The 110,985-nt window shown below is 46.5% G+C and overlaps 2 protein-coding genes across 2 annotated transcripts; one reads left to right on the top strand and one right to left on the bottom strand.

Annotated features, from left to right (window-relative positions):
• Window positions 1-237: 237 nt before the first annotated feature.
• On the bottom strand, window positions 238-40,365 carry matn4 (matrilin 4). Its single transcript, XM_055652277.1, has 13 exons — window positions 40,201-40,365; window positions 21,879-22,030; window positions 19,489-20,058; window positions 18,508-18,630; window positions 17,368-17,490; window positions 15,754-15,876; window positions 13,809-13,931; window positions 12,047-12,169; window positions 9,124-9,246; window positions 7,912-8,325; window positions 5,803-5,955; window positions 5,191-5,295; window positions 238-2,682 (listed from the first exon to the last, which is right to left on the bottom strand). Exons 2-13 carry the CDS (start codon window positions 21,988-21,990, stop codon window positions 2,621-2,623), a joined length of 2,154 nt encoding a protein of 717 aa, XP_055508252.1. The 5' UTR covers window positions 21,991-22,030; window positions 40,201-40,365; the 3' UTR covers window positions 238-2,620.
• Window positions 30,623-63,764, top strand: rbpjl (recombination signal binding protein for immunoglobulin kappa J region-like). Its single transcript, XM_055652276.1, has 12 exons — window positions 30,623-30,793; window positions 39,462-39,624; window positions 44,838-44,963; window positions 45,749-45,819; window positions 50,736-50,851; window positions 51,607-51,781; window positions 52,765-52,902; window positions 53,768-53,877; window positions 56,013-56,153; window positions 56,424-56,579; window positions 58,571-58,674; window positions 60,198-63,764. The coding sequence occupies exons 1-12, from the start codon at window positions 30,745-30,747 to the stop codon at window positions 60,460-60,462; spliced, it is 1,614 nt and encodes a 537-aa protein (XP_055508251.1). The 5' UTR covers window positions 30,623-30,744; the 3' UTR covers window positions 60,463-63,764.
• Window positions 63,765-110,985: the final 47,221 nt, after the last annotated feature.

Consider the following 110,985-nt stretch of genomic DNA (forward strand, 5'->3'; position numbering starts at 1 on the left):
CAGCGCCTTCCCCGCTGTTATCAGACCACTGAACAATCCTCCCATAAGTTAGGGTATAATCCCGATCTTTCAACCTACCTCATTATGGACCTTGCACTTTTTCTCTATAACTGTAATGCTTTAATGTTGTCACATTACATTTTGCACTCTGGTATTTCTCTGTTTGCGATACCTGTTGTACGTGTGTGGTTTGATTGTACTCGTGTAGAGTGTGAAGTGATTTAACTGGACAGCACACAAATAAAAGTCTGCTTTATCACTGAATTTTGGTACACGTGACAATAAACACCAGTCTCAATACCAATATACAAGGTGAAACCGCAATGCATAAAGAGGAGGTGTGCTTAGTTACTCCAACACTGGGGAAAATCCTTCTCACTTTCCCACTTAAAGAGGGAAATAAACCTTGTGAAACTTTGGAAACAGAAAGTGCAGATGCTGGAATCTCGATCAAAACACAGAGTGCTGGAGTAACTCAGCAGGTCAGGCAGCCTCTCTGGAGAACAGTAATAGGTGACGTTTCTGGTTGGAATCCTTCTTCAGTCTTTCGGCGTGAGGGGAGGGAGAACACAAATGACTCTGCACCGAGGTCAGGATTGAAGCCTTGTCTTTGGAGCAGTGAGGTGAAAAGCCACAGCAGGAGGGTACAAAAGCCACAGCAGGAGTGCAAATTCTAAGCAGCTCCATGAGTACAAATTCCAAGCAGCAGGGTGATGGGAGGAAACATCTCATTTTGTTTATTGCACATGTTTTTATTGAATGTAATAGGCTGTATTTATTGGAAAAAATGTTTTAGTGAGGTCCATCATAGATTTGTGAACTGTTTATTTATCTTGGGATCCTGACACTCACACTCTCAAGGTGCTATTTACATTGTGACGGTACTACACTAGGGAGATTTAACAGTGGTGACGGCAGGAGTAGATGATACCCAATTGCCAAAGGGAGTATAGTCTGTTCTGTACGGAATGCTAACGGAAGACTCAGTGGGTTGGAATAAGTTGACATTTGCTGCTTCATATTATCTTCTTGCATTAAGATGGACACACCCCACCAAACGCTAGCAACCTCACTCGCGTATCGTACAGTAACCCCAGAAACACTCCCTCTCCCATAGGAGGTACAGAATGAAAATGCACACCTCCAGATTCAGGGACTGTTTCTTCCCAGCTGTTATCAGGCAACTGAAGCATCCTCGAACAGTCCTGACCTCCCATCTACCTCACTGGAGACCCTCAGACTATCATTAATCGGACTTTATCTTGCACCAAATGTTATTCCCTTCATCCCGTATCTGTGCACTGCGGACGGCTCGATTATAATCATGTATAGACTTTACGTTGACTGGATAGCACGCAACAAAAAGCTTTTCATGCACCTCAGTACACGTGACAATAATAAACTAAGCTAAAGTGGGAGATCCTGCATCAGATACAACAATAAAAGCAGAAAATGCACAGCCTACCCAACAGCTAAGCTTAGAATGGCAGGTGATCACCATTTCAGCCATTGTTGGTCATTCATTTAGACATTTTACTACATTAAAGATGCTATATAAATGCTGATAGGTCTTGTTGTTGAACTAACCTTCAACAGGGAGCTAGCTCATTTGTATTGGGGCAGTGATTTCATCATCAACTAGGGAGTCTTCTAGGATAATTGCTATAGAGTGTGACCATCAGCCACTGGTTTAGATCGCATGGATATATTGAGTGAAAGGTACAGCATGGAAACGGGCCCTTCGACCACCGAGTCCACGCCGACCATCGATCATCCCTTCACACTAGTCGTATGTTATTCCACTTTCGCAGCCTCTCCCTACACACTAGGCACAATTTACAGAGGGCCAATTAACCTACGAACCCGCACGTCTTTGGAATGTGGGAGGAAACCGGAGCACCCAGCGAAAACCCACACAGTCACAGGGAGAATGTGCAAACTCCATACAGACAGCACCTGAGGTCATGATTGAACCTGGGTCTCTGGTGCCGTAAGGCAGCAACTCTACTGCTACACGCCACTGTGCCACCCCATTCACCAGTACTTAGTCTAGAGTCACCCATGCCTGGTTGGATCAAGTGATCTTAGAGTAAATGCTCTGAGACTCGCTTTCTCCACCACGAGAAATGGGACAGACTGGATGGGTATTTACCTGCTGTTCACGAACCAAACTATTTCCTTTATCAGTCTGTGCATTTTCAGTTTTTATTTCATATTCTCACCAATTTCTAAACCCCCTTTTGAAGCAAGCCTCAAGTCCGTTGCTCATTAACCCATTGCTACCTTCCCTCTTGTGTCCGGGCAGACGTGTGCTATTCAACCCCTTGTATCCATTGACTAATGTGTCGTTTGACATGTCTACATCTTCAAACAGTTCGTATATCGCATGCACAGGCACAATATGAAAAGAGAACAGATATACATCTTGTAAAATTATCTTGTAAAAACATTCCTTTACTGTTAAATATTTCGAAGCAGTAGAAAAAAGGCATCCTAAATGAATATTTTCTTTGTAAAAAATAACACTCAAAAACTGAAACGACATGTGGAGCTAAATCAATTTTAGCGAGTTAGAAACACCCCTGATGATGTGACGATGGTGGCGATGGACTTTTACATTTCATTTCACTGATCTGATGGTGCGGCTTTCCAAATCTTCCAGCTTGGCAGTCATCTGGGCTAGTGTTTGAAGTCAAGGAACATTAGGAGCTCAGCTCTGGAGAAAGGTGTAGTGATAAACACAAAACACTGATAGCCATTCATTCCTTCCTGCATCTTACCATAGAGTCACAGAGTCATAGGTTTGTAGAGTCATACAGCAGAGAAACAGGCCCATCGGCCCAACCTGCCTATGCTAACCAAGATGCCCCATCTACTCTCTGGAGAAAGGTACAGCAGTAGCTATTGAAAATGTTGGTTAAACACAAAACACAGATAGCCGTTCATTCCTTATGTGTCTTACCATACGGTAGGCGGCGCGACTCTCGTCAGCAGCGGCCTCTGCAGCCCGTCCGCATTTTTATTATTTTTTGTCTATGTTTATATGTAGTTTTTGTTATTTTTTGTTGGGGTGTGTGTGTGGGGGGTGTGGGAGGGAGGGGGCAACTTTTAAATATCTCCCTGCACGGGAGACCCGACCTTTTCTTGTCGGGTCTCCATTGTCGTTGGGGCTGCAATGAGGTGCGGCCTCCAACAGAAGAAGACCGGGGACTCTGGTGCCGACTCACCTCACCGTCGCGGAGCTGGCCGAGTCCAGAGCGGGTGGAGCGGTGATGGAGCGCTGCTGCTGCTGCTGCTGCTGCTGCTGCTGCTGATGCGGAGGCTGCAACTGCGGGTCTGCGGACGGCGGCACCGGGAGCCCGCGGGTCCCTGGAGGGAGACCGCTTTTCAGGGCTCCTGCAACGGCGACTTCTCCCGCCCGAGCTGCGGGGTCGAAGAGCTCCTGGAGCGGGGCCTAACATCACCGCCCCGCGCGGCTTGGAATGGCCGCGGGACTCTGCGAGCGCACGCCGGGGGCTACAACATCAAGACCCGGTGTGCGACCTTGCACCACCCGGCGTGGCTTTAATGGCCGCGGGACAATCGCCATCGCCAGCCGGGGGCTTTGACTTTGACTCTGACATCCAGGGGGAGGGGGGGGGGAGAGTGCAGTGATAAGTTTTTTTTGGCCTTCCATCACAGCAATGTGATGGATGTTTATGTAAAATGTAAATTATGTTGTGTCTGGGGTCTATTTGTTTGTAATGTATGGCTGCAGAAACGGCATTTCGTTTGGACCTCAAGGGGTCCAAATGACAATTAAATTGACTCTTGACTCTCTTGATAGAGCTATATGGTCGTAGAGTCATACATCATGGCAACAGGCCCATTGGCCCAACCTGCCCATACTGACCAAGATGTCCATGTACACTCTCCCACCTGCCCACATTTGGCCCACATCCCTTCAAAGCTTTCCTATCCATTTACCTTTTCAAGTGTCCTTTAAAAGTTGTTACAGTACCCGCCTCAACTACCTCTTCTGCAAGTTCGTTCTATATACCCAACTGTGGAAAAAGTTGGAAAAAGTTGCCCTTCAGGTACATAATAAATCTTTCCCCTCTCACCTTAAAGTTATGGCCTCTAGTTTTTAATATTTCTACACTAAGAAGGTTTTCATTATTTTATTTGTGGGAAGTCCCCAATGTAATTGAATTATTTTGTATGTGTGGCAGTCCCATGTAATGGCACCCATTCCCTCTCCTTTAAATCATCTGCTTTTTGAAACCCATGTATCAAAAACCAATTCGATCTTCTTCTCGATCATGCCTTCTCCGAATGTTTGTCTTACTTGAGACCTGGGACCTCAATAGGACACAAAATGTCCCACAGTCCAATAATGTGGGGGTGGCACAGTGGTGCAGCGGTAGAGCTGCTGCCTTACAGCGCCAGAGTCCTGGGTTCGATCCTGGCCTCGGGTGCTGTCTGTACAGAGTTTGTATGTTCTCCCTGTGACTGCGTGGGTTTTCTCCGGGTGCTCCAATTTTCTCCCAAATTTCAAAGATGTACATATTTGTAGGTTAATTGGCTTCTGTAAATGATCCCTAGTGTGTAGAACTGTGCCACGGGCGATTGCTGGTCAGTGTGGACCCGGTGGGACGAAATGCCTGTTTCCGCGCTGTATCTCTAAACATAGAAACATAGAAAATAGGTGCAGGAGTAGGCCATTTGGCCCTTCGAGCCTGCACCGCCATTCAATATGATCATGGCTGATCCTCCAACTCAGTATCCTGTAACTGCCTTCTCTTCATACCCCCTGATCCCTTTAGCCACAAGGGCCACATCTAACTCCCTCTTAAATCCAGCCAATGAACTGGCCTCAACTACCTTCTGTGGCAGAAAATTCCAGAGATTCACCACTCTCTATGTAAAAAATGATTTTCTCATCTCGGTCCTAAAAGACTTCCCTCTTATCCTTAAACTGTGACCCTTGTTCTGGTCTTCCCCAACATCGGGAATAATCTTCCTGCATCTAGCCTGTCCAACCCCTTAAGAATTTTGTAAGTTTCTATAAGATCCCCCCTCAATCTTCAAAGTCTAAAGTCTAAACTGGTAGCCATGTGTTGCTCAGTTATGTCTTGTCTATATTAACTTTACTGCATGTACCATTTGACCTGATACTCTCATACGCCTGCCTACACCAGTGAAGGATATGTTTTTGAGAGAATCCTTCTAACGCCGAGAGTGTGTCTTGCTGGAATGCTACCAGAGTTTCACATGCACATGGGTTTTTAATTGTTTCCTGTCCAATAACTTCCTCTGAAAGAAATAAAGACATGTATTTATATGGTACTTTAACATTCACACTGCAATTCAATTCCTTTACACTTTTAACATTAGTCACTGTTGGAGTTCGGGAAGGGGTCAGTCAATTAAAAAAAGTCTAGAGACACATGGAACAAGGAGATGCTGGAATCTTGTGTAGAACCCAACTCAACGGATCAGGCAGCATCTCTGAAGGACATGGATAGGCGACGTTTGAGCTAACAAAGGTTAAATCCTAATCTACTTTAGGTTGAATCGTTAGACTATCGACATGCGCCTACACGTATTTAACTCATGCAAGACTTGGAGAGGTCCTGAACTTGGACATATCCTTCAAGAGACCCAGGGATATAGGTACAGAGTTCCCTGGAAGTGGATGCACAGGGAGATGAGGTGGTGAAGAAGCCCAATGCTATGCTTGCACCTACCCCTGGCCCCTCCCACCGTGACCGTGACAAGCGGACTGAAGCCCAGGCTGTTACCGAGACTGGTGACACTTACCCTCACAGATGTTGAGCTTCAGATTCTCAGCGATGTGATCAATGGCGCTGAAGTCCGAAGCGTAGAAGAAGTGTTGGTCCACGGGCTCCGAGGCGATTTCCCGCAGCTCATCCTCCACTGCCTTCCCAATGCCAACTGCATACATGGTGATGCCTGCAACAGTGGAACATACAGGGTCAGCTCAGCGCAGAGGGCAGTCCGATGGCACCTATCCATTGTAGGACCATTTGTGCAAGCTTGTGTTACTCCAGCTTGGTGTGTTTTCTTCAATATTACAATACCTGCAGCCTCTTGTGTTTTGCCCAATGTCACACTGCATCTGAACACAAAGGTAGTGGGGGGGCAGAGAAAGTTTACGCCAATGATTCCAGGAATTATTGGGTTAACATTTGATGAGCGTTTGACGGCCCTGGGTCAGTACTAGCTGGAGTTTAGAAAGATGAGGGGGGGGGGAGTCTCATTGAAATCTACCGAATAGTGAAAGGCCTGAATAGAGTGGATGCGGAGAAGATGTTTCCACTGGTGGGTGAGTCTAAGACCAGAGACCATAGCCTCAGAATAAAAGGATGTACCTTTAGAATGGAGATGAGGAGGAATTTCTTTAGTCAGAGGGTGGCAAATCTGTGGAATTAATTGCCATAGACGGCTGTGAAGGCTGTCAATGGTAAGGTGGAGATAGACAGGTTCTTGATTAGTAAGGAGGGTGTAAGGGTATGGAGAGAAAGGTGAGGGTATGGGGAGAAAGCAGGAAATAGGGCTGTGAGGGAGAGATAGATCAGCCACGATTGATTGGTGGAGTAGGCGATGGGCCGAATGGCATCATTCTGCTCTTACAACTTATGAACTTATGTCACACTGCGTCTGAACACAGATGCTAGACTGACTCAGCGGGTGTGGAGAACATGGATAGGTGACGTTTATGATTGGGACCCTTCTCCAATGTTCTCAGCGTTTATGTAGACGCAATGAACTGCAGATGCCGGTTTACAAAAAAAAAACACAAAGTTCTGGAGTAACTCTGCGTTTCAGGCAACATCTCTGGAGGACATGGATAGGTGACGTTTCAGGCCGGGACCCTTCATCAGACTGATTGCTGTCGGGGAGAGAGAAATTTGGGGAAGGCCATAGCCTGGTAAGTGATAGGTAGATACAGGGTGAGGAGGGCGGTTGGGGCTTGTTTGGCAAATGGGTGCCCAATGGGGTTGTGATGGGTGGCCAGAGGCGACAGAGGAAGAGAAGAAGGAGAAAAGAAGGAAAATGCAGTGGGAGGTTGGGGGGAGGGTGCATAAAATTGTAACATTTAATGTCCACTAGACCAACTGGGAATCATAGTGTCCCTGTCACACGGGAGGCCTGGTCCCCCAACGCACGCCGTTCCCCTTATTCCAGCACTCACCCATAGCCGCCAACTGCGCAGGGGTTTCTCAGCCTCCCCCATTATTAAACTTTTAAAAAATGCATTTGCACTTGCTAGGGCGAGCAGAACTCAGTGTACTTGGATAGCGACAATATTACGAACAAGTCTAAGCACAGGGAAAAAGCAGTAACTTTTTCCAAGTTTCTGCACATTTGTGAACGTTTTCATAAATAACTCGGGAAATAATGCATCAAATTTTCAGTTGAGGCGAGTTTTGACATCATGGTGTAAATCGCTATAGGAATATGTAAAAATGTACTCAGCGGGTCGGGCAGCACCTCTGGAGAACATGGGTAGGTGACGTTTAGGATTGGGAGCCTTCTCCAAAGATCTCAATGTTTGTGTAGCTGTAAGGAACAGCCGATGCTGGTTTTACTTAAAAGAAACATAGTGCTGGAGTAACTTGGCGGGTGAAACAAGATCTGTGGAGAACATGGATAGCTGATGGTTTGGCTCTCCAGAGATGCTGGCTGGCCCAGCTGAGCTGCTCCAGCACTTTTCTCAATGTTCACACCATTGGGTTGGAAGTCACTGAAGCAGAACCGATTCGTATGGGTGTCAGGGGTTCTGAGGAAAAGGCAGGAGAATGGGGTTGAAGGGGAGAGTTAGATCAGCCATGTTTGAATGGCGGAGTAGATTTGATGGGCCGAATGGCCTAATTCTGCTCCTATCCCTTGTGAACTGCATCTTACCTGCATCTTTGGCTTTCTTGGACCACTCTGAGATGCTGTCCTGAGAGCGGCCGTCGGTGAACACCACGCACACACGCGGGTAGTTGTCTGCCTCGGGTCTGGCCCCACCTGCGGTCGTGAAGCTGTTCTGCACCATGTGTTTGAGGGCCAGGCCGGTCATGGTGCCTTTCTCCATGTACTGCACCCCGCTCACCGCCGACTTCAAGGCTGCCGGCGAGCTGTGCTTGCCCAGGGGGAACTCGGTCCGCACACTGCTGGAGTATTGCACCAGGCCCACCCGCGTGCCCTGGCTGGACACGTCCAGCGCGTCCACAATGTTGTTGACAAACTTCTTCACCAGCTCAAAGTTCTCCGGGCGCACGCTCTTGGAGCCGTCAATGACGAAGACCAGGTCAATGTTGGCACGACTGCACTCTGTGTGGATAAACATCGGTGTTAGGTTGCGGCAAAGAGGTTTGGGAAGGATATAGAGAGGGAGGGGGCGAGGGGGATGAACGGGATGAGGATGCAATAAAACCATGGAGACATACAGCACGAAAACAGGCCCTTCAGCCCAACCTGCCCATGCCAAACATCAGCTAGTCCCACATGGCTGCATTTAGCCCAGATCCCTCTAGACTTTTGCCATCCACAGTTGGGGTGGGAAGCCACGGGTGGAAAGATGTAGAGAGGGGTTTTGGTAGAGAAGGGTAAGGGTGGTGGTAGATGGGAAGGCATTGTGGTGAGGATTGGGAAAGGGATTGGGAAGAGGTGGTGGAGGAATGGGAAGAGAGGGGTGTGGGGATTGGGAAAGAGATGGGAAGAGATTTGTGGTGGGATGGAACTGGAATGTGTGTGGGGATTGGAAAAGGGTGATGGAGGAATTGGGAAGGAGTGTGGGGGGGGGGAGGTGCAAAGAGATGGGGGAAGAGTTGTGGTGGAATAGGAAGAGGTGGAGGTGGGCTTGGAAAGAGTCGAGCATCGGGCAATAAGGGATGGAGAGGGACCGTGGAGAGATAGTGTTGGGGAGCAGGAAGGGATGGGGGTGCGGTTTTGGTAAAGTAGTGGGGAGAGGATGTGGTGGTTAAGAGATGGAGAAGATTCATGGAGAGATAGTGTTGAGGAATGTGAAGGTGGGGGGGGGGGGGTTAGAGAAGGGTCGGGGAGGGCAGTAGATGGATGACGCTGTGTAAAAGGGGTGTGAGCAAGAGATGGCGCCGGTGTGATACCCACTGTTGCAGCTCTTGCCGTCCTGGTTGAGTTGCCGCCCTGGTGGACAGATGCAGAAGTACGATCCTGGGGTGCTGACACACTCAAATTCACAGCCATGCTCCATCGTGTTACACAAGTTGACAGCTACACAGGTGGGAATCAAACAATATTATAGAATGGGTCTAAGAAGCTCTACAATCTGATCGGCTAAAAGCCGCTGCTGTACCGTGTCATTATTTTTACCGGATGCACGATCTGGAAAATAGCAGATTTCCTGGTTGACTTGCCCCCCCCCCCCCCGATTCTATAAAACAGATGATGCACAGTCTATTTCGTGCTTCAGTAGGAACTGTGTGCAACGGTAACTTTGGAATGGTCTAAAACACACTCGGCTGCGTTTCGTGGGTTTAAACCATTCCAAAGTTACCGTGTGCACACAATTCCTACCGACGCACTCAGACCTGTGCATCATTTGTATACTGACACACCAACGCTGTCTCTGGACCCGAGGCATCACGTGTCTGAGTACGTTGGATAGACATAGTTTAGTTTAGTTTAGTTTAGTTTAGCTGAGGTACAGTGGGACACTTTTTTGTTGTTTGCTATCCAGTCTGCGGAAAGACAACCCATGATTACAATCAAGTTATCCACAGTGCACAGATGCAGGATATAACGGGAATAGCGTTTAGTGCAGGATAAAGCGCAGTAAAGTCTGATCGATGATAGTCTGAGGGTCTCCAATGAGGTAGATAGTATCAGGGCTGCTCCTATCTAGTTGTTGGTAGGATGCTTAATTTGCATGATAACAGCTGGGAGGAAACTGTCTTCGAATCTGGAGGTGTGTGCTTCACACTTCTATACTTTTTGAAGGCTCCACTACCACCTCTGGCAGTACATTCCAGGTACCCACCACCTGTGTAAAAAACACCCGCACATGGCCTTTAAACTTTGCCCCTCTCATCTTAAAGCCATGCCTTCTAGCCTTTGATATTTCCACCCATTGAGAAAGGTTCTGACTGTCTCTCTTATCTATGCTTCTCATAACTTTATATACTAATGCCAGGTCTCTCCTCAGCCTCTAACCGTCCAGAGAAACAATCCAAGTTTGTCCAACCTCTCCGAGCTAACACCCTCTATTCCAGACAACTTTCAGGTGAACCTCTTCTGCACCCGCTCCATAGCCTCCACATCCTTCCTGTTAGGAGGTGGTCAGAATTGGGCAACAGTGCATTCCCTTCTCCCTCGCAGATTTGTCCAAACCTCTTTTGAAACTCTCTAGGGTGGCAAAGATGGTACAGTTTCTGCCAGAAACCCAGGTTTGATCCTGACCTCGGGTACTGTCTTTGTGTGGAGTTTTCAAGTTCTTACTGTGAACGCATGCGTTTGCCTCCAGGTAATCCGGGTTCCTCCCCCATCCCAAAGACGTGTGGGTTTGTAGATTAATTGGCCCTCTGTAAATTGCCCCTAACGTGTAGGGAGTGGATGAGAAAATGGGATTACATAGAACTTGTGTGAACGGGTGATTGAAGGTAGGCGTGGACTCGGGGGGCCGAAAGACCTGTTTCCTGCAGCATCTCTAAACTAAGGTGGTGCAGCAGTAGAGTTGCTGCCTTACAACGCCAGAGACCCCGGTTCAATCCTGACTATGGGTGCTGTCTATATGGAGTTTGTACGTTCTCCCCGTGACCTGCGTGGGTTTCCTTCAGGTGCTCCGGTTTCCTCCCACAATCCAAAGACGTACAGGTTTGTAAGCTAATTGGCTTGGTAAAATTGTAAATTGTCCCTAGTGTGTAGGATAGTGTTAGTGTACGGGGATCGCTGGTCAACGCAGACTCGGCGGGCCGAAGGGCCTATTTCCGTGCTGGATCTCTAAACTAAACTAAAATGCGGTAAGGTTCAAATTCCTACCACTTTCCAACTAAATAAAAAGAAAAATGACCAGATCAGCACCGTGCTATTTGCTGCCTGGTATTCTATCACCCCACATGCAGCATTTCCACAGTATTTTATTGCTTGCGTCAATAATGGTCGCATTTCCATTTTTGCCAAAGATGAACCAGGATCATATTGTTGCTTTGAAATGGTTCCAGTTCCATTTGACTCAATGGCCAGATGATCGGGACTTAAGCAATTTGGCAGAAGAAGAACCATCATCACAGGCACAATTTTATTTTTACACAGAGTGCTTGCATTATAGAAGGTTCTGCTAGATAGGAAGATTTATTCCAGCTACATCAGGGGATTTGATAAATAATTGATGTGTCAATAACTGCTTCTGCAGCATTGTCTTGCCTGTGAATAACTGCGCATGGAAGAGGGGCAAGATCAGGACATCAGGCCCCCCTGGTGACTGCGGTTACAATCAATAAGAGCTTGGGGTCATACAGTTTGGAATCTGGCCATTTGGCCCACTGATTCCATGCTAACCCATTTGCCCCAGTCTCACACCAACCCCATTTTATTATTCCCCAGGTTCTTCAGATTCTATCACTCGCATACATTATTCTTTTTATCCTGTATCTGAATATTGTGGACGGCTCGATTGTAATGCTGGATGATCTTTTTGCTGACTGGATAGCACTCACCAAAAAAGCTTTTCACTGCACCTTGGTATACTTGACAATAAATGAAACTAAACTAAACTAAACTATTTACAGTGGCCAAGTTTAATTCAAAGATACAGCATGGAAACAGGCCCTATAGCCCACCCAGTCCATGCTGACCATCGATCACCCGCTCACACTAGTTCTGTGTAGGTTAATTGGCTTTGGTAAAATTGTAAGTTGTCCCTGGCGTGTGGGATCATGCTAGTGTTTGGGGATTGCTGGTCGACGTGGACTTGGTGGGGCGAAGGGCCTGTTTCTGCACTATATCTCTAAAGTCTAATAACAAACTTAAAGCTAAACCTGCCGTGGAAATACGGCCCAGTTCACACTTGCTGTACCTTTGCAGGTTTTGCCATCACTCTGTAGTTCAAACCCGTCCTGACATGTGCAGTAGTATCCATTGAGAACGTTGACACACTCGTGCTGGCAACTGTGGTTCCCAAATGAACAGTAATTCACCACTGCAGAGAGGAAACGCAAAGTACAGGAGAGAAGACGTATGGCAGAAAGAATTGAATTGAATTGAATACATTTTATGAGGTAAATATGTATACATACAGGAATTTGCCTTGGTGCTTTGCTCGCAAGTAATAACACCATATACAGTAGACAATTAAAAATACGGAATAGTATGTGGTTATACTGTTTATCAGTCAGGGCATGGAGTAGTGAATCAGGAGGACCTGATACATCTTAGTCTGAAGAAGGGTCTCGACATGAAATGACACCTATTCCTTTTCTCCAGAGAGGCCGCCTAACCTGCTGAGTTACTCCAGCATTTTGTGTCAATCCTCGATGTAAACCAGCATCTGCAATTCCCCTTCCTACACATCTTGATAGGTCTTTGGTTAGGCCGCATTTGGAGAATTACGTGCTGTTTAGTTTAGTTTATAGATACAGCATGGAAACAGGCCACTCGGCCCACCGAGTCTGTGCCAACCAACAATGACCCGTACCCGAGCACCATCCTACACACTAGGGACAATTACAATCTTTACCGAGGCCAATTAACCTACAAACCTGCACGTCTTTGGAACGTAGGAGGAAACTGGAGCACCCAGAGAAAAGCCATGTGTTTACGGGGAGAACGTACAAACTTTGCACAGGATCAAATCTGGGTCTCTGGCGCTGTAAGGTTTCAATTCTACTGCTGTGCCACTGTGCTTCCCAATTACAGGAATTATCCTTCTGGCTGCCCCTTTACGGGAAGGATGTGCAGGATTTGGAGAGGGTGCAGAGGAGGTTTATCAGAATGATATGAAGTTCTGGAGTAACTCAGTGGGTCAGTCAGCATCCCTGGAGAACGACGCGTGTGATGTTTCGGGTCAGAACCCAGAGTGCAGAATATAGTTTGCAGCATTACCACAATGATGCTGGTTTTAGGGGCATTAGCTGTCAGGAAGGGCAGGACAGACTTGGGTTGGTTTCTCTGCAATGTCGGAGGTTGAGAGGTGTCCTAATCGAAGTATATAAAACAATGCGAGGCATAGACTGGGGAGACTGTCGGAACCTTTTTATTAGGATGGAAATTTCACACTCGAGGCATACCGTTAAGATGGGAGAGGCAAAATTGAAAGGGGAGATATGGGGCTAGTTTGTTTACACAGAGGGTGGTGGGTGCCTGAAACACGCTGCCAGGGCTGGTGGTAGCGGTGGAGGGTGGGGGGTGGGGGGGGGGGTATGTGGGGTGTGGGGCCCGATGGTTCGCTATAACTAAGTAAAGAATTATCATTGTATAAGTAGTAGAAACAAACAACTGCAGATGTAGTTAAAACATAAAAGGACACAACGTGATGTTATAGATCAGCGGGTCAGGCAACATCCATAGAGGACATGGATACGTGACGTTTCTGGTCCAGACCCTTCTACAGACAATCAGTCTGGAACTGGGCCTGGATTCCAGGTGAGTTGAGGGCCCCAGGCTGCTGGTTGCCGGGGGAGAGGCGAGGATCGATGGAGGCAATGGTCATTGTCGGAGTACGGGTCGGTGGTGGTGGTGGCGGCAGGCGAGGCCTGGAAGCGGCCGACGAGGCTGTGTGGGCCGGCGGAGGTCTCGGCAGCGAAGGTCGGTACATAGAAGCGAGGGTTTACTGTACTCACTGCTGCAGGACTTCTTGTCCCGGTTGAGGGTGTATCCCGGTCGACAGCGGCACTGGTAGGAACCGGGGGAGCTCACACAGATCTGCTCACAGCCGTGGTTTCCAAGGTCACAGAGGTTGAGGGCTGGAGAGAAAGACCATGACTTCATAAGTTCATAAGTTCTAGGAGCAGAATTGGGCTATTTCACCATTCAATCATGGCTGATCTATCTTTCCCTCTCAACCCCATTCTCCTGCATTCTCCCCATAACCCCCAACACCCTAATGCCCCTGTCCCACTTAGGAAACCTGAACGGACACCTCTGGAGACTTTGCGCCCCACCCAAGGTTTCCATGTGTTTCCCGGAGGTTCTCGGAGGTTCCCGGAGGTTTTTGTCAGTCTCCCTAATGGTCGAAAGTGGTTTCCGCTTCTTCTATGTTCCGGCGATTATTTCAAAAAATTCAAAACCGGCCGCGACAAAAAATGGGTTGCCGTTTTAAAAATCGGTAATTTTTTAGTCGAAGCCGGTTGCAATGCTAGTTGAAGGTGGTTGCTGGAGGTTGCAGTTGGTTGCTGGAGGTTGCAGTTGGTTGCCGGAGGTTGCAGTTGGTTGCCGGAGGTTGCAGGTAGTGGAAGGTAAGAACATCAGAAGTTCGCAGTGCACAAATACAGGGTAAAGGGAATATTGTTTAGTGAGATAAAGCCCAGGAAATTATGTTAAAAGATAGTTCAAAAGGTCTCCAATTATATCAATGGTAGGACAGGACTGTTCTCTAGTTGGTGATAGTATAGTTCGGTTGCCCGATAACAGCTGGGAAGAAATTGCAGTGGCTGCCTCGCCAACAGTCTGTCTGTCCTTTCTTCCTTTTGTTATTTTTAGTATGTGGTAAAAAGTATGTTTTAATGTTCCTTGGTTTGTTTTATGTGGGGGGTGGGGAAGCTTTATTTCAATCTTTTACCTCGACAGAGATGCGATTTTCTTCTGTATCGTATCTCCATCCCCATTGCGGCCTAACATCGTGGAGTTGGCGGCCTTTCCTGGAGAACGACCCAGCGCTCCAAGCCACCAGAGTCTGTGGGACTTAAACACCGCGGAGCTTGCGATCCCTTTGCCGCGGATCAAAGCTCCAGCCTGTGGACTTTAACATCGTGAAGCCCGCGGTCTCTGGTAAGAAGAGGCCGATACGGGAGCTCCATGCCTCGGGAGTTTCAATCACCCCGATGGGGGCTCCGATCATCGGCTGCAGGGGCTTTGATCGCACCAGCTGCGGATGGTTTATCTGCCCCGACCGCGGGAGAACAAATAGGAAGAAGTTTGAACTCTATTGCCTTCCATCACAGTGAGGAATGTGGAATCCACGGTGGTGGATGTTTATGTTAACTTTCATGTGGTTGTGTGTCTTGTTGCTTTTCACTTAGTATGGCCGTATGGTAACTCAAATGTCACTCTACCTTAATTGGCACATGTAACGATAAACTGACCTGGAAACCTTGCAACCTGATAAAATGCTTTCAGCTGCCCTATATGTAGAATTGTTGTTGGTGAGAGTTGTTGGGGACATGCAAAACTTCCCACACCTTCTAAGGAAGTTGAGGCGTTGGTGCATTCTTGCACATTCTCCTTCTCTCACTCCTCTCTCTCTCTCGTACACTCTCCATGGCTCTCACTCCCTCTCTTATTTGTGTTCTCTTTTGACCCTCTGCCTTGTTCTTGCGAAGAAAGAGGTCAGTGGACCAAGAGTGGTTCGCATGGCAAAAGAACGTTGCTCTCGGTCTTATTGGCCTTTTGTCTGTCTATATGCTTTACTCTTTGCCTTGCTCAAAGGTTATGGGGAGAAGGAAGGAGAATGGGGTTGAGAGAGAAAGATAGGCCAGCCATGAATGAATGGCGGAGGAGACATGATGGGCCGAATGATTTAATTCTGGGAATTGTGGCTGGGAACTGAGTGACGGTGGAGGTACTCACGGGAGCAGGTCTTCATGTCACGGTTGAGGGTGTATCCAGATCGACAGCGACAGTGAAAGGAGCCGGTGGTACTGACGCAAATGTGTTCACATCCGTGCTCTCCCAGCTCACAGAGGTTAGTGGCTGCAAGGGGGAAGGTACAGAAGAGTTAACACACGGGTGACAATAACATCTACCCCATGAGCCAAATATTGCTTCAATGTCATAGACTACGTAATATTACTTTTAGTTTCGGACTACCTTTGATCGGACTTTAATGTGTTTCTCTTGCGCTAAACGTTATTCATGCCATTCCCTTTATCATGTAGCTGTACACTGTGGATGGGCACGATTGTAATCATGTATATTCTTTGCGCTGACTGGTTAGTGAGCAACAAAAGCTTTTCACGGTACACATGACAATAAATTAAACTCAAACTCAAACAGGTCCTTTGGTCCGCCAAGTCAGTGCCGACCAGCGATCACCCGTTCACATTAATTCTATGTTATCCCACTCTCGACACACCAGGGGCAATTTACAAAGGGCCAAACAACCTACAGACCTGCGCACCATTGAAATGTGGGAGGAAGCTGGAGCACCTGGAGAAAACCCACGCAGTCACAGGGAGAACCTACAATCTCCACACTGACGGCACCCATAGTCGGGATTGAACCTGGGTCTCTGGCACTGAGAGGCAGCAGTGCTCCCATTATGCAACTGTGCCCACTAGGTATTATTGAACCTTGTGGTCAGGGTTTCAGATTCCACATCAATAGATGATGATGATGATGATGATACTTTATTTCCATGCTTTATTCATTTCCAATATACACCTACGCTTGCCAATATAAACCAACCTATAGGGCCGTGAGGACAGTGGATGGGATCTATGGATAAAGAAGGCAATGTTCAACTCAAGATGACACCATTATAGAATAAGAAGTAGAGGTCGACCATCCTCCACCATTATGATGCTGGTAGACACAAAAAGACACAAAGTGCTGGGGAAGGTCAGGAGGTCAGGCAGCATCTCAGGACACCATGAATAGGTGATGTTTTGGGTCAGGACCCTTCTTCAGACTGTTTGTGGATGGATGGAGAAAGCTGGATGAGAGGAAGTGCAGGACAAAGCCGGGCAAGCGATATGTGGAAACCTATCCATGCTATACAGAAATGATGCCTGACTGGCAAGTATTGCAACAGCATTTGGACAGGTGCATGGATAGGAAAGGTTTAGAGGGACAAAATGCGTAGGAAAGATCTGCAGATGCTGGTTTAAATCAGAGGTAGACACAAAATGCTGGATTAACTCAGTGGGACAGGTGGCATCTTTGGAGAGAAGGAATGGGTGACCCGAAACATCACCCATTCCCTTTCTCCAGAGATGTTGTGTGTTCCACTGAGTTACTCCAGCATTTTGTGTCTGCCTGAGTTTCGAGGGACATGGGCCAAACGCGGACAGGTGGGGCTAGTGTAGATGAGGCATCTTAGTTGATGTGGATAAAGGGCCTGTTTGACCCGGAAGAAACCCACACGGTCACAAGGAGAACGTGCAAACTCCACACACAGACAGCAGCCAAGCTCAGGAACAAATGAGAGAATGTGGCGACCAGATGTAGTGAAGGAGTACGTACGGCTGCAGGTCTTCTTGTCCTGGTTCAGTCTGAAACCAGAGCGGCAGCTGCATCGGTAGGACCCCGGGGAGCTGTTGCAGATCTGTTCACAGTCGTGATCACCATGGGAGCACAGGTCAATGGCTGCAGACACAAACACAAACACGTCAGAACAACACAGACAACTCCCGCGATACAGATTTTCCAGAAATGCACCGTTAAAGAATTTAGGCTTTAGAGATACCACGCAGAAACAGGCCCTTCGGCCCACTTAGTCCACCCTGACCAGCGGCACTCACGCTATCCTACACACCAGGGCCATTTTTTTACAATCTTATCAAAGCCTGCATGTCTACGGAGGTTGGGGAAAGATCTAACGGGGCTATTAGGGGCAATTATTTTCACACAAAGGGCGGTGGGAGTATGAAACAGCTGCTGGTAGAGTATCGGGGTGGATTCTACCAGTCACCTACGTGGGATAATTTACACAGGGCCAATTAACCTACAAACCCTCACGTCTCTGGAGTGTGGGAGGAAACCGGAGCACCCGGAGAAAACCCACGCTCACAGGCAGAATATACAAATTCTGCACAGACAGCATCCTTGGTCAGGATCGAACCCGGGTCTCTGGCACTGTAAGACAGCAACTCTACCCGCTGCGCCACTGTGCCGCTCCCTCTGAAATACATTATAAACCTCTGCCCACAAACGTGAGATATGTAATACTCTACCGGACTGTTTGTAGGAAAATAATTTCACTTCATTAGCACAAGTGACAATAAACTTCCATTGATTTTCAATCCTCTCTCCAGTTTATTTTTCAAATGTCATCACTTGCCCCCTCTAGTGGGGGAATGAGATAAGCATCAAGAGTCAAAAGTGTTTAATTGTCAAGATCAGCTTATATCAGACTGAAGAAGATTCCCGACTGTCCATTCCCTCCAGAGATGGGACACAAAGTTCTGGAGTAACTCAGCAGGTTAGGCTGCATCCCTGGAGAACATGGCTAGGTGACATTTCGGGTTAGGCCCCTCCAGTAATGCTGCCTGAGCCGCTGAGTTAATCCGGCACTTTTGTGTTTTATTTTGTAACGCAGCGCCTGCGGTTCCTTGTGACTAATTTCTAACTAAGGTGTGTATATGAAGCAGCCCCCACACCTACCTGTGCAGGTCTTCTTGTCTTCATTCAGCACATAACCCTCTCGGCAGGCACAGTGGAAGGAGCCTGTGCTGGAGACACAGATCTGCTGGCAACCATGTCTACCGTCAGCACACAGGTCTTGAGCTGGAAAGTTAGACACAAGCATCAATACTGGGTGCTGTTTGGTCCTGGGATTAGATCATGGTAAGCAAACGAGGCATTCACTATAGCCGGGTGTATGATATAGACCATAGACAGTAGACCATAGAACGTAGGGCAGAGGGCAGAGGGCAGAGGGCAGAGGGCAGAGGGCAGAGGGCGCAGGGCACAGGGCAGAGGGCAGAGGGGCAGAGGGCAGAGGGCAGAGGGCAGAGGGCAGAGGGCACAGGGCACAGGGCACAGGGCACAGGGCACAGGGCACAGGGCACAGGGCACAGGACACAGGGCACAGGACACAGGACATATAAACAGAATATTTTACAAGACATTGAACTTTTTGTCATGTTATGATGATCACGTCTAAAGAAATATCTTGACCCCAAACCCGTTGTCGGTTCATTCCCTCCAAGTGTCAAGAGAGAGTTAAGAGTGTTTAAATGTCATATGTGGTGACAATGAAACGACTAACAACTTACAGCATATAACAGCCCAGTAAACACAGTACTCATAGATAACGCATAATAAAAACACAATAAATTAATAACTAATAATTCTACTTCTAGTGCCAAAAAGCTTTGTGTCTAAATGACAGTTAAGACACCAGGCTGATATTAACATTGTAATGCTATTATAATACTAATGTCAGTCAGCCGCCTTATGTCTATCACATAGACACTAGCAGAGTGCCAGTCATGAGTATAATAGATATGTGATTTATCTCTTAAATATATCACATGCTGGTTAATAAATAACTGTTAAAGGCAAAAACAGGTTTATTGGAAGTTATTGCAAGGCAAAACTGAGTGGAATGGAACTAAAGGCAGATAACAGACCAATACCCACCACACAATTTGTCCTGGAACGTTTTGGCAAACTGTTCGATCAGGTCAAAGGTCTCGACCAGGAAGACGTGCTCTTCCAGGGGCAAGGAGGCCATAGCTCTGAGGGAGCTCATCTCTGCCCTCTGCACCCCAACGGCGTAGATCTCGATACCCGCCTCTCGAGCCCGAGCTGCCACCTCAGTGACCCTGTCCTGGGGTCGCCCGTCCGTGACAATGATGGCGACTCTGGGAATCTTCATGGACAGGGGACGGACACCTTCCCGCTCACTGAAGGCCACATTCATGGCGTACTGGATGGCCAGGCCGGTCATCGTCCCTTGGGCTAGAGGGATCACCTCCTTGATGCTCTTGACCATGTCAGCTTTCTTCTGGAACGTCTTGAAGGAGAAGACATTCTGGATTTGGCTGGAGTATTGGACCAAACTCACCCGGCTGGCGTCTGGCCCCACCGTCAAGAAGTTGACCATGTCAATGACAAAATTCCTCATCAACTCAAACTCGAAGGGACGAACACTCCGGGAGCTATCGATGACGAACAGAAGATCAATGGGACCGGTGGTGCACCTTCTGTCTGCAAAGAGAGACGGGACATGTTGCAGTTCAATACCATATTCATCAAATTGGGCAGCTTACAACCCAGGGGTTCACAGAGGGTCTCGACCCGAAAAGTCACCTATGACACTGCCTGACCCTCTGAGTTACTTCAGCTTTTTGTGTCTATCTTCGATATGAATATTGATTTCTCTATCTTGAAGTAACCCTTGCATCTCCTCTCTCTCTGTGTCCCTCCCCCACCCTTGTCGCCATACTAGTTTCACTGTTGTCTTGCCACCGTTTGTATCACTCGTTATTACCTTTCACACAACCAACAATGGACCACCTTTCCTTGATTATCGTTGTTAGTTTTGATCTGTCTTTTTGCATATCGTTCATTCATTTGTTCTATGTACCTTTTCATATCTCTCAGTTCCCTCTCCCCTGACTCAGTCTGAAGGATCTTGAAACATCACCTATTCCTTTTCTCCAGAGATGCTGCCTGATCCGCTGAGTTACTCCAGCATTTCATGTCTGACCACAACATTTTGTGTTGGCCCTACACCTCAAGATTCTTAGGACATCAATGTTCCTCAGAGTCCAGCCATTTCCCTTACACTTTTCACTTGCACCTGACCTCCCAAAAATGCACCAGCGTACACCTTAAACTCCATCTGCCATTCCTCTGCCCAAATTTCCAATGGATTCACGAAAATGTGGGAATTAGGAGCTGGAAAGTGTGTGAATTAGGATCAGCATCTGTAGTTCCTTCCTGTACAAAGTATCTACCAAGTGGGCACCCCCAACAATCATGTAAACATTCACAGCCCAGTGGAGTGCCTCGATGGTGGAGTGGGCCGCTGGAGGCCCTGCTGCAGCCTGGGGCTCGGGTGGACCAGGCGACGCTCCAAGAGGCCGAGCGCATGGACCGGACACGGCCTGCAACAGTGGAGCAACGGCGGAGGATACCAACGGCTATACTTGTCCAGGCCAACACTGGGGACCTCATTGAAATTGACCAAATAGTGAAAGGTCTGGACAGAGTGAATGTGGAGAAGATATTTCCACTTGTGGGAGAGTCTAGGACCAGATGCCAGAGCCTCAGAATAAAAGGACATACCTTTAGAAAGGAGATGAGAAGGAATTTATTTGGCCAGCGTGTGGTGAGTCTGTGGAATTCATTGCCAAAGACGGCAGTGGAGGCCAAATCAATGAATATTTTTAAGGTGAAGATTGACGGATTCTTGATTAGTAAGGGTGATACGGTCAGGTCAAGAACCCTGCACTCACAACAACTGGGACTTGAAAATGGCACCAAATCTAGAGACTTTGTATACTGTCTTAGTGTACTACTGCTATACACTTATACTGTATCTGAGTTGCTTATCTAAATGCTTGTGTGTAGTGATACTTGTACTGAACTGTATACAAAAGTGGATTTCACTGTACATTCGTACACGTGACAAATAAAGTTCCATTGAACCATTTCTATGTGTGTGTGGCAACACCAAAATACAATGCCGTTACTCACCTGGCTACTCTGAAAGCACCTCCCATACCTGTGTCCTCCCAGCAAGAACACAATAGGAGCAGGAGAGACACAAAATGCTGGAGTAACTCAGCGGGTCAGGAAGCATCTCTGGAGAAAAGTGAGGGTGATGTTTCAGGTTGGGGACCCTTCTTCACATTGACCCAAAACATCACCTATCCTTTTTCTCAAGAGATGCTGCCTAATCTGCTGAGTTACTCCAGCACTTTGTGTCTTTTTTTTTTGTAAACCATCATCTGCAGTTACTTGTGTTGACCATAAACCATTGTTCTTCAAGGTTTGTTATCCAACTCCAAGGTCCATCTTACCTGCGAGCATTTTGTCCCTTATCTTCATCTGTTTTATTCTGGCGGACTGAACGCCCTCCATTAGTAGGACTTCTGTTATGAGGAGTAAAGCGGTTGCCAGGGCAAACTTCATGGTTCACGGTGAGGAGTGGGGTTGACTGAGAGATAGAAACCTGGGCAGAGAAGAAGATAAAACATTTATCAACACAAAAGAACAGCATTGAATCCGTCTATTACTGGATGTCCTTGTCTGGAAATACACCACACCCTTGCAAAAAACGGACCTCTGTGTAACGGATTTTGGTTATAGCGGACCGTGGCCTCCGTTGCACTGCCCCCCACCCCCTGCCCACGTCCGCCAGTTACCTGACGAGCTGGCGCCACGTGGTGGGAGCTTAGGGTTACTGGAGCGGAGCAAGCGAGCAGCGTGAGGGTAACTGGGCCCCTCCCTGGCGCACCAGCGTGTGTGTGCCGGGGGCTCTGAGACTCCCCACCTGTAACATCCAAGGCCGCACGAAATTGCAGAGAGATATGGATATAGCCCAGACCATCAGACAAACCAACTTCCTTTCCATTGACTTAATCTACACTTCATGCTGCATCTGCAAGGCCACCAGCATAATCATGGACGAGTCTCACCCCGGACACTCTCCCATCAGGCAGGAGGTTACAGAAATGTGAAGATGCACACCTCCAGATTCAGTTCCAGTTTCTTCCCAGCTGTTATCAGGCAACTGAACCACCCTATCATCAACTAGGCAGTGGTCCCAATCTACCATCATCCTCGTTGGAGGCCTTCGGGCTATCTTTAATCGGACTTTACTGGACTTGTTTTCCTGCACTAAACATTATTCCCTTTATTTGGTATCGGTCTACTGTGGGCGGCTAGATTGTAATCATGTGTAGTCCTGTCACTGGCTGGATAGCACGCAACAAAAAAGCTTTTCACTGTATTTCGGTAGACATGATAATAATAAACTAAACTAAACTAAACTAAAGTGCAGATGGCACACAAAAATGCTGGAGAAACTCAGCGGGTGCAGCAGCATCTATGGAGCGAGGGAAATAGGCAACGTTTCAGGCCGAAACCCTAAGGGTTTCGGCCCGAAACGTTGCCTATTTCCCTCGCTCCATAGATGCTGCTGCACCCGCTGAGTTTCTCCAGCATTTTTGTGTACCTTCGATTTTCCAGCATTTGCAGTTCCTTCTTAAACAATAAAGTGTAGATGGCGTTGAGGGAGGCTAGTTTGTGTGATGGACGGGGCTACATCCACAGCTCTCTGCAATTTCCTGAGGACTGGCTGCTTCTGAACAGTGTTGTCCCGATGTTTTTCAAATGAGTTTGGCAAAAAAAACCCACAGAAAGTGTTGGCGTAACTCAACGGCTCAGGCAGCATCTCGGGAGAACACGAATAGAGAACACAGTGGGTCAGCGGTAGAGTTTGTGCCTTATAGCTCCAATGACCTGTGTTCGATCCTGACTATGGGTGCTGTCTGTACGGAGTTTGCATGCTCTCCCTGTGACCACGTGGGTCTTCTCCACGTTTCCTCCCACACTCCAAAGACATACTGGTTTGCAGTTTGACACAAAATGCTGGAGGAAGTCAGCGGGACAGGCAGCATGCCCGGAGAGAAGGAATAGGTGACCTTTCGGGTCGAGACCCTTCTTCAGACTGATCATGTCTTTTTGCAGGTTAATTGGCTTCGGTAAAATTGTAAATTGTAGCATAGTGTAAGTGCACGGGATGATTGCTGGACGGCACGGACTCGGTGGGCCGAAGGGCTTGTTTCCTGTACGGTTTAAACATGATGTTTTGGGTCAGGACCCTTCTTCAGACTGAAGAATAGTTTGGCATCTGGATATCAGACTGGAAAGAGACATTGTCGGTCTGAATGGGAACTGGAGCAAGAACAAAGCTTTAAGGAAGAAAAGTGGCAAGATTTTGTGCGAGGCAGTGAGTCTCCACAAACATGGCAGCTGTATTTGCTCAAAGACTCCGGTGGAGAGTTTATCTTCCAGTAAAGTTGATTCAGATGAAAGTTACACAAACCAACCAAAACAAGCTGCAGAATCAACCTCAAAGCCAAAGATCTTGTGCGATAATCCCTTTCCCACACTCTTTAGTCTTGCTTTTCCGAAAGAGACTGCCAAATTCAACTATCACTAGGTTTACGAGGGGAATTGCTTCTTGTGGTTTAATCTATATACTTTGAACTGAATTAAATCTGTCCAGAACTTTATTTCCTGTGACTGGATAATGTTACGGTACCAAGATGTGACTCGAAAACACTTTGCTCTATTTTTCAACGTTTTCAAAAGGGGGTCACAGATATAAACGCCTCTATGGCTATGGATTACATCTGGAATTAGGTGCTCCAGAAATTGAAGAGAAACTTCTTTACCCAAACGAGTTGCCTGCTGATTCTAGAGGTTTTCACAGATTGGACAAACTTGGGTTGTTTTCTTTAGAACTTCAGAGTTTGTGGGAAGACCTGAGGGAAGCATCTACAATTATCAGAGGCATAGATAGGGTGGACAGTCAGAACCTTTTCCCCAGGGTGGAAATATCCAAGACTAGACAACATAGCTTTAAGGTGAGAGTGGGGAAGTTTAATGGAGTTGTGCGGGGGAAGTTGATTTTACACAGAGGGTGATGGGTGCCTGGAACACACTGCCAGGGCTGGTGGTGGAGGCAGATACGATAGTGGTGTTTAAGGGGCTTTTAGATAGGCTCATGTCTATGCAAGGAACAGCGGGATATGGATTAAGTGCAGGCAGATGAGATTAGTTTTTGGCATCATGTTCGGCACAGACATTGTGGGCTGAAGGGCTTGTACTCGTGCTGTACTGTCCTATATTCTGGACTTTCTTGGTTCTTGGTTCTCTTTCAGTCTCTCTTCCACGCTTGCAATTGTCTGGAATAAATGATCTGATGTGTGTACCAAGCCTATCATCATTATTACATTATCTGTCCCATTTAATTCTTATTAGAGCAATATTTTAACCATTAATTTATTTAATAGACCTATGATTCAATCATAGGATGAGTAATTTTCATTTAATGTTGCCATCTTCACTCAGCTCATATATAAATAGCTGTTTAATTCTCCCCCTGTCATTTCTACAAACATCCGGCCGTTAATTGAATCAAGAATCTAAACATCGGGTGAGTTTAATTGCCCATTTTTCATACTCGATGGTGTATTTTTTTTTTTCTTATCCGCCTTGTGTCCAATTGTGATCGGATCAAAGCCAAAGTATATGGGAACAAAGAGACACACAAAATGCTGGAGGAACTCAGCAGGTCAGGCAGCATCTGTGGAGAACATGGATAGGTGACATTTCAGATCGGGACTCTTCTTCAGACTGATTGAAGTGGGAGGTGGAGGGAGAATCCTTATATCCGATGCATAAAGGGTTGGATTCATTATGGAAATTTTGTGGCGGGGTGGTTTTGAATAGAGGCAAGCTGGGGCAGAAAGTGTGAATGTTTAGCCTCCTGAGATAGGCACGAAGTGCTGGCGTAACTCAGCAGGTCAGGCAAAAAACTCACGGATGGAAATCTGAAACATAACAGGGGGGGGGGGGGGGGGGGGGGGGGGGGGGGGGACGGTGGCGCAGCAGTAGAGGCTGCATTACCGTGCCAGAGGCCGGGGTTCATCCTGACTACGGGTGCTGTCTGTATGGAGTTTGTATGTTCTCTCTATGACCGTGTGAGTTTTCTCCAGGTTTGCTCCAGTTTCCTCCCACACACACCAAAGGTGCACAGGTTTGTAGGTTCATTGGCTCCGGTGGGGGGGGGGGGGGGGGGGGGGGGATAGTGTGGTGATTGATTTAATAGGAACCCTAGGGGGCAACTTTTCGTTTATTAGACATACTGTGTGGGTTCGTACCTTGCCCACGTGCATGAAATCACTAGCTGCCTGCCTGAGGACGTAATTGAGGCAGGTACTATCGCAACATTTAAAAAACATTTGGACAGGTACATGGATAGGATAGGTTTAGAGGGATTATGGGCCAAATGTAGCCAAATGGGACTAGCTTACATGGGAAAGAGTTGACAAGGAACTGCAGATGCTGGTTTTGCAATGAGTATATGGAACCACCTCCCAGAGTAAGTGGTTGAGGCAGGTACAATGACCGAGGTTTAGAGAGATGTGGGCCAAACGCAGGCAGCTGGGACTTGTGTAGATGGGAAACGTTGGTTATTGTGAGCAAGTTGGGCCGAAGGGCCTGTTTCCACGCTGTATGGCTCTATGACGATGACTCTATGAGCAGATAGCTTGGTTCAACCAGCTAGCTTAGGCAACTGTCAGGATAGCGTATTGGGTGGATGGGTGGGGAGAGGGAGGAGGGGGGGGGGATACTAACAGCTTCAAGTCTGAACTGGGATGATGGAAGGAGGTATCCATATTCCCATATATCAGGAAGCATTATTGTTCTGTTAACTGTCCCTAATTCCTGGCAGCAATCATATTCCATTTGGTTTTGCCTTGCAATAATTTCCAGTAAAACTGTTTGCCTTTTACAGTTATTTATTAACCAGTGTGTGACACATTTAAGCAATAAGTCACGTATATATTATACTCTGGGCTCGTTTTCTGTTTGTGTTGTTGCCTTAACTCTGTCATGTAGACACAAAACTATTTGATTCTAGTATTAAGGTTATTAATTTATTGAGTTGGAGTTTATTAATATACTATCTGTGTGTATTGTGTTTATGGGCCCGTTGTGCTGCTGCAAGTAAGAACTGTGTTGTTTTGATGTTGCTACATATGACAATTACACACTCTTGAATCTCTCTTGACTCTTGGAGGGAACGGACAGATGACACACCTTTAGAATGGAGATGATGAGGGATTTCTTTAGTCAGAGGGCGGTGAATCTGTGGAATCCATTGCCACAGACGGCTGTAGAGGACAGATTTTACTTCGGAGTCACGTGAGTGACTACGTGAAGAACCCGCTTCCAACGCATGCGTGTCATATCGCTACACGGAAACCATTTTACGTTCAACAATATAATTTGCCCGAAAGGTTACAGGGCTATGATTTTCAATTAATTTATTTTTTCGTTATACCACACAACTCTTTGTATAAGTGTGTTTTAAAATTACTAATGATGCTCTCTCCCAATACCCAAGGCAGTTGTGAAGCATGGACTCGTTCCACGGCATGAGGTCACAGAGCTTTGAAATCTTCACGTAGTCACTCACGTGACTCCGAAGTAAAATAGTAAGATTAAACAAGAACTTACCAGTTTGAAGTTTGATCTGTATTTTATGAGGAGGAACGTTGAGGGAATACGTGCCCTCCGCTCCCACCCTCCTATGATCATATCAAAAACTGGTATCTCTTTGATAATCTTACTATGTTAGGTCATTATAGGTTTCTGTGACCTCACACCGCTGCTTTGAAGTATGGCACGCATGCGTTGGAAGCGGGTTCTTCACGTATTCCCTCAACGTTCCTCCTCATAAAATACAGATCAAACTTCAAACTGGTAAGTTCTCTTTTAATCTTACTATTCTTGATAAGTAAGGGCGTCGAAGGTTACGGGGACAAGGCAGCAGAATGAGGTTGAGAGGGAAAGTTAGATCAGCCACGATTAAATGGCGAAGTAGACAAGATGGGCCTAATTCTGCTTCTGAAATTGACGTATGAAATTATGAATTTGCGACATTTTGGATCAAGGCATTATTTCACACCCGATCATCATAACACGGCAACACATGAGGTAAGAAGATCACATCTTCCTAATGATCCTCAAATTGCCTTTCAGCAGAAGGTTTATTTTAACCAGCTAGATTAGGGTGCATCAATGTCTATCCACCACTTAGGAAAAAAATAATATCCAAAATGATAAGGCAAGTGCCTAGCATTAGCAGTGAGAATATTGTGGAAGATACTGCATGGAAATAGGCCCGTCAGTCCATCGAGTCCACACCGACCATCAATCACTCATTCTATATTATCCCACTTTACAGAGAGCCAATTAACCTATAAACCTGGTGGTAGACAAAAGTGCTGGAGAAACTCAGCGGGTGCAGCAGCATCTATGGAGCGAAGGGTTTCGGCCCGAAACGTTGCCTATTTCCTTCGCTCCACAGATGCTGCTGCACCCGCTGAGTTCCTCCAGCACTTTTGTCTACCTTCGATTTTCCAGCATCTGCAGTTCCTTCTTAAACCTATAAACCTGCACCTCGTTGGGATGTGGGGGAAACCCATGTGGTCATGGGGAGGACGGAAAAACTCCACAAGGGCAGCACCTGAGGTTGGGATGAAACCCGGGTCCCTGGCACCATTTAGCAGCAGCTCTATCAGTTACGCCACTGTGCCACCCAGTTGCACAATTTCCTCTGTGTCCTAAATAGTTGTTATTCAACGAACCAGCACATTGAGAGAGCTCACTTATAGAATGGCTGCAGTCGTTCCTACAGTACAGGACATGGAGGGGGTGGTTCCACTAGTCTAGGACCAGAGGGCATGGCCACAGAATAAAAGGGCCTGCCTGCCTGCCTGCCTTTAATAAGGAGGTGCAAGGAATATCTTTAGGGTGGTGAATCTGTGGAATTCAATGTGGTTTTTTTAAAAGCAGAGATTGACAGATTCTCGATTAGTAAGGGTGTCAAAGGTTACGGGGAGAAGGCAGGAGAATGGAGTTGAGGGGTAAAGATGATTGAATGGCAAAGGAGACTTGATGGACCGAATGGCCTAATTCTGCTCCTAGAACTTATGAAGTTAGTACAGGAGTGATAGACACAACGTGCTGGAGTAACTCAGCGGGTCAGGCAGCATCTCTGGAGAAAGGGAATCGGTGATGTTTCCGGTGAGAACCCCAAACATCACCAATCCATTTTCTCCAGAGATGCTGCCTGACCTGGTGATTATCTTCGGTATAAATCAGCACCTGCAGGTCTTACCTACACAACAATAGGCCGTTATGGACTCCACTCTTCCCGTGTTGCCGGCCTTTTCCAACCTCCAGTTCTCCCGCCCACCTCTAACTCAAATTTCACCGTACCTTGAGGAGCTTTCACCGTACCTTAATTGGTACATGTGAAAATAAACTAACGTTGAAACCTTGGAATCTGCAGAAGGGTTCCGACCCGAAACGCCACCTTCTCCTTTTCCCTGGAGATGCTGCCTGACCCACTGAGTTTTACTCCAGCATTTTGTGTCCATCCTCGGTATAAACCAGCATCTGCAGTTCCTTCCTACACGCGAGTGATAGCTTTTGTTGTAAAGTTGTTTGGGGTATTGGAAGAAGTGCTATACAAATGTGGTTTCGGTAAAACAAAATGACTTGCCACAGCAAGAATCGACGGCTTGGTGATGTTCAAATTGGTCCATTCCACCCAATGATTTAGACCTTTGATGCAACTCCTCATACACTTCTGAAATAATCTAACCCTTGTGTTCAGCTTCCTGCATCCGTGTTAAAAACTTGGCGCACAAAGGCAGCTCCTGTTCTCTCTCCTCTGCTCTCAATTTGACCCATTTTCTCCTGCCTCTGTACTAACTTTGACAGATACATTTCAAAAGTCACTTGGGGCAGGTCACACCAGTGTGAGTGGAAGCGAGCATGGAACCAATCTGTTATAATAGAAGGAATACGTCAGCGTTATCCTCAGGGAACAGACCAACTACCAGATATGTTGCGAATGAGTTTGAGAGGGAGTAAAAGAGTGAGTGAGTGTGAGTTTGCGAGAGAGAAAGAAAATACTGGAGTGACTCAGTGGGTCTGTGAAGAGATCGCAAGGTCACAGGGAGAACATACAAACTCCGTACAGACAGCGCCCGCAGTCAGGATCGAACCCGGGTCTCTGGCGCCGTAGGCAGCAACTCTACAGCTGCGTCACTGTGTCTCCTCTTGGTGTCTGTTAGCTCTCCAATTTATCTCTCTTCCTAACTCCACGCAACCCTCCCCCAATTCCCCACCCTCTCTCTGTCTCCCCCTGTCCTTGTCCCCTGCCTCCTACTCCAATTCAGGTAGGTGTGTCTCTCTATCACACGCACACGCATTTGTAACAACATTTAAATGATCTGAATGGTCCGAAGAAGGTTCCCGACCCGAAACGTCACCTGCCTGACCCGCTGAGTTACTCCAGCACTTTTTCCTCTATCTTTGGTATAAATCAGCATCTGCAGTTCTTCGATTCAACGTTTAACAGATACACGGAGAGAAAACGTTAAGGGGAACATGGGCCAAACGTGGGCAGGTGGGACGTGTAGATGGGGCATCTTGGTCACTATGGGCAGGTTGGGTTGAAGAGCCTGTTTTTGTGCTGTATGACTCTATGACTTTCTCTCTCCCCTTCTCATGCATTATTCTCTCTCTTTTCTTGTCTATGTTAAGTTCTCACTCTCCCTCTTAGTTCCATTCTCTTCCCGTATATCTTTCTCCCTGTCTCGGGTAACTTCCCCTCCTGTCTCTCTCACCCTCACTCTCCACCCCCCTCGTCTCTCGTATTATTGTTTTCCCCCTTGTCTCCGTTAAAGCCCCCCCCCCCCCCCCCCTCTCCCCCCTCTCCCTCTCTCCCTACTTGTCTGTTAAGTTATCTTTCTAATTTCCTCTGTTAAGTCACCTCTCTCTCTCCCCCTCCCCCTCTCCTTGACTCTGGTATCCTCCCCTCTACCCCGCATCCTGGATCTGCTCCACCCGCCTGCACCTCCCTCTCTCCCTCGCTGGGAACCTCTGCCACAGTCCCATTGCTAGTTTGCGTGTGCCTGCCCCATGTCCTTGTTGACAGAGCGCGGGAGGGGAGGGGAGGGCGTGAGAAGGAACGCCGGTGAGAGCAGGTGGAAAGAAGGGCAAGACAAACAGAGAGAGAGAGATAGAGGCGCTGGGGAAGGGAGCCAGTGGAGAGGGAGCCGCCGCCGCGCAATGTCCCGGGACCAGCCGCTAGCCGACCCTCACGGCCGGTCACTCGCCGGTAAGTAGACCCGTAACTCGGACTGGAATACCGGCCCCTGGCCCGGGCTGTGGGTACCAGATGGACAAACTTTCAAAAAGAAAGTCCACGTTCTCCAGAGATGATGCCTGATCCGCTGAGTTACTCCAGGACCGTGTGTCTTTTTGTATCTAAACCAGCATTGTACCCCCTATATGCCACATCTCAGCTGGTCCCATTTGCATGTGTTTGGCCCATATCCCGCTAAATCCTTCCTATCCATGTACCTATCTTTTAAACGATTCATAGTCATGCAGCGCAGAAACAGGCCCTTCGGCCCAACTTGCCTAAGTCGACCAACAAGCCCCATCGACACCCGTCCCACCGGCCTCCGCGTGGCCCCTATCCCTCTAAATCCTTTCTAACCGTGTAATAGTATTTTAAATGGTGTTATTGTTCCTGCCTCAACTGCTGTGCCAGGTCTTTCCGTAAACCAATCGCAAACCAGCATCTGTAGTTCCTTGTTACTCCCATATGTCCCATCTAAACTACTCCCATCTGCCTGTGTCTGGCCCATATCCCTCCAAATCCTTCCTATCCATGTATCTGCCGTTTAAATGTGTAGAATCAGAGCCATACAGCCTGGAACAGGTCCTTCAGCCTAACTTGCCAACGCCGACCAAGGTCCCATCTACACGAGTCCCACCTGCCTGCATTTGGCCCATATCCCTCTAAACATTTGTCATTGTACCTGCCTCAACCACTTACTCTGGCAGGTGGTTCCATATACCCATTGTATGAGTCAGGTGGTGTGCACTTTCAAACTTCAGTACCTTCGGCACGGACTCGGTGGGCCGAAGGGCCTGTTTACACATGGTATCTCTAAAGTCTAATGACTGTACCACCCTTCTTTTTTTATAATTCTCTGCAGTAATTTCAACGTTTTATTCACCCTTATCTGCATAGCGGTGATGGTCTAAGTTCAAAGATATGCATGCTTTGAGGCTTTGAATAAGGGAACAACATTCAGACTGGAGGTAATGAAACAAGCCAAATTAAGCAAAGGGACAATAAGGAATATGAGACTGATCTCCCCACCATCAAAGAGTCGCTGCCTCAAAAAGGTAGCCAGTATCATTAGAGATCCACAACACCCTGACCATGCTTTCATTTCACTCCTGCCATCAGAACAAAAGTATAGGAGCCTGAAAACTGTAACGTCCAGGTTCAGGAGCAGCTTCTTCCCTGCAACCATCGGGCTAATAAACACTGCAACCTCCATATAGCCTCCGAACTAAATGAACTTGATGACATTAATTTTGACTTTTGCACTATTATTGTCTATTTTTTTGTCTGGCCGTTTTGTTTATATATACTGACGTTTTTTAGTTGTTTACTATGGGTTTTACGAAGTACTATGTTCACGTACCTGTTGTGCTGCTGCAAGTAAGGATTTCATTGCTCCGTTTTGGGACATATGACAATAAAACAGTCTTGACTCTTGAGGGGCAAGGTCTCTATTGACTAAAATTGATGCATCACATTGTCCACTGGATTAGGACAAGTGGGGTTGAGGTATAGGGAGAGGTTGGGCAGGCTATAACGTTATTCCTTGGATCACAGGAGGCTGAGGGGTGATCTTTTAGAGAGGTATAAATCATAGGGGGAATAGACAGGGTGAATGCAGAGTTTTTAATTCCCAAGGTAGGGGAATGAGGAAAACTAGGGAGCACAGATTTAAGGTGAGAGGGGGAAGATTTAATAGGAACCAGAGAGAGACAGTGGATGTATGGAACCAGCTGCCAGAGGAGGTAGTTGAGGCAGGTACTATAACAACATTTAACAGACACTTGGACAGGTACATAGATAGGACAGGTTTACATGGATATGGTCCACTTCCCCTTTCCCCTCTCCCATCAGGCAAGAGGCACAAACGTGTGTAAACGCACACCTCCAGATTCAAGGGCAGTTTCTTCCCAGCTGTTATCAGGGAACTGAGCCATCCTACCAACAGTCCTCGGCTACCATCTTCCTCATTGGAGACCCTCAGGCTATCTTTAATTGGCCTGTTTAATTAGACTTCGGTAGAGTCCAATCTTTAATTGGAATCTACCAAACCTTATCTTGCACTAAACGTTATTCCCGTTATTCCCTTTATCTGCACACTGTGAACGGCTCGATTGTATACATGTATAGTCTTTCTGCTGCCTGGTTAGCAGCAACAAAAACTTTACACTGTACCTCGGTACATTTGACAATAAACTAAACTCAGTCAGGTGGGACTAATGTAGATGGGGCACCTTGGTCAGCATTGGTAGGTAGAGCTGAAGCACCTGTTTCCTTGCTGTTTAACACCAGCACTTCCCTTGGAAGACCGTTCCAGCACTTACAGCCTTCTGATTAAAACCACTTGCCTTGTAAATCTCCTTTAAACTTTCCATCTCTCACTTTAAAACTATGCCTGTTAAAATTTTGACATTTCCATCCTGGGCAAAGTACTCTGACTGTCTACCCTATCTATGCCTCTGATAATTTAATCTACTTCTCTCAGGTCTCTGCTCATTCCAGAGAAAATAATCCAAGTTTGGCCATTTGATCCGATTGTAGTCTACTCCAGTATCTCACATAAATACAAATTTGGATCAAGATTATTGAGCACTAAGGTTTTAATGGTTGTTTATTAATATCAAGCTAAACTTACCTGCATCAAGAAGGATCAACTATTATGGGTAGATTAGTAGTTTGATATTGTAAGGAAGCCAGGTGGGCTCTCCAATAAATATGTTTAGTTTAATTTAGAGATACAGCACGTAAACAGGCCCTTTGGCCCACCAAGTCTGTTCTGACCAGCGATTCCTACACACTAACACTATCCTACACACATTAGGGACAATTTACAATCTTACCAAGCCAAATAGGCTACAAACCTGTACGTTTTTGGATTGTGGGTGGAAATCGGATATCCCGGAGAAAACCCACACACAGCTCACTTGGTTTTTGTACATGATTTTGATGGGAAAGGGGTTTTATTGGGTTGACATTGGAAGGGATTTGGCCCCTTTTTTGGGGGAAGCCAAGAAAATAGAATTACAATTCTATTAGCTCTGATCTTACTTAATGACAAAGCAACATCAAATGATTGTGTGGTCTGTTCCAGCTTCTATTTCCCACACTTTCATGAATTCATTGGAAATTTGGGCAGAGGGATGGCAGATGGACTTTGAGGTGTACGCTGGTGCACTGTGGTCAGATATAAGTGGAAAGTATAAGGAAAATGGCTGGACTCCTAGGAGCATTGATGTGCTAAGAATATCGAGGTGTTGGTCCAGAGCTCCCTGAAAGGTAGCAACACAAATAGATGTTGTTTCTTTCAATCAATCAAAAAGCTTACCTGTGCTGTTTCAAGTCTATTTACATTAGATATATGGTTGTGTGCAAATATTACAAATATCAACATCTTTATAAACTCCAGGATCTACATGTAGATTCACAATCGCCTGTGGGAACACTTGACATTTTAATTGCAAACCCTCCCAGACTGAGGTGCTGAGGTATTAACCGGATACAATTATCTTGAGATGAATTTACTTATGAATATGAATGGAAAATATGAATGGAAAAAATGTATCATGGAACTGATAAGGATAGGTTTCATGATGTTAAATTGGGCCTGGATTATATTTGTTCTTGGTCCAATTTTTCTTCCAGCTTTACTTTAGCTTACCTTAAGGGCCTGTCCCACCTAGGTGATTTTTTCGGCGGTTTTCTCGGCGACTGTCACAGTCATAGCGGGTCGCCTAAAAAGCGGCGACTGGACCCCCTCCCCACCCCACAACAATGTCTATGACAAGCTACAACAACCTACCACCTAGTCAACGTCAAGCTACGGCAAGCTACCAACAACCGGCGACCCATTAGGACGTCCACCTACGACCACACAGGCAACAACCCATGACAACCAAAGTCACCCTGCGTCCACCCGCAAAAAGCTACGATAAGCAACGGCCCTGTCGGCGACATCTGAAGACAATTCAGTCGCCGGTGTCTGGCGGCGGTTGACGGAGGCAGTCGCCAATGGAATTCACCGACGTCAGCACCCAGCGGCAACCAACGTCACCTGGTGACAACCTGCATCATCCTGGCGACAACCTATGATCTACAATTAACCTACAAACCTGCACATATTTGGAGTGTGGGAGGAAACCGGAGCACCCGGAGAAAACCCATGAGGTCACAGGGAGAACGTGCAAACTCTGTACAGACAGCACCCGTGGTCAGGATCGAACTGGGGTCTCTGGCAGTGTAAGGCAGCTACTCTACTGCTGCGACACTGTGCCGCCCAGCTTCTGCACCAATTTATCTAAAATCTACTCCTGGCCCCAAGTCCTTGTGTGAAATGTTGTTCAGTGAATGTGAGAAATCTGTTCATGTTTTACACATCCATCTCACTGCATCACCAACCCCAAATCCCACCTCGAGTCCCACCTCAGCAGGTCAGGCAGCATCTCTGGAGAACATGGAGACCCTTCTTCATACTCTAAATAAAGAACTGCAGATGCTGGTTAACACACAAAAGGATACAAAGTGCTGGAGCAACTCAGTGGGACGGGCAGCATCTCTGGAAAAAATGGACAGGTGATGTTTCAGGTCAAGAACCTTAATCAGACTAGAAGAGGAGAGATATGCTGCTTGACTCACTGAGTTACTCCAACACTTTGACTCGTGTTTTGTAAACCAGCATCTGCAGTTCCCCGTTTCAACATCAATGAGCGATTTAATTGAAATGGTCAAAGTCACGTTGTGCCTTCATAGAGATTCAGAGGTAGCGTTTTAAATGGCAGATGTGTCAATAATTAAACACAGCAGAATTAAAACTAATTGAGTGATCCAGGTAATCCAAATAGAGTTGGGGATTTTATAATCCATAATAAATGGATTAAGATAAATTAAAAATTGTTCCTAGTGTGTAGGATAGTGTAAGTGTGCGGGGGTCGCTAGTCAGCGCAGACTCGGTGGGCTGAAGGGCCCCGTTTCCTCATTGTATCTCTAAACTAAACCAATTACCGGGTTTGACTACATTTAACACAGCCGGATTGTTTCCTCAAAAGAACACCTCAAATATATTGGCGTTTCCAAAGCCCAAAGGCTGTGTGCAGTTCATAGCTTCTGGAGATGAATGAAAGCTTTGTGATCGCATCCGAAACAGTGACTGCCACCAAGTTCGGAAACAGAACTGAACTTGTGGTAGAAATTTTTACCACATGAACTGAACATTGTAACATGCTGCCTGTTTCCATTCATGATCTGAATGGCGTGTGGTCTGAGAGAAGGGGAAGGGTGTGGTGACAGGCGAGGATGGAGGGGTGGGATTCTTTGCTACTTACTATAAATTTACACAATCATCGCATCAGTACGAATATCCATGGACAAGGTTGGGCAAGATAGAATCCCAACGCTTGCAACCCTTGGAGTGCAGGAGGATGGCGGGTGATTTTATAGAGCTGTGTAAAATCATGAGAGGAATAGATAGGGCAAATGCACAGGCTTGTGCCCAGAGTAGGGGAATCAAGAACCAGAGGACATAGGTTTAAGGTGAGCGGGAAAAGATTTAATAGGTACCTGAGCGGTAACGTTATTACACAAAAGTGGTGGGTGATGGAACGAGCTACCAAAGGAGATAGTTGAGGCAGGTACTAGCATAACATTCAAGAGACATTTAGACAGACGGTAGACAAAAATGCTGGAGAAACTCAGCGGGTGAGGCAGCATTTATGGAGCGAAGGAAATAGGCAACGTTTTGGGTCGAAACCCTTCTTCACACCATTGTTCCATAAATGCTGCCTCACCCGCTGAATTTCTCTGCATTTTTGTCTACCTTCAATTTTCCAGCATTTGCAGTTCCTTCTTAAACGTTTAGACAGGCGGGATAGGTTTTGAGGGATATGGGTCAAGCACGGGTGATGGGATTAGTATAGATGGGGCATGTTGGTCAGCATGGGCAAGTTGTGCCTAAGGGCCTGTTTCAAGACTATATGCCTATGGCAAACACACATGCCTTTGTTAAACACGGATTGTTCTAGTTTCCCCATTATATGAAGGATGTGGAGGCTTTGGAAAAGGTGGAGAGTAGTTTTACCAGAATACCGCCTCACCCGTATCTACTCGCCAGTCTTTGTCCAGCCCCTCCTTCCTTCCAGCATTCTCCAACCCCACCCGTACAATGTGAAGAAGGATCCCAACCTGAAACGTCACCTATTCATGGTCTCCAGAGTTGTTGCCTGACACACTGGGTTACTCCAGAACTTTGTGTCTTTATCTGTGGAGGGAACGGCCTGGCGACATTTTGGGTCGAGACACTTCTTCAGACTGATTCCCTCCACAGATGCTACCTGATCTGTTGAGTTCCCCCAGCATTTTGTGTTTTCGCTCAAAACCTTTAATCCTCAATCTCCTAATTAAACCTTAAAAATCTATATCTAAAGAAATGCAAAATCCACCATGCAATGCGAGCTGAGCATTTAATCTTTTGTCAGCAGTTTAGTTCACAAGAGTATTATATTTCCTGTATCCATTAATCACTTGCAAGGCTTTACCCTACCCTTACATCTCCTTCAGCTTTCTCTCCCGAACTGAAGAGGGGTCCAGACTCAAAACATTGCCTGTCCATGTCCTCCTGAGATGCTGCCTGGCTAACTGAGTTACTCCAACACTTTGTGTTTTATGGACTCTGAGCATTAGCTAAAATTCTCCATCACAACGAGGGCTGTGCCTGAGGACTGAGATCTTGCCCAGGGCAAGTACAAGATCAAACATAGAATCAAAGCGAGCTACAGCAAGTAAACAGGCTCTTCACCCCACCAAGTCCACTTCGACCATCCACTAATAGAACATGAAACCATACATCTTCCTCTTCTCCCCTGTTCCGTCAGGCACGAGGTACAAAAGTTTGAAAATGAACATTTCCAGATTCAGGGAGTTGCTTCCCAGCTATTATAAGGCAATTGAACCAACCTCCCAATAACTAGAGAGAGGTCCTGACTTACCATCTACCTCATTGGAGACCCTCGGATGATTTTTAATCAGACTTTACTGGGCTTTATTTTGCACCAAACGTTATTCCCTTTATCCTGTATCTGGACACGGTAGGCGGCCTGATTGTAATCATGTGTAGTCTTTCCACTCACTGGATAGTATGCAACAGAAAAGCTTTTCATTGTACCTCAGTCCACGTGACAATAAACTAAACTGAACATCATTTATATGTTCTTGAATGCAGTTTTAATACAGAAGCCTAGAGAGATGGTGAACCGTTAGCACTGACTGTGCTAAGCATTTAACTTTGAAGCGTAATAAATACTGTAATAAATAAAGTATAAAACTTTGGATAGACCACATTTGGAGTATTGCGTGTAGTTCTGGTCGCTCCACTACAGGAAGGATGCGGGAACTAGGAGAGGATGTCGAAGAGTTTCACTACAATAGACCCAAAATGCCGGAGTAACTCAGCGGGACAGACAGCATCACTGGAAAGGGTGATGTTTCGGTCGAGACCCTGCTTCCAGACCTCCCGCTGAGTTACTCCAGTTTTTTGTGTCTATCTTTGGTATAAACCAGCATCTGCTGTTCCTTCCTGCACTGTTTCACTACAATATTGCCTTGATTGGAGTATTTTAGCTATAAGCAGAGTTTGAATGAAGTTGGATTGTTTTCTCTGGAGCCTTGGAGACTAAGTGAGACCTGATAGAAGTATATAAAATTATTATGGGCACAGATAGATTTGATAGTGAGCTTCCCCACGGTGGAAATGACAAATCCTACAGTGGGTTTGTAGGATTCAGATGAGAGGGGCGGAACAATTTTTCTTTACACAGAGAGTGGTGGGTGCCTAGAACACACTGGTGGAGGCATATACTATAGTGGTGTTTAAGTGGCTTTTGGATAGACACATGGATATGTAGGAAATGAGGCATATGGGTCATGTCCAGGCAGTGAAGAATGGTTTATTTTGGCATCATGTTCAGCACAGATATTTTGAGCCAAAGATCCTATTTATGTGCCATACTGTTTTATGTTCTTTATTCTAAGCTGTCCAGGTTTGTACTAATTTAAACCCCTAGAAGCTTTGAAATGCAAGATGTGGCCATCAAGATTAGATCCCCTGGTAGACCATTCAGAGGAAATATTGCAAAGAGAAAACAGCAATGGAATCATGACTTGCACCGATGTGTTGGGCCGAAGGGCCTATTCCTGTGCTGTACTGTTCTACAAATACTCTGGGACTATTCCAACTCTCGCCTCTGTTCCCACAAAACTGAGAGATAAGCAGATGGTTCAGAGGAGGTTTACAAGAATGAAAGAGGCAAAATGATGGAGTAGCTCAGCGGGACAAACATCATCTCAGGAGAGAAGGAATGGGTGACGTTTTGGGTCAGACCCTTCTTCAGGTTACTCAGAGTTATCCTACTTCTGAGTTACTCCAGCATTTTGTGTTTATCTTCGGTGTAAAACAGCACCTTCAGTTCCTCCCAACACACTGAGAGAGATGCTGCCTGACCCGCAGAGCTGCTCCATCGTTTTGCGTCTATCATTCTTGTAAACCTCCTCTCAACCCTCTCCAACGCCAGCCCGTCCTCCGCAGATGCGGCCCCAGATGAAAAGACTTTGGTTAAAGCAGATACTGTATCTCTCTATCTCCCTCCTTTCAATGCAGACCAGCCTGCGGACGAAGCAGAGGGACTCCGCGGGATATGCGGCTCTCTGGCGGGTAGTCAGCCGGCTCACCTGCTCCATCACGGGGCGCGGCGGGCTGCGTTGGAGTCGAGCAGGGAACCAGAGAGCGACCGCACCTTAGCCCGAACAGCCCAGTTCAACAGGTAATTTAACAGAGGGTTTGGGGAGTGGAGGAGAGAGGGGGGAGAGAAGAGAGGGGGAGAGAGAAGAGAGGGGGAAGAGAAGAGAGGGGGAAGAGAAGAGAGAGAGGGGAGGGGAGAGAGAGGGAGAGGGAGAAGAGAGAGAGAGGGGAAGAGAGAGAGAGGGGAAGAGGAGAGAGAGAGAGGGGAAGAGAGGAGGGGAAGAGGGGAAGGGAAGAGAGGGGAAGAGGGGGAAGAGAGAGGGAAGAGAAGAGAGGGGAAGAGAAGAGAGAAGAGAGGGGGAAGAGAAGAGAGGGGAAGAGAAGAGAGGGGAAGAGAAGAGAGGGAAGAGAGGGGAAGAGAAGAGAGGGGAAGAGGAGAGAGGGAAAGAGGAGAGAGGGGAAGAGGAGAGAGGGGAAGAGGAGAGAGGGGAAGAGATGAGACGACAGGAGAGGAGAGAAGAGAGGGGAGAGGAGAGTATGGAAAAGGGAGAAGAGAGAGGGAGGGAGCGGAGAGGGAAAGGAGAAGAGAGAGATGTGAGGAAAGGAGAGGATGGGAGAGGGAGAGGGAGGAGGAGGGGGGATATCAAAACCAGGTTACCTGCTTCCAACCTTTTTCAGCACAGCAAATCTTGCAGAAATCCAGCGAAATGCAAAGACTCAAGTGGATTCTGCCAGTAACACAAATTTAAAAAAAAACTCCTTTCTCCTCCCCCGCCAACGAGTCAAATAAATCTTCGGGATGGAGTGAACGAGTGGGAAAGGGGCGCAGGTTTTTAATACATTGCCCTGGCCCGGGCTAGATAAACCCCTCCCACAGGAATGCTGTGTCAGGTCAGGGATCAGAGGGACCGTGAATGAATGTGCGATTCAAACACTCTCCAGCTAACTTTAGACACTGTCTAAGAATTTATTTTTCGATGCATGGAGCTACAGAGAACTTCTCGGCAGGAATTAAATTCACCGACGTGTGTGTGTGTGTTTTTGGAACAGCGAAAGCAAGATATTGCAACAAAATATATATGTGTATATATACACATATATATTACTCCTTTGAGAAGTGTGGGGGGAAAGTCGTGTGAATGGGTTCATTTATGAGCCTAGGTATACACCTGGGGTTAACTATGTTGGCGAAGTGAAGTGTGGACGGCGCCGCCCCACAGCAATGCACGGAGTTTATACAGACTGAAGAAGGGTCCCCGATCCCAATCTCTCTTCCCTCCATAGATACTCAAACAAGGAACTGCAGAAGGGTGAAGTGTTCAGTCTGAAGAAGGGTTTCGGCCCGAAACGTCACCTATTTCCTTCGCTCCATAGATGCTGCTGCACCCGCTGAGTTTCTCCAGCATTTTTGTGTACCAAGGAACTGCAAATGCCGGTTTACAAAAGAAAGAAAAACGTCACGTCTCGCTTTTCTCCAGAGATGCTACCTGACCCTCTGAGTTACTCCAGGACTTGTTTCTCGATTGTCTGTCCATGTTCTCCACAGGTGCTGTCTGACCCGCTAGGTTCCTCCAGCACTTTGCGCTTTGCACAAGATTCCAGCATCTGAAGTTCTTTGTGCCATGAAAGTTTATTCCAACTCTTTGGAAGTGATTTTTTTTTTTTTTTTTTTTGCATAAAGATCATGGCCATGAACATTAGATAATCCGGGTTAGGGAGACGTGGGTTGCTAGTTTGACCAGAGGCAGGATGCTTCACAGTAAAGACAAAGTGCTGGAGTCAAATGAAACACAAAGTGCTGGAGGAACTCAATGGGTCAGGCAGCATCTGTGGAGGATAAAAGACCTTGCGACCACTTTTCAGACTTTAGACAGATGCTGCTTGGCCCGTTGAGGTCCTCCTGCACTTTGTGTTTTGCTCGTGATCCCAGCATCTGCAGTTCCTTGTGTCTCTAGACTTGGTCTGCACCAGATATGACTCCAAGTCCATTTTCTCAGCTCCGCTACCGGTAAGGAGGGGCCTTTAAATACCACTTTACCAGAGTCAGGCCCGTTCCAAAAACATGATGGAATGACCGAGGGCAGCACGCCCCTGAATAATGGGTCATTTGTTTTATTGGGCACTCTCTCTCTCTCTCTCTCTCTCTATCTATCTAATCCTGTGGGCGAACCATGATTGCATCACCTCACTTTCCCAACTCTGCATTCAAACCTGAGGGATGTGAAGTTGTCATAATTAGTGGCACAACCGGCACAGCCGCAGCATCACAGCACCAGAGATACCGGGTTCGATCCTGATGTGACCCGGGTTCGATCCTGACCTCAGGCACCGTCTGTGTGTTGAGTTTGCACATTCTCTCTGTGACCGTGTGGGTGTGGGTTTCCTCCGGGTGCCCTGGTTTCCTCCCACATCTCAAGGATGTGCGGGGTTTGCAGGTTAATTGGCCCTCTGCAAATTACCCCGTGTGTGTAGGGAGTGGATGTGAAAGTGGGGCAGCATAGAACGAGTGTGAACGGGTGATCAGTGGCCCCCATTTTGCTTCCACCTGTTGCTGCACCCCAACATCTCCAGTCACCAATCCCCCGAATCAGTGCATTGTCTGCATTGTAATCTTGCCCTTTTGTTTATTGAAGCTGTGATTTTCAGTGATGTTTTGAAATGTGCGTTCTTGCCAAGAGTCAATGCGTTAGCTCTTCATTGCTATCATCCTTTCGTTACTCTCAGTCTCTTTGCTGATTTTTTATTTCACCCACACAAACACCACTAACATTTTCACTCGCAGCTAACTCAATAACGGTGCTCCATTCTGCCCACACCACACCTCGCTGTCCAAATTCTGGGCAGCACTCAATACAAAGTTTTTCATTGTATCTTGGTGCATGTGACAAAAAGAAACCAATACTAACTACACAATTAGAGCAGTCTAGGTGAACGTATCGCTGAATGCTTGCGCTCGGTCCGCCAAGGCCCGCTAAATCTCCTGGTTGCTAGAGTTGCTGCCTTACAGCGCCAGAGACCCGGGTTCGATCCTGACTACGGGTCCTATATGTACAGAGTTTGTACCTTCTTCCCGTGATCGCGTGGGTTTTCCCCGGGTGTTCCAGTTGTCCCCAGTGTGTAGTATGTGCTAGTGTATGGGGTGATAGCTGATCTGCGCAAACTCAGTGGGCCGCAGGGCCTATATCCACGCTGTATCTCTAACATTAAACTAAACTTCCCTTCCCATTCCCACACTGTCCATTCTGTCCTGGGCCTCCTCCATTCCCACAGTGAGGCCACAGGACAACCAGAGGAACTGCATCTCATATTACGCTTGGGTTGCTTACAACTTAATTGAATTCTTCAATTTCAACTAACCCCCCACCCCCCACATCCTATCCAATGAGCTAAACTAAACTAAACAATCCACTCCAATGCACACACATTTCTCCCACCCCCTACCCAGGTTTGGTGCTGGGCCCGTTACTGTTTGTCATCTATATCAATGATTTGGATAAGAACATACAGGACAAGTTTGCTGATGATACAAAAGTGGGTGGTTTTGCAGATAGTGAAGATGGTTGTGAAACATTGCAGCAGGATCTTGATCGATTGGCCAGGTGGGCTGAGGAATGGGTGATGGAATTTAATACGGAGAAATGTCAGGTGTTGCATTTTGGGGAGGAATGGGCAGGACCTGCATGGTGAATGGTAGGGCTCCTGGGAGTGCAGTTGCTTGGTTCCTTGAAGGTGCAGTGGCAGGTAGATCACGTGGTCAAAAAGGCTTTTTGTACCATTGGCCTTCATCAGTCAGAGTATTGAGTATAGAAGGTGGGAGATCATGTTGCAGTTGTATAAGACGTTGGTGAGGTCGTGAGTATTGTGGTTAGGGCTCCTGGGAGTGTTGTCAAGCTGGAAAGGGTACAGAGGGATTTACGAGGATTTTGCAGTTGAGGGTTCCTTGAAGGTGCAGTGGAGAGGTAGATCGGCTGGTCAACTCTGCTTTTTGTACCAGGGGGGCATCAGGGGGGTGATCTTATAGTGGTGAGTGATATAGAAGGAGGGAGATCATGTTGCAGTTTCCTTGAAGACGTGGTGATCACATTTAGAGTATTGTGTTCAGTTCCTTTGGCACCATGTTATAGGAAAGTTGTTGTCAAGCTGGAAAGGGTACAGAGAGAAGATTTACCAAATAGAGGATTTTGCCAGGACTAGAATGGTCTGAGCTCTAGGGAGAGGTTGAGTGGGCTGGGACTCTATTCCTCTGGAGCCCAGGAGGATGAGGGGTGACCTGTAGAGGTGTTTAAAATGATGAGAGGGATAGATCAGAGTAGATGGACAGACAGAGTAGGGAAGAATCAAACAAGAGGAGATGACATAGGCTTAAGGTGAAGGGGGAAAAAGTTTATAAGAATCTGAGTGGTAATTTCTTCACGCAGAGAGTTGTGGGGGTATGGAATGAGCTCCCAGTGGAAGTGGTGGAGGTAGGTTCATTGGTATCATTTAAAAATAAATTGTATAAGCATATGGATGAGAATGGAATGGAGGGTTTCGAGTGCAGGCAGGTGGGATATGGGAAAAAAATTTGGGCGGGTGGTACAAGTGTAGTTGGAGATGGCCTGTTCCGTAATTGTTATATGGGTTATATAGTTGAGAGGTGAATCTAGTACAAGAGGACATAGGCTTAAGGTGAAGGGGAAAAACTTTAATAAGAATCTGAGTGGTAATTTCTTCACACAAAGGGTTGTGGGGTTATGGAACAAGCTGCCAGAGGAGGAGCTATCCCAACATTTAAGAAACAGTTAGACAGATACATGGTTTTGAGGGATATGGGCCAAATGTGGGCGGGTGGTACAAGTGTAGTTGGAACATGTTGGGTGGTGTGGGTTAGTTGGACTGAAGGGCCTGTTTCCATGCTGTATCACTCTATGACTCCATGACCCACTGAGTCAACGCTGATCATTGATCATCCGTTCACACTAGCTCTATGTTATCCCACTTTCGCCTTCACTCCCTAACCACTAGGAAGCAATTCACATGGGGCAAATTAATCTACAAACCTACAAATCTTTGGGATGTGGGAGGAAACCGGAGCACCTGGAGGAACCCCAGACCCCCCGCGGTCACGGACAATGTGCAAGCTCCACACAGACAGCACTCGAGGTCAGAATTGATCCCTGGTCTCTGGCGCTGTACAGCAACGGCCCTATCAGCTGCACCACTGTGACGCCCTTAGAGGGTGTGAGTGGATGGCTGAGACTGGGAATCTTTGGTGTCTGCAGCTATCAGTCGCACTGTCATTGCATTCTACCTTAGGTCTAGCGCGGATCATCCCACGGTGACACACGAGGTGATTTACAAATACCTGCAACGGCAGCTGGACCAGACCGTGTTGATTCTTCACGCCAAAGTTGCCCAGAAGTCGTATGGGAATGAAAAGAGGTAAGTAGTTCCAACAGTAGGTCTTCGATCTGTGCTCTTTCCAATCTCCCTTGGAAGCATTTCCTCCACATAGTCATACAGCATGAAAACAGGCCCTTCAGCCCAACTTGCCCATGCTGAACAAATTGCCCCATCTACACTAGTTCCACCTTGGCCCTTATCCTATCCATGTACCTGTCCAAATGTTTTTTAAACATTGTGATAGTACCTTCCTCAGCTACCTCCTCCGGTAGCTAATTCCATACACCTACCACTGTCTGTATAAAAAAGTTTCCCCTCGGATTCCTGTTCTCCGGAGATGCTGCCTGATCTGCTGAGTTACTCCAGCACTTTGTGTCCTTAGAAAAATAATAAAGCTTTTTTGTTGCATACTATCCAGTCAGTGAAAAGAATGTACATGATTACAATCAAGCCGTCCACAGTGTACAGATACAGGATAAAGGGTACAGTTTATAATTTAGTGGAAGTTGAAGTCTAGTAACGTCCAATTAAAGATAGTTTGAAGGTCTCCAATGAGGTAGGTGGTAGTTCTGACCGCTCTCTAATTGGTGATAAAATGGTTCAGTTGCTTGATAACAGCTGGGAAGAAACTGTCCCTGAATCTGGAGGTGTGCATTTTCACACTTGTATACCTCTTGCCGGTTGGGAGAGGGGAGAAGAGGGAGTGACCGGGCTGAGACTGGTCCTTGATAATCAACTGGTGGCCTTGTCAAGGCAGCATGAATTAACGGGAGTTCCACCTTGACTTTACTGATGGCTGGTTTTCCTCTGTAATCTTGTTTTAGATTTTTCTGCCCCCCGCCATCTGTCTACCTGACTGGCCCAGGATGGAGACTAAAACACGAGCGGCTGAAATGTAAGATGCCTGAACATTGACGATGTTGTTCACTGAGTAACAATGTTATATTTGGAGGGAGTCTATTCCTTGGGATCTGTGCACAATGACAACACATCAGTTCAGTGGATTTGTAACTTTTTTTAGTCAATGCTTCAAGTGACGAGGCAAAGATCTCCACTTGCTTACTATGACGTTGAAGGTGCGGCACAGGCATAGCAGTTGAGTTGCTGCCTCACAGGGCCAGAGACCCAGGTTCGATCCAGACCTCGGGTGCTGTCTGTATGGAGTTTTTACGTTTTCCCTGTGACCGTGTGGGTTTTCTCCTGGTGCTCCGGTTTCCTCCCACATTCCAAAGACGTGCAGGTTTGTTGGTTATCGGGCCTGTCCCGCTGAGTTACTCCAGCATTTTGTGTCTACCTTCGATTTAAACCAGCATCTGTAGTTCTTTCCTACACATTTTTGTTGGTTAATTGGTCACTGTAAATTGTCCCTAGAGTGTAGGACAGAGGTAGTGTACAGATGATCGTTGGCCAGCGGTAACTTGACGGGCCGAAGGGACTGTTTCCACACAGTATCTCCAAACAAAGTGCTGGAGTAACTCAGCAGGTCAGACTGCACCTCTGATGAACATGGATAGGTGACGTTTAGGATCGGGACCCTTCTTCAAATTGATTGTAGTGAGTTGGGAAAGAAAGCTTGGAGAGGCAGGACACAAAGCCTGGCAGGTAATAGGTGGTCTCAGGCGGGCGGGGGGGCAGGTGAAATGTCAGATAAAGTCCAGCCATTTGCTTATAAAACACTCCCTCCCCGGCACTGATCTATCACCCACCACTCTTTGTATTATCCCTCCTCTCTTCTCGCTTTCAACATCCCCCTACCCCTCCCGCCTACAATCAGTCTGTGGAAGGGTCCCAACCCGAAACGTCACCTATCCAAATTTTAGTCATAGGGTCTTACAGCGTGAAAACAGCCCCTTCAGCCCGCTTTGCCCACACTGGTCAACATGTCCCATCTACACTAGTCCCACCCGCTTGCATTTGGCCCATATCCCTCCAAACCTACCCTATCCATGTACCTATCTAAATGTTTCTTAAGCATTGCGATAGTACCTGTCTCAACAATCACCTCCGGCAGGTTGTTCCATACATCCACCACCCTTTGGGTAAAACAGTTACTCCTCAGGTTCCCATTAAATCTTTCCACTCTCACCTTAAAAGTATGTCCACTGGTTCTCGATTCCCCAACTCTGGGCAAGAGACTGTGCATCTGCCCTGTTGTGATTTTGCACACCTCTATAAGATCATCCCTCATCCTCCTGTGCTCCAATGAATAAAGACCTGGTTTGCTCATCCTCTCCCTGTAGCTCAGCCCCTCAAGTCCTCGCAACATCCTCATAAATCTTCTCTGCATCCGTTTCAACTTGACAACATCTTTCCTTTAACATGGTGCCCGGAACGGAACACAATGCTCTAAATATGGCCGCACCAATTTCTTCTCCAGAGATGCTGTCTGACCTGCTGAGTTACTCCAGTATTTTGTGTCCTTTTGCTTCTTATCCTCCTTGTCCCCACCATTAAGGTGAAGACCGACAACACGTAAGGCAATTCTGAATCAATGTACAGGTATTCCAATCCTTGCGCTCCACCACATCCCGTTTATTCCCAATGTACAGAATTCCCAAAACAGGCATGAAATGCCTCTCAGTCATTTGCCTTGAGCAAATCTGTGTCCACAAATCAGAGGCATCTCCCTGCCAAACTTAACATGGAGGGAACATGATGGTTTAGGAGCTTCGTGGCTTTGGACTGGAGTCCGAGACTCTGCCAGCTTTCTGTGAATTGAATCTCTGAATGAGCTATTAAGTGTACTGGGCAGTGAGGTTTGCACCCAAGGGTTAGTGGAATTTTGCACCAGGATTATCACAGACCAAGGATAACATTTCTTGGCAGTGCAAGTGTGTTTTTAAATCAGGGCTAGTCTATGTGTAGATTCAAGTCACAGGACCAGACAAGATAGAAAGACAGCAACAGTTTGGACCGTGTTGTCACTGGTCACTTTAATAATGGCTACAGAGACGATAGGTACGCAAGGTGCTGGAGTAATCCCCCTGTCCCACTTAGGAAACCTGAACGGAAACCTCTGGAGACTTTGTGCCCCGCCCAAGGTTTCCGTGCGGCTCCCGGAGGTTTTTGTCAGTCTCCCTACCTGCTTCCACTACCTGCAACCTCCGGCAACCACCTGCAACCTCTGGGAACCACACACGGAAACCTTGGGTGGGGCGCAAAGTCTCCAGAGGTTTCCGTTCAGGTTTCCTAAGTGGGACAGGGGCATTACTCAGCGGGCCAGGAACAGTTAAAGGCGGCACGGTGGTGCAGCGGTGGGCCAAATACGGGCAAGTGGAACTAGTGCAGATGGGCAAGTTGGGCTGAAGAACCTATTCCCATGCTGTATGACTATGAATCTATATAATATAATTTGCTTCCCTCAGGCATGGTCTGGTTTGTTTGGCTTTTACATCAGCAGCAGGTAGAACAGGCTAGGAGCCTCTTTAACAAAAACAATATTTTGAGGGGTGGCATATTGGTCGGGAATCCCTGTGCTATTTTCCATTTGCTGATGCATCCATTAATCCACAAACTACCTCACCTGCATCTCTTCCCGGGCTCAGTGGAAAAGGGACCAAATTGCTTGTGGTCCCCAGTACTGAAGAAACCATGCGAAAATGCCAAGCAGTGGCCTGCTACGTCTTTGAAGGTATAAAGTTTAGCTTGGATCTCTGGAGGTGCGACCTGATTTTCAAACACTCCCACTCACTGGCCATGGGCCGTTTGCCAATTCAAAGAAGACTTGACAATGAATGTCGATCATTCTTTGGCTTAGTTTAGTTTAATTTAGACACTGCGCAAAAACAGGCCCTTTGGCACACCGAGTCCACAATGGCCAGCAATCCACGAACACTAACACTATCCTACACACTCTAGGAACAATTTACATCTTTACTGATCCAATTAGCCACAAACCTGTAAATCTTTGGTAAATACTGAGTGAATTTTTCAATTCCTTTACCGGGAGCTATAAGGAGCTGGTTGGGGATTGGGGATGATCAGCCATGATCACATTGAATGGCAGTGCTGACTGGAAGGGCCGAATGGACTACTCCTGCACCTATTGTCTATTGAGCCTCAGCCCTGAATTCACTCAGAGATTTTGCCCGTACACTGCCATATTTTTAGTTTAGTTTAGTTGATTATTGTCACATGTACCGAGATACAGTGAAAAGCATTTTTATTGCGTGCTGTCCTGTCAGTGAAAAGACTCTACATCATTACAACCAAGCTGTCCGCAGTGTACCGATACAGGATAAAGGGAATAACATTTATTGTAAGGTAAATTCCAGTAAAGTCGGATTAAAGATATTTTGATGTGCTCCAATGAGGTAGATGGGATGTCAGGACCGCTCTCTAGTTGGTGATGGGATGGTTCAGTTGCCTGATAACAGCTGGGAAGAAACTGTCCCTGAATCTGGAGGTGTGCGTTTTCACACTTCTGTACAGCTTGCCTGATGGGAAGGGGAGAAGAGAGAGTGATCGGGGTGAAACTCATCCTAGATTATGCTGGTGGCATCTCTCTCTCTCTCTCTCTCTCTCTCTCTCTCTCTCTCTCCTTTAGCCCAGCCTGGTCCACTGGTGATGTTATCGATAACACGGCAGTAGCGACACAGTGGTGCAGTGGGTAGTGCCGCTGCCTCACCGTGCCAGAGAGCCGGGTTCAATCCTGACCTCGGGTGCCGTCTGTGGGGAGTTACCTCACCCATCCATGTTCTCCAGAGATGCTGACTGACCCAGTGATTTACTTCAACACTGTGTTTTTGTGTAAACCAGCATCTGCAGTTCTGTATCTTCAATGGGCAAAATATTATCCACTTATCCCGTGAGCACTGACACCCATTTTAGTGTCATGGAATCATACAGTGGAAACATGCTCTTTGGCCCAACTTGCCCACTCCATCCAATATATGCGATCTACAGGTACATTAATCCCACCTGCCTGCATTTGGCCCATATCCCTCTAAACCTAAGCAATCCATATACCTGCCCCAATGTTTCTTAAACATTGTGATAATATATGCCTCAACTACCTCCTCCGGCAACTCGTTCCATACATCTACCACCCTTTGTGTAAAAATGTTGCCCCTCAGGTTCCTATTAACTCTTTCCCTCCTCATGTAAACCTATGTCCTCTGGTTCTTGATTCCCCTACTGTGGGTAAAAGACATTTACCCTATCTACTCCTCTCACGATCTCATACACCTCTATAAGATCACCTCTCATTCTCCAGCACTCCAAGGAATAAAGTCCAAACCTGCTCTCTCTCGCCTCGAATCCTGGCAACATCCTCATAAATCTTCTCTGCACCCTTCCAGCTTAACATGTTGTTAATCTTTCATAAGACAGAGTGACCAAAAGTGAACACAATACTCTAAATGTGACCTCACCAATGCCTTGTACAACTGTAACAAGACCTCCCAACTTCATTACTCAATATTCTGATGAAGGCCAATATGCTGAAAGCCTTCTTGACCACCCTATCTAATTTCAGACTTTAGACTTTCGAGATGCAGTGTAGAAACAGGCCCTTTGGCCCATCGAGTCCTTGCTGGATAGCAATCATAGACCCGGTTCGCTAGCTGTATCCTACACACTAGGGACAATTTACAATTTTACCAAAGGCAATTAAGCTACAAAACTCTACGTCTTGGGCGTACGGGAGGAATCCAGAGCGCCCAGATAAAACCCTCATGGTCACGGGGAGAAGGTACAAACTCCCAACAGACAGCATCTGTAGACAGGTCTCTAGCTCTGTGAGGCAGCAGCTTTACTACTATGCTGCCCTGTAATGCCACTTTCAAGAAACTGTATCTGTTTTTGTTTCAGCCTGGGGTCTCAGTGAATCGAACTGCAGACTCTCTGGTTACATGGGCCTGGATAATGTGGCGACTACTCAAGGAGATGCATTGAAGGTCAGCTTTGAAGAACTGCCTGACACACAGGTAATAATGACAGCAGATTAGCCCGTGTTAGCTCTAGCTTAGTGGATGCTGGTGTTGCCGTCGGCTCAGGTCCTCACAGCACAGCAGGTAGAGTTGCTGCTGCAGAGTGGCAGAGACCCAGGTTCGATCCTGACCTCAGGCGCTCTCGCCATGGAAGTTGTACGTTGTCCCTATGACAGTGTGAGTGTGGGTTTCTTCTGGGTGATCTGATTTCCTCTCACATCCCAAAGTCGTGTGGGTTTGTAGGATGATTGGCCTCAGTAAAATCGCCTCTCGTGTGTGTCGGGAGTGGATGCGAAAGTGGGATAACATAGATCCAGTGTGAACAGGTGATTGATGGTCAGTGTGGACCTGATGGGCCGAAGGGCCTGTTTTCACGCTGTATCTTTAAACCAAAACAATGAAGGAGTCCCACATGGTGTTTAGAGACGTGCGGGTTTGTAGGTTAGTTGTCTCAGCAAAATCACCTCTAGTGTGTGTGTGGGGAGTGGATGAGAAAGTGGGGCAACATAGAACCTATGGAATGGGTGATCAATAGTCAGCGTGAACTCGGTGGCTTCCATGCTAAAACTCTAAGCAAAAACCTCTTCAAGGAGGAATTCTGCCCTGATGAGCTCTGGACTTCAGACTCACCAATGTGGTTGCCTCTTAAATGCCTGATCAGTTCAAGGTGAATGGTGTGTGGACCATGTGGGCAACAGGGTCATTAGAACCGGGCTTGTGATGATTCACTCATCTACTCTCTGTCCTTGCAGAAGTTCGGCTGCGCCAAAGCATTGTACGTCTCCGACGCTGAAAAACGCAAACACTTTCGCATCGTCTTGCGTCTCTTCCTCGGCAACGGGCAAGAAGTCGGTACCTTCTACAGCAAACTCATCAAGATCATTTCAAAACCTTCCCAGAAAAAGCAGTCCATTAAGAATGCCGAGTGTAAGTATTACTTGAGAAGTGGGCCACATTTAGATTAGTTTAGTTTATAGTCACATGCCCTGAGGTACAGAGAAAAACTTTTTTGCAGCGTGCTATCCAGTCAGCGGAAAGACTATACATGATTACAATTGAGCCGTAAAAGGGCTTGATTGTAATGAATGATTGCAGATTCACTTCTGTGGCCCCTACTCAAAGAGTCGCCTGGCTTCTAAACCTTTCCGATTTCATAAAGAGCATTAATCAAAGGAAAAACATTAACGCAAGACAGTGGGGGTGACTTTACTTCCTCCTTCATCCATACCCCACATACTAGGAGCAGTTTTGCAGAGGGCCAGTTTAGTTTAGTTTAGTTTATGATCAAGTGCATCGAGGTCCAGTGAAAAGCATTTTGTTGCATGCTACCCAGTCAGCAGAAAGACTATACAATGATTACAATCGAGCCATCCACAGCGTACAGATACAGGATAAAGGAAATAACGTTTAGTGCAGATCGTCTAGGGTTTCCAATGAGGCCAGAACTGCTCTCTAGTTGGTGATATGATGCTTCAGTTGCCTAATAACAGCTGGAAAGAAACTGTCCCTGAGTCTGGAGGTGTGGGGTTTCCGTAACTCTTGCCAGAAGGGAGAAGAGGGAGTTTCTGGGGTGAGACTGGCCCTTGATTACACTGGTGGCCTTATTGAGGCAGTGTGAAGTGTAGATGGAATCATTGGAAGGGAGGTTGGTTCGTGTGATGGTCTGGTCTGGTCTGCACCCACAATTCTCTGCAATCTCTTGCGGTCCAGGTTGAATTTGTTCCCAAACCACACTGTGATACATCCCGATAAAATGCTTTCCATGGAGAATGCGGAGAGGTTGGTGAGGGTTGTTGGGGGCATGCCAAACCTCCTGAGCCTTCAAAAGAAGATGTGATGTGCTGTCCTGGCCAGAGCTTCAATGTGTTGCTGAGTTGAACGAGCTCTTGTTTCTTTCACTTTGTGCGCAGTGTGTATTTCTTCAGACTCCAAGGTGGCCTTGTTTAATCGGCTGCGATCTCAGACAGTCAGTACACGGTACCTCTGCGTGGATGGAGGGCAGTTTGTCGCCAGTGCCCGGCAATGGGGAGCTTTCACACTGCACCTGGGTAAGTGTTTCCTTTTCGTAGAGTTTGAAGATACGGCGCAGAAACATGCCCTTCAGCCCCCGAGTCCACACCGAACAGAGACCCCCGCACACTAACACGATCCTACGCACACTAGGAACAATGTACAATTTCACCAAAGGGCAATTAACTTACAAACCTGCACGTTTTTGGAGTGTGGGAGGAAAGCGGAGCACCTGGAGAAAACCCATGCGGGCACAGGGAGAACGTACAAACTCTGTACAGATAGCACCCGGGGTCAGGATCAAACCTGGGTCTCTGGCGCTGTAAGGCAGCAGGTCTACTGCTGCACCACTGTGCTGTATTGAAGTTGTCAGCCAATTTAGTTCAGTTAAGAGATACAGGGTGGAAACAGGTCCTTCACCCACCAGGTCCTTACCGACATTCGATCATCCATTCACACTAGTTCTATGTTGTACCCATTTCTCATCTACTCCTACACACTCTGGACAATTAACCTACAAACCCGCACGGCTTTGGGATGTGGGAGGAAACTGGTAGAAGCTGTTCCTGGGTCTGGCGGTTTGTGTTTTCAAGTTTTTTTGTACCTTTTGTACAATTGGGGGGAGTGGGGAGAAGAAGGAATGTCCGGGTGGGACGAGTCTTTCATTATGTTGGCTGCTTTCCCGAGGCAGTGTGAAGTGTAGGTGGAGTCAATGGGAGTATGGATCTGTCAACTCTACAGTCTAAAAGTAAAGTCTCAAACTAAAGGGTGATCGATAGTTGACGTGGACATGGTTGGCCGACGGACATCATGTGCATGATTAAACTCTACTAGAACTAAACATAAGCTGAACTCCTCTCTCTGCTCCCCACCCTAATCTAGAACCTCTTATTTCCCCTACAGACAATGACTCCAGCCGTAAGGGTGAATTTTATCCACGCGATGGGTATATCCGATATGGATCAGCCGTCAAATTAATCTGCACCTCTTCAGGAGTCTCCCTGCCCAGCATGGTACGAGTGTCTTCTTGCTGGTCATTGCAGACAAGTCCCAATCTTACATTGGTTTAGAGATACAACATGGAAACAGACCATTCGGCCCATCGGGGCCGCACTAACCGTCGCTCACCTCTTCGCACCATTTCTATTTTATCCCATTTTCTCATCCACTCCTTACACACTAGGGGCAATTTACCGAGGCCAAATTAACCTACAAACTCGAACGTCTTTAGAACATGGGAGGAAACCGGAGCACCCAGAGGAAACCCACACAGTCGCAGGGAGGACGAGCAAACTTCACACAGACAGCACCAGGGATCAGGATTGCTCCCGGGTCTCAGGTGGCTCAACAGTTATGCCATTGCACTGAGTATTATTTTCTCACCCACTTTGAGTTGAAGATATCCTCGAAAATGAGTTCTACTGTGTAGAAATGATGCTTTGATTATAAAGGGGACCAAAAATGTCACATCAAAGAAAGCCTGCCTTAACCCTTGCCCCCAGCCAAAACAGAAGAGTACAGATTCAAGACTCATAAGATCAAAGACATGGGAGCAGAATTAGGCCATTCAACCCATCGAGTCTACTCTGCCATTCAATCACGCCTGATCTATTTTTCCCTCTCACCTCCATTCTCCTGCCTTCTCCTCATGACCTTTGACACCCGTACTGATCAAGAATCTATCAAGCACGACTTTAAAAATCCCAAAGACTCGGCTTCCTCAGCCGACTGTGGCAAAGAATTCCACAGATTCACCACCACCATGGCTAAAGAAACTCCTCCTCATCTCCAATCGAAAGGTTCGTCTTGTATTCCGAGGCTGTGCCCTCTGCTTCTAGATACTCCCACTACTGAAAACATCCTTTCCACATTCACTCTATCTGGGACGTTGATTATCCGGTAGGTTTCGATGAGATCCCCCCGCACTCTAGACTGGGTGGTGTTGCAGGATTACAACCGGTCAAAGCAGCCATCATTACAATGAGACATTAACCCAAGGCCCTTTCTACTCACCATCTAGATGTACAAGAAACCTCTGGAACAACTTTGAAGGAAGGTAGTAAAGTCATCCCCAGTGTCTGTGGTTAATGTTTGTCCCTTGATAAATCTCACTGAAAGAGATTATATGCTCATTGATACATTGCTCTTTAGGAAATAGGAAAGATTTAGAGGGATATGGGCCAAACGCAAGCAGGTGGGATGAGTGTAGATGGGGCTGCTTGGTTGGCATGGGCAAGTATAGTCATGTTTATAACCATGTAATGTGTAGTCTTTGAACTGACTGGATAGCACGCAACAAGAAAGCTTTTCACTGTACCACGATACACACGTGACAGTAAACTAAACTGAATAAAAGTAGTGCCGAACGGCCTGTTTACATGCTGCTTGATGCTATGACTGTATAATAATAATAATAATAAATTTTATTTATGGGCGCCTTTCAAGAGTCTCAAGGACACCTTACAAAAATTTAGCAGGTAGAGGAAAAACATGTAAGGGGAATGAAATAAATAGTAGAGACATGACTAGTACACAAAGTAAAGACAGAATTCAATACAAAACACAATATGAGGCAATTAATGCACAGATGAAAAGGGAGGGGGACGTGGGGCTAAGGATAGGCAGAGGTGAAGAGATGGGTCTTGAGGCGGGACTGGAAGATGGTGAGGGACACGGAATTGCGGATCAGTTGGGGGAGGGAGTTCCAGAGCCTGGGAGCTGCCCTGGAGAAGGCTCTGTCCCCAAAACTGCGGAGGTTGGACTTGTGGATGGAGAGGAGACCGGCTGATGTGGATCTGGGGGACCGTGAGGGTTGGTAGGGGTAGAGGAGGTCAGTGGGATATGGGGGGGGCAGATGGTGGAGGGCTTTGTAGGTGAGGATCAGGATTTTGTAGTTGATCCGGTGGGCGATGGAAAGCCAGTGAAGTTGTTTGAGGACTGGAGTGATGTGATGCCAGGATTTGGTGTGGGTGATGAGTCGGGCTGCTGCGTTCTGGACCAGTTGGAGTCGGTTGATGTAGGTGGAGCTGATGCCAAGGAGACCATACTTTGTGCAAAGTTGGGTGCTGCAGTTTTTTGAAGTGAGTGCCTTTGGGAAAAAAAAAGCCATCAAGTATTTTGTTTCTCCCTGTGGTAATTGTGTGGACAGATCATTCGGAAGGTGTGCAAGCAGTACGCGGTGTTGGATGTAGACGAGCCTGTTTCTCAACTCCACAAGTGCGCCTTCCACATCAAGGACACCAACGGCATGTACCTGTGTCTCTCCAACGAGAAGATCATACAGTTCCAGGTATATACGACCATAAGCTGCCTTTCCATTCCCTGGCCTTTGTCCTGGGGCCGGTCCTACTGCAAAATTAAATATTATCTGTGAGTATTGAGTTTATGTTACGCTGCCGCAAGTGGGAGTGTCATTGTTCCATCGCCGGTACATCTGGCAGTGAAACACTCTGGACTTGGGCTCTCGAAGTGAGAGCGTGTGGCCAGGGTGGTGTGGGTCTTTGATGCTGGCAGCCCCTTTTGAATGACTGGCCTTGTTGTTGTGTTGTGACATTACCAGGCCATGCCTTGCAGCAAGGAAGCCAACAAGGAGGTGCTGAGTGATGGTGCCTGCTGGACCATTATTGGGACCGAGGTGGTAGAGTACACGTTCACCGAGAGTCTGGCTCAGCTTCACTCTCCCGTCACCCCGGTTCCTGTCATCTGCAGCCTTGAGGTGAGATCTAAGTCCACAATGAGTTGCCACCTTCCTGGCGCCCAATCTAGTTTAAATTTGAAACTTTATTGGTGCCAGAAACATGGCGACACTTTGTGTACCTATTACGCTACATTGATGCACTTTTGTGCTTAATCTATTGTACAATTTTACTGGATTGTACAGGTCCACCACCGATTTTATCGGCAACCAGTGGTCTGGCACCTCCTTTAACCCGAACAAAATCACGAGAGTCTACATGAAATGCCCCCTGGAAGTCCACCCAAAAATATAGTGCCTAGACCGGGTGAGGTGGCCAATCTCAACCTCATCGGGACTTCCGCAGCCGATCGGCGGATTGAATTCGCCGGAGCCGGCAGATCCGTTCTCTGTTCCCATAGCCGACTCATAGTGTCTCAGCATCCCCCCCCCCTCCCGAGGTTGTGACCTCCGTTGGTCTGGCAAAACGGGTAATATGGCAAGGCTCTGGAACCAAGGGTGATGGAAAATCGGTGGTGGACCTGTATGCAAAACAAAGAATTTCCCTGTACATGGAACATAGGCACATGTGACAATATCATCACCATCGTCAGATCTTTGCAGCGCCTCTGAAAATGGGACATTCACAGACCTCTCTGGCCACACAAGCATTGCTGGTGGGTTGATGTTGTTTACAAAAACGAAGTACAAACCAACCAACTTAAGATTAATTAGTTCAGCTTGGGTGTCTTACATGTTTACCTGCCAGGCTTTTTCCACCCCCCCACCCCCCCCCCCCCCCCCCCCCCCCCCCCCCCCCCCCCCACACCTACCCACAATCAATCAGAAGAAGATCCCCGATCCGAGATGTCACCTATCCATGTTCTCCAGAGATGCTACCTGACCCGCTGAGTTCCTCCAACGCTTTATGCCCTTTTGTGCAATGCAGCATCCGCAGTTCCATGGGTCTACATCTTGCCGCAAGTTCAGGTTTGCTCCGGTTTCCTCCCACATTCCAAAGACATGCGAGTTTGTAGGTTAATTGGTCTTATGTAAATTGCCCCTGGTGTGCAGGGAGTGAATGGGAAAGTGGGATAACATAGAACCCACCATGGTCTGGTTTGGCTCAGCCACCAAGCAAGACGCCCGGAGGCTGCAGAGAATCGTCCGATCAGCTGAGAAGGTTGTTGGCTGCAACCTTCCCTCCATTGAGGAACTGTACACTGCAAAAGCCAGGACGCGAGCGGGTAAGATCATCTCTGACCCCTCTCACCCTGTCCACAAACTCTTTGAATCGCTTCCCTCTGGAAGGCGACTCAGGACTGTCAAAGCTGCCACAGCCTGATATAAAAATAACTTTTTCTCCACGAGTAGTAGTTCTATTCAATAACCAAAATTCTGTAGCCATGTAGCTCTGGTATTTTATTTGATTCACATGTTTAATCGATAATGTTTTATTATTAATGTTTAATGTTTGATGTGTCATTCTTAATTGTCACTGCATGTCACATTGTCACTTGCTAGTGGAGCACCGAGGCAAATTCCTTGTATGTGAACATACTTGGCCAATAAACTTAAACTTAAACTTAAAACTTAAAAACCAGCATGAACTCGGTGGGCTGAAGGACCTGTTTCCATGTTGTATCTCTAAACTAAACACAAACATACGTAATCCCAACTTTAAAAACACCCAAAGACTTGGCCTCCACAGCCATCTGCAGCAACAAATTCCACAGATTCACTACCCTCTGTCTAAAGAAATCCCTCCTAATCTTTCTAAAGGCACGTACATTAGAGTGGCGATCTCCTTTGCAAGGTATTCTGCGACTATTCCATGCCCTGGAGCAGAAAGATCTGAGTGTCTGGTTTCTGGTTTCATCTAAATGAATTGCTTGGCACTCATCCTGTGGAAGCGAGAGGGTTTGACGTGGGGACTTGGTCATTAATTAGATGCTGCTTGGTTTTGGGGTTTGGTCTCATCAGCCCTGTTCTGGTGACTGTGACTCTCCACAATTTGCTCTTGTTTCCCCAAGCTGAACGGAGGAGGTGACGTAGCCACGTTAGAAGTGCAAGGAGAAAGCTTCACTCCCAACCTGAAGGTGTGGTTCGGCGACGTGGAGGCAGAAACGATGTACAGGTAAGGCAGATGTTACAACCAGCTGTTCTCGTAGGAACAAAGAACTGCTGATGCTGGCTTACAAAAAAGGACACAAAGTGCTGGAGTAACTCAGCAGATTAGGCAGCATCTGTGGAGAACGTGGATAGGAGACGTTTCAGTCTGAAGAAGGGCCTCGACCACAAACATCACCTATCCATGTTCTTCAGAGAAGTTGCCTGACCCACTCAGTTACTCCAGCATTTTGTGTCGCATCTGTTCCTGTGATGCGCTCTATATTCTATGTGCAATATATCTAGACAGAACATAGAACCGTACAGCACAGGAACAGGGTCTTAGGCCCACAATAACTGTGTTGAACTTGATGTCAACTCTTATCTGCCTGCGCTTCATTCATTTCTATCCATTCTCTGCAAAGTATATGCCTAGCCAAAAGTCTCTTAAATACCACATCAAATCTTCCTCAACCATTAATCCCGGCAGATAGTTCCAGACAATTACAAAAGAATGGCGCATATGTCGGCACGGACACTGTGGGCCGAAGGGCCTGTTCCTGTGCTATTCTGTTCTAAGTTCTTTGGATACAGACCATGTGCAGGTTTTTAGACTTTGGACTTTAGAGATACAACATGGAAACAGGCCCATTGGCCGACTGAGTCGGCACCAACCAGCGATCCCTGTACACTAACACAATCGTACACACTAGGAATATATACCAAAACTATTTAACCTATAAGCCTGTACATCTTTGTAGTGTGGGCGGAAACCAGAGCACCCATAGAAAATCCACACGGTCACAGGGAGAACGTGCAAACTCCACACAGACAGAATGTTGACATTACAGCACATGTAGCCAGGATTGAGCCCGGGTCTCTGGCACTGTAAGGTAACAACTTTACTGTTGTGTCACTGTGCCGTCCTTCATTGGGTTAATTTAACTTGGCACCATGGGCGGCATGGATCTGACGGGCCAAAGGGCCTGATGCCATGCTGGGATGAAGGAAATGAAAGGTATTGAAGCAACTGAGGCAGTGTGACGGGCGGGGATGGATATGGGCATGGAATTTGGACATAAAGGGTGGCACAGTGACACAGTGGCTGGTAGAGATGCTGCCTCAGCGCCAGAGACATGGGTTCGATCCTGACCTCGGGCGCTGTGTCTGTGTAATTTACACGTTCTCCCCGTGATCGTTTGGGTGTGGGTTTCCTCTGGGTGCTCCATCTAACTGGGACAGCGTGGTGGCGCAGCGGTAGAGTTGCTGCCTTACAGCGCCAGCGACCCGGGTTCGATCCTGACTACGGGTGCTGTCTGTACGGAGTTTGCACATTCTCCCTGTGGCCGTGTGGGTTTTCCCCGGGTGCACTGGTTTCCTCCCACACTCCAAACACTTGCAGATTTTGTAGGTTGATTGGCTTTGGTAAAAATTGTGAATTGTCCCTAGTGTGTACAATAGTGTATGGGGATCTCTGGTGGATGCCAAAGGCGCTGCTTCTGTGCTGTATCTCTAAACGAAACTAAACTGCCCATCGCCTTCTCTCGACAGAGACCCCAAGTCGCTGCTGTGCGTGGTGCCTGATATCAGCTCGTACAGCAGAGAGTGGCGCTGGTTTCGCCAGCCCGTCACCGCCCCCCTGTTTCTGATGAGGAGCGACGGCATCATCTTCTCCAGCACCTTCTCCTTCACCTACACCCCCGAGCAGAGTTGCTTCACCATCCCGAGGGTGGTCCAGGAGGATCCAGACAACTTCTTGGACACCATCCACCAGGAGTTCACTCGCACTAACTACCATCTCTTCATGCAGAGCTGACGGGGTGGGGAAGCACCGTGCTCTGCCCCTGTGCGATGTCTCTAGGACTTGCCATCACCCTGAGGTCAATGCTCAGTCCACCAACTCCCAACCTTTACTCCCCCTTATTTACGGAATCCGTTCCCCGTGCATGCAATCATCTAACATTAATGGTGAACACAAAAAGATGGAGTAATTCAACGGGTCAGTCAGCATCTCCAGAGAAAAGAAATAGGTAACATTTCGGGTCGAGACTCTTCTTCAGATGTCTCGACCCGAAACGTCACCTATTCCTTTTCTCCAGAGATGCTGCCTGACCCGTTGAATTGTTCCATCTTTTTGCACGTGTCTTCGGTTTAAACCAGCATCTGCAGTTCCTTCCTAAACATTAATGGTAAATCGTACCTGGAGAAAAATAAAGAATAATCGTTTCAGTGCCATCCTTTTTTATGGTGGAATGTGTGTAATGACTGACATTTATACGCAGAAACAATGAACGACAGGTTAGTTTAGTTTAGGGATATAGAGCGGAAACAGGCCCTTCGGTCCACTGAGTCTGCGCCAACCAGCGATGACCCCGTACACTAGCACTATCCTACACACTAGCGGCAATTTCCAATTTTTACCAAAGCCAATTAACTTTTACAATGTACGTCTTTGGAGTGTGGGAGGACACGGGAGCACCCACGGATAACATGTGCGGTCCGTACGGGGTGTACGTACAAACTCCATACAGACACCCACCCAGTTCGTAGTCAGGATTGAACCCAAGTCTCTGGGGCTGTAAGGCAGCAATTCTACTACTGTACCACCGTGATGCCCTTACAGGTGCTGGTAACTTTTTTACTGAAAGGGCGGTAGGTGTATGGAACGAGCTGACAGAGGAGGTAGTTGAGGCAGGTACTATCGCAACATTTAAGAAACATTTAGACAGGCAAATGGATAGGACATGTTTAGAGGGATATTGGCCAAATGCAGGCATGTAGGACTATACTTGGGGTATGTTGGTTGGTGTGGGCAAGATGAGCCAAGGGCCTGTTTCCACGCTGTATGACTCTTTGACTCCAAAACACAAAAGGACACAGAATGCTGGAGTAACTCAGCAGGTCAGGCAGAATCTCTTGAGACAGCACCCAAAGTAAGGAACTTTTCCTCGCAGTATATGTAAATTAGCGATACTAGACTGTACTTGGAAGTGTGGAAAAGGATAGAATAAATTTGGACAGATATATGGACAGGAATCTCCTAATTCAGATCATCAGTGAATGCAGATTTATTTCAGAAAGCTGTATTGCTGGCTTTCACCGTCTCTATGGATGTAGTGACACTTAAATGATATTACTGTTCACAAGGAGATATGCGGGGCAGGTTTCTTACACTGAGGATGGTGGGTGCCTGGAACCCACTGCCAGGGGTGGTGGTGGAGGGCGATAAAATAGTGGCGCTTAAGAGGTTTTTAGATAGGCACATGAATATGCAGAGCAATGGAGCAATATGGATCACGTGCAGAGGATATTGTGGGGCCAAAGGTCCTGTTCCTGCATGTTCTGTTCTATCAGACATAGGAGTAGAATTAGGCCATTCAGCCCATCAAATCTCCACTGCCATTCAATCATGGCAGACCTCCACCCCCATTCTTCTGTCTTCTCCCCGTAATCTTTGACCTCTTTACTAATCAAGAATCTATCAATCCCTGCTTTAAAAATACCCAATGGCTTTGCCTCCACTGTCGTCTGTGGCAATGAATTTCACAGAATCGTCCTCCTCTGGGTAAAGAAATCCTTCTGCATCTCCATTCGGAAGGTACGTCCTTTTATTCTGAGGCTGTGCTCTCTGATCCTAATCTCTCCAATTATTCGAAATGTATTTTTCACAGGAAACCCCATCTCAGTCCAGCAAGGAGCAAACCGCAGTTTAGTGTAGGGTGTGGAAACAGGCCCTTCAGCCCATCGAGCCTGTGCTGACCAGTGATCACACCGTACACTAACACTATCCTACACACTAGGGATAATTTACAATTGTTCCCAAAGACAATTAACCTCCAAATCTATGTCTTTGGAGTGTGGGAGGAATCCAGAGCACCCGGAGAAATCCCACGATGTCACAGGGAGAAAGTACAAACTTCGTACAGACAGACAGCACCAGGATCGAACCCAGGTCTCTGGCGCGGTATGGCAGTAACTCTATTGCAGTGCCACCGTGCCGCCTAAATGCTACGGCTCATTGCTCTACGATGTCTCAGAGTTTTCCTGAAAGCCTACCGCAGGCACGATTCCCTTTGGAATGGTGGCACTTGACATCAATTATCGCCCTTTGGGTCAATAATAGACTCGCAGGCACCCACCATTGAGTGCGGAGGATCTCAGCAACATCTCTCACTTCATTCGGGCAAAGCATCCGCAATGTTATTTTATTTGGTTGGGAAATGTTCAAATTAAATATTTTGTCCAAATTCTTCAATACTGGTTTTTCCCTGATGGCATCTAAACCTGCATTTCTTCACACTGCCTGTGACCATGTGTCAACACATCATCCCACCAGGGAGGCACAGTCCTGCAGCGGGTAGAGCCGCTGCCTCACAGCACTGGAGACCCAGGCTCAATCGTGACCTCGGGTGCTGTCTGTGAGTGTGGAGTTTGCATGTTGTCCCTGTGACTGCGTGGGTTTCATGATCAGCCATGATCATATTGAATGGCGGTGCAGGCTCGAAGGGCCGAATGGCCTACTCCTGCACCTATTTTCTATGTTTCTATGTTTCCTCCGAGAAGACTTGCGAGTTTGTAGGTTATATGGCTTCTGTAAATTGTCCCTGGTGTGTAGGGCAGGACTAGTGTATGGGATGATTGTTGGTTGGCATTGACTCAGTGGGCCGAAAGACCCATGGTGGGTCGAAGGGCCTGATCCCATGCTGTATTTCTACAACTAAGCAGTACAGCACAGGTACAGGCCCCTTCGGACCACTATGTCTCTGCCGAACATGATATTCTCAACTCTTTAAGAGGGATTTTGGTGGAATTATTCTCAGGTAGTTGTAAAAGATTCCATATAACAGGACAAAACTGTCAGTTCCATCAAACAGTTACCACTCGATGTATGGATTCAGAAGTTCACAAGTTATAGGAACAGAATTTAGTTATTCGGCTCATCAAGTCTACTCCGCCATTCAATCATGGCTGATCTATCTTTCCCTCTCATCCCTCTCAGCCATGATCATATTGAATGGCGGTGCAGGCTCGAAGGGCCGAATGGCCTACTCCTGCACCTAGTTTCCATTTTTCTATGTCTATGTTAACCCCATTCTGCTGCCTTCTCTCTTTAAACCCCTGACACCCTTATTAATTAATTGAGTCCTTCCACTAGTTGTATGGATTGAGTTGTGGGTAACACATTGCTGGAGTTAGGAACTTGCTATGCACAAATCGGCAGTTATTACTTTAGGTTAGTTTGGAGATACAGTGTGGAAACAAGCCCTTGGGCCAACTGAGTCCACACTGACTATTGAGTCAGCATGAAAACAGGCCCTTCGGCCCACTGAGTCCATACCAACCATTAATTACCTGCACATATTCACAAAATTCACCTGGGCACCATTCTTACTATGCCCTGAGATCAGGGCAGAGGCTCTGTAAGTGAAAGATTTTTGATTCTCATGGAGTTAAAACAGCACCCAGCGCAGAAACAGGCCCTTCGGCCCATCTTGTCCATGCGGACCTTTTTGCCCATTGATGCATGGTAACTAGACAAGAAGGGTAAGAAGGGCTCTAGGGATCAGTTCTGACATTATCCAGCCTTTCTCTGGCTCACTAAATGAACATGACATTTGTACAAAGTTTCAGTGGAATGAAATCCAAATATAGCGCATAGATAAGGTAGACAGTCACAACCTTTTTCCCCAAGGTGGAAATGTCAAAGACTAGAGATTTACTTTTTCATTTAGTTTCGAGATACAGCACGGAAACAGGCCCTTCGGCCCACCGAGTCCGCGCCGACCAGCGATCCCCGCACATTAACACTATCATACACATACTAGGGACAACCCAATTAACCTACATACCTGTACGCCTTTGGAATGTGGGAGGATACCGAAGATCTCGGAGAAAACTCACGCGGTCACGGGGAGAACGTACAAACTCCGTACAGACAGCACCCGTAGTCGGGATCGAACCCGAGTCTCTGACGCTGTAAGCGCTGTGAGGCAGCAACTCTACCGCTGCGCCACTGTGCCACGACAACGTTGCCGCATTAAGGTGAGAGGGGTAAAGTCGAAAGGAGATGTGTGTAAGTTATTTTCCATGGAGAGTGGCGGATGCCTGGAAAGCACTGCCAAGGGAGGTGGAGCACCCGAAGGAAACCCACGCAGCCACAAGGAGAACATGCAAACTCCACACAGACAGCACCCGAGGTCAGGATCAAACCTGGATCGCTGACGCTGCGAGGCAACTGAACCATCCTATCACCAGCTGGAGTGCGGTCCTGACCTACCAATTATCCCATTGGAGACCCTCGGGCTATCTTTAATCGGACTTTGCTGGATTTTATCTTGCAATAAACATGATTCCGTTTGTCATGTATCTGATCACTGTGGATGGCGTGATTGTAATCACATACAGTCTTTCTGCTGACTGGATAGTATGCAACAAAAAAGCTTTTCACTACACCTTGGTACATGTGACAATAATAAACTAAACTAAACCAAACAAAATGTTCTCCATTCTGAGAAGAAAAATCGAGCCTTCTTAATCTTTCCACTATTAGTATAGGCTGTATTTATTTCCCACCAGAAAAATATTCAGAAGTTTACCAGACATTGCACGTGAAAAATTCTTCAGGAACTCTGGAGTTCCCCCTGCATTCCAGTGACACTAACGTTACAGATGAATCTTTGACTTTAGTGAACAGTTTGCCTGCTTTGAGGCATCACTTGGTGAGTTAGAGAAGGAGAATATTTGTCCTCTCTTAGCCAGTCATTGTTGGGATGTAATCCCTGTCCACACTCCATTGCTACTAGCAATGCAGTGTTGCATTGTTAGAGATGCCATCGATTGGAACTTGAAGTAATATGTTTGGTCTAAGGGAAGATAATTATTTATTTGTGATTCTGTTTTCATAAGTTAAGTCATAGGAGCAGAATTAGGCCATTCGTCCCATCGGGTCTACACTGCCATTCAATCATATATCAAATATCTAATTCATATATCTTTCCATCTCAACCCCATTCTCCTACCATCTCACCATAACCCCTGACACCCTTATTAATCGAGAACTTGTCAATCTCCACTTTAAAAATACCCAATGACTTGGGCTCCACAGCCTCCTGTGGCAACGAATCCCGGAGATTCACCATTCTCAGACTAAAGAAATTCCTCCTCATCTCTTTTCTAAACGTATGTCCTTTTATTCTGAGGCTGTGCCCTCTGGTCCTAGACTCTCCCACTAGTGTAAATATCCTCTACGCATCCACTCTATCCTGGGTTTTTCAGTATTCGGTAAGTTTCAGTGAGATCCTCCCCCTTCCCCCACCCCCTCCTCCCCTCATCCTTCTAAACTCCCGCGAGTACAGGTCCAGTGCCGTCAAACACTCATCATACATTAACCCAATCATCCCAGGGATCATTCTCGTAAAATATTGTACTTGTAAATGAGTCTGAAGTGGGGTCTAAAGAACCTTTTTTGAAGCTGACATTTGAAATCTCTAAGGTACAGAAAAAAGCTGGAGAAACTCAGCGGGTGCAGCAGCATCTATGGAGCGAAGGAAAAAGGCAACGTTTTGGGCCGAAACCAGCAGCATCTATGGAGCGAAGGAAAAAGGCAACGTTTCGGGCCGAAACCTTTGGTTTCGGCCCGAAACGTTGCCTTTTTCCTTCGCTCCATAGATGCTGCTGCACCCGCTGAGTTTCTCCAGCTTTTTTCTGTGCCTTCGATTTTCCAGCATCTGCACTTCCTTCTTAAACAATTTGAAATCTCCAACCTGAGTATAATTGCAACAATTTCAGCTATTCCAAAGTTGCAGCAAAAATTGTTCCCCCCCTCCTACATGGAAAGGACCTTGTTTTAATGCCAACCTTTTAATTATTTTCTTAAAACGGCAACCCATATAATGTTTTTGTTTTTTCTGGAAACGAACTGCCCTAACTGTTTGAGATGAAAATACTTTCTGCAGCAGTCAGCTCTGAAGACTGGACTTAGTGTGTGTATGGCGTCTAACCCCTGTAGACGTCACACTTCACGGTTGGGATCACAATGAGCTATTCAAGATGGTTCCTCCGTCTTTGCTTGTGGGGTGACAAGGAATGTGTTCACCAAGCTACTCCCGTTGGGCGTTAGGCCTTCCAGTGTTTTATTTTCCACAGGGGGAAGATAATGCAGCTCAGGTTAATTTCCCCCGCAGTTGGACGACCAACACAGTAGCTACTCATTACAAACAAAGCACAGAATAATGTAGAACTTCGGCCCTCAATGTCCTTGCCGAGCCTGGCGCCAAGTTAAATGAATCTCCTATGACTGCAGTTAATCCATATCCCTCCTTTACCTGCAGGCCCATGTGCCTAACCAAAATCTCTTAGTTGCCACTATCTATTGGAGAACATAAATAGACCAGAGTAAAGGTCAGCACAGGAACAGGCCCTTCAGCCCACAATGTCCATGTCAAGCATAATGCCAACATGAATTAATCTCCTCTGCCTGCATGTGATCCATATCCCTCCTTTCCGAGCATATCCATGTACCTATTCAAAAGCCTCTTAAACGGCACTATCGTGTCTGCCTCCAGAGACCCGGGTTCCATCCTGACCTCGACTTCTGTCTGTGTGGAGTTTGCACATACTCCCTGTGACCGCAGCACAGTGGCACACTGGTCGATTTGCTGCCTTACAGAGCCAGAGACCCGAGTTCGATCCTGACCTCGGGTGCTGTCTGTGTGGAGTTTACACGCTCTCCCTGTGACAGCATGGGTCTCCGGGTGTTCCAGTTTCCTCCTACATCCCAAAGGCCTGCGGGCCCATAAGTTAATTGGCCCTCAGTAAATTGCCCCCTAGTGTATTGGGAATGGATGAGAAAGTGGGATAACATACAACTAGTACGAACGGGTGATCAATGGTCGGCATGGGCTGAAGGGCCTGTTCAAACAATGAAGGGGTCCCATAAAGGGTGTTTTGGACATGTTAAACTGCATCCCTAGTACATGGAATCTCACTATAGAACAGAAAAGGCCATTTGGCCCATAGTGTCTGTGAAGAACACTGCAACAGGGAGTGCAGAGATAGGTTCACCAGACTGATTCCTGGGCTGTCAGGACTGTCTTATGAAGAAAGACTGGATAGACTTGGTTTATACTCTCTAGAATTTAGAAGATTGAGAGGGGATCTTATAGAAACTTACAAAATTCTTAAGGGGTTGGACAGGCTAGATGCAGGAAGATTGTTCCCGATGTTAGGGAAGTCCAGGACAAGGGGTCACAGCTTAAGGATAAAGGGGAAATCCTTTTCAACCGAGATGAGAACTTTATTTTTTCACACAGAGAGTGGTGAATCTCTGGAATTCTCTGCCAAAGTAGGGTTGGTGAGGCCAGGCCATTGGGTATATTTAAGAGGGAGTTAGATGTAGCTCTTATGGCTAAAGGGATTAGAGGGTATGGAGAGAAGGCAGGGTTGGATACTGAGTTGGATGATCAGCCATGATCATATTGAATGGCGGTGCAGGCTCGAAGGGACGAATGGCCTACTCCTGCACCTAATTTCTATGTTTCTATGTTTCTATGCCAAGGTAAACTAACCTATGTCATCTCACTTTCTCATCCACCCCAACTACACACCAGGGACAAGTTACAGAGGGCCAACTAACCTACAAACCTGCAGTCCTTTGGGATGTGGGAGGAAATTGGTGCACCCGGAAGAAACCCATGCGGTCACAAGGAGAAATTGCAAACTCCGCGCACACAGCCAGCAGCCCAGGTCAGGATCGAACCAGGATCTGCGATGGCTTTACCAGCTGTACCACCGTGCCGCCACTGTCTATGGCTTTATCCTTCATTTCAGCCGTGCAGTTGCAGTCAGGGGCTCCCACAGTAGGGCGGGATCTGGAGGCTCAGGTTAACCCTGTGAGAATGTCAACTGTTATGGACTTAGTTTATTGTCACGTGTAGCTGCATGCTAACCTGAGAGCAGAAAGACTGTACATGATTACAATCACACCATCCACAGTTCACAGGTACAGCATAAAGGGAATAAAGTTTAGTGCAATATACAGTCCAGTAAAGTCCGAGTAAAGATAGTCTGACGGTCTCCAATGAGGTAGATGGAAGGTCAGTTCTGCTCCCTAGTTGGTGATTGGATAGTTTAGCATTGTTTATTGTCATGTGTACCGAGGTACAGTGAAAAGCCTTTTTTGCAAGCTATGGTTGTGTGCATGGTTCCGTTGACCGATAACACTGAGGAAGAAACATTCCCTGAGTCTGGGGGTGTGTGATTTCACATTTCTGTTCCTCTTGCCTAATGGGAGAGGGGAGACGAGGGAGTGAGCGGGGTGAGATTGGACCTTGATGATGCTGGTGGGCTTGCTGAGGCAGCGTGAAGTGTAGATGGAGTCAACGGAAGGGAGGTCAGTTTGCGTGATGGTCTACGCTGCGTCCACAACTCTCCGCAGTATTTTGCGGTCTTGGATGGAGCTGTGTTGTTGAGGAGGAGAGGGTGGAGACAGTGAATCCTCCATCTGCAACGTTTCTGGCTGCCAGTAGATGCGAACACCAGCTCCCCAAAGAAAGCCACCTCTGTGAGAACTGGCAACCGGCATCACTAACACATTATAGCCAGCCTCACATCAGGGAGGGCACGATTTTAACAAGGCTTGCTTATACTAGCTGCTGTTAAGTTTATTAAAGGGAGCATAGAGATATAGGAGCATCCGGTCCAGCTTCTCAGCTGTGCCTGAAGTGACTATAAACTTGGATTCAGTCAGATGGCGAGGCGCTGACTGACGGAATGACAGATCATGCACAAGAGATTCAATGACAGAGCTGTCGCTGAGGTACAGCCAGAACTCAAACCTCAACCTTTTCAATGGTTCAATGCTACTTTATTGCCACATGCACATAGGTACAGTGAAATTCATATTTTTGCAACCAGTTCTGCAAAAATCTTGAGTTTGAATTTGAGTTTAGTTTATTGTCTCGTGTATCGAGGTACGGCAAAAAGCTCTTGTTGCGTTGCAGGGGCGGAAATCCTGGGGGGTATAGGGGGGACACGCCCCCCCCCCTGCTTTGAGAGGTGGGGGACGATCCCCCCCATGTTTTGTAATCCGGACTTTATCAGCCGCTTTCTAAGGGCTGAATTGGCCCGTTCGCGGAGCCTTTCAACGCTCAGCGCGGCTTAAAATCAAGCTGCTGCATCGAGGCGATCGAGGCTCCCGATGTTGAAGCCCCCGCCGGCCGATGAAAGACCCCGTGAACTGGCCGATTCAAGCCCACGATTCAGGGCGCACGAAGCTGCTGTTGCTATTTCCCACGGCTGAAGCCTTGCATGTGTGCTCATGCGTGCACGTGCGTGTAAGCCCATGCGCGCACGTGGCCGCCAGGAAATTGTGTCCCCCGCATGTTTTGACAGCGATTTCCGTGCCTGGTTGCGTGCTAACCAGTCAGCGTAAAGACCATACATGATTACAATCGAGCCATCCACAGTGTACAGTTACTTTTATTAAGGGAAAAAATGTAAATAAGGTTTAGTGCGAGATAAAGTCCAGTAAAGTCCGATCAAAGGTAATCTGAGGGTCTCCAGTGAGGTAGATACTAGCTCAGTACTGCTCTCTCGTTGTTGTTAAGATGGTTCAGTTGCCTGATAACAGCTGGGTAGAAACTGTCCCTGAATCTGGAGGTGTGCGTTTTCACTCGTCTGTACCTCTTGCCTGTTGGAAGAAGAGAGTTGCTGGAGTGCGACTCATCCTTGATGATGCTGGTGGCTTTGCCGAGCCAGCGAGATGTGTAGACGGAGTCAATTGAAGGGAGGTCGGTTTGTGTGATGGTCTGGGCTGCTTCCACAATTGTCTACAATTTCTTGCGGTCTTGGATGGAACTGTTGTGATGCATCCTGATAAAATGCTTTCTATGGCGCATCTGCAGCAGTAGGTGAGAGTTGCGGAGGGCATGCCGAACTTCCTAAGCCTCCGAAGGAAGTAGAGGTGTCGGAGTGCTTTTTTGGCCATGGCTTCAATATGGGTGGCCCACGACAGGTTTTTGGTAATATTTACTCCTGGGATTTTACTCCCAGGAATCTTACTATACATGGACCCAAGAGTGAACAAGGGAATAACGTGAATAATGTTTAGTGCAAGATAAAATACAGTAAAGTCCAGCATTTATTACTTTAACTATGTTCTTCTCCTCACCAATCTGTCAAAATGTTATTCCCTTTATCCTGTATAGAGACACTGTGGACGGCTCGATTGTAATTATGTACAGTCTTTCGCTGACTGGTTAGCATGCAACAAAAAGTGTTTCACTGTACCTCGGTACATATGACAATTAACTACACTAAACTAAACTGATAAACTAAGCTAAAATAAGCCAGGCTGAACTAAACCAAACTAAACTAAACAAATCTAAAATGCTTGCATAGAACACAAAATGCTAGAGCTAGAGTAACTCAGCAGGTCAGGCAGCATCAGGCAGCATCTCTGGAGAACATGGATAGGTGACGTTTCAGGTGGGACATTGCTTCAGACTGATGATAGATTCCTGGACCGGGATGTCAGCTATCCACGTTCTCTAGAGATGCTGCCTGACCCACTGAGTTACTCCAGCTCTTTGTGTCTTCAGCTCTATGACTCAAACATATTGCGTTGTTTTACGACAAGATGCGAAGCACTCTGTCCGTTCCCCTCAACCACTGACTGACATTTTTAAATCTCTTCATCTATCGTTTCAAATGACGCCATGACCTTTTGACCCGCAGGCAAGAGTTCCGAACCGCACACCCAATGCGGACACCCGATGAAGCTCCAACAAATGGAGTAAATGGGTTATGTCCAAGAGAGGAATGCTATCTTGGCAGAAGATAATATTATCAACATATTCCATAGCTTGCACCACAAATGTGTCCTCTCCAAGGTTAAGGCCTTTGGCATCTCTCTGCGTGTAAGACTAACAAGCTCTCAAGCATAGCCGGCATGAAGAAAGATGTTTCCCACCCCCACATCTGACACAACTAAAGCTATGTCAACTCAGAGACCTCGATAAATAAGACGGCTGGGGCTGGCTGCTGTCAGTCTTGGCTTTGTGACAAGTCTACTCAACCGTGAGACAGAGGATTGTGAGTTCATATCCCATGCTGTAGAGTAAATCTCCACTGACAGATATTGGGGAATGCTACACTGTTAAGAGGTGCCATCCTTAGACTTTAGACTTTAGAGGTACAGCGCGGAAACAGGCCTTTCAGTCCACCGAGTGTGCGGTGACCAGCGATCACCCCGTACACTAGCATTATCCTACACACTAGGGACAATTTACAAATTTTCAGAAGTCAATTAATCTACTAACTCGTGCATCTTTGGAGTGTGGGAAGAAACCGGAGCACCTGGGAAAAACCCACGCGGTCACAGGGAGAATGTACAAATGCCGTACGGACAGCTCTTGTAGTCAGGACCGAACCCGGGTCTCTGGCACTGTGAGGGAGCAGCTTTACTGCTGCGCATTGTGCCACCCCTTCTAAATGAAAAATTAACACGAATCTCCAAAGTGAAAATATAGAACAAAATGACGCCCTTGGCAACAAAGATACCATGAACCTTTCCATCAGGCAAGAGGTACAGAAGTGGGACAACGCACACCTCCAGATTTAGAGAATTTCTTCCCAGCTGTTATCAGGCAACTGAACCATCTTATCACCAACTAGAGAGCAGTCCTGATCTCCCATCTACCTCATTGGAGATCCTCAGACTATCTTAGTTTGGACTTTACTGGACTTTATTCCCTTTATCATGTATCTGTACACTGTGGGTGGCTCGATTGTAATCATGTGCAGTCTTTCTGCTGAGTAGTTAGCATACAACAAAAGCTTTTCAATGTACCTCAGTACACGTGACAATGAACTAAATTAAACAAAATTAAGCTACACCAAATTAAATCTAAAAAAAACATTAAACCATGTTGGCACTGTGGTGCAGCTGGTAGTGCTGCTGCCTCACAGAACCAGAGACCCGGGTTTGATCCTGACCTTTCAAAAAGTTGTCTGACTTTTAAGAAGCCAGACAACTTTTAATAAGCCAGAGATACACAGCTGTGAAGTTCGGCGGACATTTAACATTACCGGTCGGTTATCCTTGGTTCTGAAAACTCCTGCTTATGTTTTTTTTCCCCCAATGAGCCAATGAAAAAGACCAGTCAGCAAAAGCTATTAACTGAAACTTCCTACAACCACCTCGACTATTGACAACTACATGGCGACCCCACTTCAACTGCACCTATGACTACAGGATTATCGATTATCTCCATGGCGACCCTTTTTTGGTCGGAGAAAATTTCTCAACATGTTGAAAAACCATACTGAGGCCGCGACTAGATCCCAGAATGCGGGAACTCCTCGCAACCATGAAGGAGACACACCAGAGACCACCAGCGAACACGTGGTGAGCGCAGAGTCTCCTGCACTCGCCTAAAATGCCGCCTAAGTGGGACAGGCACATAGGTTTCACCAGCAATTTGTCCTGGACTCGCCATAGTGAAGCAAAAAAGCACACCAACGACTCTACTTCCTTAGAAAGCTCAGGAAGTTCACATGTTGCCAACAACTCTCACCAACTTCTACAGATGCTCCGTAGGAAAATATATTATCCAGGAGCATCACAGCATGGTTAGGGAACAGCTCCATCTACGACCGCAAGAAATTCAGAGTTGTGGACGTAGACCTCAGCAAACCAACCTCCCTTCCACTGACTCCATCTACACTTCACGCTGCCTCGGCAAGGACACCAGCATAATCAAGGATCAGACTCACCCCGGTCACTCCCTCTTCTCTCCTCTCCCATCAGGTAAGAGATACAGAAATGCGAAAGCACACACCTCCAGATTCAGGGAAAGTTTCTTCCCAGCTGTCATCAGGCATATGAACCATCCTATCACAAACTAGAGAACAGTCCTGAGCTGCCATCTACCTCATTGCAGACCCTCGGACTATCTTTAATCGGACTTTACTGGACTTTATCTTGCACTATATGTCATTCCCTTTATCCTGTATCTGTACGCTGTGGACAGCTCGATTGTAATCAAGTATAGCCTTTCCGATGACTGGATAGCACACAATATAAAGTACCTCGATATGTGTGACAATAAACATTGGCACAGCCGGTAGAGCTACTGCATCACAGCACCATAGACCCATGGTTCGATCCTGACCTCAGGTGCTGTCTATACGGAGTTTGCACGTTCTCTCCTGTAACCATGTGAGTTTCCTCCAGGTACATCATATGTGTGCATCCTCCCACATCCCAAAGACATGTAGTTTTGTAGGTTAATTGACCCACTGTAAATTGCCCCTAGTATGTTAGGAGTGGATGAGACATTGGGATAACATAGACCATTGATCACCAGAACAGATGATCAATGGTCAGCAGGGTCTCAATGGGCCGAAGGGTCTGCTTCCCTGCTTTATTTCTAAACTAATGTAAATAGCCAATGCCTACAGATGCTGTCTGTATGGAGCTTGTAGCTTCTCCTCGAGATCGCGAGGGTTTTCTCCGAGTGCTCCTGTTTCCTCCTACATTCAAAAGACATACTAGTTCGTAGGTTAATTTGCTTTGGTAAAGATTGTGAATGATCCCTGGTATGTAGGATTGTGCTTGTGTACGGGCTGATTGCTGGCCGGCGTGGGCTCGCTGGGCTGAAGGACCTGCTTCCATGCTGTATCTCTAAACTAATCTAAACTAAACTCACTTTAACTTAAATAACAATCCTGCATTATTAAAATCTTTCTGAAAAATGATCTTCAAACAGTTTTTTTAGTTTTAAAGATTCTTCAGCATGGAAAGTGCTCTAGACTTCCAGAACCGGCAGACAGACCAAGAACTGGGCTATTGACCACTCTTGGCCAGTGGGTCAGGCCAGCCTGTGGTTAAAAACAAGGTGGCTGACTCCCATCTGCCTACCCTCGACCACAACCACAGTCTAGACCAGTGGTTCCCAACCTTTTTTTGGCCATGCCCCACCTAATCACCTCTAAAATCCTGATGCCCCCCCCCCCCCCCCCCCATGTGGTGATATATAATTCTTATCATTTAAAAAGTGAACTCCGTTTCAGCTGAAGAAGCTTAAAACGCCAATACCTTGGTTTAAACAAGCTTCAAAAGAACATGGCCTCGCGCGCTTCGTGCGACGTGCATGAAGAGCGATGGCGCGGTGATTATGTAATAACTACACAATAAAGACCTTTTTTACCCCAAAAAAATTATTTACTCAAAATAACATCTGAAACATAAACTACATATGTTTACCTGATGGAAAATCTAAAAAAAAAAAAATCGAAAATTTGGACCCAGACCTCCTCAGTCGCGCTCAATTGCCCCCCTTCAAAATCAAATTGCCCCCCTGTGGGGCGTACGCCCCACGTTGGGAACCACTGGTCTAGACTGACACCAACGAGAGGATGGAGAAGCTGTACGCTCAACATCGAAACTCGTTGATACACAAAAGGGCACAAAGTGCTGGAGTAACTCAACGGGTCAGGCAGCATCTGTGGAGGGAATGGGCAATGAGGTTTCAGGTCAGGGCGCTTCTTCAGATTGGAATGGAGGAAATGTAATGAAAAGAAACTGCAGATGCCTTGCCTGCGTTAATTCAGCCAAAGACCACTCTAGCTTCTGACCCCTCAGCTTCCTGAGACCAGACCCCAAATGTTCATGCTCTATTGTAGAAACAAGGAACTGCAGATGATGGTTTACAAAAATACAGAGAGATCATGTGCTGGAGTCAGTGTGTCAGGCAGCATCTCAAGAGGACATGGATAGGTGACGCTTTGGGCCGGCACGCTTCTTCAGACTGATTGTATAGCGGTGTGGGGGAGAGATGGAGAAGAAAGGGGGAAGACCAGTACCTTATAGAGCCTCAGCATTACACCTCTGTTTTCCTATTGTAGCCCTCTCGAAATAAATGCTAGCTTTGCATTGCATCGCACTGATGGAACGATCGTCTTATTCATGCCATGTTGAAGTCAACTGGGAAGAGTGGCGATGAGCCAATGACAGTATTGAGATAAAGAGCTAATAGATTCAGGCACAAATAAATATTTGCTATATGCATAATTTTTTTTATTTTCTTTAGATGCCTTAGTAAATAAAATATAGCGATATTAGGGGGTGTTATCGAAATGATTTTTTTGGGCAGCAAAAGTCAAAATTGGGGCCAAAGAATGTCCTGTAAAAAGGGACTCTTGTATGTTCTTAAAAAAAATTCTGGATAAGAGGCAGTAATGAACCAAAACGGATTATTGAAGGCAATGCATGGTGCAGATATCTAGGGATTGGTGTGACTTGTGTTTGTGTGTGTGATGGAGAGAATCACGATCAGTTTGGGAAGGTAAGATACCCGATGGGAGTGTGGAGAGGGATACAGATAACGTAATTCTTAGTGAGTTTACCAGAGTGATGCCTGGAAAAGAGGGTATTAGCTACAGGGTGAGGTTGGACAGACTCGGATTGTTTTCTCTGGAATGCCAGAGTTTGAGGGGGAGGCCTGATAGAAGTATATAGTATCATGAGGGGTATAGATGGGATAGACAGTCAGAACCTTTTCCCCAGGGTGGAAATGTTAAAGACTGGAGGTTGGACAGACTTGGATTGTATTCTCTTGAACGGCAAAGGCTGAGGGAAGACCCGATAAAAGTTTGCAAAATTATGAGAGGCTTAGATACGGTAGACAGAACCTTTTAGCCAGCGTGGAAATGTCAAAGACTAGAGGGCATAGCTTTAAGGTGAGAGGGACAAAGTTGAAAGAAGATGTGTGGGGCAAGATTTTTACACAGAGGGTGGTGAGTACCTGGAATGTGCTCCTAGGATAATGTCATAAGGTCAGAAGGAATAGGAGTAGAATTGGGCCATTCGCCCCATCAAGTCTACTACGCCCTTCAATCATGGCTGATCTATCTCTCCCTGGGGAGGTGGTGGAGGCAGATACGATGGTGCATTTAAGAGGGTTTTGGATAGGCACATGGATCTGCAGGGAAGGGATATGGAGGCAGAAGCGACTAGTTTAACTTGGCTTCATGTTCAGCATAGATATTGTGGGCTGAAGGGCTGTACTTTTCTATGTTCTATATTTGGGTTTTTAAATATACTTGCTGGAGTCTGAGACTACAATCTTAATTATCTCTTTCACAGTGACTGTGTCTCATTCAGGGCTGGTCTTGTTTCATGAAGGAGGCAGATTCAGTCATAAAGACCCTTTCAGAGAAAGGAAATGGCCAACTGCAAGCTTCCCCCCCCCCCCCCCCCCCCCCTCCCCCACCCCCCCCCCCCCCCCCACCCACCCCGCTCCTGCACCGCACCCCGCCTCACACCAGCCCCTCCCTCCCGTACACGGTTGTGGAGGAGTTAACCCCCTCTCTCCCGCACTGCGTGCTGTGATTGTACCGCAGGTCTCTACACCCACAGCTGCTCTGTGAGAGACACAACATCTGCAAGGCCTGCCAGGAGCCAAGTGTTTGAAAGGCAAATAAAAAGAGAAAGGCAGCCAGTCTAACATCAGCATTTCTTCTCGCTTGGAATGCGTCTCACAAACTGAACATAAACACGAAGATTAAGAAAAGAATCCTTCCTCTCTCCTTTCCTAAGCTTTTATTTTATCCCTCTTACTTTCCATTAGTTTTCCCTCTACCTAAACCAAGGCTATAGAGAGGAGATCCTATCCATTAGTTCGATCCTATACACCAGGGAAAATTTACAGAAGCCATACCTACGCACCCGCACTCCTTTGAAGGGTAGGAGGAAACCGGAGCACCCAGAGAAACCCCACGTGGTCACAGAGAACAAATAAACTCCGTACAGACAGCAACTGTAGTCAGGATCAAACCCAGATCCCTGCCGCTGTAAGGCAGCAACTCTACCGCTGCGCCACCGTGCCATCCTCTTCCCTTTCCTACGCTTATATTTAATCCTTCCATTTGCTTTCTCTTCCTGAACTATGGACCATAGGGAGGACGGCCCTAAGACCTGGGTGACCAGAGATGTAGATAGTTGGCTCTTCATCTCTTTGGGATGTCCCGAGGTTATAGAGTCATGGAATCACACAGCACGGAAACAGGGCCTTGGGCGCAACTGGCCAGTGCTGACTAAGATGCCCTACCTAACCTAGTCCCATTTACCCACGTTTGTTCCATATCGCTTTAGAATTTAGTGTTTACAGATACAGCGTGGAAACAAGCCCTTCATCCCACCGTGTCCGCGCCAACCAACAATCGCCTCGTATACTAGTTCGATCCAACAAACTAGGGACAATTAACCTACAAACTTGCACGTCTTTGGAATGTGGGAGGGAACTGGAGCACCCAGAGAAAACCCACACGGTCACAGAAAGAACGTACAGACTCCACACAGACAGCATCTGAGGTCAGGATCTGTAAACTATAAAGCTGTAAAATTCCACTCTGTATTTCTAAACTAAACTAAACTAAACACTGCCTGACCTACTGACTAATCTCCAGCAAACCATCCCCATTTAATAATGAGCCAGTAGGGTTAGTGGTACTGTACAATGGGTGGATTTGATTTCAGCAACATGGAATCAACAAGGAATCTGAAGAAGGGTCTCGATCGTTCCATAGATGCTGCTGCACCCGCTGAGTTTCTCCAGCATTTTTGTCTACCTTCGATTTTCCAGCATCTGCAGTTCCTTCTTAAACAGGTATATGTTAACAGTCAGTTTTATACTCAAATGTTCCCAAAGTTCCTCACTAATATAGTAATACACTAATACAGCATCCTCACTGTAACACAGGAGACTAGGGTTCAATTCGCCGACAGGGTGATTGTTTTCTAGATGAAACAGTGGCGCAGCTGCTAGTGCCACTGTTGACTCACAGCACCAGTCCTGGGCTCAATCCTTACCTCATCAACTATTGATCACCTGTTCCCACTAGTTCTATGTTATCCCACTTTTGTATTAACCCCCTACACACTAGGGGGAGCTTGGTGGGATGTGGGAGGAAACTAGAGGAACGGAGGAAACCCACGCAGTCACAGGGAGAACGTACAAACTCCACGCACAGACAGCACCTAAAGTCAGGATTGAACCTGGGGCTCTCTGGTGCTGTGAGGCAGCGGCTCTACCAGCTGCGCCACCGTGCGGCCCATCGCCATACAAGATTTTGTCTTTATAAAGACATACATAGCACGCAACAAAAGTGTATCCGTACACTGTGGACGACTGGATTGTAATCATGTATTGTCTTTCCGCTAACTGGTTAGCAAGCAACTAAACGTTTTTCCCTGTACCTTGGTGCACGTGACAATAAGGTAAACTAAACTAAAAAAACATACTGCCACCACTTGATTGTCTTCCAATTTTTTAAGTGTGGTGATATTACTCCTTTTATAAAGGGTTCTAGCGTTTCCCAGTGACAGCTCCATGTCTGTTCTGTGTTCTGTGTTCTACGTTGGGCAAATGTGCCAACAGTTTCCTGCTTTCTCACTCTCTCCTTTCTTGAATCGTGCCATTACATTGGCGGTTTTCCATTCCTCTGGAGCTGCCCCAAAATAGCAGGAGTTTTTGGAAGATTACAAGGCATCCACTATCTCCTCAGCAACCTCCTCCAAGACCCTCGGTCAAGGGGGCCTGTGTGCGGTGTGGAGGGCGGCTGGTGGGGTGTGGGAGGGAGGCGCGAGTCCGGTCTGGAGGACAGAGCCATCGTTGTGTTCGGGGCGAGGGGGGGAAGGGGGGCGGGGGGGGGGGGGGGGAATAAAGGCAGTGTCAAGGGTAACGTTGGCATGGGATCACTCCAGCGACGGGTTTCAGCGCCAAGAACCCAGACAATATCGTGAAGTGAACAAAACAGAAGGGTTATATCTGACTGCGCCTTGCAATTCTCAAGTGATGCTGGCTGAATTTACTGAATACAGGACATGTTCTATCCAGATATTTATCTTTTCTGGTGGGACTGGTTCCAATCTGCAGTTCCAGTTTTATTTTTGCATTTTTTGCTCTAATGTATAAATCAGCTTAATGGATTCTTCTAATGCTCTAAGATGTTAATCGTGCGAAACAAAATTGTGCCTAATTTAACAATCTTGCACAACAGGGAGTGAAGTGATTGATTAATTGGTTGAACTATACACCATGAAACAGGCCCTTCAGCCCGATGAGTCCAATATATCAATCAGTTTAATGGATTCTCTCCCAAGGCTGTGAGATGTTATTCAAGCTAAACAAAATGGTGTCTAATTTAGTCATTCAACATGGCAGGGAGGGAAGCATTGTTTGATGAATTGATTGTAAGATACAGCATGGAAATTAGGCCCAAGGTGACCATCAATCACCCGTTCACACTAGTTCCGAGTTGTCCAACGTTTTCATCCGTTCCTTACACACTAGGGGCAATTTACAGAAGTCAATTAACCTACAAACCTGTACGTCATTGGAGTGTGGGAGGAAACAGGAGCACCCAGAGGAAACCCACGCAGTCACAGGGAGAACGTGCAGACTCCACACAGACAGCACTAGAGGTCAGGGTCAAATCCGGGTCTCTGGCGCTGTGAGGCAGCAACTCTACCACACTCTAGAGCATGAAGAGTACATATTATACTTCAGGTATATCCTGAAGGAGATACCTGTCCACTCTGGCCTCTCTCTTGATGTCTGAGTTTTTCTCTCATTCCTCTCTCTGATGCACCTCCCCTTCTCTCCCTCTTTTTTTCCTTTTCTGTTTTTCTTTCATTCTCTCCAATTGTTTTCTTCTTTCAATTTCTTCCATCTCACTTTCTCTCTCTGACACACTTTCTCTCTCTCCTCTCACTCTCCCTCTCTTTCTTTTTCTCTCCATCTTTTCTCGCTCTCTATTTCTCCATCTCTCTGCACTTTCTCTCTTCCATTCTCTCTCTCTTTCCCTTTATCTTGTTCTCTCCTTTTCTTTGTCTCTATTTCTCCTTCTCTGATACATTGTCCTCTTCTCTCACGTTCATTTCCTTTCCCTTTCACTATCCTTCATTCCCTTTCTCTTTTCTCTCTGTCTCCTTCTACATCTCTTTCTCCCTCTGTCATTCACATTTTCTCACAACACTCATATCCAGGAAGCTCATTTCCAAGAACCGCCTGAAGCAACGAATCCTAAGAAAACTATCCAGAACGTAGAAGGTGAAAGAGTTCCCCAGAAATTCTGTGTAAGGAAATACTGATCCAACCATTTCTTGGCAAACGACAGTATCTGAGTGCTAGCGAGCGTACACTATGAGTTTCATTCAGATGCTACCTCGTAACTGGGATTAGAAAGAAGATGGGTTTAGCTGGAAAGTACACAATGTGTTGGAGTAACTCAGCAGGTCAAGCAGCATCTCCGGAGAACATGGGCAGATGACTTGGATCAATGATTTGGATGAGAACATACAGGGCAAGATTATCAAGTTTGCTGAGGATACAAAAGTTAGTGGTTTTGCAGATAGTGAAGATGGTTGTGAACGATTGCAGCAGGATCTGGATCGATTGGCCAGGTGTGCGGAGGAATGGTTGATGGAATTTAATACAGAGAAGTGTGAGGTGTTGCATTTGTGACATCGAACAAGGGCAGGACCTGCACAGTAAATAGGCCTCCGGGTAGTGTTGTGGTGCAGTATCTAGGAGTACAGGTGCATGGTTCATTGAAGGTGGAGTTGCAGGTAGATAAAGTGGTCATAAAGGCTTTGGCACTTTGGCCTTCATCAGTCAGAGTATTGAGTATAGAAGTTGGGAGGTCATGTTGCAGTTGTATAAGACATTGGTGAGACCGCATTTAGAATATTGTGTTCAGTTCTAGGCACCATGTTATATGTAGGAAAGATATTGTCAAGCTTGAAAGAGTTCAGAGAAGATTTACAAGGATGTTGCCAGGGGCTAGAGGGTGTGACCTATGGGGAGAGGTTGAGTAGGCTGGGTCCCTATTCCATGAGCGCAGAAGGATGAGAGGAGATCTTATAGAGGTATACAAAATCATGAGAGGAATAGATCGGCTAGATGCACAGAATCTTTTGCCCAGTAGGGGAATCGAGGACCAGAGGACATAGGTTCAAGGTGAAGGGGAAAAGATTTAATAGGAATTTAAGGGGTAACTTTTTCACAAAAAGGGTGGTGGGTGTATGGAACAAACAGCCAGAGGAGGTAGTTGAGGCTGGGTCTATGCCATAGTTTAAGAAACAGTTAGACAGGTACATGGATATGACAGGTTTGGAGGGATATGGACCAAGAGCAGGCAAGTGGGACTAGTGTAGCCTGGACATTGTTGGCCGGTGTGGGCGAGTTGGGCCGAAGGGCCTGTTTTCACACTGTATCACTCTATGACTCTATGACGTTTCAGGTCGGGACCTTTCTGTGTTTAGCTGGAAAAGAAAGCAAGAGGGAAGTCCCAACAAAAGAGTGATGGAGAACGTGCAGGACCAACATCCAAGGGCCACGGTCGCCAGTTGAGGTTGTATTTTGGGAACGGGGTGCGGCATAGTGGCGCAGCAGTACAGTTGCAGCACTAGAGACCCGGGTTCGATCCTGACAATGGGTGCTGTCTGTACGGAGTTTGCACGTTCTCCTTGTGACTGCGTGGGGTTTCTCCAGGTGCTTCCCTTCCCTCCTACACCCCAAAGACGTTTCGGTTTGTAGGTTAATTGGCTCCTGTAAATTGTAAAATGCCCCAAGTGTGTAGGATAGTGCTAATGTGTGGGTGCTTGCTGGTTGGCGTGGACTCGGTGGGCCGATGGGCTGGTTTCCACGCTGTATCTCTGAAGTTTAAAAATTCATTTGAAATCTCTGGTAACTCACTGTACTCTGATTGTGTGGACCTTCAACACACTGAGGCCCTTGGTTAGGGAGTTCTCTTGTTCCCACAGGGTAAAACCCAGTGGTATGAATATTGATTTCTCTAACTTCAAGCAACCCTTGCATCCCCTCTCTCACTATCCCTCCCTCACACTAGTCATTCTACAATTCACTGTCATCTTGGCGAGTTCCATTGTCTAACACATTGTCAGCTCGCCCACAGCTAACAATGGCCTGGTTCCTTTATCATCATCACTTTTTTCCGTATCTTTCAATCATTTGTTCTATAACTCTCTACAGTATTATCACTGTCTATATCTCTTGTTTCCCTTTCCCCTGACTCTCGGTCTGAAGAAGCATTTTCGACCCGAAACGTCACCTATTCCTTTTCTCCCTGATCTGCTGAGATGCTCCAGCATTTTGCATCCATCTAATCACATCTGCCTATATTAATTCCATATCCCTCTATGCTTAAAGTTATTCTATGTAACTGTTCAAGTGTCTTTCTTTAAATGGTACTTAGATAGGAAAGGTGCAGAGATATATGGGCCAAATGCAGGCATATGGGGCTAGCTTGGATGGGGTATCTTGGGCGGCACGGACGACTTGGACTGGAGGGCTTTTTTCCGTGCTGTGTGACTCTATTTCTTGCTCATTCAAGTATAGGTCCACCGCCAATCTCCCTGCACCCTTGGTTCCAGAGCCTTTCTGGATTATTCGTTCTGCTGGACCGCCTGAGGTCCCGGCCTCCGAGAGGAGTAGAATGGTACCTGAAAGGTCCGCATGGGCTGCTGAGGAGCCGCGATACCGGCCCACCAAGTCAGCCTCGGCAGTCGGCTCTGGGAACAGATCTGTGGGCTCCGGCTCGGCCAGAGTTCCAGTGCCGTAGTCACAAGAGTCAAATTCGACCCACCGATCAGAAGTCTCGTTACCGAAGTCCCGACAAGATGAAGATCGGCCACCTCACACGGCCTAGGCGACACATTTTCAGGGGGACATCAGGTGGGCGGGGGTCTCAAGTGTGCTGTCGTAAATTTGCTCGGATTAACGAAGATGCCAGACCATTAGTTGCTGGAAAATCAGTAGTGGATCTATATGTGTCTAGTTGCCTCTTACATTTTCCTGTTTCTGCTTCCAACACCATTTCTGACAATAGACACAAAATGCCAGAGTAACTCAGGGACAGGCAGCATCTCTGGAGAGCAGGAATGAGTGACGTTTCGGGTCGACTGGAGGGTAACAAATGACATCAGTACCGTTAAGGTGAGAGGGGCAAAGTTGAAATGAGATGTGTGTGGCAAGTTTTTTACTCAGATGGTGGTGGGTGCCTGACATACACTGCCAGGGGTGGTGCTGGATGCAGATACCACAGGGGCAATTTAGAGACTTTTGGATAGGCAACTGGCTATACAGGGAATGGGGGGGAGGGGGGGATATGGACCTTGTATGATATGATTATGGACTTGGTGGGCTTGTTTCCATACTGTATCTCTAAACTAAACTAAATCTCAATTTTATCATTATCAGTTTACCAGCTTTCCATGTAAATGTAGTTTAGTTTAGTTTAGAGATACAATGTGGAAATTGGCCCTTCGGCCCATTGAGTTTATGCCGACCAGTGATGTCCCGTACACTAGTTCTATTCTACACACAAAGGACAATTTAAATTAACCCACAAACCTGCACTCTTTGGAGTGTAGGAGAAACCCCACTCGGTCACAGGGAGAAACTACAAGCTCTTTGTAAAGACAGAAACCACAGTCTGGATCAAACCCGGGTCTCTGGTGCTGTCAGGCAGCAACTCTATCGCTGCGCCCCTGTGCTGCCCAATTTGGGGATGCTGTATTTCCGGGTCTTTAATAAGGTTAGATGAGCCTCTCCATTGAACTCCAAAAAAGTAACAATGTTAAAGGAAAGAGACCATTGTTAGCTGCTCTTTCTTTCTATCTGTCACTTGCCCCCACCTCCCTTTTCCAACTTTCCCCCCACCCCCACTTCCATCTGAAGAAGGGACCTGACCGTAAATCTCTTCTGACCATTCACTCCAGAAATGCTACCCTCCCTGCTGAATGACGGCAGCAATTCGTGTCCTACACACGATTCCAAAATCTGCAGTCCCTAGTGCCTGCAGAATACAACCAAGCTTTGACACTTGAGAAGAGAGTTTACGCTGAAAGAGTGTGTAGAAAGGAACTAGTTGATGCTGGTTTATACTGAAGATAGACACAAAGTGCTGGAGTAACTCAGCAGGCCAAGCAGCATCTCTGGAGAAAAAGGATGGGTGACGTTTCGGGTCGGGACTGAAGAAATGTCACCCATCCATTTTCTCCGGAGATGCTGCCTGAGTCGCTGAGTTACACCAACACTTTGTATCTATAGTACTCAGAAAGATTATTTGAATTAGTAAGTGAATGAACTACAGGGACCAAAAAAAACATTATTTTCCTTTCAATTTAGAAAGGAGATGAGGAGAAATGTCTTTAGTCAGAGGGTGGTGAATCTGTGGAATTCATTGCCACAGAAGGCTGTGGGTGGCAAGTCAAAGGCAGTGATTGACAGATTCTTGATTAGTACGGTTGTCAGCGGTTAAGGGCAGGAAAATGGGGTTGAGAGGGAAAGATAGATCAGCCATGATTGAATGGCAGAGTAGGCTTGATGACCAAATTACCTAATCAAGAGCTTATGAACATGAATTTAAGAAAAAAGGGTAAAAGTATGTTAAAATTTGAGCTAGATGGAAATCTTGCAGGCTGGAATAACAATTGAATGGTTTCATTGCATTGCCTGTATATTCAAGGGTAGATTAACATTGGATAAAATCCACAAAGAATTAGACATTGTAAACTGGCAGAGAGATAAATCCTGACTTCATAAGTTTATAAATCATAATAAGGCCATTCGGCCCATTGAGTCTACTCCGTTATTCAACCATGGCTGATCTATCTTTCCCTCCCATCCCCATTCTCCTGCCTTCTCCCCATAACCCCTGAAAGTCTTACTAATCAAGAATCTGTCAATCTGTCAATCTCCACCTAGACCCAATGACTTGGCCTCCACCGCCGTCTGTAGCAATCGTGGCCCAACGTTGCCATGCTAACCATCTAAGCTAGACCAATTAGCCTGCATTTGGCAAACGTTCTAACCTGTTCAATGTTTTGGATGTGGGAAGAAACCCGAGCACCTGGAGGAAGCTCATGTAGTTATCAGGAGAACATGCAAACTCCACACAGGTAGCACAGGAGGGTGGGTCTCTGGCGCTGTGAGGCAGTGGTTCTACCAGCGGCACCACTGTGTGCTACCCCTTGATTATGTTGGTCACCTTCTGAAGGCCCTGTTATAACAACCTAAAGGATCCCCATCTAAGGTCTTATCAGTAATGCAACATTCCCTTGGGAATGCGGAGAATTGTGGAAGCAGCCCAGACCATCACAAAAACCAGCCTCCCTTTCATTGACTCCATCTACACTTCACACTGTCTCAGTGAGGCCATCTACTTCATTGGAGACCCTCGGACTATCTTTAATCGGACTTTACTGGACTTTATCTTGCACTGAACGTTATTGTATTTATCCTGTATCTGTACACTTGACTGTATCTGTACACTTGACAGTATCTGCAGGCTCGAAGGGCCGAATAGCCTACTCCTGCACCTATTGTCTATTGTCTATTGTTTATTGTCTAATCATGTTTTGTCTCTCCGCTGACTGGAGAGCACACAACAAAATGCTTTTCACAGTTCCTCGGTATACATGACAATAAACTAAACTAAAGCACGCGCATGCAGCTCACTCTATGGCACCCCACCGCACCCAAGTTGCACCTCGAAATGCGGCGTTCTCTAATTTCCCGCTCGCCGGTCACAGAGTTCAGGATAGTTGGTGCCAGGAGTGCAGACTATGAAATAAATAACTTCTGTAACCAGGAGAGTAAATAAAAGAACGGAAGCCAAGATAGTGGGCATTAGGATCACTGGTTCCTCTAAGGCAGAAGTGTTGGAGGAGAACGACAGATTCCTGTGGCCTCGAGCAGGGGAAAGAAACTGGTCTTCCAGCCCGTGGTGCAGTGCTGTGCATTCCCCCACTCCACAATGGAATTAGAAACTCCAACATCCAGGCCCACTGAGGAAAGCTCAGGTGGAACTGATGTACTCCTGACATAAGCTGTGCCCAATTCCAAGATAGTCATACAACACAGCCGTAGGCCCTTGGGGCCAATATGTCCTTGACTTCCAAAATGTCCCATTAAAGCTAGTCCCATTTGGAGGAAAGTTTAGTTGAGTTTTTTGTCACGTGTACCGAGGTCCAGTGAAAGGTGAAAAGCTGGTCCGTCCGTATCCCTTTAGACTGTAGATACACTGCAGAAACAGGCCCTTCAGCCCATTGGGTCCCCGCCGACCAGCGATCACCCCGTACACTAGCACAATCCTACACATTAGGGACAATTTACAATTGTTACGCAAGTCAATTTACCTACAAATTGCACATCTTTGGAGTGTGGGAGGAAATCGGAGCACATGGAGAAAACCCAAGCGGTCCAAGGAGAACCATACAGAGAGCACCCGTAGTTAGGATCTAACCTGGGTCTGGTGCTGTAAGGCAGCAACGCGACCACTGTGCCACTATGCTGCCTGTTTAGAGAGACTGGATAGCTCCTAACTTGTTTGCTTGTATGCTTTGATGGATAAAAGTACCTTAGGTCTGAGACTGGGACAGGGCAATGAGGAAGTTGGATAGTGGCACAGCAGTAGAGATGCTGCCTCACGCCACTTTGTACATTCTCCCTATGACCGCGTGGGTTTTCTCTGCGTGCTCCAGTTTCCTCCCACACTACTAACACCTGTGGGTTTGTAGCTTAATTGTTTCGGTAAAGATTGTAAATTGTCTCTCGTGTATAGGATAGTACTAATGTATGGGATCACTAGTCGGCCTGTTTTCGTGCTGTATCTCTAAACTAAACTAAAACGACACTAAGCCGGCACAAACAGTAGAGTGACTGGTCTCGATCTCCACTGTATCTATAACGTCTAAAGTCTACATGTCTAAATACTTTATCATTTCATAAAATCATGGCTGATCTGATTTAATCTCAGTTTTAATCTTATTTTAAAGATACAGAATGGAAACAGGCCATTTGGCCCACCTAGTCCACGCCGAAAATCGATCATCCGTTCACACTAGTTCTTTGTTATTCATTCCCTACACAATAGGGGTAATTTACAGGGGACCAATTAACCTACAAACCCGTGTGTCTTTTTGGGATGTGCGAGGAAAACTGGAGCACCTGGAGAAAACCCACGTGGTCACGGGGAGAATGGGATGGGAAATTGCAACCTTCACGTGGTCCACCCTGTTTCGACTAATGCAATCAACCCGACATGCACATACAGAAGATCAAACAGAACAAGTTGTCTTACAACTTTAGGCTGTGCACGCCATACGCATGAAGAAGACGAAGACAGGGAGTATATGCAAACTTCACACCGATGGCATCCAAGATCTGGAATGATCAGGTGTACATGTGACGATAATAAACCTAAACCTAAACCTAATTTTAAAGTACCTTGTTTACTCATGGTAATTCCGTTTCTCTTTCCACAGATGCGCCTGGCCCGTAGACTTCTTCCATCACTTTCAGCTTTTACTGCATTTGATAAATGTGGCTGCCTATATTTGTCTATAGTGACTGCTCATCAACAGTAACTCATTTGCCATTAAGTGGTTCTTGAGGTGCTAAAGGCACAGTAAAGAGCCAAGTAAACACAATTTGATCCTCACCTAAAAACTTGCCATGTCATACAGAATGTGATTGATTAAGCAGGGCTAGCATCATGTATGATTAATGCCCTACGTCAAATAATACAGATTTGTTACAGTACTCTATGTTACCTTCTAGACCAATGCACCCAAATCCATCAAAATAATAAGAAAATTCTAGATCACATTGGCAGGACAACTACTGTAAATATTCAAAAACAAAATGATTTTGTTGAAAACCAGAATGAGTTATTTATCTCTATATCATCATCTATATCTTTCGTTTCCCTCTCCCCTGACTCTCAGTCTGAAGAAGGGTATCCACCCGAAACGTCACCTATTCCTTTTCTCCAGAGAAAAGGCTTTAGTTTTGTTTAGTTTAATTTAGAGATGAAGCGTGGAAACTGTCTATCCTACACTCAAGAAACATTTTTTTCAGAAGCCAATTAACCTACAAACCTGCACATCTTTGGATTGTGAGAGGAAACTGGAGCATCTGACACAAGGAATGGCTGATGCACACCCTGGTTTACTAAAATAAAGATTCACACAAACAAAATGGTTCACAAGGATGTTGCCTGGATTGGAGGGGTTGATTTGTTGTGAGATTGGATTGGCTGGGACTGTTTTCACTGAGGTAAATGAGGCTGAGAGGTGTCAGGAGGGAGCTATGTAAAATAATGAGACGTAGAGAGGGTAAATAGCCAGAATCTGTTTCCTGTGGTCGGGGTTTCTAAAACTAGAGGGCGTCAGTATAATGTGAGAGGGAAGAAGTTTGAAGGAGGTCTGAACAGTAAATGTTTAACGCAAAGTGTAGTTGTAATCAGGAATGAACTGTCGGAGTCTGAAGAAGAGTCTCGACCCAAAACGTCACTCATTCCTGCTCTCCAGAGATGCTGCCTGTCCCTGAGTTACTCCGGCATTTTGTGTCTATTGTCAGAGATGGTGTTGGAAGTAGGAACAGGAAAATGTAAGAGGCAACTAGACACATATAGATCCACTACTGATTTTCCAGCAACTGGTGGTCTGGCATCTTCTTTAATCCGGGCAAATTTACAAGAACGCACTTGAGACCCCCGCCCACCGGATGTCCCCCTGAAAATGTGTCGCCTAGACCGTGTGAGGCGGCCGATCTTGATCTCGTCGGGACTTCGGTAACGAGACTTCTGATCGGTGGGTCGAATTTGACTCTTGTGACTGCGGCACTGGAACTCTGGCCGAGCCGGAGCCCGCAGATCTGTTCCCAGAGCCGACTGCTGAGGCTGACTTGGTGGGCCGGTATCGCAGCTCCTCAGCAGCCCATGCGGACCTTTCTGGTACCATTCTACTCCTCTCGGAGGCCGGGACCTCAGGCTGTCCAGCAGAACGGATAATCCAGAAAGGCTCTGGAACCAAGGGTGCAGGGAGATTGGTGGTGGACCTATACTTGAATGAGCAAGAAATAGAGTCATACAGCACGGAAAAAAGCCCTCCAGTCCAAGTTGTCCGTGCCGACCAAGATACCCCATCCAAGCTAGCCCCATATGCCTGCATTTGGCCCATATATCTCTGCACCTTTCCTATCTAAGTACCATTTAAAGAAAGCCAATTCAACAGTTATATAGAATAACTTTAAGCATAGAGGGATATGGAATTAATATAGGCAGATGTGATTAGATGGATGCAAAAAGCTGGAGCATCTCAGCAGGTCAGACAGCATCTCTGGAGAAAAGGAATAGGTGACGTTTCGGGTCAAAAATCCTTCTTCAGACCGAGAGTCAGGGGAAAGGGAAACAAGAGATATATACAGTGATATACTGTAGAGAGATATAGAACAAATGAATGAAAGATATGCAAAAAAGTGACAATGATAAAGGAAACAGCCCATTGTTAGCTGTGGGCGAGCTGACAATGTGTTAGACAATGGAACTTGCCAGGATGACAGTGAAATTGCAGAATGACTATGGTGAGGGAGGGATAGTGAGAGAGGGGATGCAAGGGTTGCTTGAAGTTAGAGAAATCAATATTCATACCACTGGGTTGTAAGCTGCCCAACTTAATATAGATTTGTATAGAAAGGCATGATAGCGGCCATAGACAAGCACTATTGACTACTGACTATTGAAATGGGCCGAAGGGTCTATTTCCACTGAATGACTCTCTGGTCATCTCGATCGCAACATTCCTGAAATTGTTTTCATGGCCACCCTTACCCAAACATCAGCCACATTTGTGTGAAGTTCTTCAGCTAAATTTAGCCCAATTCCCCTGCATAATCCATACCGCCTTTCAAAAAAGGGACATTTTTCATATCGTTGAGCACTCCTCTTCCATATGTACAAAGAACTCTTTATGCAGCATTGAACTGCCACAGTGTGCCCTTAAAACAAATTAAAATTCCAGAATATCCTAAAATCCTGGTCTTGTTATATTATTTATTTTCCTATAGTATGAAATGGGTATCATTGCAATCAATTAAAATAATCGGCAATAACTAAAATCACCTAAATTGTGGAACGTGGATGATTCATACTTCAAAGAATAGAGAGTTATAGGATCATAGTCACACATCATGGAAACATGCCCTTCGGCCCAACTTGCCCAATGCCGACCAACATGCCCCATTTACACTAGCCCCATCTGGATTTGGTTCATATTCCTTTAAACATATCTATGTACCTGTCCAAATGTTTTTTTAAATGTTATGATAGTGTCTGCCTCGACTACCTCCTCCGGTAGCTTGTTCCAGATACCTACCACCCTTTGTGTAAAAAAATCACCCCTCAGGTTCCTATTAAATCTTTCCCCCCTCACCTTAAACCCCTGTCCTCTGGTTCTTGATTCCCCTACTGGGTAAAAAACTGCATATTTACCAATCTATGTCTCTCATCTTATAAACTTTTATAAGGTCATACCTCATGCTCCTGCACTCCAAGGGATAAAGTCCTAGCCTGCTCAACCTCTCCCTATAGCTCGGGCGCTTGAATCCTGGCAACAGCCTCGTAAATCTTTTCAGGACTCATTCCATCTTTGTGGCACCTTTCCTATAGCAGAGTGACCAAAATGGAACACTATGCTCCAAGTGCGGCCTCACCAACGTCTTGTACACCGCAACATACCCTCCCGACTTCTATTCTTCTGCGACCCCGCTTTCAGTCTATCTACCAAATAAAGCCCAGATTGTAAATATAACCATAATATAACCAAAAGTATAATGGCGGCATGATGGCGCACTGGTAGAGCGGCTGCCTTACAGTGCCAGAGACCTGGGTTTAACCCTGATTACAGGTGATGTCTGTACTGTCCCTGTGACCACGTGAGTTTTCTCCGGATGCTCCGGTTTTTCTCCCACATTCCAAAGACATGCAGGTTTGTAGGTTAATTGTCCTCAGTAAGAATTGTAAATTGTCCCTAGTGTGTAGCATAGTGCTAGTGTATGGGATGATCGCTGATCGGCACAGACTCGGTGGGCTGAAGGGCCTGTTTCCGCTCCGTATCTCTAAAAATCCACGCTGAAACAACATTCATTTGTTCATAACCCTTATTCATGTTATTACCTTCATCGTGTATCTGTGTACTGTGGATGGCTCAATTGTAATCACGCATTGTCTTTCCGCTGACTGGTTAGCACATAACAAAAGCTGTATCTCGCTACACATGACAATAAACTAAACTCAAATTCAAATTAATTTGTGCATTGTTGAGGACCATGGATCATTGGTAGACTCTTAGACCATGCACTTAAGTATCATCAAATCCAACAATTGAATCATTGAAGGTGCAGTCATTGCAATGAGATCTTGGCCTAAAGTGTCCCCTATTTCAATTCTCAAGTAGCTAAAAAATAAAAAGGCTCATACATCCAGCACATTTTGCAATTCAAGGGCATCCTTACGGCATAGTGGCCAATGGAAGTCCTTTTGAATTGGTGGCACTTTGTGGTGTGAACGCACAATAATTTACGTACTTGAAGATCGACACAAAGTGCTGGAGTAACTCAGCGGGTCAGGCAGCATCTCTCGGGAAAAAGGAGGGTGATGTTTTGAGTAGGGATCTTTCTTCAGACTGTTATCAGGCAACTGAACCATCCTTTTCAAAAGCTTTTCATTGTTACCTCGGTACACGTGACAAGAGTAAACTAACCTAAACTATTATCAGGTTCGGTCACAGTAACAAGAGATAAATGTAAAAAGACAAGGAACTGCAGATGCCAGTTTATAACAAAGATAGACACAAAGTGCTGGAGTATCAGGCAACATCTGTGAAGAAAATGGATAGGTAATGCTTCAGGTCGGGACCATTCTTCAGCGAGCGTGGGAAAGAAAGCTGGGAAAGAGGATGGGCAGGGCAGAGTTTCCCATCCCCCTTGCAATCAGTCTGAAGATAGGTCCTTACCCATCCGTTCCCTCCAGGGATGTGGCCTGCCCGGCTAGAATTCGCCAGCACATTGTGTCATTACTTGGTAAACCATTGTTTCTCCTGTGTGTCTTGCTTTCCTGATTCAGGCTGGGTTTTTTTACTGTATATGTACTTTTGAGTTTTGTTGATATCTTTACTTGCTTTCCAATTAATGTGCAAATGTATAAACTCTTTTTTTCTAAGTCTTGCTTTGCAGATTTAAAAATTAAAATTTTGCCCAGTTATTTGCTATTTTTGCTGAAACCGAAGTTTGGATTAGTCAATTAATGAATGTACAAAAGACACAGCATAGAACACTCTTACTGTTAAGCTGGAATGGGTGCAGAGAAGATTTACGAGGATGTTGCCAGGACACCAGGTACATAAAATGAGGGGAATAGATAAGGCGAATGCACACACTAGAGTGAAGGGCCTACTTCCACACTATATCTTTAAAGTTTAAATAAAAGTCTAAAGACTCCATGATCCCCATGACTGACCTCTCATAATGCCATTGGCCCTAAATATGTGTTATTCTACATTTCATGGAAAGAGAATCGACAGTCTGCCTTTGAGGTCCCAATGCTCTCTTTATTTAACACTCCCCACTAGGTTAGAACATCCCTTCATGCCCGACTTGAAGAGATCCTCTGTTTATTATGACTGCTGTGGCCAACTGGATCATACATGAAGATCGCCAAGGGTCAACAAGGATAGGGGCAGGCTGTTTATTTGGCTTGGGGCCTGTAGACATTTCACTCCTTGGGGTCAGAGTTGAACGGCCTTCAAGGTTTACAAGGTTAATATGACGGTTTCAGCAGATATTCCAAACAAAAATAAAACCTTTCATAATCTCAATCGCCTGGGCAGGGTGGAAAAGTGGGAAAAAATGTCCCAGCTATGAATAAACACTGTGGTAGCATGCCGTACGTGAAAAGATTACTGGAAGTGCTATTACCACTGATATGTCTTCCACAGACACAGTCAAGCTATTTAGCCAGATCCTTGATTCCTGGCCATTATTTGACAACTTTGCCTGATAGTTGGCTGGTTCTTCTGTACACCTGCCCCCGCCCGCACATTCAATGGTTTTTCAGCCAACTAGGACCTAAATGCATCTTCAGGAAGGTTTTCACGGGAAGAAAGCCCTGCCAGTCTTGTCAATGGACTTCTGTGGCTGACACCTGGCACTCAATTTGCTACATGGTGTTCCACTGTCCTTGTGTGGTTTTTTAATAGGACATTCTGATGGGAAATATATTGGCTGCAAATGACCGGCCAAATCGGACAGTTTTTAGTTCCAATTTATTCTTGGAATTGGGATGAAGATGGGTTTATTGGATGTTTTACATTTGACATTTAAACCACTTCCAGAAGAACCAAACGCCGCATAGTTCATCTCATAGATACAAAATGCTGGAGTACATAGATACATAGACAATACGTGCAGGAGTAGCTTTGAGCCAGCACCGCCATTCAATGTGATCATGGCTGATAATCTCCAATCAGTACCCCGTTTCTGCCTTCTCCCCATAACCCTTGATTCCGCTAGCCAAATTAACCTACAAACCTGTTTGTCTTTGGAGTGTGGGGGGAAACTGAGCACCTGGGGGAAACCCACATGGTCATGGGGAGAACGTACAAACTTCGTACAGACAGCGCCCGTAGTCAGGATCAAACCAGGGTCTCTAGCGCTGTGAGGCAGCAACTCTACCACTGCGCCACTGTGCCCCCCTTGTGTTTTAGGAATCATAATTGTATCTGTTCCAAATTTCTATTAACAGTCAGAATTGTATCTGCACTGAAATTATAATCCTGGTTTTCTGGCCATATACTTACACCAGTGATTTGTCAGAATTTTTAAAGATGTATGATTTTTATACATAGTGCATTAAAACTGCAAGGCATCTAATTAAATATTTCTGAAGAGTTCATTTAAGGTGATATCTTGGTTTGATAAAACTTCTTGTTGAAAGTTTTAGATTCCATGCCATGCTGTTACTGTGGTACATTGACTTGTGTGTTTTCCTATTTGACACGAAGGTTCCAGATTTAAATATTACTCCAGGGACCTCATTAATTAATTAATTGGCCTGATTAATGGAAACTACACATTTACAGCAAAAAAAAATGGCAAACGCCCGGGCAAGAAGCTTTACAGTCCACATAGCTAGTCTTAGAATCAAAGAGTTGTAGAGACTCGCATTGACCTGAATGTAAGTAAAGATATCAACAAAACTCAACACCACATATAAAAATAGCATGAATCAAAAAAGCAAGATACACAGACCTGAGCTTAATACCAAGCCGTGAAAGCCAAACAGAATAAGTGCACACAAAAGACACATTTAAAAAGCCTGATGAAGTTTGGAGTCTGGGTGGCACAGTGGCGCAGCGTTGGAGTTGCTGCTTACAGCGCTAGAGACCCGGGTTCAATCCTGAGCACGGGTGCTGCCTGTACAGTCTTTGTATGTTCTCCCGTGACCGCGTGGGTTTTCTCCGGATGCTCCGGTTTCCTCCAACATTCCAAAGACGTGCAGGATTGTAGGTTAATTAGCGCTCTGTAAATTGTCCCTAGTGTGTAAAGGATAGAACAAGCGTACGGAGTGATCATGGCCAACTCAGACTCGGTGGGCCGACAGGCCTGTTTCCACACTGTATCCCTAAAACTAAACTAAAGGGTCCCGACCTGCAACATCGCCTATCCATTCCGTCCACAGATGCTGCCTGACCTGCAGAGTTCCTCTAGCACTTTGTATTTAGCTCAGGATTGCAGCATCTGCAGCTCCTTGTGTCTCCTGTACAGATTTAAAAAGTTATTTTCTGTAGAACAAAGATCTTTGCACAAAGATCTAGGCTGTTGCTGCAGTCTAATGCTGAGCAAAGGGTTTATGATGGGAGGCTGGATCTCGGATGAGACATTAAACCTGGTGAATGGAAGAGATTCAATACTAGTTGAAAGGCAGGTCGAGAATTGTCCACCATAATCACCGACATTGATCATGTAGGAAGGTTTATACTGAAGATAGACACAAACGTGTTGGTGAAACTCAGCGGGTCAGGCAGCATCTCTGGAGAAAAAGGAGGGTGACGTTTCAGGTCGGAACCCTTCATCATTCTGAAAGTAGGGGGGGGGAAACTGGAGGTTGGAAAAGGCCAGAACAAATGACCAAGGAAGGGTGTCGCCCATAATGGCCCCATCCTTTCACCCTTTTGCATATTTCACCTGGGCAGTTTACAACCCAGTGTTGAATCCTCTAACTTCAAGCAACCCCTGCATTCCCTCTCTCCCTCCCTCCCCCGCCCTAGTCGTCCTACTTGTTCCACTGTTTGGACCATTTGGACTCTGACCCCCAATGTCCAGCACTGGAAGGACCCTAGACTGTGGTCCTCCCCCACAGAGCCTTGGCATTGGCTGCATCAAGCTTCAGTGCGTCCCTCAGCATGTACTCCTGCAGTCTGGAGCGGGCCAGTTGGCAACATTCCCCGACGGACACCTCGCTCTGCTGGGAGACCAATGAGTTTCGATAGACCAAAGAGCGTCTTTCACTGTTGATGGTCTTCCAGCAGCACTTGATGTCTGTTTCCGAATGCATTCCTGGGAACCGCCCGTAAATCAGCGAGTCCTCTGTTACGGAGCTGCTCAGGATATGATTATAGACAGTGTTCCCACGTTATAGCCCATAAGACAATAGGTTCATCTTCAGCTTCGTTAAGGCTGTGGTGCCAGATAACACCATGTACGCCACCTTGCAATGTGAGCACACTTCTATGCACTTAGTACTGAAATTAAAGGGAACACTGCAATCAAAATTGTCACTGAGCACAATTAAGGCTTGACAGACTTGACAGTCTTGACAGACTAACCTTTACCATAACTGTGCAAATACTTGCCCTGTCAGTAGACCGCACTACTCTAAGTAACAGGAATTGATTTTTCATAAATTATTGTCTAAAGTAACAAACTTCGTTCCCTGCACTGGACTGAAGGACTAGCCTAGATTTTATTGATGCGTCAACTTTCTGTCTGTACGGAGTTTGCACGTTCTCCCTGTGATAGCTTGGGTTTTCTTGGTACTTGGTACTCCCGTTTCCCCCCCACATTCCAAAGAGATACATGTTTGTAGGTTAATTGGCTTCTGTAAATAGTAAATTGCCCCTAGTGTGTAGGGTAGTGCTAGTGTACGGGGTGATCGCTGAGCTGCCAGAGGAGGTAGTTGAGGCAGGTACCATTGCAACGTATAAGAAACATTTAGATAGGCTATATGGATAGGATAAGTTTAGAGAGATATGAGCCAAGCACAAGCAGGTGGGTCTAGTGTAGATGGGGCATGTTGGTCGGTGTGGGCAGGTTGGGCCGATGGGCCTGTTTCCACTCCGTGTGACTCTCTGCCTTTCCTCTTGCCTGAGGACCCTGCACAGTCCCAACGATAAATCGAGCAACTCTCACATGGTACAGCGAAGGTCAGGAGAGTCGTGAGTGAGTCTTGCTTCAGTGAAACAAAGAACACAGCTATGCTCTTGTATTATCAAGCCTGTTCCCTGAATTGCAAGATGAAAACAAACACTCTCGAAGTCTGTGGCTGAGAGCCAGTTTCCTGAATTGCCCGCCTTATAATGAGGTGCTTTGTGACCAGTGAAGTTGTTCTTTTTCAGAATATAATTCAGTCTTCCCAAGTACAGCTCGGTGTGTGCTCTCCAATGTTCACAACAACTTCAGAAATACACCAAAGTAAAAACTTTACTTTTTCTCTTTCTCTCTGAGTGAAGCCATGATTCCCGCCTCACAGTGCAGGAGACCTGGGTTCGATCCTGACCTTGGCTACTGCCTGTGGGGAGTTTGCACGTTCTCTCTGTGACTGTGTGGGTTCTTCCGGGTGCTCCGATTTCCTCCCGCACCCCATGGACGCGCGGGTTTGTGGGTTAATTGACCCTCTGTAACTTGCCCCGAGTGTGCAGGGAGTAGATGAGAAAGTGGGATAAAATAGAACTAGTGTGAACTGGTGGATAGATGGTTGGCGTGGACTCGGTAAGCTGAAAGGCTTGTTTCCAATCGAGATAGTGCTGGAGTGTGGTGAACCTTTACATGCTCTTCCCAGAGAAGGATCTACTATCATCCAATACTATAACGCTACTCGTTTAAACCTTTTTTCTACCTGCAACTCTGCTTTGGTCTATCCATTATACTTGTTTGAATTGATTGTATTTATGTACAGGATTATATGATGTTTGGATCGCATGTAATACAGAGCTTTTCCCTGTACCCGGGAACACGTGACCATAATAAACCTAAACCTAAACTATGCTGTACGGATTAATTTAGTTTAGTGATACAACATAGATACAGGCTCTTCAGCCCACCGAGTATACATGGACCAATGATCACCCGTTCACACTAGTTCTATGTTATCCCAGACAGTTTCACATCCACTCCCCACACACCAGGGGCAATTTACAGCAGCCAATTGATCTACAAACCCGCACGGTTTTTGGGATGTGGGTGGAAACCGGAGCACCTGGAGGAAACCCACGCGGTCCCAGGAAGAATGTGCAAACTCCGTACAGACAGCAACTGTAGCCAGGATCAAACCCGGGTGGGTCTCTGGCACTGTGTTAGGCAGTAGCTCTACCCGCTGCGCCACTGTGCCACACTTATTGTGCCTGGTATGTAGTAAGTATGTGTGAAGTATGATTTTTACTAGATTGTATGGCAAAATGAACAACTTCAATGTATCTAGGTACATGTTACTATTAAATACTATTGACTATTGGAGTTATAGAGCCATACAACATGGAAAACATCCCCTTCGGCCCAACTTGCCCATGACGCCCAACATCCCTGACCTATGTTATTCCCACCTGCCTGTGTTGGCCTATATACCTCTCAACCTATCCTATCTACGTACCTGTCTGAATGTTTCTTAAATGTTGTGATAGTACCTGCCTCAATTACCTCCACCGGCAGCTGATTCCATATACCCACCACCCTATCTGTAAAAAATTGCCCCTCTGGTTCCTATTAAATCTTTTCCTCCCCTCACCTTTAATGTATATCCTCTGGTTCTTGATTCCTCTACATTAAGTAAAATGCTCTGTGCATTTACCCTATCCATTCCTCTCATGATCATGTACACCTCCATAAGACCACCTCTCATACCCTTACTCTACTAGGAATAAAGTCCTAACCTGCTCAACCTCTCCCTATACTGTAGCTCCGACCCTCAAGACCTGACAAATTCCTTGTACAAATCTTCGCTGCGCCTTTTCCAGTTTCCTCCCACGTTTCATCTTGCCCCCTTGGGATAAATTTCTATTCTTCTCTCTCGCTTATGTTTATCATACTTCCTGTGTAGTTTGTCCCAGACACTCCTTGTGGTGCGGAGTTCCACATTCCTGACCTTCGTTGCAGCGGTCCTACAGTAAGTAAACGATTGTTTCATTCCTTGCCTTCCTTGCAGCCTTTACCCCTGCAGACTGCAATAATATTCCCTTACGCCCAGCAGCCTTTAGAGCTCACAGAATTCTAAGCCATGGTAATAATGATTAAAAAAAATAAATGAAAAGTTGCCTGTTCCCGTTTTCAGCGCCAAGCAAATAAAATCCCATTTGGAATACAGTAATGCAAGACATGGCTAAACTCAAAACACAGGATATCTTTCAGAAACCTCATTAAAAAAATGACAGAGGTCGTTTTACTCTAGCCAAACCAAACTATTTGTGCTTGAGGGTGCTGTGCATGTCTTCAATGAGGATGCTTATGGTGGATTAGCCATGTTGCTATTTTGGCAGCTGGGAGGCTGAGATTATGCTTGGTAGCCACATTCCCAAGGGAGGGGTGATCAAGGCAGGCACTGTTCTGAGTATCCTGTAAGGACAGAGAGGTGAGCTCTTTCTAGCAAGTCCAAGGTAGAGTCGTAGAGTTATACAGTATGGCAACATGCCCTTCAGCCCAACTCGCCCAAGCCAGCCAAGATGCCCCATATAAGATAGTCCCATTTGCCCATGTTCCACCCACATCCCCAAGATTTATTTTCTGCCCTGGTCATTCCTACATCTCCCTACTCCCATTGGCAAGAAGATACAGGATCTTGAAAGCGCGCACCACCAGACTCAGAAATGGCTTCTTCCCCTCTGTTATCAGGTGTCTGATCGGTCCATCCATAAGCTAGGGTACCGTCTAATTCACCTCTGCCCCATGGCGGACATTGGACTTTGTCTCTGGAACTGGTGTGCTACAATGCTGAGAACTATATTCTGCATTCTGTGTCTGCCCCTTTGTTCTAGATATTGAGCTTGACTTGATTGTATTCATGCCTTGTATTATTGGATCTGATTGGATAGCATGCAAAACAAAGCTTTTCATTGTACCTTATAATTGTCATGTTACAATAGTAAACCTAAAGCTAAATCTCTAAATCTTTCCTATCCATGTACCTGTCTAAATGTCTCTTAAATGGTGTCACAGCTGTTGGCAGATCAATTTCCCTCCTGTTCGATATCGTTCGATCGTATCACATCGTACATTGTCTGCCTCAACTACTTCCTCTGGCAGCTCGTTCCATATGCCCGCCACTCTCTGAGTAAAAATGATGCCTCTCAGGTTCCTATTAAATCTTTCCCTTTAAAGCCATGTCTTCTGGTTGTTGATTCCTGTCCTCAGGGTAAAAGACACTGTGCATACATACACCCTATCAAGTTAAAGAAATAGATCTTCGGTTGTTCTCGCACAGACTGAAGGCTATTCGCTGAAGGATAATGTTGTACGTTTATTTAAGACGGGCAGCAAGGATAAGCCTGGGAACCACAGGCCAGTAAGGCGAACATCAATGGTGGGTAGGTTACTGGAAGTGATTCTGAGAAACAGAATCTATGAGATTTGTCGAGAGTTAAGAGAGATAAGTGAGTTTAAATGTCATATGTACCGACAACAGAACAATGAAATTCATACTTACAGCAGCATAACCAAACATAATACTCATAGATAACATAACAAACAAATGAAACTTTATTTATGAAAAAAACAATCTTAGAGCAAAAAGCCCAAAGTCCCAAGTGCAACCAAGACAGTCCATAGGAGAACCACGAAGGATTCCGACCCGAATCCTCACCTATCCATGTCCTCCAGGGTGCTGCCTGACCCGCTGAGTTGCTCCGGCGCTTTGTGCCTATTTTTGCAGCCCGCGTAAGTGTATAGTTGCTGAGGTTAGCGTTCAAGAGCCTGATGAATGTTGGGATGAAGCTATTCTTGAACCTGGAGGTCATGGTTTTCAGGGTCCCGGTGTTAGAGTGAAACGAGAGTGTGGCTAGGGCCCCAAGAACAAGTAAAATATAGAAGCAACAGAGGCGGCTCAGTTTTTCTCCTTTAAAAAGACTCTTAGAAAGGGTATATATTTAAGCTCTAAGTTCTAAAATTACAAATTACCTTCTAATAACACATCTAAAAACTAACTAGCATGGTGAATGGGTGCAATTCTACCAGCGGCAGTCTGTAGACATAAGCAATGCAAGATATGGTGAGAAGTCAAGGGTCCAGGTAAAAGTGCCCTTTGTTGCCTGACTCGAAACCAAGTCATATCAAGTTGCTCATGTTAACCTACCACAAGTTGACTCTTAAGCACAAATTAAAATGTGGTTTTCTCTGATTTTGTAGTTGGTGTTCGCTATCATGCGTTTGGACCTTTGCTTTTGCATGTATTTGTTTGAGCAGAGCTGTTAAATTCTGTGCTAAAAGCTAATCCAAAGGGGCGGTGCAGTGGTTCGATCCTGATGACTGGTGCTGTCGGTATGGAGTTTGTACGTTCTTTCTGTGACCACGTGGGTTTTTCCGGGTGCTCCGGTTTCCTCCCATATCCCAAAGACTGGTATTTCTCAATGATGAGTTTGCATCTTCATCTTTAGTTAAAAAAAAGTCACAAAGTACTGGTGTAACTCAGCGGGTCAGGCAACATCTCTGGTAAAGAAGGATGCGTGACGTTTTGGGTCAGGACCCCTCTACAGATGTGGTCCGAAGAAGGGGCTGAACCCGAAACGTCATCAAATCTTTTTCTCCAGTGATACTGTCTGACCCACTGAGTCACTCCAGCAGTTAGCATCTCTGGAGAAAATGGATAGGTGACGTTTCAGGTCGGTACCCTCCTTCAGACTGATTGCAGGAGGGGATGGGAAACTCTGTCCTGCCCCTCCTCTTTCCCATCTCTCTTTTCCACCCTCCCTACTATCAGTCTTTTTGTCTTTATAATGAAAAGCTTTTTGTTGCGTGCTATCCAGTCAGCGAAAATACTATACATGATTACAATTGAGCCATCCACAATGTACAGATATAGTATGAAGGGAATAACGTTTAGTGCAAGATAAAGACCAGTAAAGTCCGATTAAAGATAGTTTGAGGGTCTCCAATGAGGTAGATGGTAGGTCAGGACCGCTCCCTAGTTGGTGAGAGGATGGTTCAGTTGCCTTCTTCTTGCATATGGTGTGCACAGCCTAAGGTTGTAGGTCAACTTGTTCTATTTGACCTATTTGTTTGTGCACGTCGGGTTGATTGCATTAGTCGAAACAGGGTGGACCACGTGAAGGTTGCAATCTCCCACCCCAGTTGCCTGATAATAGCTGGCCTTAGATACAGGAACAACCCATTTAACATCCAATACTTTTGCAGTGAGTTGAACAAAACTTTTCCTTCTGTTCGTGCACACATATACGTTGTCCAGAATAAAATATTGTACATTTATTGGCTGTTGTTTTCAGTGTTGCAATGTGGGGCTGGAGGTGTGCATTCATTCAGGGTATCACATCAATATTACCATTCCACGAAACGGCTGGTCTTTGGCGTTGGACCAGCAATTTCTGCTTCTAAAAGGTCCGATCATTCGAAGAGAACTATTTCCTTGAATTCATACTTTCTAAGTTCTTCTCATAATATTGAGATCTCAGATTATGCTGCTAGAAATCTTCAACCTTTCCAAAGAAAACCAGCACCATTTGAAAAGCATTTGCACATCGTTTAAGCTAAGATTGAAGCCTTCCTTCCTTATGCTATCAGTCTGAAGAAGGGTCTCAACACGACGTCGCCCATTCCTTCTCTCCAGAGATGCTGCCTGTCCCGCTGAGTTACTCCAGCATCTTGTGTCTACCTTCTATCTGCACTAGACATTGGTGAGGCCACATTTAGACTGGATTTTTTCTTTGACTGGATAACACATAAACAAAAGCTTCTCATTGTACTTCAGCATACATGACAATAATAAACTAAAGTAAGAATGTCACTGTTCCATTCTCGGTACATACTTGTCTCGGAAACATTTTTGTTTCTTGCCCCTCACTTGGTTTCCCCTTTGCCATACTTACTGATTCTAGGTCACAGGGGAGTGAAGCCAATGATTTGTCTTTAAATATTTTGATATAGGACAGATGTCTAATTGCTTATAAAGCTGTTTGCTTTCACCATTTATTAGCTACACTCAAATACAATACTTTGGAAAGAGGCACAGAAAGAATTTTGTGTATAGTACAACATGATTGTATATATATATATAGAGAGAGAGAGAGACATTGAGATAAACCATCTGCCGAACCCACTGTTAATGTTCGAGTGTGATATAAGATTGATCGCAGAATGTTGAGAGTGAAATAAAGACTTTGAATTACTTCCACACTCTTTGGAAGCAACGTGTTGTGTTTCTACTGATGTCAAATTTAGATCGCAAAACAAATGATAAAGAGACTGAGGCACTAGGGAACTGCAGATGTGGGAATCTTGAGCAAAAAACTAAGTGCTGGAGGAACTCAGCGGGTCAGGCAGCATCAGTGGATTAGATGGACGGATGACGTTTCGAGCTGGAGGGAGGGAAATGGGTGAAAGAGGATTAGTTTAGAGACACAGCATAGAAACAGACCCTGCGGCCCACCATGACAACCATTGATCACCCATTGACACTAGTTCTATGTTATCCCACTATCACGTCCACTCCATACACACTAGAGGCAATTTGCAAAGAACCAATTAACCTACGAACCCACACGTCTTTGGGATGTGGGAGAATACTGGAGCACCCGGAGGAAAAACCCACACGGTCACAGGGAGAATGTGCAGACTCCACACCGACAGCACCCGAGGTCGGGATCGAGCCCCGAGTCTATGGCACTGTGAGGCAGCAGCTCTACCAGCTGCACCACTGTGCTGCCCACCGGGATGGTGGGTTGGAAGGGGAAAGAGGGGGGATAAAAGGGAGATGAGGGGCTCGGGGATGGGAGATGAGTGGGAAAGGAGAAGGGCAACTTAGAGGGTGGGAGATAGTAGGAGAAATGGGTGAGCACTGGGATAGGGGATTGGGTAGAGGAAAGAGACAGAAGGTAGAGAGACTTTTCTTGAAATTGGTGAACACATGGACTGTAACTAGCTTAAACAATCAGAGCCCAAAAATCCCTCTCCATATAATCTATTGGATGTTTAAGAAAATCCATGTAAATAATCTCATCCATGTTTAATGCAATTAGGCAACTGACACCATCAAAGTCCTTTAAAAGGATCAGGCCACAAAGAGTATGAGTCAGTGAGGATAAAATTAACGCAGACACTAAGAAAATATTTATGAAAAAATTGACACAAATGATATTGTTTTTTGGTGCAGTAGGGATTCTCCTTGGAACTTTGCTGCAAGTGGGTGGGAGGATGGTGCGGGAGATGGTCCATGAGATTATAACTCATAGGAGCATTCAGCGCATCAAGTCTACACCACCATTCAATCATGGCTGACTTATCTTTCCCTCTCAAGCCCATTCGTCTGCCTTCTCCCCGTAACCACTGACAGCTTTACCAGTCAAGTATTTGTCAATCTCTGCCAAAAATACCCGATGACTTGGCCTCCAAAGTCGCATGTGGCAACGCATTCCACAGATTCATCAACCTCTGACTGGTGGCACAGTGGCGCAGCAGTAAAGTTGCTGCCTTACAGCACCAGAGAGCTGGGCTCGATCCTGACTACGGGTATTATGGAGTTTTATGTTCTCCCGTGACTGCGTGGGTTTTATCCAGGTGCTCCGGTTTCCTCTCACATCCCACAAACCTCCCACAGATTTATAGGTTAATTGGCTTCTGTAAAATTGAAAATTGTCCCTAGTGTGCAGGATAGAGCTAGTGTATGGGTTGATCACTGGTTGGCAAAGACTCGATGGGGAGAATGGGCCCGTTCCCACCCTGTATCTCTAAAGTCTAAACATACTGTCCGACCAGTATGAGTTGAGTTCAGGACAGGGACCTTGAATTCAAGGCTAGGGATTGTGGGCATATGGATCTTGTACAGGCAGATGGGAGTATGGCCTAGCATCATGTTTGGCACAGACATTGGGCTGGAGGGCCTGTTCTTTGTGCTGTACTGTTCTATGTTCTATGTAGCTGTGTGTTTCTTGATGGCCGGCTAAAGTTAAATGTTGACAAAGGCCTTAGAGAGGGCAGCAGCAGCTCAGTATTGGAAGACACGAAAGAGCAGAGGCAAAGCAAAATGTAGCCCTGAAATGAAATAGCCTCTTTGTTTTTCCTGCCTTCATTTTGCAATAACAAGGTTGGACTGTTTGGAAATGTTACTGGAATACTTCTGGGGCAGTAGATGCTATATTTAGGGATCACACACTAGCTTCATTTACACTGCAACATTTATGAAAGTAATAACGTTTACCAGCTGGGTGGCACGCCGGGAGACACTGAAAACAGAATCACTTCAGATTGTGTTCAAGAAGGAACTGCAGATGCCGGAAAATTGAAGGTACACAAAAATGCTGGAGAAATTCAGCGGGTGCAGCAGCATCTATGGAGCGAAGGAAATAGGTAATGTTTCGGGCCAAAACCCTTCTTCAGACTGATAGGGGGTGGCGGGGAGAAGGAAGGAAAAAGGGAGGAGGAGACAGCTCGAGGGCTAAGGAAGGGGAGGAGACATCAAGGGCTAACAAAATTGGGAGAATTCAATGTTCATGCCCGTCGGATGCAGGCTCCCCAAGCGGAATATGAGGGGCTGTTCCTCCAATTTCCGGTGTTGCTCACTCTGGCAATGGAGGAGACCCAGGACAGAGAGGTCGGATTGGGAATGGGAGTGGGAGTTGAAGTGCTGAGCCACCGGGAGGTCAAGTAGGTTCTTGCAGACCGAGCGGAGGTGTTCGGTGAAACGATCGCCCAACCTCCGCTTAGTCTCACCGATGCAGATCAGCTGACATCTAGAGCAGCGGATGCAGTAGATGAGGTTGGAGGAGATACAGGTGAACCTCTGTCGCACCTGGAACGACTGCTTGGGTCCTTGAATGGAGTCGAGGGGGGAGGTAAAGGGACAGGTGTTGCATTTCTTGCGGTTGCAACGGAAAGTGCCCGGGGAGGGGGTGGTACGGGAGGGAAGGGAAGAATTGACAAGAGAGTTGCAGAGGGAGCGGTCTTTGCGGAAGGCAGACATTGGGGGAGATGGGAAGATGTGGCGAGTGGTGGGGTCACGTTGGAGGTGGCGAAAATTACATAGGATTATCTGCTGTATGTGACGGCTGGTGGGGTGAAAGGTGAGGACTAGAGGGACTCTGCCCTTGTTGCGAGTGCGGGGATGGGGAGAGAGAGCAGTGTTGCGGGGTATGGAAGAGACCCTGGTGCGAGCCTCATCTATGGTGGAGGAGGGCAATCCCTGTTCCCTGACGAATGAGGACATTTCAGATGTCCTGGTGTGGAACGCCTCATCCTGGGAGCAGATGCGGCGTAGGCGGAGGAATTGGGAGTAAGGGATGGAGTCCTTACAGGAGGCAGGGTGGGAAGAAGTGTAATCCAGATAGCCATGGGAGTCAGTGGGTTTGTAGTGGATGTCGGTCAGGAGTCTATCACCTGCGATGGAGATAGTGAGGTCAAGGAATGGTAGGGAAGTGTTGGAAATAGTCCAGGTGTATTTCAGTGCCGGATGGAAGTTGGTGGTGAAGTGGATGAAGTCAGTCAGTTGTGTGTGGGTGCAGGAGGTGGCCCCAAAGCAGTCGTTGATGTAACGGAGGTAGAGGTCGGGGATGGGGCCCTGGTACGTATTGAACAAGGATTGTTCGACGTACCCGACAAAGAGGCAGGCGTAGCTGGGGCCCATGCGTGTGCCCATAGCTATGCCTTGTGTTTGGAGGAAATGGGAGGAGTCAAACGTGAAGTTATTGAGGGTAAGGACCAGCTCCGCTAGGCGGAGGAGAGTGTCAGTGGCCGGGTATAGGTTGCTTCTCTGGTCGAGGAAGAACCGGAGGGCTTTGAGGCCATCCTGGTGGGGGATGGAGGTGTAGAGTGACTGGACGTCCATGGTGAAGAAGAGGGGGTGAGGGCCTAGAGAATGGAATGTGCGGAGGCGACGGAGAGTGTCTGAGGTGTCTTGAACATAGGTAGGAAGGGATTTGACCAAGGAGGTAGTATGGAGTCAAGGTATGTGGAGAGGTACCTGTCCCTTTACCTCCCCCCTCGACTCCATTCAAGGACCCAAGCAGTCGTTCCAGGTGCGACAGAGGTTCACCTGTATCTCCTCCAACCTCATCTACTGCATCCGCTCCTCTAGATGTCAGCTGATCTACATCGGTGAGACTAAGCGGAGGTTGAGCGATCGTTTCGCGAACACCTCCGCTCGGTCCGCAAGAACCTACCTGACCTCCCGGTGGCTCAGCACTTCAACTCCCCCTCCCATTCCCAATCCGACCTCTCTCGGTCTGCAAGAACCTACCTGACCTCCCGGTGGCTCAGCACTCCAACTCCCCCTCCTATTCCCAATCCGACCTCTCTGTCCTGGGTTTCCTCCATTGCCAGAGTGAGCAACACCGGAAATTGGAGGAAAAGCACCTCATATTCTGCTTGGGGAGCCTGCATCCGACGGGCATGAACATTGAATTCTCCCAATTTTGTTAGCCCTTGATGTCTCCTCCCCTTCCTTAGCCCTCGAGCTGTCTCCTCTCATCCCCCAGCCCTCGGGTTCCTCCTCCTCCCTTTTTCCTTCCTTCTCCCCGCCACCCCCAATCAGTCTGAAGAAGGGTTTCGGCCCGAAACGTTACCTATTTCCTTCGCTCCATAGATGCTGCTGCACCCGCTGAGTTTCTCCAGCATTTTTGTGTACCTTCACTTCAGATTGTCTTCTGTCAGAATCATAATTTTGTTACATTAATTGGATACAGAATTGTAAGATTTTATTTTTAAAATATTTGTGTTTAATCATCCTGATTAAGAGGTAAATATTTGGTTTATTTTAAGAATGTAGCAGGGAAACAGGATCTTCAGCCCACAAAGTGCACACCAACCATCGATTAACCATTCACACTAGTTCTATGTTATCCCACTTTTGCATCCACTCCCTACAAGGGAGCAATTTACAGGGCCGCGTTACCTACAATCCTGCACGTCTTTGGGATGTGGGAGGAAACTGGAGCACCCAGAGGAAACCCACGCAGGCCTGGGTAGAAAGGTAAAACTCCACATGGACAGCACCCGAGGTCAGGATTGAATCTGGGTCTCTGGCGCTGTGATGAAGCTGTCTACCAACTGTGCCGCTCTAACTTAGGAAATATACTTGTATTGCTGCAGATGAAAGCACAACACGTCTTCTCCCCTCTCACATCAGAGACAGTTTCTTCACAGCTCTTATTAGGCAACTGATCATCAACCTATCAACAAATAGAGAACCCGGAGAAAGCCGATGTGGTCATGGGGAGAACATACAAACTCCGTACAGACAGCACGCCCTAGTCAGGGTCAAACCCAGGTCTCTGGCGTTGTAAGGCAGCAACTCTACCGCTGTGCCACTGTGCCACCCTCTGCTCTGTGGTCTATGAAAAAAAGAATTTCACTGTACAATGCACACGTGACAATAAAGCACCATCGAATCATTAGATGGCTGAGTTAAGTCAATGTTAAACACCCTGACATAGATGTCTTTATTGCCAAGGTGATCGAGAGTTAAATACACTGCAAGACCAGTACTGGAGGATCTCAACTGCATAGAAGACTGGTGTCGATTTGGACCACCAGTACTTTTGCACACTACCTCATTACAGACAATGTTAGAGCAACTGAGTGCTATTCATGACATTAATTCGTTAGAGGCGGCACAGTTGCACAACAGTAGAGTTGTTGCCTTACTGCAGCAGAGACCCGGGTTCGATCCTGACCATGGGTGCTATCTGTACAGAGTTTGTACCTTTCCCCGTGACTGCGTGGGTTTCCCCAGGTGCAAGTCTGTTGGTTAATTGACTTTGGTACACATTGTAAATTGTCCCTAGTGTGTCAGATAGCATTAGTGTTCAGGGTGATCGCTGGTCAGCATGGACTCGGTGGGCCGAAGGGCCTGTTACCGTGCTGTATCTCAGCTAAACAAAACTGAAAGTCAGGTGACTTTACTTTTCCTGGGTGTATAATGATGGAGGTTTTCTTGAGATACAAGGAATTGCAGATGCTGTATTTTTTTAATAAAAAAAGACACATAGTGCTGGAGTAACTCAGCGGGTCAGGCAGTATCTCTGGAGAATATGGATAGGTGACATTTCAGGTGATGATGAAGAATATTTCCTTGAAGCAGATGGTAACAGTAGTCGGATGCAGTGAGATGTTGAAGATGTTGGCGATCAAGGTGACCTGTTGTTGCTGCCTGATATCAGAACCCATCCAGGGACTCCATCCCGGCCGGTCACTTTCCAAAAGTTCACCCTCGTGAAAACAGATCTGACTTCTGCCCCATGACATTAGTTTGGCTTATTTGTTTAGTTTATTACTATTGCGTGTTCTGCGAACCAGTGAAAAGCTTTGTGTTGCGTGCTAACCAGTCAAAGAAAAGACTATACATAATTACAATCAAACCGTCCACAGTGTACAGATACAGGATAAAGGGTACAATATATAAAGTTTGATAAAGATAGTTCAAAGGTCTCCCATCAGGTAGATGGGAGGTCAGGACCGCGCTCTGGTTGATGATAACTTCTGGAAAAAACCTGTCCCTGGAACTGGAGGTGACCGATTTCACACTCTGTACCTCTTGCCTGATGGGCGAGGGGAAACGAGGGAGTAACCGGGGTGAGACTGGTCCTTGATTAATGCTGGCGGCCTTGCCGAGGCAGCATGAAGCGTAGATGGAGTCATTGGATGGAGGTTGGTTTGAGTGATGGGCTTGGCTATGGTCACAACTCTCTGCGTTTTGGGTCGGGACACAAAAGCTTATTTCATTGCATGGATCAACAGTATAAAAAAGTTAAATTACTGAAGAAGGGTCCCGATCGAAACATCGCCTATCCATGTTATCCAGAGATGCTGCCTGACCTGCTGAGTTACACCAGCGCTTTGTATGTGCTATTTTTTGTAAACCAGCGTCTGCAGTTCCTTGTGTCTACATCGTAAAATGGTTTGTAGGAATGATCTGTGTGTTAATTAGAAGTGTACATGAATCTTGAGCTATCCTTTCAGGACTGATGGGCAAGGCTGCCCTCTAGTGCTCTCACCTTTCCTACCATCCTGATCAGTGCAACACACAAAGTGCTGGAGTAACTCAGTGGGACAGGCAGCATCCATGGAGGGAATGGACAAGCGACATTTCCAGTTGGGACCCTTCTTCAGACTGACTGAATTAGGGGTGGAAGGGATAGCTGGAAAAGGGGGGTGGAGGTGCGACAAACCTGGCAAGTAATAGGTGGTAAATAGACACAAAGTGCTCTAGTAACTAAGCCGGTCAGGCAGTATCTCTGAAGAAAAAGGATGGGTGATGTTTCAGGTCGGGACCCGAGATGCTCCAGAGATGCTGCCGGAGCCGCTGAGTCACTTATTCCATCCGTCTGCTAATGAGGTGAACTGGAGAAAAAAGGGTGTCCGATATGGATGGAAGGGGAGCGAATGCAAAGCCTGAGCAAGGTATAAAGATGGAAGGAGACAGAGAGAAAAGTGTGTCAGATAAAAATAGAGCAATGAAATGTAAAGCCAGTCATCGAGTCGTAATGTCATCAAGCATGGGCAGGCACTTCTGCCCACTCTGCCCAATATGCCTCATCTATATCCATATTCCTATGCATATACCATATTGGCTTGCCTAATTGTTTCTTAAACACTGTGAAATGGAGGGAAATAGGTGGGAGGGACGGGAGAGGGAAGGGGAAAGAGTGGCCAGAGAGTGGGAGAAATGGGTGTGCAGTGGGAGTGCCACAACCTTTTAAGCAAAGGTATTCTTCCTTGGACAATATTTAAAATACACCAAGGCATTGGGGGTTCAGTATTGATGTGGATAGAGAACTGGCTGGCAAACAGGAAGCAAATAGTAGGAGTAAACGGGTCCTTTTCACAATGGCAGGCAGTGACTAGTGGGGTACCCCAAGGCTCAGTACTGGGACCCCAGCTATTTACAATATATATTAATGATCTAGATGAGGGAATTGAAGGCAATATCTCCAAGTTTGCGGATGACACTAAGCTGGGGGGCAGTGTTAGCTGTGAGGAGGATG

This window comes from Leucoraja erinacea, chromosome 21, assembly GCF_028641065.1.
Source record: "Leucoraja erinacea ecotype New England chromosome 21, Leri_hhj_1, whole genome shotgun sequence".
Taxonomy (NCBI): Eukaryota; Metazoa; Chordata; class Chondrichthyes; order Rajiformes; family Rajidae; genus Leucoraja; species Leucoraja erinaceus.

Coding starts and splice junctions, on each gene's coding strand:
- rbpjl (XM_055652276.1), top strand. CDS start 30,745: ATGTCCCGGGACCAGCCGCTAGCCGACCCTCACGGCCGGTCACTCGCC. Junction 50,852..51,606: donor AAGAACTGCCTGACACACAG/GTAATAATGACA, acceptor CTGTCCTTGCAG/AAGTTCGGCTGCGCCAAAGC. Junction 58,675..60,197: donor GAGGCAGAAACGATGTACAG/GTAAGGCAGATG, acceptor TTCTCTCGACAG/AGACCCCAAGTCGCTGCTGT.
- matn4 (XM_055652277.1), bottom strand. CDS start 21,990: ATGAAGTTTGCCCTGGCAACCGCTTTACTCCTCATAACAGAAGTCCTA. Junction 18,631..19,488: donor GTTCCAGGACAAATTGTGTG/GTGGGTATTGGT, acceptor CTAACTTTCCAG/CTCAAGACCTGTGTGCTGAC. Junction 15,877..17,367: donor GGACAAGAAGACCTGCAGCC/GTACGTACTCCT, acceptor TCCCCCTTGCAG/CCACTAACCTCTGTGAGCTG.